The sequence below is a fragment of the Pelobates fuscus genome, chromosome 12 (genome assembly GCF_036172605.1).
Source record: "Pelobates fuscus isolate aPelFus1 chromosome 12, aPelFus1.pri, whole genome shotgun sequence".
In the NCBI taxonomy this organism is placed as follows: Eukaryota; Metazoa; Chordata; class Amphibia; order Anura; family Pelobatidae; genus Pelobates; species Pelobates fuscus.
Genome location: NC_086328.1, coordinates 94991427 through 95135605, shown reverse-complemented (window position 1 = coordinate 95135605; position 144179 = coordinate 94991427). Strand labels below are relative to the sequence as shown.

Sequence of the window (144179 nt, the reverse complement as noted above, 5' to 3'; positions counted from 1 at the left end):
TTTGGGGGCGTGGATATGACAGGGGCCAATCAAAATAGATGTTTAGTTATATATACTCACCTTTTTCCATTAGTTCCTTGCCCTATCGTGGTTTCTGTTTCAGTTCCCTTTAGCGCTTGTTGTATTCAGTTGTGTTCCTTCGTACTTGACCTTGGCTTTGTTTTCTGACTACGTTATCTCTTTATCCTTATCCGGCTTGCTGTTTACTGTGTACCAGACCCCGGCTAGTCCTAGTTTACGCTGTCTCTTTGTGCCCCTGACCTTGGATTGTTCCTGACTCTGTACTTCTCCTATATACGTCGAGTCCGGCCACTCTAAGGTGGTCACTTCCTCCCAGCTCACTCCGCGCGGGAGGAGCGCGTGCCCAGCCGTAAAGAGGGAGAGCTAGGCAGTGAAGAGGGAGCCGTGCCGACTCCCATCATCCCCAGCCACCCTCCTGCAAAGAAAAGGTAAGAGACAGGAGGGTGGCTGGAAAATGAGCTGTGTGTGTGCATGTATGTATGTATGTATGTATGTATGTCTGTGTCTGTCTGTCTGTATGTGTGTGTCTGTATGCATGTATGTCTGTCTGACTGTGTATGTCTGTCTGTGTATGTCTGTCTGTATGCATGCATGTATGTCTAGGTATGTATGTCTGTCTGTATGTGTATGTCTGTATGCATGTATGTATGTCTGTATGTGTATGTCTGTATGCATGTATGTATGTATTTATGTATGTCTGGATGCATGCATGTCTGTCTGTATGTCTGTGTGTATGTCTATGTCTGTTTGTATGTATGTCTGCGTGTCTGTCTGTATGTCTGTCTGTATGTCTGTCTGTATTTGTATGTCTGTATGCATGTTTGTCTATGTATGTATGTCTGTCTGGATGCATGCATGTCTGTATGTATGTCTATGTCTGTCTGTCTGTATGCGTGTATGTCTGTCTGTATGCATGTATGTCTGTGTGTCTGGATGCATGTATGTGTATGTATGTCTGTCTGTGTATGTATGTCTGTGTATGTATGTCTGTCTGCATGCATGTATGTCTGTCCGTATGTCTATGTATGTATGTATGTCTGTATGCATGTATGTCTATGCATGCATGTCTGTCTGTATGTCTATGTCTGTCTGTCTGTATGTGTGTATGTCTGTCTGTATGCATGAATGTCTGTGTGTCTGGATGCATGTATGTGTATGTATGTCTGTCTGTGTATGTATGTCTGTCTGTGTATGTATGTCTGTCTGCATGCATGTATGTCTGTCCGTATGTCTATGTATGTATGTATGTATGTCTGTATGCATGTATGTCTATGCATGCATGTCTGTCTGTATGTCTATGTCTGTCTGTCTGTATGTGTGTATGTCTGTCTGTATGCATGAATGTCTGTGTGTCTGGATGCATGTATGTCTGTCTGTGTATGTCTGTCTGTCTGTGTATGTATGTCTGTCTGCATGCATGTATGTCTGTCCGTATGTCTATGTATGTATGTATGTCTGTATGTATGTATGTCTGTGTGTATGTCTATGTATGTATGTCTGTATGTATGTATGTATGTATGTATGTATGTATGCATGTATGTATATGTATGTATGTCTGGATGCATGTCTGTGTGTATGTCTGTATGTATGTCTGTGTGTATGTCTATGTCTGTCTGACTGCATGCATGTATGTCTACGTATGTATGTCTGTCTATGTATGTTTGTGTATGTCTGTATGCATGTATGTCTGTCTGTATGTATGTCTATGTATGTATATATGTATGTCTGTATGTCAGTATGAATGTATGTCTGCATATCATTATGAACGTAGGTCTGTGTGTATGTGTGTATGGATGTCTGCATGCATGTATGTCGGTCAGTATGTCTGTATATATGCATGTATGTCAGTCTGTATGTATGTATGTATGTCTGTATGCCATTATGAATGTATGTCTGTGTATGTCTGTATGCCATTATGAATGTATGTGTGTATGGATGTCAGTGTCTGTATGTATGAATGTGTGTGTGTGTGTGTATGTATGTTGGTGTCTGTATGTATGTATGTGTCTTTATGTCCTCTTGCATGTGTGTCTGTATGTATGTTAGTATTTGTCTGTCTGTCACTATGTATGCGTGTATGTCTGTTTCAGTATGTGTGTCTGTTAGTATGTACCTGTGTCCTTTTGTATCAGTGTGTGCATTTGTGTCTGTGTGTGGACCCAGTGGGCGGTATTTGGAGGTGGGCCCCAGGGGGCCCAGACCCTGAGCTGAGTTAGGGGCCCCAAAATTTCTGGTGGCGGCCCTGTGGGTGCCTATAGCGTTCCTTTCTTATATTTGTATGTTTCCTGTTTATCCAGAGTTTATTTTTATCTGATGGCATACTTCTTCTAGAAACACTGCTTATACAGTACATGTTGTTTTAACACAAAAAAACATGTCAATCCTGATTTAAAAATATTACAATATTCTTTATTTTACTGATTTTAATCATTTATTGGAACCATCTGAAACTGGCTTCCACGCTGTGACAAGCTGACTCCAGATTAAAGCAAGTCTTCTCCTGGCTTAGAGAGTGGTATTTATCGCTGCCTGGATTTTCTCCTTTTTGGATGACCCACCATTGTTGGAAAAAAACCTCTGTCGAATACACCTGTTTTAGTCAGAGTAAATGTGATTTTCAATAAGGCTAACCTGGTCCATTCCTCAGATATGTGCCCAAACTAGCAATAAAACCACTAAACATTCTGGTTACATATAGAGAAGGTGATTAAGAAAAAAAAAAAACCCGAACAGATTTTCGTTGTGTTTTATGGTATTTTGCTCGTGGTAGGAACGCAGGGTTGTTGTCACAATAAAGTGGATATCCACACCTATCATAAAATAATCTTCATAAAGTCATACCTGTTATTTTTACTCTTTATTCTTTCCATGCCCTGACACAGAGTTGCACCACGTGGGTATTGCTTTAATAATTTAGAGCAGCAGTTTATTATAATTATCAATTTAAACTGGGAGCTATCCCTGCCTGTGAAAAAGCTTTTATCATTTATTTTATAATATTCTTTCAAAATAAAATTTTATCTTCTTTTAAATATTATTTTTTTTGTGTGTGTTAGCTCTTATCCAGTGCCCCAGAGAAGCCAACACAGGCAAAATTGTTTGGTACAGATAAATATCTGTACAAACCTAGACTTGCATGCCCAGGATCTTTAACCCCTTAAGGACACATGACATGTGTGACATGTCACGATTCCCTTTTATTCCAGAAGTCTGGTCCTTAAGGGTTTAAAGGGCATTCTTTTTAAAGTGCATATTATTTATGGTATTCACTAAACCACGTTGCCAATTCTCATATTTACTAAAGTGGCCGGGATTCGGTCGCTCCGACCAATTCTATAACATTGGTTTGTTGGAATTCAGAACATCTCTAATACCCGAATCTGAAACAGGTTTCAACACAGGAATCAGAGATTTATCAACAACTGCATGGCGAGTAATGATTAACCACATCCATCCAGCAGGATGCACGTTTGCAAATCATTATTCACTTGCTTTTTGCAAGTGAATTGATCGCTTAAAGAACTATATGTCCGCAGGCAATGATAGCAGTCAGAGGGCAAATAGTTAAAACCCTCAGCGGGGCAATGGTTAATAATCTGGAAACCACCCAGAATACGTATAAGTATAAAAGTAGAAAAAGGGGCAACCTGATGTTAATCAAATGTCCTGGAATCGAATCTATGAAAAAATTGAAATAACTTGCATAGCGTAAAAAGTAGATATAAATAGTGGATATAAGTGAGATTGAAAATACACTCACAAACAAATGATAATTCAGGCCTTTCACCCTCTCAGGGGTTATGTGATGAGTGTAGGCAGGGCCGGCCTTAGGGGTGTGCGAGCTGTGCGGCCGCACAGGGCGCCATGGAGCAGGGGGCGCCGTGGATTTAAAAAAAAAAAAAAAATTTTTTTTTTTTTTTTTTTACATTTGCAGCGGGGGCGGAGCTTACCGTGCGGCGGGGGCGGAGCTAAAAGCGCCGGAAAACTGCTGCAGGGGAAGCAGGAAGGAGTCCCTGCTTCCCCACCAAACAGTCACCAGGAGCTGCACTGCCTCCACAATGAACTCCACAGGTAACTGTGGGATTGTCAGGTGAGTGTGACTCTCTGCCTGTGTTTATTACTGTCTGTGTGTGTATGACTGTCTGCCTGTGTGTGTGTGTCTGTGTGTATGACTGTCTGCCTGTGTGTGTCTGTGTGTGTGTGTGTATGACTGTCTGCCTGTGTGTGTCTGTGTGTATTACTGTCTGCCTCTGTGTGTGTGTCTGTGTGTATGACTGTCTGCCTCTGTGTGTATGACTGTCTGCCTCTGTGTGTATGACTGTCTGCCTCTGTGTGTATGACTGTCTGCCTCTGTGTGTGTCTGTGTGTATTACTGTCTGTCTGCCTGTGTGTGTCTGTGTGTGTGAGACTGTCTGCCTGTGTGTGTCTGTGTGTATTACTGTCTGCCTCTGTGTGTTTGTCTGTGTGTATGACTGTCTGCCTCTGTGTGTATGACTGTCTGCCTCTGTGTGTATGACTGTCTGCCTCTGTGTGTGTGATTGTGTGTATGACTGTCTGCCTCTGTGTGTGTGATTGTGTGTATGACTGCCTCTGTGTGTATGGCTGTCTGCCTCTGTGTGTCTGTGTGTATGGCTGTCTGCCTCTGTGTGTCTGTGTGTATGGCTGTCTGCCTGTGTGTTTCTGGGTGTATGACTGTCTGCGTGTTTGTCTGTGTGTATGACTGTCTGCGTGTGTGTGTCTGTGTGTGTGTCTGTGTGTATTACTGTCTGCCTCTGTGTGTGTCTGTGTGTATTACTGTCTGTGTCTGTGTGTATGACTGACTGTCTGCCTGTGTGTGTCTGTGTGTGTGTGTGAGACTGTCTGCCTTTGTGTGTCTGTGTGTGTGTGTATGACTGTCTGCCTGTGTGTGTGTGGATGTCTTCCTGTGTGTGTGTATGGCCGTCTGACTCTGTGTGTGTGTGTGTGTGTGTGTGTCACATACAACCAATACACGCATATCACACACTGTTAATACACCCATTACAAATATCACACATAGCATACATATCACACACAGTCATCACACCTACTATCACATACACAGACAACACAAACATTACAGCATACATGGATGACGGGGGGGGGGGGGGGAGGGGGGGGCGCTGTGAAGATTTTTCGCACAGGGCGTCAAAATGCCTAAGGCCGGCCCTGAGTGTAGGTATCCTCCAACACGATATATGTAAATATAAAAATATAAAAAATGCAATATAGTGAAGTATGTTAGGAATATACAAAATCGCATTTATTCATTGCACTTATAAAATAGCAGCATAAAAAGGCATCTCTCCATATACATATGGAACTCCTGGTAGTGGTAGTAGAGTGTCCACAGTGGAGGTCCAGGACCAATAGAAGAAATGTAGGATCCAAACAAATAAATAAATAAATAGAAACAATAAACATATATAAAAGTTCCGTTGTGTCTGGTTATATCCAACGCGTTTCGTCCTGTTAGATGTCGGACTTCTTCAGGGATAACCTCGGGTCCATCTCTGATGGTATATATATCCTCATAAACAATTTTCGGAATCCGATACACATGAAAATAAACCTTGCGTTTCACTAGTGGAACGCAATAATCTGGCGCGAAGCCGCACGTCCAGAAAACTACATACCTGAATATTAGAACACTATAATAATATACGGAAAAATAAAATTGATCACAGTGTACCAAGACACTGTAATTCTTGTCCTTTATTTTCTTGGAATACCCTACAAGTCTTTGGAATAGATTCAGTCCAATTAGGGTGGAGAGGTGGAGATAAGCAACAGGAGTTAGTTAGAAAAGAGGCTCTGTGGATTTTCAACCTAAAAACTTTAAACCTGGGGCTGAATCAAGAGATTGATTTACAAGGTCTTATCTAATCTAGTTTTCTTCATGCGCTCTCTTTGGGAATGTTTAATACTATGTTATGGTTTCCTTTTCTGTATATATTTTTATATAGTTATTTTTATGTAACACATTTTTCATGCAATATTATAATATCTGTATCTCTACCATTACATCCTTGATTTATATATAGTATTCCAATACTTTATTCTACTCATTTTGCTTGTTTTTATGCAATATATGAATTCCATTTATATGAGGGTTAATATGCCTTTAACTGAATTGTATATACCAAGTCAGATTCCAAACTAGTCCCCATTTATTTTCATTTTTATTTTTATATTTGTATATATAGTTCTTTGGTACATACCTGTACATATTTTTATATAGTTATTTTTATGTAACATAATTTTCATGCAATAATAAAAAAATCTGTATCTCTACTATTACAATCTCTGATCTATATATAGTATTCCAATACTTGATTCTACTCATTTTGCATGTTTTTATGCAATATATGAATTCCATTTATATGAGGGTTAATATACCTTTAACTGAATTATATACACCAAGTCAGATTCCAAACTAGTCCCCATTTAATTTTATATTTATTTTTATATTTATTTTTATTTTTATCTGTATATATAGTACTTTGGTACACACCTATATATGTATTTCTTTGGAATATTATGTTTATATACATTGGTTGTATCGAGATATGTATATATTTCTACAATATGGGATATTCATTACGCTACTATATTTAGATCTTTATTGATAGAATTTGTATGGTCATTCGCTCAGGCGATGTTTTCGCCATTTTCTGTCTTTTGTCCCTTGTAGGTAGCCGTCTTTTGAGATGACGCATGCGCGTTTTCACGCGCATGCGCACTACAACCCGGAACTGTTTGAGAGGCTTTATGGACTTTGCGCCAGATTATTGCGTTCCACTAGTGAAACGCAAGGTTTATTTTCATGTGTATCGGATTCCGAAAATTGTTTATGAGGATATATATACCATCAGAGATGGACCCGAGGTTATCCCTGAAGAAGTCCGACATCTAACAGGACGAAACGCGTTGGATATAACCAGACACAACTGAACTTTTATATATGTTTATTGTTTCTATTTATTTATTTATTTGTTTGGATCCTATATTTCTTCTATTGGTCCTGGACCTCCACTGTGGACACTCTACTACCACTACCAGGAGTTCCATATGTATATGGAGAGATGCCTTTTTATGCTGCTATTTTGTAAGTGCAATGAATAAATGCGATTTTGTATATTCCTAACATACTTCACTATATTGCATTTTTTATATTTTTATATTTACATATATCGTGTTGGAGGATACCTACACTCATCACATAACCCCTGAGAGGGTGAAAGGCCTGAATTATCGTTTGTTTGTGAATGTATTTTCAATCTCACTTATATCCACTATTTATATCTACTTTTTTACGCTATGCAAGTTATTTCAATGTTTTCATAGATTCGATTCCAGGACATTTGATTAACATCAGGTTGTCCCCTTTTCTACTTTTATACTTATACGTATTCTGGGTGGTTTCCACTTTTGTTTGTTTGTAATACATTTTCATAGGTGGTCGTGAAGTTCACCTGGGGCTATCCACAGTATACGTGTACACCTTTAGTGTATATACTTTGTTTCTTTGTTTCAATGGTTAATAATCTGTCTGTTGGCCAGCACTAGTTGGCCCGTGCCACACTAAAAAAGTTAAATAAACAAAATGACAGCCCAGGTCCGAAACACTATGGCAGCCTTTAGCCGGGTATGGGCACCATGGGAACAATATAACGACTGACTCCATCTTGGAGCTGAAGGGCAGGGAGTGGACGCTCATCCCCACCACCAAATGACCAACGGGTTTCCCGCACCCCTGAGGGAGCTGACAGCTCACTCTCCTACGGGGCCAGATTAACGTAGACCATGACTAACTCCATTAAAAAGCAAAAACACCATGGACAAACGAATCACACCTCACAAAACCTCACTTGTGCACATCATTGTACATATCTTGTTACAATTTTAACGTGGTTCACTTACTTATGTATGTTATACCTCTAAAGTTTCGAAAAACTGACAGACGAAAATATATAAGCTTATACACCAGGCTTCTGCGAAGCCTATAATCGCAATGTTAATGTACTGGTATACTATCTGTCTGACAATAAATAAAGAGTTAAAAAAAAAAGTTAAATAAAATGCATACAATTCTTAGAGACCACAATATTGTTAGAATGGCAGCAATGTACCTTGATATGCAACCAAGTTGTCATCCAACAGGTGGGGGAATGTCTACTAAACATTAACACTAGCGACTGAGTAGCATTTGCAGCCCAGTCACTAGAAAATGCTCCATCTGAGAAATAACAGGGGGAGCATAGTCCACTCCGTGTTCCCACCTGTGGACATCGGTTGAGGGCTACTTCAAATTTTAAAAAAGGAGGATCTATTGTCCCCTCCATTGGTTGGGTAAAGAGCATGCTAGTGCTGTACCAATCAGATGGTTCCTGTGAGATGATCTGATTGAGATACCTGCGTTTTACTTGGCCATTTCTGCTGTAGCACCTCTAGTGGCTTTCCGTATGGCAATGTTTTACATTGCATTATTAAAACAAGAGGGATATGGCACACGGACCACTTCACTGAGATTGATCAGATATAGTGTCCCTTTAATATGTCATTGTTTGATATTGTTGATTGTTATATTGCATTAGTTTCAATAAGCTCTTTAAAATCCAGACATTCTTCAATCTCTTATGTAACATTAGTGATATATGTTTTGGTTGTTACTGGAACCGGGACATAATGTTTACATTCCTATGACTCCACTACAGAGGAAGATACCTGGTCACAATTTCAAAGCCCTTTGGCATTATTCACCAAAAGAAATGTTAAGAGGAAGGAAATATAATCCTATAGTACAGTCTCCTGATCTCCTGAGTCACCCAATGCTGAATATGTAGAAGGAAGGAGATATTATTTTATGGACTGATGGCTAGAGGGGTGTAGACTTCAGGCTCTATAATTAATGATCTGTGCATGACTAGCAACATATTTAATTGAGACTTTGAATAAACAAATATGTAACTCACATGAGCAATGGATAGTACATCGCTCTGACATCATCACTCACATGTAGACAAGGCTGGATATCCCATTAGGCAGAGTAGGATCTACCTACAGACGCGTGTCCTCTAGGGGGTGCCTGTTTTTAGCATCTGTAATATGCCTTATTGAAAGTTAAAGACTTACTCTAAGTATCACAATCGCTACAGCCCACTGTAGTCGTTATGATGTCAAGAGTACCTTCTCAGCAATGGTTTGCCACCTTGAATGGGCTTCTGCCGGGCTCTGTTGCTCCCTGGTGGTCTGGTGAGATGGCTTATTCCAACCTGCATGTAGACATATTATCTACTAGAGGTGGACTGAACACTCTTGCTACTGTGGCCTGGATAGTGTATAAATTAGCAGAGAAGACACCCTTAAAGGGACACTATGGTCACCGAGACCACTTCAGCTCAATGAAGTGGTCTGGGTGACAGGTCCCTCAGGTTTTAACCCTTCACATGTAAACATAGCAGTTTCAGAGAAACTGCTATGTTCACATAGGACGGTTTATCCAACCGAAATTCGCATCCAACGTGCAGAACGTCCATAGGAAAGCATCGAGAAATGCTTTCCTATGGACTGTTTGAATGCGCTCGCGTGTGCTCTTGCCGCGCATGCGCATTCCGCTCCACTCGGGAGCCGACGTCGGCGGGGGAGGAGAGGTCACCAGCGCCGAGGGGGCCCGGCGCTGGATTAAGGTAAGCTGCTGAAGGGGTTTTAACCTCTTGAGCCCAGCTGGGGGGGGGGGGGAGGGGACCCTGAGAGTGAGTTTGTTTTCCTGACACTATAGTGTTCCTTTAATATAGAATATCCTTCATTCTTATAACAGTAACATGGACAAAAGGAACTCTCCTTGATGTTATCTTTGTTCTTTCCTATATATACAGTATCTCGCAAATGTGAGTACACCGCTCACAGTTTTGTAAATATTTTTTTATATCTTTTCATGTGACAACATTGTAGAAATGACACTCTGCTACAATGTAAAGTAGTAAGTGTACAGCCTATGTAACAGTGTAAATTTGCTGTCCCCTCAAAATAACTCAACACACAGCCATTAATGTCTAAACCATTGGCAACAAAAGTGAGTACACCCCTAAGTGGAAATGTCCAAATTGGGCATAATTAGCCATTTTCCCTCCTCTGTGTCATGTGACTCATTAGTGTTACAAGGTCTCAGGTGTGTTAAATTTGGTGTTATCGCTCTCACATACTCTCATACTGGTCACAAGTTCAACATGGCACCTCATGGCAAAGAACTCTCTGTGGATCTGAAAAAAAGAATTGTTGCTCTACGTAAAGATGGCCTAGGCTATAAGAAGATTGTCAAGACCCTGAAACTGAGCTGCAGCCTGGTGGGCAAGATCAGACAGCGTTTTCACAGGACTCAGAACAGGCCTTGCCATTGTCGACCAAAGAAGTTGAGCGCACATGCTCCGCATCATATCCAGAGGTTGTCTTCGGGAAGGGGACAACCGAGGTTGTAGGAGTGGGGGGTCAGCCTGTCAGTGTCAGACCATACGCTGCACACTGCATCAAATTGGTCTGCATGGCTGTCATCCCAGAAGGAAGCCTCTTCTAAAGATGATGCACAAGAAAGCCCGCAAACAGTTTGCTGAAGACAAGCAGACTAAGATCATGGATTACTGGAACCATGTCCTGTGGTCCGATGAGACCAAGATAAACGTATTTGGGTCAGATGGTGTCAAGCGTGTGTGACGGCAACCAGATGAGGTGGTCACACAAAATATTGACACTTTGGGCCCAATTGGGACATTTCCACTTAGGGCTGTACTCACTTTTTTTGCCAACGTTTTAGATATTAATGGCCGTGTGTTGAGGAGACAGCAAATGTACACTGTTATACAGTCTGTACACTTACTACTACTTTACATTGTAGCAGAGTGTCATTTCTTCAGTGTTGTCACATAAAAAGATATAATAAAATATATACAAAAATGTGAGGGGTGTACTCACTTTTGTGAGATACTGTATATTTGTACAGTGGACTTCTGATTTACTTTTATTAAATAACATTCCAACATTTAATATAATATTCAGTTCTAACGTTTGGGGTGTCCCACTACCCCTCAAGATGCCAGGCGACGCCCCAACATAATAATAAACATAACTTATCTTTATTTGTAGCAGTGAGTCTTTGCTCGGTGCTGCCCCCAGTGACGACAGTGTCCCTTCTCCTCGAAAATGGCACATGCGCGAAAAATGCATATATTGACTTAAACCCACCAAAACTCTGCCCTACCTTAACCTTAAAATATTTTGTGAATCACATTATTATTATTATTTCAGGGTGTTATACATATCTATATTTAAAAACTGCACACCTGTTAGATAAACCTGACAACATGCTGTATTTACCCCACACCATTTGTATTAACCCCACACCATGCTGAATTAACTGTGCATCGAAAGTTATACCCCAAACTTGCATTATTAAATCTGCAATCCACTGCCTTAAAACACTGCACTCCTAGTAATACGCCTACATAATGCTGCATTATTAATTAAAACAAACATTATTATTGTATTAAAGGAATACTATAGGGACAGGTGGTCTTAAATAGGTTAAAAACATACCTTTATTTGAGAGCTGCGAGGGTCTGGCTCCGCCTTGATTCACCCGCTTTGTTCATAAGAATCATCAGAATTGATGATATCAGCCAATTCAATGCTTTTCAATAGGAAAGAATTTGGAGTCTATTACGCATGTGGGGCAAAACACTGCACTGCGCCAATCAGCATCTCTTCATAGAGATGCATGAAATCAATGCATCTCTATGGGGAAAGCTCAGTGTCTCCATGCAAAGTGTGGAGACACTGAATGGCAGTGCTGCATAGTGTGCAGCACTGACCCAGGAACCACCTCCAGTGGCCGTCTGAGTGACAGTCTCTGAAGGTGTCCCTAGGCTGTAATGTAAATACTGCCCTTTCTTTAAAAATGCAGAATTTACGTTAATAACCCGGCCGGGACTGACTATACTCACCAGAACAACTTCATTAGGCTGTAGTTGTTCTGGTGTCTATAGTGTGCCTTTAAGAAGCTAAAAAAAGAGATTTGTAATGATGCTTTTAAACTGTGTCCCATGGCAATAACTATGTATATGTTATGGGTGATATTCTATACTCATTATCTGTTTCCTTTTTGGTAACATTATATAACTATAATAACAGTTGTCACATGATATTGGTTACAATAATAACACACAATCCATATGTAAGCACTATTAGCATTTTTATTGCTTGGTTTGCATAGGTCTTACTCAAATATGAATATCCAGTAGCAATGCATAAGTAATCATTGGATATTAAATCTAGATAAGAATTTGTAAAAGGCTTTCTCCAACCACCATCACCACTGCAGCGATTTAAATTGGTCATGGTGGTAGAAGTCACTATGTGCAGTGTTTCAGCTTGAGACTAGCTTGTTGGAAGACTAGCTCAGCTATGGATTCCAGTTAAGTAAAAAAAGAAATGCAGGTTATACTGCAAATTGAGAATACCTTTTAGATGGGGCCTAATAAGGCATACTACACCGGAATAAGTGAATAAACACCTTTAAATATCTGATGTAATATAAATGTTTTCCCAATTATAACAATGCAGCAAATTTGGATTACTCACCAAAAGAGGGACCGAAAATGTACAGAAAAAGTTAAAAGAGAGAGGGGAACACGTGGACTATTTTTTAACACAGGTGTGCCTTATTTCATTAATTAATTTATTTATTGTGTATAACCCTTTTACATTACGAAGATATCTGCAGCTAGAAAGAGTTAACAAAGAAGAAGGAGCAATTCTAGAAAGGATGTTACATGGTTGAATGCATTTTCTGTGTTTCTTCCTTCATTAGGGTTTGACGTATCAGCTTTTGTAATCAGCTTCGGAGAGGACACCTTCAGAGAGAAAGCTGATTAACTCCAGTGGATAACACCTGAGCCCTGGCATAAGCCTTCTGGAATATGTCCCTCTTTAATATTTCAAACCAATGCTCGCCAGTCCAGCGTCTCGAGTTCCAGCGGAGTACAGGCACTCTAGCTGTCTCTAGGTGAGATATGAACAGGGAATCCTCAAATGATCCGCAATTAGGAAGTCCCGGAGTAAACTAGTTAAATAGACCAATCAAAAATGGACCAGGCTGGCCACATTCAGGAGTGTGACCCTGGCAAAGCAGTCAGAATCAGTGATCGTGTGCACTTTAAAGAGGTTTTTCATGAATATGATCCAAACAACAAAAATAGACAATAATAAATAATGTTTTAGGGTTTTGTTTTTTTCCAATAAAAAAAATATATAAAAAATAGCTTTCGTAGGTACATGCCTTATTAAGCACTATTCACTATAGGTCAGGGGTAGGCAACCTTCGGCACTCCAGATGTTGTGGACTACATCCCCCATAATGGCAAAGCATCATGGGAGGTGTAGTCCAAAACATCTGGAGTGCCAAAGGTTGCATATGTCTGCTATAGGTCATTAGGTACCCTAACCCCCTCATATTTTGCAGTAAAGACTACTAGAGGTGGAGTTAACCCTGCAAGGTAATTATTGCAGTTTATAAAAAACTGCAATAATTACACTTGCAGGCATAGGCGTGCGCAGCCTGTTGCATTAGGGTGTGCACCCTAAAGCACAAACACACACGCCGCGTGTATATGTATTTTTATATACACATACACACACATACATATACATACATACAAACATTTATATATAAACATATAGAAACATACATACAAACATATATATATATATACAAATACAAATATACGTAGGTGCAGTGTGTGTGATTGTGAGCGGTACAGTGTGTGTGATTGTAAGGGGTACAGTTTGTGTAATTGTGAGGGATTCAGTGTGTGTGGGGTACAGTGTGTATGATTGTGAGGGGTGCACTGTGTGGGCGACAGGGGTTAGGAGGGTGGAGGGGCAGCGACAGGGGTTGGGGGGGTAGAGGGACAGGAGGTGGGGGGTGGAGGGGCAGTGACAGGAGGTAGCGGGGGTAGACGGTTAGTGACAGGGGTTAGGGGGTAGAGGGGTAGTAACAGGAGTTAGGGGGTAGAGGGGTAGTGACAGGGGTTAGGGGGTAGAGGGGTAGTGACAGGGGTTAGAGGGGTAGTGACAAGGGTTAGGGGGGTAGTGACAGGGGTTAGGGGGTAGTGACAGTGGTTAGGGGGTAGAGGGGTAGTGACAGGGGTTAGAGGGGTAGTGACAGGGGTTGGGGGGTAGTGACATGGGTTGGGGGGGTAGAGGGGCAGTGAGAGGGGTTAGGGGGGTAGAGGGGTAGTGACAGGGGTTAGAGGGGTAGTGACAGGGGTTAGGGGGGTAGTGACAAGGGTTAGGGGGTAGTGACAGGGGTTGGGGGGGTAGTGACAGGGGTTGGGGGGGTAGTGACAGGGGTTAGGAGGGGTATGGGGGCAGAGGCAGGGTGGGGGGGCAGTGAGTGACAGGGGACAGAGGGGGGGTTAAATACCTGCCCTGGTGGTCCAGTGGGTGCCCTCTCTCTTCAGTCTGCAGCTCCGCCGGGAGTGAGCTGCAGACCACATGGTGAGTCTCGCGATCTCCAGGCAGAGCGTTGCCGCGGCAACGCTCTGACAGGCTGGAGACCGCGAGACACCTCAGTCTGCAGCTCACTCCCGGCGGAGCTGCAGACTGAGGCCGGATCTCCATCTGGGCAGACGGACTGGAGGGGCCTCTCACCCGGCGGCATTGTGGGCAAGCCGCCGGGCCCCCTCCTGTGTCGGGTCCTCGGTCATAGACCGAGGACCCGACATGTCAGTCTGCCCAGAGGCAGTGCAGCACGGAGGTGTGATTAGGGTGTGCCCAGGCACACCCGGCACACCCCGTGCGCACGCCTATGCTTGCAGGATTAAGAGTAGTGGGAGTTGGCACCCAGACCACTCCAATGGGCAGAAGTGGTCTGGGTGCCTGGAGTGTCCCTTTAAGGAAGGCACAAGACAAAGGGAGTGAGATCTGATAAGGCTAGATGGGACAGGATCAAGCGGGTAAGTGGTGGGGCAAGATCAAAGGAGAAGTGCAACCACCTCTTGTTCAGTAGCTGGGGAGAAAGTCTAAAGGGTAGAAAAGGCATGATCTACGTGTGGTTGAGAAAGAGAACGGTGGCTGTGTGATGAGTTATTTTGAGGGGACAGCAAATTTACACTGTTATACAGGCTGTACACTTACCACTTTACTTTATAGCAGAGTGTCACTTCTTCATTGTTGTCACATGAAAATATATAATAAAATATTTACAAAAATGTGAGGGGTGTACTCACTTTTGTGAAATACTGCATGTCAATATGTCTGTGAGTAGGTATGTGTCTGTATGTATGTCAGTATGTATGTGTGTGTGTGTATATGTCCTTATGCATGTGTGTGTCTGTATGTATGTTAGTATGTGCCTGTGTGTCACTATCTATGTCTGTGTGTCTGTATGTCTGTGTGTCTGTTTCAGTATGTATGCCTATATGTGTGTATGTCTCTTTCAGTATGTGTGTTTGTTAGGATGAATGTGTGTGTGTGTCAGTATGTGTGTATCTTTGAGTGTGTGTGTTCTTTTTGTATCAGTGCATGTGTTTGTGTCTGTATATTCGTGTGGGCAGGCTTGGAGGCGGGCCCCCAGGCAGGGCCGGTGCCACCGTTAAGCGAACTAGGCATTCGCCTAGGGCACCGTCCTGCTGGGGGCGCCCACCGGGATGCTCCCTGGTGGGCTACCTGCCCCAGTCTGGGTCCGCGGTGCTGGGCGAGCGGCTCCCGAGTCTGTCAGTAAGTGTCTGTGTGTGTGTGTGTGTCTGTCAGTGAGTGAGTGTATGTCTGTAAGTGAGTTTCTGTGTGTGTGTGTGTGTGTCAGTGAGTGTATGTTTGTTAGTGAGTGTGTGTGTCTGTGTGTGTGTCTGTCAGTGAGTGAATGTGTGTCTGTCAGTGAGTGAGTGAAATGGCGGGGGAGGCAAAATGGATCTTTGCCTAGGGCGTCAGAAATACTTGCACTGGCCCTGCCCCCAGGGGCCCACACCTTGAGCTGTGTTAGTGGCCCCAAAATGTCTGATGGCGCCCTGGTGGTCACCTATCTTATCATCTCAATATTGCTTAGGTGGGGAGATATAGGGACCTCTGACTACCATTCAAGTGCCCTCCTCTGCCATCTTTGAGTTTTTATTTGCTTTTCATTCTCCATATTATGCATTTAACCAGCCAGGGTCTTCCTTGTGGACTTCTCCTTTTACATAATGCTTGCTTGTTCTATAATTTTGTTTTTCAATATTATCCACCTGCAGTTTAAGAATTTATTTTCACAATTTCCATGTTTAGCTTTCCTTCTTCGCTCATGAATTTAGCAATTGCTCTCAGTCTAGACATGACAGCCTAGCTTGTATCCGACTGTTATTACTGTACAAAAACTGATGTATTTGTGAATGTTTGTGAACTATTTTTACACCATGTTTTTACTTTTATTGCATCTCTTGTCATCCTACTTAACTCAATAAAAAGAGATTGAAAAAAAAGGAAATTCTAAATTAATCAGAATGTGCAATAAAGGAAGTTTAAACATTTTAAACAGATCTCTCTTTACAGGAAGTGTTTAGGAAGGCTGTTTAAGTCACACAGGGAAGGCATGGCTAGGGCTGCATATACAAAGTAATTTAACTCCTAAATGGCAGAGAATTGAACAGTGAGACTGCAGGTGTATAATCTATTCACCAAAACCACCCCATTAAGCTAAAATTGTTTTGGTACCTACAGTGTCTCTTTAACCCCTTAAGGACACATGACATGTGTGACATGTCATGATTCCCTTTTATTCCAGAAATTTGGTCCTCAAGGGGTTAAATATACTATTTGCAAGCTTACAAATAGCCTATTTTCAGTCTTAGTCACGACCTTTTGGCTCTTGGAATCGCTGAGATACTTCAGCAGCTGTTAAAATGTAACTATTCGACTTGTATCTATGTTTCATCATCTGCGGCCTAGTTCCTGATCCTCAGGTCAAACGAGAACTGTTTTCTGTTACATTGACTGTGACGAGACCAATCTCGCCACATTGAATTGGAGGAGCCTGGTTGCCCGCCTGTTGCCTCTGTTGCCCCATGTTTAAAAGTCTTCCTTTCGCCTGCAGAAAAGGCTTGTTCGGGCCTTTCTGCCCGGCGGTCGGTAGATTCAATCTACCGACCTAACGCACGAATGACTGGACCACCTGGGAGCTGGAGTGTGTCGGAAATTTACCTCCCAGAAGCTGCGGTTAACCGTAGCTTAATTGACGAATACTGGGTGGCCTTTGTTCGTTTGCCGAACACGTGGCGGCGGCCATTTTAAAGTCCCAAACGGCCAGCGTTGTTCAGCGCCCAAACTATGGAACTGGAAACGGACACTTATTTGCGCGAACACCGCTGAGCCGTCAGCCTCCTTGCTTCTACGGTCGGTCATTTAACCGGATGCCTGTTCATTCGGTAGTTTAAACCGTATGAACAGCATTTCCCCAGATAGCCATCCCGTGGAGTCTATTCGTATGGAGAACAGACTTTGTGAACACTTTAACTCCACGGCGATTGGACTGTGTGCATAGGATATGAGCGCTATTCGGTACTTTTGTGCGCTCAGATCCCAGCTATCTCGGGATGGGTTACATGTATATCTTTTATGTGACAAATGTAACATTATGTATTTTATTGCATTTTAGTGTTTTACTGTAACCATGTGGTTAAAGGGAATCTCCAGTGCCAGGAAAACAATCCGTTTTCCTGGCACTGGAGGTACCCTCTCCTTCCCACCCCCCGATCCCCGGTTACTGAAGGGGTAAAAACCCCTTCAGTCACTTACCTAAGGCAGCGACGATGTCCCTCGTCGCTGTCTCCTCCTCCGCGCTGCTCCTCCTTCTTACTCCTTCGGCCGGCTGGCGAGACTGATCCCGCCCACCGGCCGAGGAAACCTAATGCGCATGCGCGGCAATGCCGTGCATGCCCATTAGGTCTCCCCATAGGAAAGCATTGAAAACGAATTTCAATGCTTTCCTATGGGGATTTAAGCAACGCTGGAGGTCCTCACACAGCGTGAGGATGTCCAGCGACGCTCTAGCACAGATAATCTGTGCTATAGAGCAGGAAGTTCCTTCTAGTGGCTGTCTACTAGACAGCCACTAGAGGTGGAGTTAACCCTGCATGGTAATTATTGCAGTTTATAAAAACCTGCAATAATTACACTTGCAGGGTTAAGAGTAGTGGGAGTTGGCACTCAGACCACTCAAATGGGCAGAAGTGGTCTGGGTGCCTGGAGTGTCCCTTTAATGGAGTTTTGCCTCTGTCCTTGGAGATAATTGGATTACTTCCCAATTATCTCCAGGATAGAGGGGAGGGATTGTTATGTACTGTGGGAGTGTTTTAACCCTGTATGCCTGTGATTGGTTATTTTACCATTTGTGTCCCAGTCTGGTCCTCTAGGGGAGTGTCCACCAGGTGGAAGACCTGCATAAATACCGGGCAGGTAGCCCACATTAAACCAGACCACTGCTTGACCCTCAACACGAAGCTCTGTTTCGTCTTTGGGGGGATTTACTGTATGCTGTTAGAGACTGATTGCCAGGAGTGTAAGCCGCTTGGGTGCTTTTCCTGTTCGTCTGCTAGCAGCTATTCGTGAGGTTCCAGTTAGGGAGTTTGGAGTGCTATTTTGTATGCGGTTCGAGAGTTTGGAGCATTCCCTTGTATTCAGTTCAGGAGGTTGGTGTTCTACAGTAGATGTGCCTGTATCTCTGGAAGGGGAAGATCTTCTAAACGGCAGTTTAACCCTTTTATGCCTGGGGGTGCTGTTACATTGACCATTTACACCCCCCAGGGTAAATCTTAGTCCTTGCTGTGAAGGCTACCACTAAGCCCAATAACTTCCATGATGGGCTGTTTCTGTCCATAAGACAAGTACTCCCTTCTTACAAAATGGCTGGGCAGCCATGTTGAGTGAAACCTAATATGCAACAGGGGTAATCCTGTCCGCATATGACTGACTTTGTGAAAGGTTCTGTGCACTACTATTCAACCAAACATCCCTGAAGCCACCCAGTAATCACCATCAGACTAGGGCTCGTCAATGGGCCATCCTGGGCTGAGAGACGTTTGTGGACTGTCCCCCTGACATTGCCTACACCCATGCAAAACTACTTGAAGGAGACGTCTAAGCAATAGACCAGAGCGCATGGATCCACTCTCCATGGAAAAGAACCTGGATATTATATATAACCAAATAAGTGGTGTCATATATGGTAAAGGCTCCGCATCAGACCTGAGGCTTGCGTGGTAAGGCACTGGGACACCAGTATTGTCGTCTTGCATGCATCAGTGGCACTTGTGCATTCCTCCCAACCTTAGCTTGTGTGGTGATAGGGTGACGGCATACTATAAAGAAATTCACTGGCTCATACTCTGGCCTACTTTTTGTTGTCAGTTTTCTTTCATTTTCATGAGTCTTATGCCTCTTCATTGAGGATACTTTCATGGATAATATGACCTGAGCTGGGTGGCCTCAATGTGGCTAACAAATAAGCATTCAATCCTATGGCAATTATGCTTGACTACCTTTTTCATTTTCATTTTTGGCATAGTGCTTGTCTTACATTATTATTTTACTCATGAAACAATAAAATCAAAAAAGTGCAAAGACTTGAAGTAATAACTATATTATATATATATATATAAAACAAAAAAGGGAATAACATAAAAAGTGCAAAGTCTATTTTCCACTTCCACAGTGGTGGATATAAAATATTAAGGTAGATAACAGTATCTTTGGTATTGTTGCCAAAATAGAGTGATATAATGTATCCACAGTTCAGTATTTCGTAATCCCTTAAAAGGATACGGGAAGCGGGATATAAAAAAAAATAGTTTATTTCTGTTAGTTAAAAACCCTTGGCACATATAAAAGAAAAAGTGGTAAAGCAGTTATAATAACCGCTAAAGAGTGCAGTACATGCAGATGGGCAGTGTGTGGATAAAAGAGTTTACCACTCTGTTTGAGCAGCGGAATCGGTATACAATCCTTTCTTCAAGCCGGAGTATTGCACCTCTGAAAGATTCTGCTGGTACCGGTAAATAACAGTAAATGAAGGCCTTTTCCTTAGCTTACTTGGCGGGCTTTATCAAGATAGTGAGGTGTCCTTCTGCTCTAGTATATATACTGGGTGCAATTGCACTGCCAGTCTATTTCTCTTAATGTGCCCTTCTGTGGCAGGGCTTTTCATGTAATGACCAGCTTTTGACAACAATTATTACTACCTCAGGACCAAAAAATCTCTGATAATAATTTTAATTGTCTCCTTATTTTTAATTAAAGTTCTCAATCCACACTAATAAAGAATTATCCACAAAAATTGGCATTTTCTACTTCAAGACCAGGGCTCGAGTCCTGCAGGAACGCGTGGGAACGGCGTTCCTGCACTTTTTCCACAGCAGGAACGCCGTTCCCATTACTAGTCCTGCAGGACCCAGGACTGGCACAAGCGGCTGCCAGAGCAGGGGGGAGGACAAATCCGAATCCCCTGCCTCTGACTGGGGACTCGGATTTCTAAACTCACCTCTCCCCCTGCAGTCAGTGGAGTCGTCCGGCCTCTCCTGATGATGTCAGTAGGAGGGGGCGTGACTTTCTCTGCTCTTCTCACAGGACCGCTGGGGAGCAGAGGAAGTCACGCCCCCTCCTCCTGACATCATCAGGAGAGGCTGGCTTACTCCACTGACTGCAGGCTGCAGGTTCCAGATCCTGTCCCACCCCTCCTGGCCCAAGGTAAGCCTCAGGAAGGGGGGAAGACACTTTAGTTGTTTTTTTTTTTTTATCCCTTTCCTCAGTCCCTGTCCCCCTATTTAAGTTCCTGTCCCCCTATTTAAGTTCCTGTCCCCCTATTTAAGTCCCTGTCCCCCTATTTAAGGCCCTGTCCCCCCTCCTCAGTTCCTGCCCCCCTCCTTAGTCCCTTTCCCCAGTCCCTGTCCCCCTCCTCAAGCCCTATCCCCTTACTCAGTCCCTGTCCCCCTCCTCAGTCCCTGTCCCCCTCCTCAGGCCTGTCCCTTTCCTGAGTCCCTGTCCCCCTATTTAAGGCCCTGTCCCCCTTCCTCAGGCCTGCCCCTGTCCCCCTATTTAAGGCCCTGTCCCCCCTCCTCAGTTCCTGCCCACCTCCTCAGTCCCTGTCCCCCTATTTAAGGCCCTGTCCCCCCTCCTCAGTCCCTGTCCCCATATTTAAGGCCCTGTCCCCCCTCCTCAGTTTCTGCCCCCCCTCCTCATTCCCTGTCCCCCTATTTAAGGCCCTGTCCCCCTCCTCAGTCCCCGTCCCCCTATTTAAGGCCCTGTCCCCCTATTTAAGGCCCTGTCCCCCCTCCTCAGTCCCTGTCTCCCTCCTTAGTCCCTTTCCCCAGTCCCTGCCCCCCTCCTCAAGCCCTATCCCCTTACTCAGTCCCTGTCCCCCTCCTCAGTCCCTGCCCCATCCTCAGGCCTGTCCCTTTCCTGAGTCCCTGTCCCCCTATTTAAGGCCCTGTTCCCCTTCCTCAGTTCCTGCCCCCCTCCTCAGGCCCTGTCTCCCTCCTCAAGCCATGTCCCCTTACTCAGGCCCTGTCCCCTTACTCTGGCCCTGTCCCCCTCCTCAGTCCCTGTCTCCCTCCTCAGTCCCTGTCTCCCTCCTCAGTCCCTGTCTCCCTCCTCAGTCCCTGTCTCCCTCCTCAAGTCCCTGTCTCCCTCCTCAAGTCCCTGTCTCCCTCCTCAAGTCCCTGTCTCCCTCCTCAAGTCCCTGTCTCCCTCCTCAAGTCCCTGTCTCCCTCCTCAAGTCCCTGTCTCCCTCCTCAAGTCCCTGTCTCCCTCCTCAAGTCCCTGTCTCCCTCCTCAAGTCCCTGTCTCCCTCCTCAAGTCCCTGTCTCCCTCCTCAAGTCCCTGTCTCCCTCCTCAAGTCCCTGTCCCTTTCCTCAGTCCCTGCCCCCCTCCTCAAGTCCTGTCCCCTTACTCAGTGCCTGTCTGCCTCCTCAGTCCATGCCCCCCTCCTCAAGCCCTGTCCCCTTACTCAGTCCCTGTCTCCCTCCTAAGTCCCTGCCCACCTCCTCAAGCCCTGTCTCCCTCCTCAGTCCTTGCCCCCCTCTTCAGTCCCTGTCCCTTTCCTCAGCCCCTGTCCCCCCTCCTCAGCCCCTGTCCCCCCTCCTCAGCCCCTGTCCCCCCTCCTCAGCCCATGCCCCCCTCCTCAGCCCCTGCCCCCTTCGTCAGCCCCTGTCCCCCTCCTCAGCCCCTCAGTTCCTATCCCTTTCCTCAGCCTCTCAGTTCCTGTCCCTTTCCTTCCTGTCCCTTTCCTCAGCCCCTATCCCTTACCTCAGCCCATGTCCCCTTCCACAGCCCATGCCCACCCCCCCCCTCCTAAGCTCCTGTCCCTCTTCCTCAGCTCCTGTCCCCCTCCTCAGCCCCGTGCCCTTACTCAGCCCCTGCATACAAGCGTATCATTTTTTTTTTGGGGGGGGGGGGAGGGGGCGGGGAGTGGATCTTGGGTGAGTTCCTGCACTTTTTTACCCAGGACTTGACCCCTGTTCAAGACCCCTCACTAGGCTCAATTTTACCCCCCATACCAAGGATAGTTTTCAGAGGAGCTCCAACCATCAAGCAAAAAATAGTTCACAGCTTTCCATCCCCTGAAACCAAAAAAACATTTTTAAAATGAAAATAAAAGGTTTTTATAAACGTAGACAATATGCAAAACGTAGACAATATGCAAAACCACAGGGCCCGCTTTTGGGAAAACTACCAGTTTTAGATCCAATAAGACAAATAAGATTTATAATATTGAGGAATGTATTACCTGCCACTCAAAGCAGGTAATATATCTACTTGAATGTGAGTGTGGTTTCTAATATGTGAGACAGACCAAATGCATGTTAAAAATCCTACTTGCATTGATCACCGTAATTACTTATGCTATGACATGTTTTACATATATATTGTATATAAAAATGCTGTACAGAATTTTATTTAATAATTGATTATATGTACCCAGATTTTTATGTGAACTTTTCTATTTTATTTATTTAAGCTGGTCATTACATGAAAAGCCCTGCCACAGAAGGGCACATGTATCTTTAAGAGAAATAGACTGGCAGTGCAATTGCACCCAGTATATATACTACAACAGAAGGACACCTCGCTATCTTGATAAAGCCCGCCAAGTACGGGCAAAACGCGTTGATGAGCTGAGGAAAAGGCCTTCATCCACTGTTATTTACCAGCAGAATCTTTCAGTAGTGTAAAGTTACAGCGTCCCTCCGTTCCGATTTCCAATACTGCAGCTTGAAGAAAGGATTGTATACCTATTCGTCTGCTCCGACGGAGTGGTAAACTCTTTTATCCACACACTGCCCATCTGCATGTACTGGACTCTATAGTGGTTATTATAACTCCTTTACCACTTTTTCTTTTATATGTTTTTTACATGGGTTTTTAAAAAACTGATTATATCCCGCTTCCCGTATCCTTTTAAGGGATTACGAAATACTGAACTGTGGATACATTATATCACTCTATTTTGGCAGCAATACCAAAGATACTGTTATCTACCTTGATATTTTATATCCACCACTGTGGAGGCGGAAAATAGACTTTGCACTTAAGAATACTAGCACTTTTTATGCTATTCCCCTTTTTGACAACATCTAGGTGTAAATGTTTCAGCGCTAAAAAAAATTCTTCCATTATTTTACTCATGTTTTACTTATACACTAGGTTACAACTCACTTGGAATGCTATAAACATGACTACTTGTGTAGTTGCATCTTATAGTCACATTAGCTGCTATTGTACATACCATACCATAATATTTTAATATAACACATTTTTTGTCTTGATATGTTACTACTATAATCACAGTGTGCAACGGAGCTTTCTGTAGCCCAGTTGGGTACCTCCGCCGACGGATGCTCTAAGACAGGGATAGGCAACCTTCGGCTCTCCAGATGTTGTGGACTACACGCCCCATAATGCTCTTACACACATAATGCTGGCAAAGCATCATGGGAGGTGTAGTCCAAAACATCTGGAGAGCCGAAGGTTCCTCACCCCTGCTCTAAGACAATGGACTAACTCAATTAACTCTAAGCAGAGAAAACATATATTTTTACAAAGTCTTGAAAACACCCCAAAACACAACATATCCCCATAAACACATCCCTTCCCTGATAGCCCCGATCTGGGTGAACAACATATCTAAAAATCACCAAGATCGGTTCAGGGGTTCAGGAATTTCATAGAAATCATAGTTTTGACCGACCGTGCACATGGTCCTATGCTCAAAACAGTTCCAGGGAATTAGGGCCAACGGTCGTTCTCTCTTTATGGAGTACAAAAGTACTTACAATACATGAATGGAGCCTTTTAAAGTGTATTTGGCAAGGTATATTGCAGGGCCCATAGTCACAGGGTAGGATGCAAACAAACAGGCCCCTCCAAAAACCAGTGGCGAGGTCATTTTCGTCGCATATCTCCCTCCCTAATGGGAGACTAACCAGGTACCTGACCTTCTGTTTGTCAGTGCCTGAGTTAGTCGAATAGCCCCTCCACAAGTTTAGATTGGTACTCCTGGCTTCCTGGTTGCTCTCCGCCTGGTAGTTGGGGTTACTTGGTGGACAGAGACTAGCGGTACTCTGCCCCGCAGCCAGCGTTACAGCTGGGTAATTGAGAGGGATGCCAGTTCCAGGATAAAGAACAAGGGGAGGGCAGAGGCCAACTGCGCTCTGCCCGGTTGCCAGCGCTTCTGCTGGGGGTCCAGTACGTAGATCTGCCCTGTAACAAGGAATAGATGCAATGGTGGTGGAAGTGACAATACCCAGTGAATATAACTTCAAAAAGAAGGAATATGAAAAGATAGGCAAATACTAAGGGCTGAAGGTTGATCTAGAAAGCATGTAGAAAGTGTAGTCCCAGCTGTGATAGGAGCAATCAGGACTGTAACCTCCAAGTTTGGAGAGTGGCTTCAGTAGATTCTAGGTGGAACATCTCAACTCTCTGTCCAGAGAAAGAACAACTAAGATACTACACAGAACCCTCATATTCCAGGATTCTGGTATGGAACCAGAATATAAGTAATATACTCAATAACACATGGAGTGAGAAAGAAAGTAGGAGACCCTAAATTGTTTTCCTAGGGTCCGATGGAACCTTTATCCGTCTCCGAACTAGTGACAAGCTAAATAACAGCATTACACATAGGACGCAAGGTCATGCTTTAAAACTTGGTTCATTACTGTAAGTGCTCTGAACATGTGGAATTCACTTCTCATAGAGATTGCGTAGTCACATTTAATAATAGTTTGCTTATTAAAATAGTAATTGTTTGGAGAGACTGTAGCTCATAAACATGTGAGCTGAAAATATTTATGGGTTGCTTCATAAAAAGGAAAACATTGGTGATGCATTTATAAGCAAAATAGTTCTATGATACGGCAGGATCTATATCTGGCATGTGATAACTAAATTAATAAATAACACAAATACCTAACACATTGCAGACGAATGAAGTAAAACTAAAAAAGATATTCACTAAGCACTCATATAATTATTTATTAGTTAGTTATCAACCCATTGTACTAAAACACTAACTAGATTGGTAGCATGAAAGTGGGTTCACTAAGAAAAAACGGAGGAAAGAGATATTATCAGGGTTATTCACTAAAAATATTTACCCTACTGATGTTTGACAAATATATTTATTCAGGGTTATTCACTAAGGTGAGAATTGTGGGAAATTCAAAGCAAAGTTAAAATTTAAGACCAAAATAGCCGAACTGTTAGTATTCTCCCAGTATGCCGATGTACTTGCCATTAAAACATTTGTTTGAAGAAACACTCTAGCTTTAGAAATAAAAGCATGTGTTTCTAATGTTAGGGTGTTTTACTGTTTTTGTAACAACTTAGATTATTCCCCCCCCCCCACCTCCCCGCACAAAAAAAGGTAATTCAAATGAAGTTACATTTAGTCCCTCACCGATCTTTCCACGCTTCCTGATATCTACGGGATGAGATCACCAGTGATGATGATCTCAACCAAACCAATGCTTCACCATTCGCTTCGCTGCGCCAATCAGCATCTCCTTGTAGAGATGCAAATATTGCAGGACCACAACAGGAAGCAACTCTAGTGACTTTGTGATTGACAACTATTTAGAAATGTTCCGGGGAAGCAATGTAAACACTGCCTTTTCTCAGAAAAGACAGTGTTTGCATTTTTGAGACTGCAGGGAAAGTCTCTTTACATCTGAACTAATACATTAAGCTGTTGTGGTTCCGGTGCTTAGGCTGTCCCTTCAGAGATGCATATTCTCCAACAGTACGCCATTGCATTACATGTTAACTTTTATTTCGATTTGGGTGTTTTGTGATATTTTTTTCAGATATGATAAAGAGAAAATATGCTGATAAAGGAATTGATTGACTAAACTGTGACTTGTGGAGAATCTACAAGGCATTTAAATCTTTCGGCTAAACATGCAGGGTTATTTATTAAAGCGATAATTTTCCAATGTCAGGCCAAAGTAATCAAACTGGAAGCATAGCTGAATTCTTCCAATTTAGCTATCTTGGCCTTAAATTCAAAATTCACTTTGAATTCTCACTTAAGTGCAGGGCTGTCCAGCCCGCGGCCCCCCAGATGTTGCTGAACTACAACTCCCATGATTCTTTCAATTCAAAAGATAGCCAGGGAATCATGGGAGTTGTAGTTCAGCAACATCTGGGGGGCCGCAGGTTGGACAGCCCTGCTTTAGTGCATAACCCCAAGCTTAGGTATTTCCCTTATCATCTGCTATTCCGTTCCATTTTGGATTTACTTAAAAAATAAAAAATAAAAATAAATAACCCAAACAAACAAAAAAAGACTCAGCACAAAATAGATTTTTCTGGCACGTGTTCTGACATTAAAAGGGTTAAAATCACTGTTTGCCAAGTTCGCTACATTATATCCTGGAACATTCAGACATATGTTTTTGTTCTTCTCAGTTGGAGTTTTTTTCATTATTTTGTACTTCCTCCTGGCGATGTAAAAGTTAAAATTTGTTTTAGTCCTTCACGCCCTGTACTCGGGTTATTTTCTGGCTGCTTCATTTAAGGAGTTGTGTTTTGTAGAGCAATGAGTCAGGCGTATAAACCTGGCCGGAAAATAGAGACACCACTTGTTTTGACAGATTAATTTGGCTGACGATGCTCATTTTTCCAATGCCAGCCGTCACCTCCCTTGCTGGCTGGGTGTGAGTTATACCATCTGTGGGTCATTTGCCTATCTTGGCTCATTACGATCGGACAACAACAAAAATAAAAGAATGGAACAGTATACACAGAGTCATTTGCTGTTAGGAAAAAATATACTGATAGCATGCACTAACCCAGATATTTAGTGTATCACCCTTTATTTCTAGACTTAACGTCACATCAGATTTACAGAGCTTTCTGCGGTCACAGTTCAGTGCAAGTTGGCACGTTTCCCCCTACAAATAGAAGGTAGGGCGTACCAGGCGTGGGGTCCACTAGAAGTGAATATGGCCATGTCGGAGATAGTTAGCTAAACGATGCACAGCTATGATAATGGCATGTGTCCCGAGCAACTGCTCAGCTTGTCAAGCTCTAAAATCAGCCCAGGGCTGGATAATCCAAACTGCTTATCCTATGATTGGCAAACTGAGTCTATGCCTGAATATCCATCAGTCAAAAGGCTGGCCGGAGTTTGCTCAGCACTACACTAATGTGTACTTAGTGAGGATGAAAGGAATATATGCAGCTCTGCTAGGAGTTAGAGAGATGCAAATGATAGACAAATAAGGTGTCAAAAGCAGGGAGTTATAGCAGATGACAGCCATCTAAATTTAACTCTTTTAGGATTATTTACCAAAGTGAGAATTGTCATGGATTCAAAGTGAATGTAAAGGAACATCATAGTGTTTGGAAGACAAACCGGTTTGCCTAATGCTAAAGTAAAGGGGTAGGCAACCATCGGCATTCCTGATGTTGTGGAATACATCTCCCTTGATGCTTTGTCAGAATTATGGCTGTAATAGCATTCTGGGAGATGTAGTTCATAACATCTGGAGTGCTAAAGGTTGCCTACCCCTGCTATAGTGCCTGGGTCCCTAGTTCTATACAGCCCCCCACGTGCTATAAAATAAAAAATGTATAAAATGATGTTCCAGTTTTACTTACCTGTTTCCAGCAACAAGACTCCCTCGGTGGTCCTCACCCCTCCGCCTCCCGCAACATCATCAAGGAGTCACGGTCTCCATCAGCAATGGTCCAATCCAAGAGGAACATTGGGCGACCTGATGTGCATGCAGGGTAAGTGCCGCGCATGTTTTCAGTGCCTCACCATAATACTTTCCTATAGACTTCTGCAAAATGTGACTGACTTTTACTCAGTCAGTGCAGCGAAAGTGTCTATAGTGGCTGTCTGGAAGACAGTGTTTAACCATGCAACATTTATTTATTTTTATTTATTTATAAGATATTTTACCAGGAAAGATACGTTGAGATTTCTCTTGTTTTTAACTATGTCCTGGGTCCACAAAACATTGCATTTATACAATAGGGTACAATAAAATACAAAAACAATATTAATACAAAATGTATACAAAATGTAACTTAGAACACGTAGGAAATATATAATCAACCATGACAGGTGCATTCTGTTTTGAGGTATGTAGAGAGGGATCTCTTAAAGGACTTTAGGCTTGGGGAAGATTTGAAAGTGTGCGGGAGATCATTCCATAATTGCGGCGCTCTGTAGGAGAAGGAGGATCGAGACGCTTTATTTTTGTATTGAGATTAACATAAACATTAAAGTTTCTAAAAAAGTTTCATGTCTTACATGGCAATGTTAAAATGACAAGACAACTGCAACCACACCACTTTATTGACATGAAATGGTCTGAGTGACCTTAGTTGTTCCTTATATTGATTTTCAAATTTAAGGCCAAAGTAGCTACATTTGACACATATTTTACTTGGATAATTATTCCAGTTTAGCTACTTTGGTCTTAAACTTGACATTCAGTTTGAATTCACTTTAAATTTTCAACAATCCTCACTTTATTGCATAACCCTATTTGTTTGTCAGAAGCGCCAAAAACTCACACACTTGTATTTCATTCATATTCATTTGGTTTAATAGCTTTTCTGCATTATGTAACAATCGTTAGATGTTGTACGCTAGTTTGTATTAATTATCATTTCTTATCTGTATGCATGCTTTTTTTGTTTTTTACTGTAGCTCACCGCTTATCACGTATGCAAATACATGAGCTTGAACTTTCATATTGTGACATTTGTCATTAGGTGTACCCAGACTTATGTGTTCCCTGATGGTTTCCAGTAGCTTAAAGAGACACTATAGGGACCCAGACCACTTTAGTGGAGCTCCTTCTACTTAGAAGTTTCATTATATTGATTTTATTCAATTTGTTTTTATTTACTTTTAATAAAAATGTTATACCTTATCTTCTGCTGCTTTTCCATCTGCTGTTCCGTGGTCCATCTGCATGCCAGTGGTCTATGGAGATCAGATTATAGCCTGGATAGGCACCCTTGGGCTTTTTATACAGAGCCTGTCACGGCTCTGTAATTTGTGAGTGGTTTCACTTATTACTTTTTATCTATTTTACTTATACAGTACACAATATGTTTTGTATTATTGTTTTACAGATATTGTGAAGATTTCCTGGAGAAAGGTAAGTGTTTAACCCCTTCAGCCCAGCGGGAGTGGGACCATGAGGATGGGGGGGACCTAAAGACCCTATAGTGCCAAGAAAACAAGTTTGTTTTTCTGGCACTATAGTGGTCCTTTAATAAGAATCTTCCACTTATTGGTTGTGCATAATAATTGTGCACTTTTTATTTATATATATATATATATATATATATATATATACCGTATTTATCGGCGTATAACACGCACCGGCGTATAACACGCACCTCATTTTTAGAAAGAAATTCCAGGAAATTTCCCCCCTCATCCCATAGTATTCCCCCCTCATCCCATAGTGTTCCCCCTCATCCCATAGTGTTCCCCCTCATCCCATAGTATTCTCCCCCCCTCCCATAGTATTCTCCCCCCCTCCTCTCCCATAGTATTCTCCCCCCCTCCTCTCCCATAGTATTCTCCCCCCTCCTCTCCCATAGTATTCTCCCCCCCTCCTCTCCCATAGTATTCTCCCCCCCTCCTCTCCCATAGTATTCTCCCCCTCCCCTCCCATAGTATTCTCCTTCCCTCCCCTCCCATCCCATAGTATTCTCCCCCCCTCCCCTCCCATCCCATAGTATTCTCCCCCCCTCCCCTCCCATAGTATTCTCCCCCCTCCCCTCCCATAGTATTCTCCCCCTCCCCTCCCCTCCCATAGTATTCTCCCCCTCCCCTCCCCTCCCATAGTATTCTCCACCTCCCCTCCCATAGTATTCTCCCCCCCCCCTCCCATAGTATTCTCCCCCTCCCATAGTATTCTCCCCCCTCCCCTCCCATAGTGTTCTCCCCCCCTCCCCTCCCATAGTGTTCTCCCCCCCTCCCCTCCCATAGTGTACTCCCCCCCCTCCCCTCCCATAGTGTACTCCCCCCCCTCCCCTCCCATAGTGTACTCCCCCCCTCCCCTTCCCTCCCCCCCCTCCCCTCCCATAATTACTTACCTGTCCTGAAGCGTGGGCCGGCTTCACAGCTTGCACCGCGGTACAGGAACTTTAATTTCATGTTCCGGTTTCCGGCGGGACTGAAAGGAAGTGTGCACACTGTGCACACTTCCTTTCAGTCCCGCCGGAAACCGGAACATGAAATGAAAGTTCCTGTACCGCGGTGCAAGCTGTGAAGCCGGCCCACGCTTCAGGACAGGTAAGTAATTATGGGATATCGGCGTATAACACGCACCCACGATTTTCCCCCTATTTTCAGGGGAAAAAAGTGCGTGTTATACGCCGATAAATACGGTATATATATATTACTATACATGTTGTAACACTTAAGACTTTAATTACATTATTAGTTAGTATTGAACAGGAATAAATGATTGCACTTTAATTCAATGTAGTTAATTTGCACTACTTATCTTAATTTAATGTAGTTTTCACTACTTCTATTGATTATCCCGTTCACTTTTATATGAGGTGATATAATTGAATGCACTACACTTTGAGCACTTTTATGGTGCTATGTAGTGACATTTGTTTAATATCTATTATTGAATGCTCAGCTAGTAGGTATTGAAAATCCTAACTGAGGATTGTATTAGAGGATCCATAGGGGATACATCTGTGTAAACAAATGTTAAAATGAGTATTTTGTGTTCAACTATATGAGTTGCATTTAACTATGATCTACAAACCAATGTCTTACGTCTAGACTAGATACACTGTAGTAAGCCGATTATGTGATCTTATATTTGCACATTCTTGAAAAAGTTTAATTTAAGGGAAGGAATTAACTTGTTTTATCTCTTTAACTTTTCGTCTTTTAATGTTTTTGCCAAGTATTTTGGCCCCATATGAACATTCATTCATTGTAGATACAAAAAACCAAAATACAACCATCGCAATGTAACATAAAGATGGTTGAGGTCTGTATGTCTTTTCCCATAATTTCCTGTGCACACATGTGGGTTCACAAACACTCACCAGAAAAACCATGGAGTATTTGCATTTAATGCCAGATTATGCCAGAGTAGCTTTGCAGGTGATGTACTCGAAGTTTAAAAATAAACAAAAATAGATAAAGCAATGAAAAACAATTCAATTTTAAAAACTAAACACACAGCTGCTTTTAGTTCGCTAATAAAATGTCCCATTGCCTTCAAAGTGGTTCCTCTTTAAATGAACAATAACACACTGCTAATAGGTCACAATCATGCTATGTCAACATTGACTAGTGTCATTATTTGCTCAACTCTGAAAGGCTACTAATGTTTTCTATGACTCTGTAAGTTTTAGAAGCTGGGAAATTGGAAAGACCATTGGCGTAGAGTGGATCTCAAATAATACAATTCAAACACTCATTGAATCGTGCTGACCTTATTGATGCCTCCAGGCCTTGACTTTACCTATTGACACCATCCCAAATACTTCGGATTAGATTCAATATATACAGTATGGATGGTTCAGACATACATTAGCAGCATATATGTTTGTGCCACACATTACAGTAGGGTGTGCCCTGAGAGAAAATACCACCTAATTGTTATTTTAAAAAAACCACTAAATTATAAAAGAGGTACCACATTGTATCCACTAGTAACCAGGTTTATACAGTCATTTTCAAGATTTTTTTTCTTAAAGGAAGTTTGTCAACATGGCAATAAACTTGAAGAAACATGTATTCCTGACCCTATATTGGTAAAAAAAAAAACACCATCTAGCCCCACCTGGCACCCCCTTGCCTCCCTAAATATAGTAAAATCTTACTTGTATTCAAGTCTGCATCTGTTGGCTCTGCCCCTGTTTGCCTCTGACCTGCCTACTGTCTGCTGACTGAGAGTGGAGCAGCTCTTTATTTTTTTAAATTTCATAGTGCTCTCCCCTCCTGTCAATTATTGATTTCCCCTTCCCTCCTGTCCCTCCGTGTTCTCCCCTTCTGCAGCTTAGTGCTCTCCCTTAACCCCTTGTGCCTCTGCATTCCCCCCTCTCCCCCTTAGTGGTCCTCCATCCCTCCCCTTAGTGGTCCTCCCTCTCCCAAACCCCTTAGTGGTCCTCCCTCTCCCAAACACCTTAGTAGACCTTCCCCTCCCCCCCCCACCCCCTTAGTGGTAATCTCCCCCTCCTCAGTGGTCATTATCCCCCCCCTTAGTGGTCCTTACCCTCCTCCCTCCTTACCCCCCTTTGGTGGTCCTTCCCCCCCTTAGTGGTCCTCCCTCTCCCAAACCCCTTAGTGGAACTCCCCCCCCTCCCTCAGTGGTCCTTACCTCCCCTCCCTCAGTGGTCCTTACTCCCCACTCTCCCTGCCCCTGTGTTCCTTCAACCCCCTTCCCCAGTGGTCCTTACTCCCCTCCCACCCTCCCCCAGTAGTCCTTACTCCCCCTCCCCCCAATGGTCCTTACTCCCCCTCCCCCCAATGGTCCTTACTCCCCCTCCCCCAAGTGGTCCTTACCTCCCCCCTCCTCCCCCAGTGGTCCTTACTTCCCACCCACCCTTCCCCAGTGGTACTTACTCCCCCTCTCCCCCCCAGTGGTCCTTACTCCCCCTCCCCCCCCAGTGGTCCTTACCCCCCCCTTCCCCTCCCCCAGTGGTCCTTACTCCCCCTTCCCCTCCCCCAGTGGTCCTTACTCCCCCTTTCCCTCCCCCAGTGGTCCTTACTCCCCTTCCACCTGTAGTCCTTACCTCCCCTCCCCTCCCCTAGTAGTCCTTACACCACCCTCCCCTCCCCTCCCCTAGTGGTCCTTACCCTCCTCTTCCTTCCTGCCTATGTAGCGTGGCCGGGCGGCGCAGAACGCAAGACAGGAACTTCTGTTTCCTGTACCCGGCCGCCGGTGGACTGAAGGGAAGTGCTCACTCAGTGGGAAACAGAGGTTCCTGTCCCACGTTCCGCGCCGCCCGGTCACGCTACATTGAGAGGGAGCGCTCTTGCCGGTCACTCAAATCCGGCCACCCACAGCAGTGCTGCGCCGCCTGAGGCTTGTAAAAGCTCTCAGGCAGCGCAGCAGGAGGAGCCGCACCGGTGATTCTGGGCGCAGGGATCCAGCGCCCCCTGCTAAGGTGCACCCTAGGCGGCTGCCTAGGTCGCCTTACATGTAGCGCCGACCCTGCGTATGGGGTATGTCTACCCCTCCAATAGCTACTGCTATGCGATCTAGAAGCCCTGCGCCGGCTCCTCGCCCTTCCTTCTTAAGAAGTGGAATGCCCCCTGCTGTGATGCCTAACAGAAGGGCTCCTAACTCTGCTGCGCAGACCCATGGTGGACCGTCTATCCTCGCTGCGCCTGGTCCTATCCCTGGCCAGAAACTCTTGTTCCTGGTTGGATAATGAAGAGCCAATGATACTGCGGGAGGTGAAGTTACACCTCCGGCAGCAGAAAGGTTGAACTCTAAATACCCTTTGAATTCCTCACTAATCTCTTTAGTGAAAACTCTCTAAGTCAGTTCTGTTTCCAGTTTGGCCACTTTAGTCTGAAATTTAAAATTCAGTTTTTGACTTCTCAAATCAATGAATATTCCTAAATGTGTGGAGATAATGTGCATGGGTTAATTCAACCCCTAACATCATCATCCCATGGAAATTCTCAATGTTTTACACAGTACCAGGCTACGCACATTAAATCTTAATGTGGCTTCCATCAGGGTGGCTTTACTGTAGTTACAGGATTCTGAATGAAGCAGGCGCCACCATGTGTTTGAGAGTGGTATCTCACGTTGTTTTTTGGTCTTGGGTATGTTTTGCCATTTTACCATAGGATGCATTATACAGATGAGATCTGAAGTTAGTTTTGTACAGGAAAACTTAAATCGTACATCTGAAGGTAATGTGGATTAAGTGAGCACTCTAAATACCAATATTTAATATTATTAGAACTATTATTGTAGAGGTCATGGTGCAAATGACTCTTGAACAGCTGTGGATGGAGTATCTGGAAGTGTAACATTATTAAGAATAATTTTTTATGTTAAATGAATCTTATAATTATAAGATTAAAGGGTCTCCAGAATCACTACAGCTTAATATAGCTTAATATAGTGGGTCTGGTTTCTGTAGCATGTCCCTGCAGCCTTAGAACTGTAAACACTGCCTTTTCAGAGAAAATATTTTAACGCTGCCCCCTAGCGTGATATTTTAAAACAATCAGAGATATACATTGACAATAACAATAATAAGGATAAGGGTTTAACTTTTTACTAGTTTTGAACTCTACGTGAATACATTTTAATTCTGGAATTCAGACTCCTGTGTGTTCAGCCTTGTTATGTCTCCACACAGAGTCTTTGTGGATTCAATTGGATACTTTATAAATTGTGGCTCCTGTAGTGGGGGGCACCGGGTTTTGGAGCATGATTGGGTGTGGTCTTGTGCTGCAGTGGTCCATGGATTTGCCTAGATTTTGTAGGGAGGTTGAACCAGTATGCAGGTCAATGACGGCAAACATCTGTCCTGCAGATGATAGTAGTTTAACCCCTTAAGGACCAAACTTCTGGAATAAAAGGGGTTAATTCATAAGAAACACATGTATGTGCACGCTAATAGATGAGGCAGGTTACTTAATAGCTTTTATTTAATAATGAGCAGCACATTCTATGAGAGCCTGTAAAAAACAATGTCCTCTGAATGTAGTTGTTATGGTGCCTGAAGGCCCGTGGTGCAGTCTTACCTTTGAGTGCTAAACCGTTCTCCAATTGTTTAGCACGAAAGATGTGTCACCATGTACAGATCTTTCTGTTAAGGTTAATGTGTAAGCCTTATTGTGAGGAAGAGTCATCGAGTCTCACGGACAGCCCACCGTGAGCAAATATGCATACTTTCTATCCATTACACGCAGTGGGCGGTTACTCATAAGCTGCCTCCTCACTGCTCGTGCTAACGCTCCTGCATTATCCCAAGCAGAAGAGGAGAGGCAGAGAAAAGCGCTTGGAGACATATCTTTTTTATTAAACTGTTCCAGAATGGTTTTAAAATGTAAAAGGGGCGTCAAAGCACCATAACAACTTAATTGAAATGAAGTTGTTATGGTACTGGAGGTTTCCTTTAATAAAGGCTTGAACAGCATGCCATGTCATGGATACCTATGTCATACAAGGACCTATGGGCAATGGAACAGATCTCCCATGACATTATCAAGGAGGAGTTACAATGGCCGTATTTTTTTCAGAAAAGTGTAGCTTTTATTAAAGAATTCTAGCGGTGATGCCGATGTTATTTTATTTTAGCTTTGTTGTTTTCCTTCCTCTATCTGATGTACTTTTTACAGAAAATGTCAATTAAAAAAAAAAATCAGATATTTAAAAAAACAAAACAAGAATTCTAGCTATAAGTAAAAATATGTAGGAATACAAAGGCACTTCTTGCACCATTACATACACAAGAGACTAGCTGTTTATGGTAGAGTGTCCATTTACATTGCTTCTTTACCCAGTGAAAACTCTTGCCTTGACTGATTATTTCATAATGATCACATTTCTCTGAATGAACTTTGTACGCTGCCATGAGAATGTTCCACCTCCCTTTACCTTTGATCAGACAGTCTAAATGCAGAATTCCTAAAATGCTTCTATACTAATCATAGCCAAGATTTGCAAATGTTCTGCATGCTGTCAACAGGATCATATCTATTTTTTTTTTTACTTAAACTGGTGCTTACATAAATTTTCTATATATTTCACTATTTGTGTTTGAATGCTAGACCATGGTGGAATGTGCTTTATCCATAATTGATTTGGATTTTATATACCATATTCTTCAGAATATAAGACACAACAGAATATGACGCCCGCATATTTATTAACTAGAAATTTAGAAGAAAAAACAAACAAACCAGACACTCGAATGTCTTACCCTCCTTGTGTCTCTTGCACCCCTAGTGCAGGAATAGTAGCACCAGGTACCCCCAGTGGCAGGGCCGGTGCAAGGATTTTTGGGTACATAGGCGAAGATGTATTTTTCCGCCCCCCCCAATTAAAAAATAACATCTTCACCTATGTGCCTCTTAACCAGCCCCTCTGCCGTCCATTATTGGTCCCCTCCCTTCCCTGTCCCTTAGTGTTCTTCTGACAGTCACACACACTCAATGACAAACACAGAGACTCACTGATCTGACACACACACTGATTGACAATCATTGACAGACACACTGATAGTCACACACAGACTCAATGACAAAGATACTATCACTGATTTGACAGACACTCACAAACACACACATACACTGACACACTCATACACTCACATGCAACACTCATACAATCACTCACAGACACACATACACTCACTCACGCACACACTCACAGTCACTCACAGACACACATACACTCACACACAGTCACTCACAGACACACAGTCACTCACAGACACAGTCACTCACAGAGACACATACACAGACACTCACACAGACACAGACACTCACACAGACACTCACACACACAGACACTCACACACACAGACACTCACACACACAGACACACAGACACTCACACACACAGACACTCACACAGACACTCACACACACACTCACACACACAGACACTCACACAGACACTCACACACACAGACACTCACACACACAGACACACAGACACTCACACACACAGACACATCACATACATTCACAAATTATTTTCATAAATAAATAATATCCACCCAGCCTCCCTACCTGGAGAGCTGGTGTGGATCATTCCCTGGGGTCATATTCCGGCTCCCGCGGCATCACTAGACAGCGCGCGAGGGAGCAGAGCAGAGAGGTTAGAGCTCCCTCGCCGCGCCTGATCGCAGCACTGCCGCACTGGGGGCGGAGATGGTGGCCGACAGGAGGGAGAGCTTCCCTCCTGCCGGTCACTGAAATCTTGCGTCCCCGGAGCCGGTGCGCCCTAAGGCGGCCGCCTGTGCCGCCTTATGGACGCGCCGGCCCTGCCCAGTGGCACAGTATAATCAAAAAGCTTTTTTTTTTTATTATTATTTATTTTTGTTGTGCAGTACATTATCACAAGCTAGTAGTGCCAAAACACTTATTCTGCAATAAGTATCATTTTACAGTAGAGGTCTTGTGACTGGCTTGACAAAGGTGCACATTTTTATAACTTTTGTTCAAACAAGTCAGGTATATTGTTAACTAAGGCAGTAAATCGACATAATCAATATCAAGTGAATATCATCACGTGCATTTCATTTTAGGCACATAGAGCTATATCTGTACCTGTAAGCCTCTTACAACTTGCCCTGCGAAAGAACAAGGCCGTGGCATACAAAACCTGAATAAGTAAAAGAAAAGTTTCAAAGATTCAAAAAGCTTTTATTACAGTTTTGAATTGTTTATTTGTAATAAAGGCTATTCGGTTATACTGTGCCATTGGAGGTACCTGGTTCTGCCACTATATGGATTTAAGTCTGTCTTGCCGGGGGATTGTGGGAGTTATTCCCTCTCAAGAGGAGCCTTTCTAACCCAGAGCCAGGGTTGATAGGGCTCTGGTAAAAGTGAGTGTAACCCTCATATGTGTGCACTATTAAATATTTATACATATGTTGGGGTAAATAAGGATAATCAGCACTAGATTCTATTTGTTATATTGTGTATAGTTTTTTTCACCATTAATGTGAAGTATGAATTGAAGCGCAACACTTGTTTTTTTGGTTTATTTTGAAAGCATAGATGACAGAGAATTTTTTGAGTTTGGCTATGTTTGACCCTATATTTGAAATTCACTTTAGTAAATAAACACCAGGGTGTTTCATACCTCATCCACCAGAGACATATAAGAGAGTCTGTCTAAGAAAACACTTGCATAAAAATAACATACACAGGGCTCAAAATTGTAAGGCCTCCGTTACTAGACAGGACTAAATGTTATTCGCCATTGCAAGTCTGAAGGGTCCACTCACTCACCAAAGGTGAATTTCTACTCACCAGGGCTTAAAGGACACTGTTGAAGTGGTCTGGGTGCTGTGACCCTTTTGCACCTAGTGCTGCAATGTAAAACATTGCAGTTCCAGAGAACTGCAATGTTTACATTGCAGCTCTAAGTCTGCCTTCAGTGGCTGTCTAACATGGCTTCCGGAATCCAAACGGATTTTTGGTCCATTATCTGACGCTGGCCATCCTCACGGACTTCCAGCATCAGATGTTTCCCATAAAAAAGCATTGAATTGCCACGCATGCGCATTAGGTCTCCCCTGTCGATGGGGGAGAAGAGTGGGCAGAGTCTGACCCAGCACCGAGGGACAACAGCGCTGGATTTAGGTAAGTGGCTGAAGGGTTAAATAAAAGAGAAGAAATTTCCCTTTGTCTTTGCTCCACAATAGTTGAGCAAATGGCTAGGGAAAGAAGGTCAGATTAGCTGGCACCAGCACCACCGAAATGGGCTTGAACCCTTTATAGTGAATATAGAAGAAAATGCACAATGCTAAGGTAGTATCCCTTTAAGGGGGTAACTTCCCAGCGAGCTGGTATGGTGTAATTAAAGAACACTGATGTTAAACATGTACTGCCTAGTTTTAGTTAGAGTGAAAAGAGTACATAAATTTATATAACGATGCTGGTGGTTGATGGCGAATATAGGTACAGAAAAAGCGGAATATTGACCGATAAATACGGTACAGGGAATCCTGCATCAACAGTGCTACATATAAACTTTAATCACTGTTGCATGTAGGGGATACAAGTGAAGCTAATGTTGCAGTACAATTGCTAAGTGCAAACTGCTACAATGATCTCCATAAAATCCGATTGTACACATTTATTCACCAAAACAACCCACACAGAATAGTAGAGGAAAACAGCTTAGTTCATAGAACAGATATTGCTGGTGCCATAGTGAAAGCAGTAATAGGGAAAAAGTATTGTGTAGATACAAAAAAGACCCGTGGACAGCGAGCTAGTAATGATCGTAATGATCTGATAAGGATGCTGCTGTATAGACAACTGGTCTAGCTAATGCCCTATCTTCTGCTAATAAACACCTTCGTGGGTGTTCTGCACTATAAGGCTACCTGTCTGCTGTGCCTCTATGATTTAAGCTCTTAGCTAAGGCGACATAGATTAGTAAGTTATAGTAACCAAGAGTGAAAGTGACAAAAAGAAGATTCCCATTCGTGCTTCGTGATGTGCACAGTGAAGTGCCAAAGTGCTAAAGTGTGATGAATGGGAATCACGCTGGAAACCCGACGCGCGTTTCGGAGTACTGGACTCCTTCGTCAGGGGCTTAAAATTGCCGCTCAAACCCCCCCCCCCCGGTATTTAAATGTAAATGGGCCAATCACCAGTGAGGTCCTGATGTCGTCAGTGTATTGTGGGCGGAGTTAAAGTCCGTTTACGTCATCTGACTGACATGATTCTTTTCAGTGATCGGACTGCCCCTATGTTCCACTTACTATGCATGTATGATCAATGTGGAATAATCATTAAACGATAGGGTTATATTGCTTAATACAATTGTTTGTAAGGATCCCTAGGGTGTCCCTAGAGTATTCTGAGTAGTTGGCAATAATAACCCTGCATATTATACGGATAGTAGTATAGCATGTTAGTGGAAATAGGGGTAAAAGTAGAGGGGTGGCAATATATATACAAGAGGAAAGGGGACTTATAATTACCTCTAAAAATAGTGTGTAAGGTAAACCACTATAACTTATAAAGTCCTGTTAAGGGCTAAAGAAAGAGATAACTGGTCGGAATACTAACTAGGATGTAGTTAGTGGACTGATTATTAGTGTTTAAAGATAGTGTGTTACAGAGAGACTTCTAAATAAATGGAGAGTATGAAAACCCTTTGTTAAGTCCCCTAGGGGACAGGGTTTTTAGGCGATAAATCCAATAGCATTCCCGTCTTCTTAGGTGTTGATCCCAATTGCCTTTCCTTTGGCCAGGTTTAATTAATTCGATGCCAGAGAATTTGAGGACAGTGGCGTCCCCATTGTGGACTGTTTTAACATGTCTGGAAACGGATGTTTCTATGTTTCTTGCTGTTTTAACTGAGTTTATATGTTCGAGGATTCGTCTTTTAAAAGGCCTGAAGGTTTTGCCCACGTTCATGACGTGACATTGGCAAGTGATTAGATAAATCACTCCTTTGGAATTGCAGTTAAAAAATGAGAGGGGTTGAAATTTTCAGTATTGGTACTGTTACTGAATTTTTTTGAGTTTGCGCTAATGTATCTGCAGGCTTTGCATCTACCGCATTTGTAAGTGCCTTTGATCTTCTCAGACAGCCAATGTGTTGGTGGTTTGTTGGGTTGGAAATGACTGTGTACCAACATATCTTTTAGGTTGCTACCCCTCCTGGCTGTTAAAGGTACATATGAGGGAAGGGCATCTCCGAGATGAATGTCCTGTTTCAGTAGAGGCCAAAAACGGGTCATAATGGTTTTGACCTGGTTCCACCCAGCATCGAAGGTGGCGATGCATCTAAATTGTTTCTGACCCTCTTCTTTCAATGTTTTAGAGGGGGCTGTTATTTTCGTTTAGTAGACTTGTCTGTTCAGTTATTAAGGCCCTATGATATGCCCTCTTCAGGCATTTATTGGGGTATCCTTTAGATCTGAACATTTGGCGTAGTTGTTTAGCTTGTATTTTAACCCCTTCAGCCTTACGGGAGGAGGGCACGATTAACCCTATAATGCCAGGAAAACGGCTTTGTTTTCCTGGCACTATAGAATCCCTTTAGTTTTCACTAACCAATGGCTGCTGGGCGAGTGGAAATTTGGAACCCTGAAATGTACCTCTACGGTATTTCACATATATTATGTGTGTGTGTAGATGTATTTGTATAAGGAAGTGTACAACTGTGGATGTCTGTTGCTGTGTATGTGCATTGCTGTTAATATGTATGTGTGTATGTGAGTGTGCAGATATGTGTGTATGGGAGTACGAATTTGCATGTCTGTCTGTATAGCAGTATAGAATTGTATACATGCACATGTCTGGAAGTACAGGTCTGCTTGCCCCATGACAGATAGTGTGAGGCAATGATTACAGTTGTAGTTATCATTCATTAATACACTTTTTACATACATTTGAAATTAGAATTGTAATTTTCAAATCGATAGATGAAATGAAAGATATAAAAACTACTAGAAAACAATATGTAGAAAATATAAAATTTAAAGATAGCCAGCATCAAATAATACAAGAACAGAGGACATGCTTTCATTATTTTTTAATAAAAATATACATATATAGTTCATTTTTGGTCTGATTCATTATATCACAAAATATTTCAAAGTACATTTTCCCAAATGAGAAACTACAAAGTTGCCAGAGGTTGCAAAATATTTTTTTAAAATAATAGTTTTGTGGGAAAATGTTGCATTTTGTATAATTCCAAAAATAAAGCTCCAAATAAAAGAAACATTTCAAAGTCTGTACTCTTTGCTATTTCAGAGGTAATCAATTATTGATCTTTTAGAGCAGGGCTACGTAACCTTTTGGTAGCGCTTTACCAAAGTAAAACTTTGAACACCCTTAGGGTGCTGGCCCTATTTTTGTTAAAGTCATGCAGATGTATGTTGAAGAGTTTGGCTTGTGTGAGTTTGTATATATGTGTTGGCTATATGTATTGTGAGTGGTGTTATGTGATGGTATATACATGATTTTGTAGTATAATGTGTCCATTGGTGTTTGTTTTAATGTGTGTGGAGGGGTTGACTTGTACAGTTTTGAGAGTGACTGTGGGCTGTTTGTGATACGGTGTGCATGTGTATGGCAGGAGCTGTTTGTGGAGTTGTGTATGTGTGTTTGTGTTACTGTGTGTGTGGGCTTCCTGTCGTGTTATGTATGTGTGTGCCCTGTTTGTGGTATCATGTGTTTGCATGTGAACTGTTCATGGTATTTGTGTGTGTATTTGGGCTGCCTGTTATGTGAAATTGAGTGTGTGCTGTCTCTGATAAGTGTGTGTAGGTGGATTGCTTGTAGTATATATATGTAGTGGGGACAGTCTGTGGTGTTGTGTGTAAATGTAAATAATTTTTTTGTAAACTTATTTTTTGCCCCCTCCTTTTTACCTGGAACATTGCAAGTCAGTCAGAGTGTTGTTGTGGTAACCTGCAGCAACGTTCTGAGTCACTAAGAAGTGCTGGTTCACTAGGGAGTTCTCTGTTCAAGTTCTCTGTAGTGTAGTGTTGTGTACTCTTGGCCAGCTAGGGAGATTCTCTGATGTCCCCAACTGCCCCGATTCAGTCTGGCAGCCTTGTGTGCCAGGCAAAGACACACTGCAGGCCATAGGTTGCCAACCCCTGTTCTAAAGGAAAATTGTCAATATTTTTTTATCCTGTCATCTAAATAAACAATAATACAATTATAATTTATTGAACAGTTTGCAGACACTGTAGAGCACATCTGTCAGTGTTATTGATAATAACTTCTGCATATAATTTCTATAAAGTATTTTTGAAACCATGTATAAAAAAAAAAAAATACAGTTCAATTAAGATGCAAGTGGTGATGTTGGTTCCTTGTTAACGAAAAAATGCTGCAATTGTGAACAGCTCCAGTATAACTTCAAGCCCATAGAGGACCAGCAAAATGGCATTGATGATTATGTCTGCCCTTAGAATGTAGGTCTCCCACACTATGAAATAAATGGATAGGATGATGTTTCCTGCGGTGAGGAACAAGCTGAACCCTAGAGGGAGCTCTTCCTCTGTCAAATTTCCTTTTGTTCCTGCAGGAGTAGATTGTAAAAGTTGATTTGCGGACAGAATAAAGGGATCACAACAAAAAAAAGTGCCAAGCCTTCTATATCTTTGTTGATGGCATGCATGCCTGGATAATTCCTGTATATGATTATATTGAGGTGGGATGGCTGCTGGACAAATTTTATTTTATTGTTAAATACATACCAAAATAGAGCCTTAAAAATTCCAGAATTGCCATAATGAAGAGAAGTCCGAGGTCCAGAGCTAGGTTGCTGTCCGGATAACTCAGTACCTGGCCTGGGCACACAAAAATAGGTATATTTAATGAGCAGGCAAACATCAAAGTATATAAGGTAACAAATTAGAAGTGCATTATTACCATGCTGTACTGTCTGTTCCTGTTACTAAGACATATGAATAAAAAAAAGTAAGAGTAGTGTGAAGTCCAGGAGTAGAAGAGGAGCGTTAGGAAGACCATGGTGGTGGCCAATAAGGACAGATTCAGGTAAGTAAAATGTATATTTAGTTTAAATGGACACCTTAGGCACAAATACTAATTTAATACATTTGATAGGGTTTTGCCTTATTAATATACTGTATTTTTTTACATTTGATAAAAAAGTATATCTGGAATTAGGTGGAATTAGGTGTGTATATCTGGAATTAGGTGGAATTAGGTGTGTGGCTAAGAAGGCAGACCGCCACAACGGTCTTCCTATAACTCCTTTTCAGCTGATGTTACTTCATTTGCTAGGCACCCACGTCACTGTTGTACTCTCACAAGACCACTGGATCCTCCACAGACAATGTATTTTCCCTATAACAGTCAACAGTGACTCTGGTAGCTCTGTCTTTTGTCAGGTTTTGTAAAGCATAGGAAATTTACTAAGACAAAGTAGTCCCTACTTTGTCTTAGTATATATTTCACTGAAATTCTAACATAATCAATGTGAGTATTTAATGGAGATGTTATCTTTCTGAAATACTAATTTTAAGGGGGGAGGAAGGGTGAAGAGGGTAAAGCAACTTTAAACTTCAATAAATGTGTTAAGAAATCAGTCTGTACAAATAAGATGCATTCTTGTATGTCACCAAAAATGTTCTCAGGACTCCCACTGACACTGAACTGAACCCTCCCTGGCACCCCTAAAATGAAAGTGTCTGAAAATTTTGGAAGGTATTTAACTTGTGTCATATTGAACTGTAATAAAATGCCTTGAGACAAAGATAGTTTGTGGTGGAATGACCAGGCAAACATAAAAATGTTTAAGAATCCAGACCTCATTTCTATGAACTATATTTAATGTTAAGATACTGAAATTATACAACACCTGACTAATAATATTACAAGAATGTAAATTAAATCTTAGGATAATTGTTAGAAAGAATTAGCTTGACTATCTTAAAATTATGTTTTCTGTTTTTTAATTAAACTGGAGATATATTTGACAGCTCTAGATTCAGATAGTATAGGTGATAAAAAGTATAAGAGTCAAATAAGTGAACTGTGTTATTTGGAAAATTTGAGGTAACCTTTATTGTGTATGTTTGCCTTGTGATATTTTTATGTAAATGATTGTAATCCCCCCTTAAATTTTGAAAAAAAAGGAAAAACACTAAACTACATTTTTAATTAAAGAATCACTCAGTCCTCTGAAATACAAAACATACCGGTACTTACTTTTGTAAATGATCATCAGCAGTGTAGCTAAGAAATAGAATACATAATATGCAACATTGAGGTAAAGTAGGACTTGCAATGGAACAGAAGACAGCTGGGAAACAGGTGAAGGAAAGCCAGTTTTAGCAATGGCAAATTACACAGTCTACGTATTGATTTGTGAAGTATATTATTTAAAATGCTAATAGCAGCCGCCATTTGTACTTTCCTTTCTAGATATAGGTTTGAAAAAACAAAACAAAATGCCAAACACAATGTTCCAGTAAAAAGCAATCTTTTATTACGGTGCCTAACTAACAGATTAAATTTCGGCCCCACAAGGCCTTTATCAAAGGTTTGATAAAAGACTTGTAGGAAGGAAACATGACCTGTTAATTTGGCATCACCCTTGACTGTAAGCCTGTGGTAGGCACTGTGCTCTTTTTGATTTGTGGCTGGCTGTGGGATGGAACCAATGTTCTTCCACTTTGTATGGAACAGTCTCCTCAATTAGTCATTCAATTAGAAATACATTTAAAACAATATGGACAAATTTATAGCAAAATAGACATAAACCATACATTTTTCTCTTTTAAAAAAATAAATACAAAAAGTGTCTATGTACTTTTTTATCAAAGTTTTTGAATATTTTATTGTGCGCACATATTATTAAATGACACGTACAATTTAACATGAGGCCTCACACCTCACAACACTCTGGTTGTCTTGCTGGTTCTGCAAATTCCATCAATAAGTGAGAATAGAGGAGAACAACAGTGGAAGACCAGCATACTAGCCCCACCTACCCATGTCTCTTGGTGCTTTCACATCCAATGAGTGCATGTTGTATTTCGGTTCTAAACTGAATATCTTCATTCTACAAGAGAATACACATCATGCTAAAGTCTGCCATGACACTATGAGAGCACAGCGACTTGAAGGAGCTACATATGCACTCAGTAGTGTTAGAGAGATGGCATTGGCCTAGAATAGAGCCACATCTCTCACTCAAAGTCTATACTCCTCTAACAAGCCTGAGATGAGGAATGACAAGCATGCACAGTAGTTGCTGTGATGGAGTATAGGAGATTGTCCTGCCATCTCTTGTCACTCAGTTATCAGCATAGACCTCCATGCTGTCCGTATATTGGTCTCTGCCAAGAACGGTTTGTCAGGCAGGGGATAGAGAACATATTTGTACAGTTTTAACTTAAAATCTAAATATTTGCCAACATATTGAAATATATATATCGTGACAGACAACATACAACAATTTCCAAACTAGTGTGGCCAGTGTACAGTTGGTGAGAGCGTGGAAATCAATTGATAAAGAAAATGTGCAAAAGGATACCACCAGGGAACTCTTTCCTGTGTAGGAAAAAAAAAAGAAATCATAAGAACAAATCATTTAAATAAAGGACTGCACAGTACATTTTCCTCTTTTTAAGTTCCTTTCTATTAGAATTACAGAATCTGCTTTGGCTTAGAGGCTGTATAGCAGGCCCAGGACATGAAGGACCCAGGTTCAAAATCCCCTGCTGGGCACTTATGGGGTTGCCACACTAGCCGTCTGGATGTCACATGAAGAACCTTGACAGAAATTGGGTTCACGGTGTCAACTAGCTGCATTTTGTTTTAAAAATAATATCAGGAAGTATTACTTTACTGAGAGGGTAGTGGATGCATGGAATAGCCTTCCAGCTGAGGTGGTGGAGGTTAACACAGTAAAGGAGTTTAGGCATGCATGGGATAGGCATAAGGCTATCCTAACTATAAGATAAGGCCAGAGGCTAATGAAAGTATTTGGAAAACTGGGCAGACTAGATGGGCCGAATGGTTCTTATCTGCCGTCACATTGTAGGTTTCTAACTTTCTATCTCAGATAAAAGGTTGTATTGCTCAGTTTGTTTATGAACTGACTTTCTGGATCTATTATCATTTGAGAGGCAGACTCTATTTCACCTACAATCCACCTTTATTAGTGCACTTTTTGTACAAAACATGGGTGTGTACAAAAACATTTTATTTTAGCAATGAGAGACAAATGTTGGAGTTCTTCCCATAATCTGGGATCCAGAGGGCCTTTACATCATCTGACCCAGTAATTGTGATAAGTGTTGGTGAGCAGCTTCAGCTGTCTGCCCACCCACTCTTCCCTTTCTTAGGATACTTTGAAATAATTAATACCCAAATATAATATAAGAGCCCAAAATATAATTACAAGTCAGTCCTGATATGTCTAGGATCTAAATACATTTTTGGTAGTTAACCCTAACCCTATATCCCCATCCCCTAAAACCATACCAACCGTAACCCTATGCTTACACTAACTCTACATTTATATCTACCCTAACCCTAAAACAGCTTTAAACACTTACCCTAACTATACAACTAAACCTACTCTAACCTTACTCTAACCCTAACACTACCTTTAAGGAAACCCACTGATAATATCAGTACGTATAACAGCAGACGGGTTTCCAAGTTAAAACAGTAGCGAGTGGTATGTTATAGCCATCTACTTGCTGTTTTTAACATTACAGGGATATCCTTGTAATGCTGAAAATCAGGAATGACGATTACACTGTAATCAGTGCTGGGCAGCTGGCAAAGCCCAGCAACAAATACAAATCAGCACTGGCCACTGGGCCATGCTGGGGAGTCCATGTCATTGTCTGTGCCAGCCCAGAATCACTGTTGCAGAGCAAGATCTGCTCACCTGCTGTTTTCAATGGGTTTAAATGTCAATATGCAGCGCTCAAAGGAGGATCCAGCTGACAGAGGGGAGCCCCAGGTATAGATTGATGTGATACCTGGGGATTGATATCTCCTGGTGTGAGAAAGGATTTAACCCTGCTCACGTAGCATTGCAGTCAATGGGCTTTTAAATCCCCATTTAAGGGGCTGTATACAGCGCTTAGTTTAACCTCCGCATATAGCTATTCTGCCAGTTTCTGGACACTAAAAACTACCCCAGCTGATAGAGAGGGGCCCAGGTATCGACTGATTTTCCCAATTGACTAACCTTGCTCACACCAAAAAAATTAGGATGTATCAGTATGTCCTAGTGGCGTTAAAGCCCAGTATAGAAACACGTAACGACTCGCCCAAACGTTATCTCCCTGTGCAATAGGACAGTAGCTTTTCATCAAATGATTTTGGTGATAGGGTAATTTTCACTAGTCCTATAGGTTGCTATGCAAAATATAGATTGTAAAAAAACTAACAAAAACAATAAATATATTTTATATACCTGTTTTCTTTCATAGTCAGGTTACCCATCTATGTTTCTTACACAGTGAAAGCTATTCAATACATTTGCATATGTATTTGGGAATTGGGACCCCCAGCTGATGGATAGCCATGGCCTCATTCGTGCTATTTCATATAACTGCCGTTCCATATCTGTTTATCCTGTTTGTCTGTTTACTCTGTTTATGTCTGTTTACCCTGTTTATGTCTGCTTATGTCTGCTTACCCTGTTATTTCTGTTTACCGTTTATGTCTGTTTACTCTGTCTGCTTACCCTGTTATTTCTGTTTATGTCTGTTTACTCTGTTTGTCTGTTTATGTTTGTTTACAATGTTTATGTATGTTTACCCTGTTTGTCTGTTTATGTCTGTTTACTCTGTTTATGCCTGTTTATGTCTGTTTACTCTGTTTATGTCTGTTTACGTCTGTTTACACTGTTTACGTCTGTTTACACTGTTTATGTCTGTTTATGGCTGTGTACCCTGTTTATGGCTGTGTAGCCTGTTTGTGGCTGTGTAGCCTGTTTGTGGCTGTGTAGCCTGTTTGTGGCTGTGTAGCCTGTTTGTGGCTGTGTAGCCTGTTTGTGGCTGTGTAGCCTGTTTGTGGCTGTGTAGCCTGTTTGTGGCTGTGTAGCCTGTTTGTGGCTGTGTAGCCCGTTTATGGCTGTGTAGCCCGTTTATGGCTGTTTACCCTGTTTATGGCTGTTTACCCTGTTTATGTCTGTGTACTCTGTTTATGTCTGTTTACCCTGTTTATGTCTGTGTACTCTGTTTATGTCCGTTTGTCTGTGTACTCTGTTTATGTCTGTTTACCCTGTTTATGTCTATTTACCCTGTATATGTCGGTGTCTCTGTTTATGTCTGTTTATGTCTGTTTATGCCTGTTTATGTCGGTGTACTCTGTTTATGTCTGTTTACCCTGTTTGTCTGTTTATGCCTGTTTACCCTGTTTATGCCTGTGTACTCTGTTTATGTCTGTTTACTCTGTTTATGTCTGTTTACGCTGTTTATGTCTGTTTACGCTGTTTATGTCTGTTTACGCTGTTTATGTCTGTTTACGCTGTTTATGCCTGTTTATGTCTGTTTACACTGTTTATGTCTGTTTACGCTGTTTATGTCTGTTTACGCTGTTTATGTCTGTTTACGCTGTTTATGTCTGTTTACGCTGTTTATGCCTGTTTACGCTGTTTGTCTGTTTACACTGTTTGTCTGTTTACGCTGTTTACCCTGTTTATGTCTGCTTACTCCGTTTATGTCTGTTTACGCTGTTTATGTCTGTTTACGCTGTTTATGTCTGTTTACGCTGTTTACCCTGTTTATGTCTGCTTACTCCGTTTATGTCTGTGTACCCTGTTTATGTCTGCTTACCCTGTTTACCCTGTTCATGTCTGTTTATGTCTGCTTACTCTGTTTACCCTGTTTATGGCTGTTTACCCTGTATACGTCTGTTTACGTCTGCTTACTCTGTTTATGTCTGTGTACCCTGTTTATGTCTGCTTACCCTGTTTACGTCTGCTTACCCTGTTTACGTCTGCTTACCCTGTTTACGTCTGCTTACCCTGTTTACGTCTGCTTACCCTGTTTACGTCTGCTTACCCTGTTCACGTCTGCTTACCCTGTTCACGTCTGCTTACCCTGTTCACGTCTGCTTACCCTGTTCATGTCTGTTTATGTCTGCTTACTCTGTTTACCCTGTTTATGGCTGTTTACCCTGTTTACGTCTGTTTATGTCTGCTTACTCTGTTTATGTCTGTGTATCCTGTTTATGTCTGCTTACCCTGTTCATGTCTGTTTATGTCTGCTTACTCTCATGTAAACAGGAATGAAACACAGTATGCAGTCACTATACAACATAACCAGATGAGACCCTATCTGTCACTGTGCCCTGGCATCAGCTAGTTATATATTACTTTCATTTAATCCATATGTAGAATATTTTTCGCAATTAAAGAGGTCGAAGAATTGATTTTAAGTGGGTTACCATGGTAACGCGTCTCACACTCACCTCTCCTGGACAGCGCCATCTTGATTTCCCGTTCGTCCTGTCGGCAATCTCCGTGATTTCTCGCCAATCTACCTGCCGCCTGCGCTACGTCACACCCGTCACGTGACCCGCCGAACGGCCATCTTTATTATGGGAAAATTTCCAGCAGTTTTTTTTTTTAAAGTTTTTTTTATTAAATTCAATTAAAATAGATCGAGAACTAGGAGCTCCGTACAGATTTATGTTGGTGTATTTTATTCATATTCTTTATAGCAAGTTTTGAGATTAGTAAATATAAACCAACTGCAAACCCTACCAGAGGTGTTGTATTTTGTTATCTCACCATCCGAGCCAGAGAAGGGTAATAGAATGTAATTCGTAATGTAATTACGAAGAGTTACTAAACTTAATTGAAATAAAGCGGGGTAAATGCCCGGATGTTTTTCTATTAACTAACACATTACCTTTATTTAAGTTAATAAACATTATATTTAAAGATTTACAGATTTGCTGTAATTCACTTAAATAGAAAAAAAAAAAAACGAATACGACGTCACTGCGCTTTCTGCCCACATTAAACATGGCCGCCCTCCATTCTAACTGGAAATTACTGAAGTTTGTATCAACTTTATTGCGCATGCTCAGGAAAACACCCGCGCTCAGCTGTCTCCGGACGACCGCGGCGCCATCTTCGGCGGGGTTCGGGTGCACTCGGTGGTTTCCGTGGGCGAGAGTCGCGTCGAGTGATCGCGGAGCTCTCGGCTATTTCCGGATTGTGTCGTTTTTTTCCGGCTCCGGTGTACGGCTTTCCGATTGCGGGTCCGGACGGTTTCGGACGAAGGTTCTCGTGTGTTTCCGGAAAGCGTGTTCGGCTATTTCCGATGGATGAAAGTCAAGCTACTCGGCTCGGGCTTTCAGAAGCCGCCGCGGCTGTGGCTGCAGTGGCGGCGGCTGTGAGAGACGGCCCGGAGGTGACCTCGGTTACTGTCATGACTGGGCCTGAAGGCAGAAACGCAGCAGGAAACGGGTACACAGGTGAGAGAGGGTGCAATACTTACAAGGACCCGCTAGATGGCGCTCTGATAATTTTCCCCCTCATTACCCTGACATGCCCTCTAGAGGGCAGTGTTTACTACCTGGCATCAAGTTTACAGAAAGTATTCAGACCCCCTAATATATCTTTTTAATGTTGCTGCCTTATTTACATTTATTTTTTTGTCACATAAATGTTCAATCAGTATCCCATAATGACAAAGAAAAAACAGATTATTGAAAACTTATCAAATTTATGAAAAAAAATAAACCCCTGAAATATCACGTTGACATAAGTATTCAAACCCTTTTGCTAAAACGCTTTAAATTTAGCTCCGACGCATAGGCGCCAACAGTCGAGAACTTGTCTATACAGTTACACATTTTGAGGTAATGTCTATGCACATTTTGGTCCTGGAGATGACTGGCATTGTGTAATCTGCCGGTGTTCTATCAAATTGATAGAACACCGGCAGATTTCAGAATTCAGGAGGGGATCGGGCATTAGGACCATACATGGAGCGCTTTAGAAGTGCACCGTGCATGGTCTGCAGGAGGAGGCAGGGCTGGTCACCCTCTTTAGGGACAGACACATGCCTCCCAGTTGTCACACTTTAGGGGTCCTGCCCCGCCGTCCTGCTTTAGATCCTAGTGTCCCACGTTTTGGGGGCATCAAGTTACTGTCCCTGGGCAGCACAGTCTAATGATGCGCTTTCGCTGTGTAGCGGACACTGAGGGCGATGTAGAAAGCGCTTTAGCAGCACTGTCTGCATGGTTCTATATGCAGGGAGCTGGCCTGGAGGCTTACTTTCAAACCACTTCCCTGCCACAATCTCATCAAAGTGGTGGGTTTTACAGTTCCGTAAGACCCACCTCTGGTTCACCGGAATGTCCTCTCACTTCGTTTCTATACTACCTAGCTAGCGCAGGTAGTGCAGGCTAGGGAGTCTTCATAGCAACTACAGTGCACGTGCTGTTGTTGCCTTGGGTGGAGAGCAGAAGAACCTCCTGTGGTGAAAGAAAAAAATATTTTTAAACAGGTTTTTCTCCCAATTTATACATTTGCTAGCAAAACTGCTAGTACACTGTATAGATGGAATTTAATGCTCTTTTGTATAGAGCCAAAGTTGTTTTGCGCTCTACATTTTGCCATCTCAAATAGTGTTCAACCCCTGGATTACACAATTTAATGAATTTGTTTTGGGAATAATACTAACACTTTATAACATGACTAATCGTTATTCTTTTGGTAATTTGTTAATGGTTCCATTTTGTTGCAGGAAGTATTTTTATTCGGTGTAACCCATTCCTGTCATAGTTGGTTTACAGAGCGTTGGTCACAGACGCACCCTAGTGGTCAGCACTGCGTACTCCTGGTATTAATCCCTGTCCTTGGTGCTGATGGGTGGGAAACATGCAAGTCTCCCCCTGTTAAGAGTGCTGTTAACAAGTGCATATAAGCAGTGCTGTGGAATCAGTCAGAAGCTGTAATTGAGTTACTGGAGCCTGAGTTGGTAAAAATGAGGGATTGACCTATATTGATTTTTTTTTAGAGCCGATATCGATAATTTGTACACTTTCAGGCCAATAGCTGATAACTTAACGATATTCTCTACATTTACCATTTTGAAAAAAGAAACAATTTCTACACAAATCTTCTGTTAACTGAACGTGTTTATTATTTATTTATTTTTTGCAAATAGTTTTTTTTAGTAAGTGGTAAATGCACAAAATATTCATGCCAATCAGATTTCTTTTATGTTTTCAAGAATATTTAGTGTTCCTCTCCCGTCCTTTAGTGTACCTCTGCCCTCCTATCCCTATGTGTTCCACTCCCCTTCTCTCCCGGGCCCTCAGTGTACCTCTCCCCTCCATGTCCCTTAGTGTTCCTCTCCCCCCCCCACATTAGTGGTTCTCTCCCCTCCCTGGTGTGCCTCATTACATCTCTTGTAGCATGGCCGAGCAGAGCGGACCAGTGAGCACTTCCTGTCAGTCCGGCCGGGTACAGGAAACTAAAGCGCCTGTACCGCGGTCCGCTCTACTCTACACTCGACCACGCTACACAGAGTGACTGGTAGGGGGGGCGCTGTGTGCTTCCTTCCTGCTGGTCACTCGATTCTTGCTCCCAGAGCTGGTGCGGCCACCTGTTCCGCCCTAATGCTGCCTTCTGTTCCGCCTTATGGACATGCCAGCCCTGCGTGCGCTAGGCCACTGCCGCTTCCCACATTATCGGCAATATCGGTATCAATAGTGGCCAATACCGATATTTGCCAAAATAAATATTGGCCAACCTGATAATCGGTCTATCCCTAATAAAAATGTACTGACTCAGACTAAATGTACCGTGTATGCCTGCATATTAGTGGACCCGCAAAAAATTAGATGTTTTATATAATGTTAGACTTATATTCTTTGGGTAAGTCGACCCCCCAAATCATGTGTTATTCACACGCCGAGCTACACAGTTAATTGTAATATAATTATACAGTATATAGGGACTCAGAGGTACCATGAATGAAGGAATTGGAGTCAGGTTTTGTGTATCGACTAGAGTTCTGCAAAGAATCTGCCTCAAGCTGGGTACCTAAGTTTATACAAAAGACACACTACAGTCACCAAAACAACTTTATCTTAATTTAGCCGTTTTTGTGTATAGATCATGTCCCTGCAGTCTCACTGCTCAATTCGCTGCCATTTAGGAGTTAAATCACTTTTGTTTCTGTTTATGCAGCCCTAGCCACACCTCCCCTGACTGTGACTGACACAGCCTGCATAAAAACTAAATGGTTTCACTTTCAATCAGATTTAACTTACTTTAAAATCTAACTTACTCTCCTGCTTTGTAAATTGAACTTTAACTACATAGAGTAGGGTCCTGCATAAAAACATGATTTAACTCCTAAATGGCAGAGAATTGAGCAGTGAGACTCCAGGGACATGATCTATACATCTATATAGAAACGTAGAATGTGACGGCAGATAAGAACCATTCAGCCCATCTAGTCTGCCCAATTTTCTAAATACTTTCATTAGTCCCTGGCCTTATCTTATAGTTAGGATAGCTTTATGCCTATCCAACACTCCTTTACTGTGTTAACCTCTACCACTTCAGCTGGAAGGCTATTCTATGCATCCACTACCCTCTCAGTAAAGTAATACTTCCTGATGTTATTTCTAAACCTTTGCCCCTCTAATTTAAGACTATGTCCTCTTGTTGTGGTAGTTTTTCTTTTTTTAAATATAGTCTCCTCCTTTACTGTGTTGATTCCCTTTATGTATTTAAATGTTTCTATAATATCTCCCCTGTAAATGAAAGCTCTTCTGGGATTTGAACCCAGGACCGCTCGCACTGAAAGCGAGAATCATACCCCTAGACCAACGAGCCATTAACTAAAGTTGTTTTTGTGACTATAGTGTGCCTTTTTTTTAATGGGAATCCTCTGTTATCCTGTGTGCCATTCACTCTGTCAAAGCATCATGGGAGTTTTAAGTCTGCAACAGCTATAGGAAGACATACCCCTGAGTATACTGAGCTGAAGGCATTATTAAGCCTTTGGACATCTCTTTAACTCTCTGTTCCTTTCTTTAGAGGTTACAGTGTCCAGTGTTGGAGCCCCGGGAGAGAATGTCTTCACAACTTCTGTGGCCAGCGCCGCCTCACTCTCTGATCATGTCCTTGTGAGTACTGTGTAGAGTTAAAAGCTTGTTAGATCTCCACGCTGAGCCTTTGCCTATTTAATGTCATTCCCAGGGCAAAAAGGAGCACAAAGGACGTGTTTGTACTGGTACTTGTTAAAGGAGCAATCTGTGCACCATAACCTTTTCAGTGAGATAATGTGGTTATGGTTCCCCCAGCTTACCTTTAGCGAACAGTTTAACCCAAAAGTGTTAAATCCATCGCCTGATTGGTTTGCCCACAATCATTCACGCAGTCTGAGACTTGAATCAGACAGGGAAACATCTGACGCTTTCAGACCATCAGCGCTATCCATATCCAAGGCTTCCTGATCCAAGCCTTGGACTGTTGCAGATGTTCATGGGCAGACCGATTGGGCTCCAGATTCAACACTATAATCCCTTGAGTTACACCATCTCCCGGTCATGCCAATGACGATGTCGATTACGTTGTTATGATGCCCGGAGTGTCCCTTTAATTGCTCAGATGAGTCAGTGCTTTGGCTGCTGGGAGTGTATAGAACACAATTTAAATAGTGTGCATAACACCATTTTATTAGTGATAATTGTTATTATATATCACTGTAGCGTAGCTTTTACACATTCCCCATTTGGCACTTCAGAAGCAACAAGACACTAATTGCATTATCAGACACACCTTCCGGTGATTAATTAAAAGAAAAATCAGCCTGCAGCTGGATGTCTTCATTCCGAGCGTGAGGACGTCCAGTGCAGGTGACTAAAAATAACCTAGCCAACCGGAAGTCCCTCTAGTGGCCACTAGAGGTGGAGTTAACCCTGCAATGTAATTAATTCAGTTTATCAAAACCTGCAATAATTAAAATTGCAGGAAGTAGTCTGTATGAGTTTAAGAGGTCTGGGTGCCTATACTGTCCCTTTAAGTTTGTCTACGCAGAGGCATTGCAAGTCAACACGAGTCAGTATCAAATTAAGGAACTTGCGCAAAGGTCCAAGATGATCTGAGTTGAAATGAAGCGCAAGAGTATATGGCTATAGCTGGTAAGATTGTGTAACAGTAAAACATCACAGGATAACCAAACCTATACGGATACAATTGACATGTTAATAGCATAGCCGCCTGCCTGTCTTAAGGGATGCCAGTTAGAGAAAAGTTCCATTCCATAAAGCTTTGAGTCTTGCGTTGACAGCATGGTAAAATGCATTTTTATAAGCAGCTGCTGTTTAAAGTAACACTATTGGGTCAGAAATACGAACGTGCATTCCCGACCCTTTAGTGTTAAAAACACATTTTAGCTGCCTGGCCGTTCCTTGTGAAATAAGTAAAAAACGTACCACTGCTTCAGCACTGTGCTGGCACAGCTTCCGATCCGCCTCCTTGGCTGAGATCATCTTAATTAATGTTCTAAGCCAATCCAATGCTTTCCCATAGGAATGCATTGAGACGCTATAGCGCATACATTGAATCAATACATCTGTATGAGGAACGTTCAGCGTCTCCATGCAGGAGGTGGAGACACTGAACGTCAGTGCAGCGCTGACCCAGTAAACACCTCTTGTGGCTGTCTGAGTGACTGGACTAGAGGTATTACTAGTCAGCAATGTAAACACTGCCTTTTTACTGAAAAGTCAGTGTTTACATTAAAATGCCTCCAGGGATATACTATAGACACCAGAACAACTATATTAAGCTGTTTAAGAACGTCATATAGTAGGAAGAGCGAGATTCAGGCACAGCCAATGCACACATTGCATATGAGAAGACTAAATAGAAATAATTGAGGAGATTTATCAAAATGTTGTATACTGAAAAGCGATACAGAGATGTAATGGGTAGAACTATGTCTGTGAATGTGTATGTTTCAGTGAAAGTGTGTGTTGGTTAAACAGTGTGTATGTGACAATGAATGTGTATCTGTAAGTGAGTGTATGTAAGTGCATGCATCAGTGAGGGAGTGTGTCTGTCAGGAAGAGAAATTTGGAAAAGGGGGGGTGTCCGAGTTTTGTTATGCCTAGGGCAGCACAAAACCATAATACACCACTGACAACAATGGGACAGTAAAAAGATAATGGGGTCTGCATGAAGGTCCCCCATCGAGCACCATTGAAAATTTATCCAGGTGCCCTTTGGGGCCCTGTGGATAAAGTATTTTGTATGTAAACTTTAATAACAACCTTTCACAATTTTTACAGATGATTTGTTATAATTTCTAGGTGTATCAGTTGCATAATACAGGTTATATTTCTTTGGCAGGGTGAAAGAACATCTCTGCAAATTGGGGACAGTCTGAGCACAGAGAAGGCCACTCTGATTGTAGTGCACACCGATGGGAGTATTGTGGAAACGCAGGACCTTAAAGTGCCATCAGCCCCCATGACCCCAGGTATGGAACATTTAGCAGTAATGTTGTTATTGTTACCATAGCTGCTGGTTTTAGTTTCTCTATGCAGTCAATAGCACAGAGATTAGTCACTAAACAGACTATTGTGTCGATTTGAAAATCACATTCTCGTGAGTTAGTTATGCTATATTAACAGCAGAGCTATTTTTGGCCTACATTGTGCAATTTAAGCTTCAGTTCACTCTAGTTCTATGCATTTTGTTCTTGATAGGATCAGAAAGACCGTCCACGCCACTGACGCCTGGATCTGGGAAAGATGGCACTAAATATAACTGGGATTCGTCTGTTTACGAAAATGAGTTGCCCGTACGGTGTAGGAATATAAGTGGCATCCTCTATAAAAACCGTCTGGGATCAAGTAATGCACTTTCTTACAGTACTTATTGGGGAAACCATTCAACCTTTGCACATAGAACATTCTAGGTAGTCATTGCTCACCCCCTAAAGCAGGGTTTTCCAAACTCCGGCCCTCCAGAGGTTGCTGAGCTACAACTCCCATGATTCTCAGGCTATCTAGTTCATTCATAGAATCATGGGCGTTGGAGTTCAGCAACATCTGGAGGGTCAGAGTTTGGAGAATCCTTGGACAGAAATCATAAACTTCCAAACTTCAACATGCTAGGGTTGACACAGTTAGAGAGCCCGCTGCCTGTTGGTCTCTGGTCTATTAATTGTACATTTATTAATTGTATATGTTTGTATACATAGATGCTAATGTTTGCACATACAATTGATCCTTGTTGTTATCATATACTATTCATTTTAGTAAATTGCTTTATTTTGCTACTATAGTCTATTGCTATTGGGATGGTATAATCAGTAATTTAAATAAAATGTACAGGATAAACATGAATGATAGAGTTTGAGCAGAGTCCTCTGCAACCTATCATTCCTGTAAGTTTCTTGTAATTGTCCTATTTATAGTTAAATCCCCCCCTCTCATAATATTGTAAAGCTCTATGGAATATGTTGGCGCTATATAAATGGCGATTATAATAATAATAATAAACATCCCTTACACGTATATGCAAACACGGTTTGTTGATGTTTTACATGTGTTACTGCTTTCAGGTGGCAGAGGGCGCTGTGTGAAGCACATGGATAGTTGGTACACACCAACTGAGTTTGAAGCTATGGCAGGCAGGGCAAGCAGCAAGGATTGGAAGCGGAGTATTCGGTACGCGGGAAGACCCCTGCAGTGTCTCATTCAGGTCAGTGACTGAACAGCCAGGGTGTGAATAACAAAAAATGTTATAGCTATGTTTCCTAGAATAGAACTGTTATATATTTCTTCTTTAAAAAAAAAAAAAAAAAAATTATAATAGCAGTGCACACAAATCAGTGGTAGTGCTTAAATTCACTTTCTTTTTTATGCAGTGCTTTTACAGGCTCTGTAATTCCTTACAGGGAAACCATCACATTTCTGTGTTTACACATACACTGGTCAGTCATAACATGAATAACATGAATAACATTGATTATATTTATAAAATATTTTACCAGGAAAGATACATTGAGATTTCTCTTGTTTTCAAGTATGTCCTGGGTCCACACATTAGTGTTAAAATGGCACCTGTCAAGGTGTGGGATATATTAGGCAGCAAGAAACATGGGCAAGTAAAAAGACTTGAAGTGACTTTGAACCTCTTTAAAAGAGCAAGTCTTGTTGGGTGTTCCCGTAATGCAGTTGTTAGAAAGTACCAAAAGTGCTGTAAGGGAAGAAAACTGGTGAATCGGCATCAGGATTGTGGGTGCCCAAGGCTCATTGATGCGCATGGGAAAAGAAGGCTAGCCTTTTCTGATCCAATGACACAGAGGAGCTAAAATTGCTGAAAAATTTCTGCTGACAAACTTTACTGCTGGAAAACCTTGGGTCCTGGCATTCATATGGATGTTACTTTGACACATACCATCTACCTATAGATGGTTGCAGACCACGTACACCCTTTCATGGCAGTGGTGTTCCCTGATGGTAGTGTCCTCTTACAGCATGATAAAGCACTCTGACACACTGCAAAAAATATTCAGGAATGGTTTGAGAAACATGACAAAGCATGTACCTACCTGTATGCTGGTAGGAGCTGTGTGTCGTTGTATGAATCAAGGTAGGAGCTGTGTGTTGATGTTGCATGATGGTAGGAGCTGTGTGTCAATGTATGTATACAGGTAGGAGCTGTATGTCATTGTATGTATACAGGTAGGAGCTTTGTGTCATTGTATGTATACAGGTAGGAGCTGTGTGTCATTGTATGTATACAGGTAGGAGCTGTGTGAGAATGTATGTATGCTGGTAGGAGACGTGTGTGGATGTTTGCATGCTATAGGAGCTGTGTGTCGTTGTAGGTATACAGGTAGGAGCTCTGTGTGAATGTATGTATGATGGTAGGAGCTGTGTGTGAATGTATGTATGATGGTAGGAGCTGTGTGTGAATGTATGTATGCTGGTAGGAGCTGTGTGTGAATGTATGTATGCTGGTAGGAGCTGTGTGTTGTTGTATGTATACAGGTAGGAGCTGTGTGTGAATGTATGTATGCTGGTAGGAGCTGTGTGTGAATGTATGTATGCTGGTAGGAGCTGTGTGTGAATGTATGTATGCTGGTAGGAGCTGTGTGTGAATGTATGTATGCTGGTAGGAGCTGTGTGTGAATGTATGTATGCTGGTAGGAGCTGTGTGTGAATGTATGTATGCTGGTTGCAGCTGTGTGTGAATGTATGTATGCTGGTTGCAGCTGTGTGTGAATGTATGTATGCTGGTTGCAGCTGTGTGTGAATGTATGTATGCTGGTTGCAGCTGTGTGTGAATGTATGTATGCTGGTTGCAGCTGTGTGTGAATGTATGTATGCTGGTTGGAGCTGTGTGTGAATGTATGTATGCTGGTTGCAGCTGTGTGTGAATGTATGTATGCTGGTTGCAGCTGTGTGTGAATGTATGTATGCTGGTTGCAGCTGTGTGTGAATGTATGTATGCTGGTTGCAGCTGTGTGTGAATGTATGTATGCTGGTTGCAGCTGTGTGTGAATGTATGTATGCTGGTTGCAGCTGTGTGTGGATGTATGTATGCTGGTAGGAGCTGTGTGTGGATGTATGTATGCTGGTAGGAGCTGTGTGTGGATGTATGTATGCTGGTAGGAGCTGTGTGTGGATGTATGTATGCTGGTAGGAGCTGTGTGTGGATGTATGTATGCTGGTAGGAGCTGTGTGTGGATGTATGTATGCTGGTAGGAGCTGTGTGTGGATGTATGTATGCTGGTAGGAGCTGTGTGTGGATGTATGTATGCTGGTAGGAGCTGTGTGTGGATGTATGCTGGTAGGAGCTGTGTGTGGATGTATGCTGGTAGGAGCTGTGTGTGGATGTATGCTGGTAGGAGCTGTGTGTGGATGTGTATGTTGGTTGGAGTTAGGTGTTTAGAAGAGTATGCTGGTGGAAGTGTCAATCACATAAATTTCTAGTTGCTTACCTGTGTATTTAAAAGTGTTGGTACTGGTTTATTTTTAATTTACTGCATTTTCGATGGCAGTAAAGAGAGTAGCTGCAAAAAATAAAAACTGACATATTTGACATCAATGTAATATCTTAGGAAGACGTTTTTACATCTAAGAAGTTATATCCACCGCAGGTGCTCCAATATGGGCTTTTTCAGATCCATTTGGCATAAAAACATTAAAAAAAACTCTGCAACACAGCTTTATAATGAAAGCTATTTTTTCAAATAGCCAAATAAATGCACCTGGCAGCATTTCAACACCCAAGGCTTGACAACGACACTTTGATTAGGAAAGTCAGCAGCAGAAGATGAAAACTCTGCAACACTGCTTCAAAGCTCTGCTCTGAGTCTATTCAAACGTGTTTCCAGACAGTCTGAAATCTGCTTCAGATTATGGCTGGTGATGACAAGAATGAGCTTGTGCTAACCTTCTGTTTGCTACAGAACACAGGCTGAATGGGAAAACTACAGTAAACATTGGCAGGTACCAAAACGTTTGCAGCAATCATTTTTAAACTTTTTGTGAAAATAACTCTCTTTAATGTACATTGAATTATCATGTATAATAAGCTCAGTGACACTGTCCTACACAATTAACTATATTCTGCAGATTGTCAGGATCTTCGTTGTGTTAAAGGGATTTTTATTGCAGTGGGGAAAGGCAATTTCTTGATTTACTTTGGACATCTGTGTGCAGCCATAGGGACTTGGTGTATTGAAAGTATCATGGGTGGAAACACTGTCATAGCTACGAGGAGTTGAAACCACCGACTTACATTGATGTGTGCGTTTATATGCATTAACCTTTGACTGCACAGATAATATAGTGATGATGGTGGCTAACTGCTCACATACTTCTTGTAGGATGGAGTTTTGACTCCTCACGCTGCGTCCTGTACATGTGCGGCTTGCTGTGATGACCTCAGCCTGGTGAGTGACATAGGACAGCTCATGTGTCTTCTAGCTTTGCTATTAAACTATATTATAAAGGGTCAAGTACCAGCTTCTGCACTTAATTTTGCTCTATCTTAGCAAGTATTTTCTTGAACACTGTATTATATGTATTCTTTAGGAATACAGTGTAACGTGTGCTAAGCAAAGTTCATTTTTTTAAAAACTGTTCTATTTTATGTTATCTTGATTTAACTTTGGTGTTATTTATATCATATCTTATGGATGTGAAAGGGTAATCTCGGTAATCAAACCATTTAATAGAATTTTAACAACTTACTTGGGGTCTGCTGGTGGTTGCTGCCACCTGGTCACCTTTGCAGACCAGAAGCTCTCAGTCCTGAGCAAGCCTATTGGTCGAGAGCAGTCAGCTGACACTGAGCTGACCTGCATGCCTTTCTTCTCTATCCTCAGAGTAAGGTTACCATATTCTGAATGTTTGTTTTTCAGGGCAAATATTACTTCATCTTGATGGCAGCATGTGGAAAGTGCTGCCAAGCAGGGTGTAGAATGTACATGCTCTAGGATTCATCCTTGAGTAAAGGAACACTATAGGCACCACAACAACTTTTAGCTTAATGAAGCAGTTTTTGGTGCATAAATCATGCACCTGCAGTCTCACTGCTCAATTCTCTGCCATTTAGGAGTTAAATACATTTTTGTTTCTGTCCATGTAACTCTAGTCACACCTCTCCTGGCTGTGACTCACATAGCCTGCATGAAAAAAAACCCTAGATGGTTTAAATTTCAATCAGATGTGACCTTACTCTCCTGCTCTGTAAATTGAACTTTAATAACATAAAGGAGGCCCCCGCAGGATCTAGCAAGCTATTAACAAAGTGGGAGATAAGATATTCTAAATTAAACAGAATTTGCAATAAAGGAAGTGTAAACATTAGATCTCACTTTACAGGAAGTGTTTAGGAAGACACTGTAACTCACATGCAGGGAGGTGTGGCTAGGGCTGTATAAATACAGTGATGTAACTCCTAACTTAAGCACCAAAACTGCTTAATTAAGCTAAAGTTGTTTTGGTGACTATAGTGTCACTTCACTGTCCAGAGCCAGACCATCCTTAAGAGAGATCCAAGAAACGTATCCGTACATATTCTGTTCACTATCCATCTTTTCATTGGCTGGCTATGCTAAAATTAACCTTTTCAGTTTTCTTCTCTCCAACAGAGTGGCCCTGTTCGCCTGTTTGTTCCCTATAAGCGTCGTAAAAAGGAGGGCGAAATACCAACTGTCCCTGCAAAAAAAGAAGCAAAGAACCTCACCCTCCTGCCCGCCACAGCTGCTGCTACATGTAAGCACACACTAAGCAACGGGTTAATGGGATTGAGGTGCATGACTTGGAAAGTGTAAGACTAGAATGACCCTTTGACAGTGAAGAGGCACTTTGCTGTCTTTTTTCTATGTCTTCATCGTGTTCATTATCACTAGATGAAAGGGGACGCGATGGGATTTCTAAAGACTTGAAAATATAAAAATGAAATTTAAGCAGCTTGCCTTCAAGCATTTCTAATTTTAAGTTACATAAATAATGTGACATCATTGATGTTAAATAGTCACATTGCTCTTTGTACACTGATCTAAAATTATATCCTTCAGGGCACTGGCTAAAAGAATAATAAAAAAAAAAAGTCCAAACAGTTTTCCTGCAATCTTTATATTAAAAGGTTAGCACAACCAAAGTACAGTCTTTTGCTAAAACACTATTTATTGTTGGAGTAACCCTTACTGGAATGCCCCCGGCCCCCCAAAAAACAAAACCAAGATCTATGCATGCCGATGACAGAAGCCATTAGCCTGTCGTTCAAACTGAAACAATGCACATCCAGACTTAAAACACCATGACTACTTTAAAACACTAAAGTAGTCATGGTACGTGGAATAATCCGTCAAGGGTTTATGGTTATCGAAATAGTAAGTTCCTAATACTCAGGGTAAGCCTATCTGACTCGGAAAATGATTCCAGTTTCGCTGGATTGGCCTTAAAGGGACACTACAGTTACCAGAACCACTACAACTTAATGTAATGGCTCTAGGGCTTATAACCTGTTCCCACAGGTTCAGCAATATGAACACTGCCTTTTAAATTGTTTACACTGCTCCCTACGATCACCTCTAGTGGCTGTCTCTCCAACAGCCACTAGAGGTGCTTCTTGGGTTCAGTCTCTACATGGAAATGCTGAACGCTCCCAATAGAGATGCATTGATTCAATGCTCCTCTATGAGGAGATGCTGATTAGCATAACAATTTAAATCGCATGTGCACTCTCCTCACAATACTCCCCTGTGGGAAAGTTTGATTATCTCAGCCAGGGTAGTGGCACAGCTGCACTGAGACTGGTGTGACAAGGGCTAAAAGGTAAGTATATCTTCTGTTGTAATGCACACAGGTGGGGGCCGAACAATTTAATATTTACATGTGTATATTCCTAGCACTATAATGTTCCTTTAAGTATAAAATTTGTTTTTTGATTTCCAACAATTCTGACTCTAGTTAATAATCCTGTTTGTGTAATAAAGATTGCTGGCCAGCCTTTATCATTTAATAAATGCAGCTTTATCTGGATTATTTAGTCAAGTGGGAATGCAAAGTAAATTTCAAATTTAAAGGGACACTGTAGGCACCCAGACCACTTCAGCTAATTGAAGTGGTCTGGGTGCTGTGACCCTTTTGCACTTAGTGCTGCAATGTAAAACATTGCAGTTCCAGAGAACTGCAATGTTTACATTGCAGCTCTAAGTCTGCCACTAGTGACTGTATGCAAGACAGCCACCGGGGGTGGCGCTTCCGGATTCCAAACAAACTTTTGGTCCGTTATCTGATGCTGGACTTCCTCACGGAACTCCAGTGTCAGATTTTCCACATAGGAAAGCATTAAATAATGCTTTCCTATGGGTAGGTCTAATGTGCGCGTGGCCATTGCCGCACATGCGCATTAGGATGCCTCTGTCGGCGGGGGAGGAGCATGGGTGGAGCCTGACCCAGCGCCGAGGGACATCGGTGCTAGATTCAGGTAAGTGGCTAAAGGGGTTTTAACCACTTTAGCCATGAGGGAGGGGGGAGCTATTAACCCTATAGTGGCAGTAAAACGGCTTTGTTTTCCTGGCACTATAGGATCCCTTTAAGGCCAGAGTAGCCAAAATACTTTGTAGAGCAAAGCAAGCCCGTGTAGGATCACACTCATGCTTGCCTGCTTAATGTTAGATATAGGGCTCTTTTTTACCAAACTGATAATGGTAAAAGTATTCAGAATAGTGAGATTCCAATAGTTTCCGCATCATTAACTGCATCAGCAGCCATTAATGTTTCGACCCTTATAAAGTAGTAGAACTTATCCCTTTGTTACCATAGAAAAAAGATAATTTCAGGTCCGACCTTATACTTTGCTGAACTCTGTGAAAAATATTTGCTAATGGCAAATGGGCAAAATTGAAATCTAAGCGGTATTCTATAGCTTAGCTGTTTTCTCCTACAAATTGCAATCCCATTGTTAATTTTCTCCAGTTCCAACTTTTTGTGAATATGCCACATTGACCTTTATGACAATTTCAGTAGTGGACACCAGTACTTCTACTCACAGAATTCTATAATGTTGTTTACTGTAGTCACAGTGTCGTCTTCTGGACAGATCACAGCTTCAGAATCGTTGACCTTTGAACGTGCCACCACTGCAGAGGCATCCGCTATCCTGTCCGATAGCCCACCACAGGGGGACGTATACACTGGTGCAACAGGTAAGATCTACACTACCTGGCTATCTATACACTTTTTTGACTTTTATGTATTCTTCCATTTCTTTTATTTTTTTTATCTTACATTGCATTTTTTCCATATATCTGTTGACTTTCATCTGAATGTATTTAAATGAGTGGCAGACATTTGTAGGCACATTAGGGTTAGTATTGGAGGTGAGACGTTAAAAGACTAAATATAAACCATGAACAGTGCTTGCGGCTCTTCCACCAAGAGGTGCTAATTGGCAACATCAGCAGGAAGGGTTAGCTGTCAGAAAATACACTTTGTTTCCGTTCACATCCAGATTCTTTAAATTTTGTATCTTTATATATATTCTTACCCATTCTTATCCATTAAAAGTATACTCCTAGATTATAGGCACATCATCCCCCCACCCTTCTTCTGAAGTAAGAAAATAAACTTATTGGCCGCAAGTGGTGGCCACAACCTGACTGGCACACCGTAGGAAACAAGTAATTATTTCCTATGCCTTCCCAGTATCGTTGTGGCCACCACGCAGACTCAGGCTAATCTACTGATAATCTCAGGCAATCAACTGATTTCCCACAGGAAAGCTTTTAGGTCCAGTGGGCATGCGCGGCACTCTGAGCATTGCTCTAGTCAGCACCACCTTCAAGATATGCATTGACTCAATTCATCTCTTTGGTGAAGCTTTATTTCCGTGGAGATGCTAAATACCTGTCCTGCAATCTTTGCAGGATCTCATCCAGGAATTATTTTTATTTTTATATTATTGATATAGCGTTATCTGAGTGACAGTCACTAGGCGTGGTGTTAGGCAGCAGAGTAAACACTGCTGAGGCTGCGGAGACCATCTCTGTGACCCAGAACCAATACACTAAGCTGTAGTGATTTTTTTTTTTTTAACCAAGACTAGAGTGTTTAAATAAACCACTTCATTTTTGTGCATTATAAAGAAAATATGCATAAAGCCTTTTTATATACCTAAGCTGCTGCACACGTTCCGTTTCTGTAGACGCCAGGAAGTGGCAGGGTTTTCAACTGTTGTCAGTGGGGGTCCTTTGACTAACCCATAACATCTACGCAACTGATATTAATGGGAAATGTAGAAAAAAGCCATTTCATTTATGAACCAACGTATGTGAAACTCCTTAGCAAACCAATATCAACGGCCATGTTTTTTTCTTTTAACCCCTTAAGGACACATGACATGTGTGACATGTCATTATTCCCTTTTTATTCCAGAAGTTTGGTCCTCAAGGGGTTAAATTGTAAAGTAACTTGATTCAGGGTTTTGTTTAGTTTTTTGGATGAATGGAGCTACTTACAGCTCCTGTAGATGCCCTTATAAAATAAAATATAGAGCACATAGAAGTTTGACATCTATAGCAAGCTAGTGCTGTACTCAAACATATGTTGGCAGTAATCTCTTCAGTATGTTATGCAAAGGCTTGTAGAACCATAACATTGTGAAAGGCACATCTGGTGCAGTGGGTAATATAGCATGCGTAGACATGGTGGGATTGTGTTGTTCTAAAGGTTTTTATTACCTAAAGAAACCCAAACATATTTTCCCCAAACCATACCAGGGAACAGGCTCTGGTTTATGGGATTATTAGAGGGTTTTTATTTTATAAACCGTATACACTGTTCTGCACTTTCACGTTAATCTTATAGTATACACCGATTTGATGAACCACTGTATATAAGTATTTATCGTTTTGATCGTTTTCAGAAGTGTATTTGGATGAATGTTTGGTATTAATGCACTAAACTAGCACAGCACTACTTGTGGTTTTTGTATTGTTTTAACTAAATGCACACAGCAGTGTGGCGTGTTTGCTGCTGATTTGAATGTTTGCCCTTTAGCTAGCACCCATAGCAAGCGTCTTGCACGTTATTGTTACTTGGGTTACCATACACGTTTAGCAATTTATTTCTCGAAATAGCTTAGCATTTAGTCTTTTACAACATAATTTCAGTGGGGAAAAAAATAATTATTGAGTTTATTGAAGAATAAGTCATTTAGTTTAAAACTTTATCAATACCATCCACCTGTCTTTTCCCATCCGTGTATCTTGTGTCAATGTATCTGGTTTTTCTCCACCTGTGCTAACCCAGGCCGACATTATACCTGTTTTCTTCTTGATTTTCTAGTTACTCCTTCTGTTTTTTTTATTTTTGGACTTGTGACCGTACACCAAGAGGTATGATTAAACGCTTCTCTCTCTTCTCTCCATACCTCCTTCTTGGTATCTCTAGCTGTCCATGAAGTATTAACGTCTCTCCCAGCATTGGCTCTTGCACCCAGCACTCCAACAAAAGAGTCTTCTCACGGTGGAGTTAATGGACTGGACGTATCGGAACAGCAAAGGCATTGGTTGTACCTGGAGGAAATGGTTAACTCACTGATTAGCACTGCTCAGCAACTCAAAACCTACCTGGAACAAGCAAAGAGTGAGGCTGCTCTAGAAAGGAAAGAAGTAAGAAAAAATATAAACTAGTGATGCTCTTCAGCATTTTTGTACCTGTTTTGGACACATTGAAACCAAACTCTACTGTAGGTTTCCACTCTATATTATGGATCGAGAGCAGGTCGTGCATTCTCCATAACAGAAATCTAAAGTACATACAGTTAGTAGCAATAGCTATACAATACAAACAAAAACACCCAATAAAATTCACAAGTAGAAAAACATAAAGTGGGGAGGTGAAGCACAAAAAAAGAGTTTACCTATATAGTAATACCCCACACTGTAGAATCTTGCAATTAGGACTCCTCCCAGTCCTCTCAGTACATGTTTAAAATATATAAGATCTACAGCAGGAAGAAAACAAATATCATGGTGTACTATCTAAGATATCATTTAAAAGTGGTGTTTAAAGTTGCACTCATTAGAAATAATTTGATTGTAGGCACATCAAACAGTAAGGTTGACAGAAAATCTTCTCCACGTTACGGGCATGTAGGAGAGAGAAATTATATAGTAATAAGTGCAGACTATTGGTGACCCAGTAATGCGCTAAAAGTGAAAAAACTTACAAGATTGCGGTGATATATGAGCATATCAAATCCCAGGTAACCAGGATACTTGGTGTCAGTCCGCCAGCATGCTCGTTAGATCGAAATAAAAGTAAGCATCCCTCTAATTTAAAAAAATCGAATTTATTACAAATAAATAAAACAAACACAAATCAAATAAAATAGGTAGAGATACTGTCCTACAATAGTCCCAACCCTATGCGTTTCGTCTGCTGCTACAGCCTTCCTCAGGGGTAAAATCAAAGTGGAAGATCCAGTCTCCTGTATGCCCGTAACGTGGAGAAGACTTTCTGTCAACCTTACTTTTTGATGTGCCTACAATCAAATTATTTCTAGTGAGTGCAGCTTTGAACACCACTTTTAAAAGATATATTAGATAGTACACCATGATATTTTTTTTCTTTCTACTGTAGATCTTATATATTTTATACAGTTAGTAGCAATAGATAATTCATAGCAATAAAATATTATCTTGTACATCATCTTCACTGATCACAACACAGCCACCCAGGGTACCAGAAGCAGTAAAAGTTATAATAATGTGGTATTTTTGTAATTTATTTTTCAATTGCTCCTAAATTGTTGTTAAATACTAAATTAAGATTTGCAGACTCAGAAACAAACACACGTAAGTATAGCTATACAATTGACTGGATCTACATGTGTACATAAGGAAGAGAAGAATTGATTTGATTGACCACCCCCCATTGTGTTTCATTAGTAAGGGGACAATGTTTTAACCCTTTTGCAGTGTGCTGTTCAATTCAATAATTGTCCCCTCCTCTCCACACTCACGACACAGGTCATTGAGATGATCTGTAATTAAATCCTTAATCTTCTTAAGAGACAGGTCCCATTGCATCTGAAACCTGGCATTAAATCCTTAGTGGCTGAACTGCATTAAAGTGTTAGGTCCACTTAGAGCTAAAGTTAGAGTTCCAGTTTGTCACTGTTTACGTATTACAGCCATTTACATGTCCTAGACTGGGATTTCTCACCGCTCGGTGGTGAGAGTCTAATTGTGTAACAAAATAAACACACAATGAGTAAATGTGATCTTGTGATGTACCATAGGACGTTCAGTGTCCCAAATTCATGCAATTGTTACAAAGTGTCCAATTTATGCTCTTACAATGTGATAATAAACGCTGTGCACTATAAATCATTAGTACGGTCTCACTCTCAGGGTTATTAACTAAAATGAGAATTCAAAGTGAATTCCAAATTCAATGTTCTAATAGCCGATCTAGAAGCATTCTCGAAGTCCGCATTGCATACCGTTTAGCTACTTTAGTCTTATATTTGAAATTCACTTTGAATTCTTCCTTTAGTGAATAAGCCCTTTTTTTGTATTTTTTATGCCTGCTGTAATGTCAGATTGAACTCACTTGCCACTTACTAGTACCTTGTGGGGTGTATTGGACGGGGTTTAAAGTAGTCAAGCCACAGTTTCATTTCATAATATAATACTGGTAGGCAGGAAATGGTACGTTGCAGGGAATTTAAATGTGCAATAATCTGATTTTAAACGACCAGCCTATATGCTAACTCCCTGTACGGTTTTACTTTCTAACCTTTTTTTGGCCTTTGTTCAAGTGACTTAACATGTAATCCTTTTAAAATAATGCAATGATGTCAGGATGGCATTGAACGAGCGGAAGTTACTGGATACAATTTTCCTTGATTTTACAAAGGTCTTTCTGAAGCTCAAAGTCAGTTACAGGTGATCGTTCCCTGTAATGGTTTCATGTGATCAGACCCACTCCCATTTAAAGGATTACCATAATGTATAAATGCAGTATTTATAGAGCTATGACTGCAAGGACATGCTATAGACTCCAGAAACATTACATTAAGCTGTATTTGTTCTGGTGACTATAGTGTCCCTTTTAATGTCCTTCTCACTCCTTGTTACATGGAGTATCCATCCATCCATCCATCCATCCATGAAAGTATTATTTTAACAAAAAAACACATATACACATTGTATTCCACAGTGCAATATGTTGTTACTTGATAAGTAAACCAATTATATATTTGTTCCTCCCTATAGTTTCACAGTCATTTGTTCCAGCAAACAGAAGAAATGGATGGAAAGCATGAAATTCTCCTTAGGGTAAGCATTGCAGCACTCAATTTATTTAGTTTGAAAAAATGAAACAATTTCTATTGTACTTATGGCTAAGAAACAACCGGATTGTATTTGTAGTATATAATATGTTTTTTTTTTGTTTTGTTTTTTTGTGTCTTTCTTTAGAATGTCTCAAGTGAGTAATATTTTGCACCGTGATACATTCTCTACTCACGAGATAATTAATTTATTCTCTGACAGAACACACATTTATTAGCTTTTTACGTATGTTGCTCTGTAACTCTATAGTGATTGTGTGTAACATATGTTCACACACAGAGAGGTCTTAAAGCTGGGAGGTGACACAGGATTATGAATGTAATGTCCCAGCTCGATCACACCGCAACACACACCTCCCTCCCCTCTCACTCTACATATCATTACCTTGCTATTTTAAGTCCTCTTCCATCTCACTGTTCACACTCTCTCCAGCACCTCCTGCGTTCCAGTCTTCACTTCCTCCCCAACCCCCATGTTCATTGAGTCAGCTTTCTTGAATGCTCTTTAAGATGCGCTTCAGTCTTTCAAAAACTATCCTCTCTGCGTTCTCGTAATTCTGTCTTTATGTTTCTCGGATTAGACACTTGTTATCACCTCTTCTCCTAATGTATAATGAGCTACATTGTGGTTTTGCCATTCTTCTCCTTTTCCTGTATCTTGATATTTAGTACATGCAGTTTGTTCCTAATATGGGATACAACAAATTCAGAGACTACAAACTGATTGTTTTGTGAGGACACTTTTTGTTCACACTCAAATCAGGCACGCTAGCTATTCCTTTGAATTTAACTAGGTTAATCCTTTTCTGCAAGCTTCATGCGCTATAATAGGAAGGTGAGAATTGTAGTCTATCATTGTGAGGCCACTGCAGACAGCCTTATTGTAAACAAAGTGCCTGTAATAATGGAACATCGATTGTGTGATATACACAGTATTTGTATTTAATATAGTCTGACAGAAAAGTATATGGGGTTGTGGCAGAGTTATAAAAAAAAAATGCTGTTTGCTTCATAGTATAAATTGATGCTAAATTATGTTTCTGGATGGAGTGAAACTGAAACTGCTTTATAAGCGGCTATATAAACTACTATTTACTAAAAGACGCCATGGCTTCACAGGCAGAAAAGCCTGTTTTTTCGTGTTTTTTTTGCAGACAACAAATGCTACACTTAGTGACACCAGGCATATGGTCTCACTAAGTGATTGGTGAGTGTTAAAATAACTTTATCAGTGCTGCCGCAGACAGCAGCGTGATGTGCGCTCTATTCTTTGGCACCAAAAGATTTAAATATGCTAGCATATAGCCTTCCCAGTTCCTCCATTCTGGCTAATAAGTATTAGTGAAAATAGAAATCCAGCGCACTCACTTATCAACTAAACAGCTACTTTGATGCTGACAGATTTGACTAGTTTTATTAAAAACACCCAATCTAGGCAAAAAATAATCGGGGTTTGGTTACACTATATGATCATTCATTGCATAAGCCTGCCACAAACGTCAATGTACCCCATCTTTGGCAGGTCCTACTCTCGCTGCCAACTGTCTACTAAATGAGCTACTCACTTGGGGAAATCCTTCCATCTCGAGTTCTCTGCAGTACAAGCCTTAAATAGGGTCCTGAGATGAGACACCTGTGACAGGGGGCTGTGCAAAACCAAGGAGCTGGCTATACTCCTAAATATATATGGGAAAACAAGGGACTGGCTGCACTCACCTAAACATGCTTAAATGGGGTGCTGCTGGGGGCCAATAAATACAGTAAAAATAGAAATCCAGCGCACTCACTTATCAACTAAACAGCTACTTTGATGCTGACAGATTTGACTAGTTTTATTAAAAACCCCTAATCTAGGCAAAAAATAATGGGGGTTTAGTTACACTATATGATCATACATTGCATAAGCCTGCCACAAACGTCAATGTACCCCATCTTTGGCAGGTCCTACTCTCACTGCCAACTGTCTACTAAATGAGCTACTCACTTGGGGAAATCCTTCCATCTCGAGTTCTATGCAGTACAAGCCTTAAATAGGGTCCTGAGATGAGACACCTGTGACAGGGGGCGGTGCAAGACCAATAAGTATTAGTGCTCAGAAGCTTCAAAAAACAAAGATATTCAATAGTTTTCTTTCTTTGAAAAGGAGAAAATTGTATACAGACACAACTTCAAAAAAGGGAACTGCAGGGGAAAAAAAAGGCTGTTAAAAAAAATATATCAAAACAAAATAATACATATAAATGTTCATGCTGGTCAAATTTTTAAAAAATAATGCACAGAAGAAAAAAATATATAAAATCTAAATTTTTAATATATTTTTCTTCTGTGCATTATTTTTTCAAAATGTGATACCAGTTTTGGAGATCAGAGGTGGAAACACTTGGCCATCAAAGCTTGCGGTCCTTCAAACTATGAACCACATGACTGATCATAAGCTGGTTAAATAAGGGCCAGAGGGCATGGGAACCCTGTGGGCCTAATGGTATTTGGACCAGGAGGCTCAGCTAGTTCCTTGGAATCCCCCACATCGAGCATTAATTATATTGTATTCCTCCAGACAGGCCTGGGGATTGTAGGGATGGGTAGAAACCTAAATGGTTATGTTTACCCTCCACCCCATCACACATATGGTGGAGGAAGGCCATTAATCAGGCCCTTCTTGCAGACTAATTTGTTTGAAGTTGTACTAAGCAATTCTAAGTGAATTTCAAATGTAAGGCCAGAGTAGCCAAACTGAAAGCATTGCTGACTTAGATAATTTTTCCAGTTCAGCTGTTTTTGACCTAAAATTTGAAATTAACTTTAAATTCTCTCTCTCTCTTTCTTTCTCTTTCTCTTTCTTTTTTTCTTTCTTTCTTTCGTCATAGGCAGTGGGTAACACAACTAACAGACAGACAGTTGACAAAAGTACAAAATCTATTAACATGGTATGCAGTATAGGATCACAAAACATAGCAATATTTGTTTACTGTAAAGAACAAGGCCTAAGGTGGTCGTTTAACAGAAGAGCATGAATATTGGCCTGCTGTAGGTCAGCATAGTATAGTTTAGGCCGAATCGTAATCCGCTGTTGAGTAAATAAAAGCATAAAGCATTGACATATAATACACAAGTTAAAGCACAATATCAACGGCAAAGTAATGAGAGTAAATTGTAGTTTGGAATTCTCACTTTTGTTATTAACCCTGCCGCAGTTTTAAGTTGCAATGGAAGTGCAGCCCCAGCGACAGATTTTATCGACAGCATGGATAACGTCTGGGCACAACTAATTCATTAACTCTGCTTCTACACCAGATTGCCGTGTGTTCCAAATGTATACCTTATTCAATAGTAGCTTTGGAAAGAGGGTATGTCTTGTTGTATGAAAATGTTCTCACACAAGGAAATTCAAAGTAATATTCAAATTCAATTTCAAAATTTACGCCAGCTAAGTTAGAACAAAAAAAAAGTCAGTTCTGTTTTTTGATTGTTTATTTTGGCATTGAGTTTGAAATTTACTTTTAATTCCTGTTCATTCTCTTTTTAGTTATTATCCCTGAGTATGTATTATTATAACAGAAATTATGAACAGCATTTGTCAGCCATATCCAACAGGGCAGGTTCGCGGAAAATACGAAGGCGCAAGAAACCGCTATGAATGTTAAACTGTTGTGTGAGAGCTGACCTTGAGAAATTCTGTTTTATAGCAAAGTGTGACATAAGCATTAATGTATCACGAAACATGAGACCTGTCAAACCCACTGCACTGTGAGACATGATAAATTCTCCTTTTTACTTTGCAGTGAGAAACCTATACAGGATCCTAATAGTGCTAATGGTCCTTTAGTGCACTAAACCATGCAGTTTGGGTGATTTCCTGTTTTTTTCTTACAGGGTTATTAACTATAGTGAGAATTCAAAGTGAATACAAACATACATGCGCTAAAACTCCCACCACTCCTAGGTGGCACAATGACTGTAGTACACATCAGCCCCAATACATACAATAAAAAACATAAAATAAAGACAATGAAAATAAGAAAGTTAAGTGTGCACTATCCCACTATGCACATTTACATTTTTTAGCATCACTCCTTGAGGTGGCAGGTGAGCTTACACTTAAATGGCCATTGGAGTGATTCTAAAAATCTCCAGTTATTTGAATGTGCATAGGGGTTTGCGATAGTGCGCAAGTAACTTTTTAAAATTAGTTTTTTATTGTATGAATTCAATGTAAATTTCAAATTTAAGGCCAAAGTAAAACATTTTTTTTCAAGCCAGCTATTTTGGCCTCTATTTAACATTCTCACTTTGGTGAATAACCCTGTATGTACAACTTATGTTGAATATCAATTTAGACTCTGCACTGGTCTGTCTAACACGTCTGTTCTGCTCTGTTCTATGTTTAGCAGTCCTGTGTTAATTGTGGCAGAGAGGCCCTAAATGAATGTACTGGCTGTCACAAAGTGAATTACTGCTCCATCTTCTGCCAGAGAAAGGTATGGATTATGGTATAATATGATTAGACCACTGTCCAAGCCAAGAGATCAGCTCCTCCATTTTTGAACCCATTCATATTGGCTGTTTGTCTGTATTGTGAAATTTGAATTTTTATAGTTTAGAGTAAATTAACCATTCAAACGGACTGTCATCAAATGAAATGTCATGTACATCACCGTCTACTGTTTGAGAGGCTCTAACATATTCGACTTGACCTGAATATTTTATCCTTGTCATATAGCTGTACATAAATATAGACAGAGTAAGTCTTGGCGTGACCATTCACATCGATCTGCACAAGTCACAATACAGGAGAAATTGATTTACTCTTTCATGATTTGTTATGACAGGAAGGAAACAAAGTGATTGTGGAAAAATTATATTCCATGATAAGTACAGTTCAGACTAACTACAAACTGAAGGCTAACAGCCCTTAACCCCCTTCACTGCCCTCCCTTTCCAATATAACCCAACTCTGAATGGATCACTGGGAGAACAAGGGTTGCTCCTATGACAGTTCCTCAAACTCCAAAAGGCTTCTCCTATTTTCTCCCCTACTATCTTCTGGTGGTCTTCGAAAAGCTAGCAGTGATCCCTCTATAATCATTATTCATTCACACCAACATAGAGTTCTAAAATGCGTAGCCCGACTAACCATTAGGTAACTTAAGGGGCCTGGTTATCCTGAAGATAATTGGCTCCATTTACCATCTCTATACTGAGATTGAAAGGACGACAAACTGGTAGCCTGCTTGGGGGCCTATGGGTTCTTTAGGTGTTTTTCTATTCTGCTATCCCCAGTAATTCTATCAATAGTCTAAGCAGTCACCCGACTATTATATTTCCCTGACCTAGAACTAGTTCAGAAACAAAATGTAAAGACCCTTTACCACCTACTATCAATAATATTTGAGGGTTGTTTATTTTATTGTAATCTTCTGAGAGCTTGCTCTCAGCAGAACCTGAAGACTTGTGACTTATTGTAAGTAGAACTTCCAGTCTGGTAATAATACTTAGTTATTTTCTTTTTTAGGACTGGAAAGATCATCAGCACTTGTGTGGGCAGGCGTCCACCCTTTCAGTCCATGCTGAGGATGTCCATGTAACAGATAAAGACCCTGTTTGATGATCCGTCGGTTACCATGTCATATTGAATATACAAGTTATATTTCTGCTTGGTGACGTTTGGAAAAGAGCCTAGTATCATAACGAGCGGATGTCTGAAACTGGAGAGCATATTTACTAATGTTCCACATTTTCAAGTTTGAAGAGACCGAGAACTTTAACTCTTGCCAAAAAAAAAATATGGATTCCTAATGCAGTCTGTCATAATGACATTTTTAATGGAAAGGTGTTTATAGTGCAATAGTGTTTTTATATATAATATAAAATAACTCAGAAAGACTTAATGAGCCAAAGAAAGCAGAATATAAAACTTCAAGACTTCACAATTTTTTGATACAACTTTAATGCATTTATTAAACCTCTTTAGGACCAAATGTTACACTTTGTGATAATCACAAATGGTCCTTAAAGTCTCTTTGCAACATGAAATTTCTTGCTTTTAACTTTGACAGCACTGCCCCACCGCAGTCATTAGTTCTGTATGGTTATTCCATTTTTGGAATAGGGTTCTTAAAGAACAAATTGGTATGACAACATAGACTGTTGGATGCTTTAACAGTAAAGCAGATATTGTAAGTGCAGTATTTTTTCCATTTGTTTATTTTAATATATATATATGTATCTAATATTTTATAAACCGTGAACTGAAAGATGAATTTATTCTGAATGTATTACATGTATGCCGAAATAAGGTTAGGTATATAGACGTTTTGGGTATTTACCCAAGGCTCGCAAATAGAAAATGGCAGTGTGCTGGGTCAGTTTATGGATACTTATATATTGAGAAATCTTCATACATTGCCATCCAGGTAAACACAGGAAATAGCAAATATGGTCTGAGAATAAAGTTATATCTGTCAATTCTTTAATGAGTTTATATTTAATTTGTACTCACAAACATTTCTGTAATTGAGCATGTGTCCATTTTCATAGCAAACCCAGGAAACGTACATTTAGCCAGCTGTGACATGCGTGTGAATTTATGGTTCACTGAGCTTTGAAATCCCTGGATGCTAGAGTTTACTGACGAGTTGGTTTCCATAGATGGAGTGTTGGCCCTAAAGTGGATCTGTAATGCTTTCTGCTTTTAGCATACTAAAAATCTGTCATTATGTATTTTATAAATTATGGGTTTTTTTCTCCACAAAAAAAATGTTTTAAAATTAGTTATGGAAAAGTGTGGCCTTTATTTCATGTTATAAACATCACGGTGTTAATTGGTCACTATGAACTTTATTGATGACTGAGGTCAGTCAAAGTGATCTGTGAGGAAAAAATGAGAGCGTAATTGGGCACTATAGTTTCATGAACACATACTGACACCATAGTTCTAAAACCACAGTTTCGGTGGTCAACCCCCCTTACCTGCCCCCAATTCACCTCGAAGCATTGAAGTAGCTGAGATAATCAATGCTGATTATCTCAGCCAAGGAGGCTGGAGGGCATGGGGGAAAAGAGCCAAAGGCCACCCTGGCCAATCAGCATCTCTTTATAGACAAGGAAATTATTGGGAAAGTTCAGCATCTCCATGCAGAGCGTGGAGACACTGAATGTCAATGCTGCACACTGGGCAGCACTGCCCCAGGAAGCACCTCTAGTGGCCGTCTGAAAAATGGCCATTGGAGGTGTCCCTACATTGTAATGTAAACACTGCATTTTCTCTGAAAAGTCAGTGTTTACATTAAAAAGCCTGCAGGGACATACTATATTCACCAGAACTACATTAAGCGGTAGTTGTTCTGGTGACTATAGTGTCCCTTTAAGCATTGAGAATTAACATTCAGTTTAAACTTCATAGACCGTTATCAGAAAGAATACTCAGAAGGCTAAACATTAATTTCCACCCTCTCTACTTATTAAAAAATAATTGTACAATATTCATTATATTCTATCTGCTTTGCCTCATCAATAATTTTAAGCCGGGACACATTTTGAAAATACAAAAAATCAAATCAAAAGAACAGGACCAGATTTTGATAAATAATTTTATGCTAAAACAGATTCATGCCTAGCTAAGTCTTGGGCCGATGCTGTGCCCCATTGCTATCGAATTTCTCTTCTTGCCTATTTTGTGAGGACAATAATCCTATGCGATATAATTTAATATTCCAAAAGGTTATGTGCTGGTCAGCTGTAATTATTATACATTTTTCGTATTTTTTATAGCTCAAGATATTACACAGCACTGTACAATTTAGGGGATACAAAGAGTAAAACAGTCATATCAGTACAAAAGCAACAAAGCATGTAAAATGTTCTTCCATTAATTACCTTTTGCTTATTGTGTGTACTATGCTCATTATGGTTTTCATTGTTGATTAATTTTACTTGGTCAGAAATATTGAACTAAATATGTAAATAAAAGTATTTTATTATTATCAAGTCTCTTGTTCATTCCATAATAAGAATAATACATCAACTTCATTAAGTATTGTCACATAAAGCACTTTATCACATACTGCAATGTAGGCCAATGTAGGCGAACGCGAACTTCCGCAAATGTTCGCGAGCGGGCGAACCGCCATAGACTTCAATAGGCAGGCAAATTTTAAAACCCACAGGGACTCTTTCTGGCCACAATAGTGATGGAAAAGTTGTTTCAAGGGGACTAACTCCTGGACTGTGGCATGCCGGAGGGGGATCCATGGCAAAACTCCCATGGAAAATTACATAGTTGATGCAGAGTCTGGTTTTAATCCATAAAGGGCATAAATCACCTAACATTCCTAAATTGTTTGGAATAACGTGCTTTAAAACATCAGGTATGATGTTGTATCGATCAGGTAGTGTAAGGGTTACGCCCGCTTCACAGTGACAGACCAAACTCCCCGTTTAACGCACCGCAATCAACCGCAAACAGTCCATTTGCACAACCGCAAACTCCCCATTTGCACAAGGTTGGATACCAAGCTAGCCATGTCCCGTTCCTTGTCCTCACTGATGTCATTGAAGGTCTCTTCCTCCACCCAGCCATGTACAACACCAAGGGTTCCCGAAAGGTGACAACAAGCCCCCTGTTTTTTTTGTTTTTTTTTAAATGTACACTACTGTTACACAAGATATGAGTTGCACTGGTGTGACACTGTGCCCTGGCAGGCCCTGAAACGCACACGTGTGAAGGAAACTGATTGCTATTATATTAGTCAAAAAAGTTTTGTTTTTTTTTAAATGCAAGCTATTGTGACACCAGATATGAGTGGTGGCACTGGGCAAGTCGGCACAGTATACGCTGTGAGCCTGACACACACGCTGGCAGGCAGGCAAGCAACTGCAATTAGATTACACAGAGAAAAAAAAAAGCAGACTGATGTTCTAGCCCTAAAAAGGGCTTTTTGGGTGGTATCCTTACAGCAGAGATCAGATGAGTCCTTCAGGACTGTAGTGGACACTCAATACACTAGCCTAGCTATCGATTTCCCTATTAAATCAGCAGCAGCAGCTACACTGTCCCTCCTCTCACTAAGAATGCAGCTTCCGGGGGGCGGGGCCTAGCTGTCATGGAGGAAAGATGCACTTCGTGTGAGCTCCCTCAATATCTCACTTTAAGCAGCGATCAACAAGCGAATTTCACCCCAGAAGGGGATGACCCAGCAATGTTGCTCCTACCTGACCGACCCGACATGCTTAATAGCGGTCAGCAACTCGACAGAGTCTTACTTACCTCCGCGTGGCAAGTGTGGCCTGGTGCTCACCGGGCAGGAGAGGCAGCCGATCTCCCGATCCTGGGATGCCCAGGAGCAGCTACTTCCCGGCAGGAGCTCCGTTACCCCTCCCCCCCCCCCTCGGACCGGTGGGGGTTATCCCGGTCCACCCCTGAGAGGCTGTCTGGAGCTAATGGACGCACAGAGCACAGCCGCCTAGCCGAGCTGACATGCTCATTTGCGACTCTCCCAATATGGCGGCAGCCGCGTGTCCTCCTGGTACCAGCAAAGCATGGCAGTATATTGAGTCTGGACAGACTCTTTAATCAATTTTGGAAGCAAATAACAAGCAGGAAGCCCCAACAAGCTCCACCACAGCTAAGCGAAGCAGTCCCCATTAAAATCCACCAACGCAAAAGGTGTTGAAGACGGGACCGGAGGCACAAACAGAAATGCAGAGCCTGCCCCACGTCAAGCACTCGCCTCCACCTTAAGCCACCACAATCCCGCACCGGAAGTGAAGCACCACGGGACAGATCCGACCACCCGACAAAACAAGCTTCCACCACCTCAAGCCACGAACCCGGCACTCAGCCAGAGACTTGCCTTTGTTGTTCCAGGTATCAGGGACTCCCAGGGTCTGCACCTGGCGCCCAGAAGGGATCGGATGAGCACAAGCAGTAAACAGCAGCCTGCCAAGCATGTCCCACTATAGCCGATCCTCCACACCATGCCATTGATCACCTGAACTGCTCTCTGCACATTAACTAATCGTAAAGTAGCAAGCATTTAAACATGTCATTATTTCACCTCCTAAATAAACGTAAATGTATTATTATGTTATTCACTAGTCTCATCTCATGGGGCAACTCACACTTGATTTATAACTAGTGGTGGAGCTGCTGATATAAATGCGCAGTTGATAACGTGCAAGCTACACCATAAACATGACAGCCATCTTTCACAACAATGTACTGCTATATACTCATACCCTCAGTGCAACTAGCCATGATATACACACGTTCAGCCTAGCATGCTCAAATATAACACACTTCTGTCTAAAAAAAAAAAAAAGAAAAAGAAAATGCAGCCTCCGAATGAATCTAAAATGGATGCTGTCCAGGAGGTGGGAGGGTCTGCTGCTGATTGACTGGAATGTGTCTGCTGACTGTGAGGTACAGGGTCAAAGTTTACTCAATGATGATGAATAGGGGGCGGACCCAACATCGCATATGTTCGCCATCCATGGCAAACGCGAACAAGCTATGTTCGCCAGCGAACCGTTCGGGACATCTCTAATGGTGAGCAGTGGTCATCATGAGCAGCAGGCTATAAGGCTTACTTACTAAACAGTGAATTGAGATTAAACCAAATGGCTAATTTTTACGCAAAATAAAATAGTTGCATTGGAAAATTCTCCAATTCGACTACTTCTCAAATTCCAACTTCTGCTTGCTCCCCTTATTAAAGAAGCTTGTAAGATGTCTTCATGGGATGAGATGGGTTGAGAAGTGATTAGCTTTAATCAAAGGCTAAGTAAGGTTAAAACATTTAAAGCCTTCTGGAAAATAACTTTTTTTCTTTCTGTGCTACATAATGTTTTATTATATTTGATTGCTCTGTATCACAAATTAATCTTATGGGGCAGAAGTTCCATTGTCCAGTTGCCTTTGTTAACCTCAATTGGGACATACTTCTAATGGTCCCGGATCCAATGGGCTCATCCTGATTTTGAGTTTCTTCCCTGCCATCCCAGGTTGGTTCCATGGAGTTCTGCATTGAAAGACACCATAGAACGGTCCCTAGCAACCAGAATGAGAGCACATTAATAGACACACTTGCACTGGAACTTTTCAGCAGCACTCTTTGTGTGGTCTGGGCCTGGGAGGGACTGGCCATGCTTCTTTTTTTTTTTTATGGTCTCGTCCGTGGTCCAGATGGAATCCCCCATTTTGTTTTTTTTTGCTTTACCAGTGACACAACTGGCATCGCTGACACACCCTTTAAGCTTATTTGCTAGCGAATTTAAATGAATTAAAAAGTGCAAAGTTAAGGCTGTGATGGAGAGTTTTTCCAAGTTGGCTATTTTTACCTAAATTTTGCTGTTTGGTTTTTAGTTCAATGCAATTTAATTTTAAGTGAATAAACCACAAAGTGTTCCTGGAGAAAATACATCTATGAGTGCAGTTCTTGTTCCCATTTTTTGTTGTCTTTCAGCTTTATCTTTTAAGAAAGATTATGAACATGTACTTGTACTTTTAAAATCTATAAAATTAGAATAATGAATAGACTGTTTGCTAACCCATATGAAGTGTGTGATTTATGGGTTACTGTAACCCTTAATATTCTTTTAAATGCCCTATTGGGCATTACTAATAAGTCACTTCCGTTTAGAAGTTGCAAAAAATACTTTACTGATCTCCCTCCTCCATCTTATGTCAGTAGGGGGTATCGTGCGGCCTTGATCGAACCGTTTCACTGGCTGAGGCTGCTTGTGCACAATCTGAGCCAGCAAGTAAGTGTGGACAGGGAAGGGAAGAAAAAGGAATTCAAAACTTAATGCAGGAAGGCTGAATACATGAAGGAAAGGAGGGTACATTCCGGCTTCTGCATGTATGATAATGACCACTTCATCATGATCACTTCAAAACACTGAAGTGGTCATGGTGGAGGGAATAACCCTTTAAGCAACATGATGATATTCATACCTTAAAGTTGTTTGTAAATGATAAATATAATTTCAGATTAATTTGTGGGAAGCCACCAGATGCATAATTAGAATTCACTCGAGGGTGGAGGTCAGAGCCCATTATTTTGGTGATTTATACATTGAACCTAAACTTGAGCAGAATTAAGTAATCAAACGATAATAGCACCATGAATACCTGATAATAGCACCAAGAATATCAGACTTTTTCTTTTCTTCACAACCAGTAACTCTACTGAGTCCAAACCTGGATGTGGCAGGATCTTTATTATCACAGACCTTGCAGAGTTTGTCTATGGAAGTGCGATGAGCAAAGACAAGCACAAGAGGAACTTGCAGTTGTCAACTTTCTCCACGCTGGTATATTTGTGTCAAAATGAAGACCCTCGCAACTTACCATTGTAATACTTAGTACAACCAGTGAAATGATGGAGTTGCTCTGAACCTTGGTTATGTGACCATAACCTAATCACGAAGCAAGTGGTACGATTTATACACTCTACAACCTGTGATAGTCATCATCACAATCCTGGTAAGTTCCATGGCTGGAGTCAGGTGCAGACCTTCACCTGTTGCTCTACAAATACAATGAGATGGTAACTGGAGTCTGAGGGCCTGTGTACATTAATGGGATAAATAAGATACTGAAAATCAGCACCCAATTAACAGAGACCGTTCCATAAGTGACAATATATAATATCATCAGAATGGTTGGCAAAGTTTAGACCATTGTTGACAAACGGTCAACATACATCAAACTCCAATACTAGAATCAGTAAATTGTGACTATGGAGTTACATATTTTTTACATATATTTCTGGACTACAATATTTAACTGATTTTAGGTACGTAATTTCATAGGCTGAAAAAAAACAAACAAAAAAACTGGCGGCCATCAAATTCAGCCTCACATCTGTTCACGTTGTAGTCCAGAAATTTCTGGTCATTTAAAACCAAAATGATGACTTACCATCTCTGTCTAGGGTCACATGCAGTATCATATGAGTTTCTATCTCAAACCAGACAAACACATAAGTCAATGATGAATCAAACATCTGTATATCAAACAATGCATTTATTGAACTATATAAAATCACTCATTTTGTACTTTGTATAAAGTAGTTGTATTGTTCAATTTTCTGCAGTATTCTGAGGAAATCCCAAGTCATAGAGATTCCAGAAGCTTTCAATAACTGTAATTTAGCCTGGAAAACCAACTCAAGACATGTTCATGGTGGTAGCATCATTCTGTAACAGTCTCCTCTGAAGTTTCCAAAAAGCAGCATGTTGACTTGGCTTTACTCCTCAAGCTATTGTTCCTTAAGGTCCAGACGTGTCACCAGCAAAGCCTAAGAACCTTGCGAAAGTAATTCCTAAACTCAGTGTTGAAGATGGTGTAGATTACTGGGTTCAGAGCGCTATTAACATATCCCAACCATGTGACAATGCTGATGAGCGGTTCAGGAATGTTACATGACTCGCACACTGCTCGTGTGATGTGGACCACAAAAAACGGTGTCCAGCAAAAGAGAAATGCACCTAGAGGAGAAAAAGAGAAATCAGGAGATGAATGGTGAAATGCTAATAGAGACAGGTGTGGGATAAAAAGTTGAAAAGAAGGCACTTTGATAGTTGTTTCAAAACTATTAGAGAATTTTCTTAATTACAAGCATGGTAATATTATACTGATTTTTTTCAAACAATGGAGATTTATACATAAAACACACAACATAAAAGTTCTAAAACTGATCCAAACAGAGCAAAATCTTTTTATTCCCATGTTCATTGCATCACTTTTTGAACATTCTGCTAAGGGCATTTTTAGTTTACCCCATCCTTATGTCGCACCTTATTACAAATCCCACCTCTAACTTCACGTAGAGCTAATATAAGATGGCGTCGAACCCCTAACTCTAGTATCTGCCTGCCCATGTTATGGAAAGGATAAGCAGGACAACTCACATTTTTTTTTCTGTCCAGCAGTGATGGGAACATGGAGTAGCATTCGGGGGCTCTGCTAATGACTATCCACCATTATCAGTGCCCCTCTGGGGTCTCTTCTTCCTCCATGCATTCCACCTCTGCCCAGCCAAGCGAGGTTCTTGAAATGGTATATACATGTTGGAATGATCTGCACTGGGCTTATTACCACTTTTTCTATTCCTGATTTCATCTCTCCATGAGACTTGACTCACTATAAATCCCCAAGTTTCCCCAATGACATCATCATCATTTCTTCTTCCTAACCCTCCACTTGCATTATCTCCTTTGATGGGAGTGTGATGGGACTTCGTAATTGTACAAAGATTCAAGACCATCAATCTCAACCTTCTGCAATCTGCACATCTGTGTCTGCTGATTATTAAAAACAAGAAGAAATACCTAATGTTCCATTGTGCCACAAAAAGGGAAAATCCTTCTTGACTACATAATGACAAATTCAATCAGATTTTTCCCTTAAACAACAAGTTGTTACTATACAGATAAACTAATAAATCCATGAAAAGTCTGTTTTAAAAAACAAAAACAAAAAACCCACCCAGTCCCTTTTAATAATCTCCATTTAATTTCTATATCATAAAACAACCTCTCTAAGCAAAGAAATACACATATTTACTGTCCGTATTGTAAAGAACAGCATACTCTGTTGCAGGTGAAATCTCTTTTTTCCTTAAAGACTCAATGGATGAGTTCTTGTCCTTTCCATCTGTCTTGTTAATGAACAGGTTACCTACGAAAGAATGATTTCTACTAACCATGCATATGTTTTATAACGCAGTGGTTCTTATCCTGGAGTCGGGACCCACAATTGGGTTCCATGCTATTTTTGTGGTTTCCTAATGGATGAAACAGGCATATAATATTTATCAGAGCTAAGACAACTTTATAATAAATTGTGTTCTGCATTATTCCTACATTCAGTTGAGTTTTCTTTAACATTTGTAAGACTCTAAAGAAAGTGTTTTTCAGAGTTTAGTTTTGTTAAATACCTCATTACAATGGCGCATTGGTCACTGACCGCATTTTCCAATTGAAGTGGCCAAGCAAATCTAATTTAATGACTCTCTGACCCTCAGAGACACTAAGCCGTTATTATTTTCCTTGTTTTTGAATTTTGGTATTTGACCTTGCTTAGCTATTGACCTTGCTTTCTCTAGAATTACACTGTGTTCCCAAACCGGCCAAGTTGACCACGAGAATCCTATTCCTTGACAGTGGGCCAGATGACCGGCCAAGTTGACCACGAGAATCCTATTTCTTGACAGTGTACCAGATGACTGGCCAAGTTGACCACGAGAATCCTATTCCTGGATAGTGTACCAGAACCTGGCTGTGTTTGACTTTGTTATACTCCTGTTTTCATATGTATACCAGACATGGATAGTTCCTAACCTCGAGTTCCATTGACCCTATACAAGTGTTTATTCAATATTTACTATTACGCTTAATTTCCTTGTTCTCCTCCTGGTCTGAAATATTCATAGCCTTAGTTCTATTATGAAGCCTAATTAATTGTAAAGCATATGTTGGTTGTAGCTGTTTAAAGGAACACTATAGTCACCTAAATTACTTTAGCCAAATAAAGCAGTTTTAGTGTATAGATCATTCCCCTGCAATTTCACTGCTCAATTCACTGTCATTTAGGAGTTAAATCCCTTTGTTTCTGTTTATGAAGCCCTAGCCACACCTCCCCTGGCTATGATTGACAGAGCCTGCATGAAAAAAAACTGGTTTCACTTTCAAACAGATGTAATTTACCTTGAATAATTGTATCTCAATCTCTAAATTGAACTTTAATCACATACAGGAGGCTCTTGCAGGGTCTAGCAAGCTATTAACATAGCAGGGGATAAGAAAATCTTAATTAAACAGAACTTGCAATAAAGAAAGCCTTAATATGGCTCTCTTTACAGGAAGTGTTTATGGAAGGCTGTGCAAGTCACATGCAGGGAGGTGTGACTAGCGTTCATAAACAAAGGGATTTAACTCCTAAATGGCAGAGGATTGAGCAGTGAGGCTGCAGGGGCATGTTCTATACACCAAAACTGCTTCATTAAGCTAAAGTTGTTCAGGTGACTATAGTGTCCCTTTAAATACTGGAAATTATACCTAAACATTTAGAGGGATAGTAAGGCAAAAAGATGGCCTGGGTGGTTTTAATGCAACAGTACAAGATCTGAGATTCATAACAGGCTCAGTGTGGTTTAATATACGTATCTGTTAAAACAAAACATAGCAAAGCATTGGTTCTCTTCCACATAGTTATACAACATTAGAATTTTAACATAGGGTGAAAAAATGTATTCAGAGGAAACACTGAAAAATAAAGTGTGCTTTTTATTTGGTAATTTCTTTACCTTTTTGGATATATATGGAACTTAATTTTTGTAAAACTTTTTTTAGGTGTAAAAGAGCGTATGTATATCTGTTTTAAAGGTGAGGTCAGGTTGCTTAAATAGGCTGTTAGAAATACAAAGTCTACCTTTTTTCAAAATCCTAAAAACTTATCTAAACTTGTTTTAAAAAAAAACAAACTAATTTCAGGTAGGGTATACGTAAACAAAAAAAATATTTTACTATTCCACAGGCATTTACTCCTTACAACATCACAATAACAATTACAGTGTATGTTAGCCTGTCATAAACAGCAAGTATGGATACATGCTTTTTTGATACAGAAAGCATCCTATTTTCTTAGTCTGCCTATATTTCTTGGGTTCCTACGCCCACGTCTGTACATATCACAAATGGAGTGATGCATGTAGATCTCAGATTGAGGCTGAACTAAATGTGTAGCTAATTAGATTAGAGATAATAAGTTAATGAACAAACCCCACACAAACATATCACCCCACTAGTGGGGGGAGAAAAGAAGGCAGCCATATACACAGATCTGTTCTGAATATTTGTCCCCTTGCAACATGTTGTACATCAAAACAATCCTTCCAATTGTTAAGTGAACTATACATTTTCATTATCTTCTATTGCTATAATGTTGTTGCCCTGTAGCTGATTAACATTTTTTCCTCTGCGTATAAAACAAAAATATACAGTAACTTTCTGACTTTGGTAGATGTTCAATAGTTGGGATTTGGTAAAAACATTTTTCTTTTATTAGGAAATACAATTCCTTTTTTGCAGATAGTATTATTAGTCAGTTACCAATCACACAATGAGTTGTTAGTACATTTCACAACTGTGCAGAATTATTCACAAATGAAAGGAGATTTTGCCTACTTCAGAGTAATGATCCTTTACGGTAAAAACTACTAACAGGTGCATTTAAAATTCTGTAGTTTAAAAAAAAAAATATATATATATATATTTTTTTGTTAAACCAGAATATTCAAGGGTGAAAGTACTATGTGTGGGGAGAGAAAGACCCCCTCCTGGCTGTCAGTCAAACAATCGTTCCGGTTACTTACAGCAAGTCTAGAGGTAGGTCATTGCCAAAGCCCCTGTCTTGCAAACACTTCTCAATGGGAAGTCTGTAATTGGGCAGCCACAGAAAGTCTGGGATGGGGATATATGGGAGGGCTTCCAAAGATTCCATACAATAAATATAAAACATTGTAGCAGACCTGAGCCCAGACGATCATTTCGTCAATTGTTCGTCAGGGCTTGCTTCTGAACTGGCTCAGCTACTTTATAATTATTGGTGACCTTATTTTATTTTATTCCAATCTGTCACTTTTATCTTTATACTACACAATTGTTGCATTATATTTTTTTCAGGGATTAGTAGCTAAAGTTAGAGTTGCTGAATACTGCAAATTAGTTGAAATGCCCTCGAAGGTGAGGGAGAGGCTCATTATTTTTTCTTGGGAAGGATTTTTCATTTTTCTGTTATCTTCCCAGCAACTTCACTGACAATATTCACCTTACCCTCTACGACAGGCTTCCTCAAACTCCGGCCCTCCAGAGGTTGCTGAACTACAACTCCCATGATCCTATGAATGACACAGATAGGCCGAGAATCATGGGAGTTGTAGTTCAGCAACATCTGGAGGGCCGGAGTTTGGGGAAGCCTGCTCTACGACAATTACTACAATGCTTCTATTACTTATAACTATGTAATGATGATAATATGTAATAACAAAGTGAGTTAGATTTTGGTTCTAATTTGCTGAACAAGACTGATTTTGGTATAGCTTCTGACACATTTTCACCGGTTACTGATTGCAATGAACACACACCTTTTCATTATATAGATGTTGATGGATAGTATGGCATTAATTAATTGAGCAGAAAGTTAAGTTTTACATAGCATTGCTAGCATGGAGGAACTAGAATCTGCTGAACTTTCCTTTAGTTGCTGCTTGGTGAGGCTACAAAAACTAGGGGATAACAAATCTTCTGGTACTGGGAGCAGTAACAAGTCCACTGGTTTCACCAATCCCTTGTTTTGACCATAAAACACAAACTGCATCATGCTTCAACTAGCTGTAGTAAAATGAGCTGCAGTGTCAGTGGAAGAGGCAGCAGAGGTTATTATGAAGCTGGTGGTTAACAATAAAAAACTTGCTAAAAGAGGTGTTTGTATCATCTGATAATGACTCAATTTGTTAATTACCGACATGCCATTTTGTTATGTTTTATTGTTTGACCAAAAATAAATATCTTAAGGTGTAATTAAAAAGAGAAACGCGTTAGGTATTTTAAATATTTTGTTTGTCATTCTCCAGGGTCCAACCTTGATTGATCACAACTCTGACCTTTGGTTTAGAAGATGTAAAGACTTTCCAAGTCATAGGGTTCAAGTCCAGGTCAAGTCTGCAGTCATTGCTGTCAAAATCCAAGTCAAGTCACAAGTCTTCTTTGATTATGTTCAGTCAAGTTGCAAGTCATCAGATTTGTGACTTGAGTCCAAGTCAAGTCCGAGTCATGTGATTTAAGTGCACATTCCTGACCAGTCACTAGGAACAATAACCCAGGCTGTCTATCTCCCACTAAAAGTTGGTGTTATTATAATTGGTAGAATCTAGACTGTCACAGCAGAAAACTGAGCCTAACCTATTTCACACTATGACATAGACTATCTCCCACTCCCATACAGGTAAAGCCAGACATACTTTGTCTGTTGGTCTGTCTCCCTCAATAGCTGCAGTCATAGTGCTTGATCTAAATATATATGTATATATATATTTACTGCTCATCCTTTTTCTTTCTATTGGTCACTTGTCACTTGATTTGTGAATAAAAACAACATTTAGTGGCTGTCACCTAACCATCAATCATCTATTTTCCTTCAACACTTGATTGGACAGGAGATGCATCCAACATTATTGGTCTTTTGTCCATCAAGGCAAACAAAGCTGCTTGTTGACTTTCCCTTAACAGTGGGGCGTTTTCCCTTTCAGTGGGGGGTCCTTTGACTAACCCATAACATCTACGCAACTGATATTAATGGGAAATGTAGAAAAGCCATTTCATTTATGAACCAACGTATGTGAAACTCCTTAGCAAACCAATATCAACTGCCATGTTTTTTTCTTTTAACCCCTTAAGGACACATGACATGTGTGACATGTCATGATTCCCTTTTATTCCAGAAGTTTGGTCCTTAAGGGGTTAAAAAAATCAGCTTCCTTATTCCTTCCCCCTTTTTAGCCATCACGGTCAGGGACCCCTAATCCCAAAGCATCTGAACATGTTTGGAAATCACCTAGTTGTTTGCTTGGTTTTATGACCACATGGTGCTTCAGAGAAATGGACTTCAGTCAATGATGAAAACCAATAGTGTAGTATGTTTATGGTATATGGAGGACACACAGCAGACCTATGTTAATTTCAACTTACATATGGTGGAGCTTCCAACCAACTCCAGATGTTTTACACTGAAAAAAGTATAAACGCAACACTTTTGTTTTTGCCCCCATTTTTCTTGAGCTGAATTTGAAGATCTAAGACTTTTTTTTATGTACACAATACACACAGTACACATTTCTCTCAAATATTGTTCTCAAATCTGTCTAAATCTGTGTTTGTGAGCACTTCTCCTTTGCCGAGATAATCCACCCACCTCACAGGTGTGGCATATCAAGATGCTGATCAGACATTATGATTATTGCAATTATGATTATGATTATTTGAGAGAAATAGGCCTTTTGTTTACATGGGAAAAGTCTTAGATCTTTGAGTTCAGCTCATGAAAAATGGGGGCAAAAACAAAAGTTACATAGTTCAGCCTTCCTCACATATGTTGTTGCTGTTGATCCAAAAGGCGGCAAAAAAACTAGTCTGAAGTGCTTCCAAATTTGCCACAAACTAGGAAAAAATTCCTTCTTGACCCCAAAATAGCAGTCAGATGTCTCCTTGGATCGAGCAGCTATTACCCCACTAATTAGAAATTATATCCCTGTATGTTATGTTTTTGTAAATATTTATCCAATTGCAGTTTAAACATCTGTACTGACTCTGACAAAACCACCTCTTCAGGCAGAGAATTCCATATCCTTATTGTTTTTACAGTAAAAAAAACTTTTCTTTGCCTTAGATGAAATCTCCTTCATTCCAGCCTAAATGTGTGACCTCGTGTCCTATGTATAGCCCTGTTTATGAATAGATTTCGAGATAAAGGTTTGTACTGGCCCCGAATATATTTGTATAAAGTTATCATATCCCCTCTCAGGCGCCATTTTTCCAAACTAAACAGATTTAATTTTTTTAACCTTTCTTCATAACTAAAATGCTCCATTTCTTTTATCAATTTTGTAGCTCGTCTCTGGACTTTTTCTACTGCCATGATATCTTTCTTTAGAACAGGTGCCCAAAATTGCACAGCATATTCAAGGTGTGGTCTTACCAGCGATTTATAAAGAGGCAAAATTATATTTTCATCCCGAGAATTTATGCCCCTATTTATACATGACAAAACCTTACTGGCTTTAGCAACTGCAGATTGACATTGCACATTGCTGCCTAATTTGTTGTATATAACAATTCCCAAATCCTTCTCGTGTGTGGTTATCCCTAATTCACTACCATTTAGTGTGTAAGTTGCTTGTGCATTCTTAACCCCGAAGTGCATAACTTTGCATTTCTCTACGTTAAATTTCATCTGCGTTTTTAGTGCCCAGGCACCTAATCTATCCAAATCCCTCTGCAGCAAAGCAATATCCTGCTCACATTTTATTACTTTACAAAGTTTTGTGTAATCTGCAAACACTGATACATGGCTTTCAATGCCTGTTTCAAGATCATTTATAAATATGTTAAATAGAAGTGGTCCCAAAACAGAACCCTGAGGGACACCACTTACCACTTTAGTCCAGCCTGAAAATGTACCATTAATTACAACTCGTTGTACTCTATCCTTATGCCAATGTTCTACCCAAGAACAAGAAAATTAATCTAGACCAATTTCTTTTAGTTTGAAGACTAACCTATTGTGAGGAACCGTATCAAATGCCTTGGCAAAATCCAAGTAGATCACATCCACTGCAACACCCTGATCTATACTTCTACATACTTCTTCGTAGAATGCAATTAGGTTAGTTTGACATGACCTATGTTTCATAAAACCATGCTGATTATTGCTAATAACAAAGTTCTTCCCAATGAATTCCTGAATATTATCCCTTAATAGCCCTTCAAATATTTTCCCAGTTACAGAAGTTAAGCTCACAGGTCTATAATTTCCAGGCAAGGATTTTGAACCCTTTTTAAATATAGGAACAACATCTGCCTTCCTCCAATCCTCCGGTACAACACCTGAAACAAAAGAATCTTGAAAAATTAAATACAGAGGTTCACTTATTTCCCCACTTAGCTCCTTAAGTACTCGTGGGTGAATACTGTCAGGCCCCGGAGCTTTATTTACATTAATTTTCTTTAATAGCTGTAGCACCTTGTCTCGAGTTATCTAATCACAAGTTATCTGCAAGATTTTTGCAGCAATCATTTGCATATCTCTTGCAAAGTGTTGCGTTTATAATTTTGTTCAGTGCATTTATACTGCATATTATTATTTATTTCCTGTTAAATTATTTTGATGATGCTCCCACTTTGAAGGAAAAATAAAAAAAATTGTATATCATTGTATATCATTGGGACCTCCACAAAGCGAGCATGACACGTCACACACACATGGCTCCCAAATGTCCTTTTTTGGAATGACAGTTCCAGTTTCAGTGACCTGTCTCAACAATCCAGATTTAGGCCTCAATTTAATAGTTTGGGATTTCATTTTTAAATGACTTAATATATTTAAATAAAATGTTAAAATGTTTTAATATTTTGATATTGTTGTAAGTATTTGTATATTTTATGTATATAATATGATATCGTTTTGATATTTTAATATTCTGAAAAAAAAATATTTAAATCCAAATCCAAAAATATGAAATCATTTGAAAAGTTTACCCAAAAATATTACATAAAGGCCTTAGTTCCCTGGTGTCCCGGGATATGGTCTGGGCAGCATACCATTAGATTAACTTTTTCTTTGCAGCAGTGGCGGATCCAGAGCCTGATCTCGGGAGGGGCACTTGTAGATTATTTAAATAAATAATCCAGACACAATAACCACTACAGCTCAGTGTAGTGGTTATAGTGCCAATAATGCCAAGACCCCCTCCCAGAGTAAGTAGTCAAACTGTTTAAGAACTGTTTGACAACTTACCTGAGGTCCTCTGGGAAATGGGGCTGTTGTAGGGCAGAGGAGCAGTGGTATGTGTGAGTGGTGCAATGTGTGAGGGGTGCAGTGTGTGTGTGTGTGTGAGGGGGACAGTGTATTAGCAGTGTGTGTGTGAAGGTTGCAGTGTGTACGTGAGGGCGGCAGTATATGTCAGGGGTGTAGTGTGTGTGTGGATCAGTATGTGTGTGTGACAGTTACAGTGTGTGTGTGTATTGCAGTGTATTTGTGGGGCAATGTATGTGTGTGGGGGCAATGTGTTTATGGGGGCAGTGTGTGTTTGTAGGGGCAATGTGTGTTTATGGGGGGCAGTGTATGTGTATATGGGGGCAATGTGTTTATGGGGGGCAGGGGCAATGTGTGTATATGGGGGGCAGGGGCAATGTGTGTATATGGGGGGCAGGGGCAATGTGTGTGTGTGTGTGTGTGTATGGGGGGCAGGGGCAATGTGTGTGTGTGTGTATGGGGGCAGGGGCAATGTGTGTGTGTATGGGGGGCAGGGGCAATGTGTGTGTGTGTGTGTATGGGGGCAGGGACAATGTGTGTGCGTATGGGGGGCAGGGGCAATGTGTGTGCGTATGGGGGGCAGGGGCAATGTGTGTGCGTATGGGGGGCAGGGGCAATGTGTGTGCGTATGGGGGGCAGGGGCAATGTGTGTGCGTATGGGGGGCAGGGGCAATGTGTGTGCGTATGGGGGGCAGGGGCAATGTGTGTGCGTATGGGGGGCAGGGGCAATGTGTGTGCGTATGGGGGGCAGGGGCAATGTGTGTGCGTATGGGGGGCAGGGGCAATGTGTGTGCGTATGGGGGGCAGGGGCAATGTGTGTGCGTATGGGGGGCAGGGGCAATGTGTGTGTGTATGGGGGGCAGGGGCAATGTGTGTGTGTATGGGGGGCAGGGGCAATGTGTGTGTGTATGGGGGGCAATGTGTGTGTATGGGGGGCAGGGGCAATGTGTGTGTATGGGGGGCAGGGGCAATGTGTGTGTGTATGGGGGCAGGGGCAATGTGTGTGTGTATGGGGGGCAGGGGCAATGTGTGTGTGTATGGGGGGCAGGGGCAATGTGTGTGTGTATGGGGGGCAGGGGCAATGTGTGTGTGTATGGGGGGCAATGTGTGTGTATGGGGGGCAGGGGCAATGTGTGTGTGATAAGAAGGATTTTTTTTAATGTGTGTGTTTTTTATTTTTTATTTAATTAAATAAATGTTATGTCCCCCCCTCCCTTCTTACCTTTACTGGGAGGAGGGGGGACATCTTTCTTTCCCTGGTGGTCCCAGTGGGGATTCCCTGGTGGTCCCAGTGGTAGAACTGAACTCTAGCCCGCGCTCCAGGGCTAGAGTTCACTCTCGCGAGATTTGGAGCGTTGCCGTGGTAACCGCGGCAACGCTCCAAATCTCGCGAGAGGAGAACCCGGAGGAGCTGCTGGTAACAGCTCCCGGGTCCTCTCTCCCTCCCCTGCCGGTCGGCTGTCAGTAATGTGCCTGCGGACCGGGGAGGGAGATCACTGATCTCCCTCCCCGGTCCGCAGGCACATTGCAGGGCTGGCGCTTGGGCAATGTCAGCCCTGCACTAGCCGGCAGGGGAGAATCTCGGGGGGGGCAATTGCCCCGTTGCCCCCCCCCTGGATCCGCCACTGCTTTGCAGCCAGCACTAGGACCCACGCAGAGAATGCTTTAGCAATGCCCTCTGCATTGTCCTCTATTCTGAAGGCTGGCCAGGAGGATGTCTATCAGCCTGATATTCTGGATAACAGACTTACATGGCCCTTCAGTGGATGGGCATGCTCACTTTCCAGGTGGCCCCGTCCATTATGGGTTTCAACAGTGACAGAATCTCTACCCACCCATCCCGATTCTGCACCTTGCAACGTTCGGAGGTATGTATGCTAAAAGCAGATGTGTTCTGCTTTGCATGCTGTAATTGACAGCTAAATAAAGCAAATAATCAGTCATGCTGGGACCATGAGAGGGACACTTGAAGACATATTACGATTCTGTCCTATTCCATTTTAGGTAGATTTAGATTATTTGGTAAATTACGGCGCTAACAAAAAAAAAAAAAAGATTTAGTGAAGATAAAATGTAAATCAGTAGAAGTAAAAATGCATTCACATATACTGTATTTACATCTACTTGTATTCAACAGATAGGCAGTCAGGTAGGTAATTAGGTAGCAGATATGTTTATTAAAGGGACACTATATAGTCACCTGAACAACTTTAGCTTAATGAAGCAGTTTTGGTGTATAGAACATGCCCCTGCAGCCTCACTGCTCAATCCTCTGCCATTTAGGAGTTAAATCCCTTTGTTTATGAACCCTAGTCACACCTCCCTGCATGTGACTTGCACAGCCTTCCATAAACACTTCCTGTAAAGAGAGCCCTATTAAGGCTTTCGTTATTGCAAGTTCTGTTTAATTAAGATTTTCTTATCCCCTGCTATGTTAATAGCTTGCTAGACCCTGCAAGAGCCTCCTGTATGTGATTAAAGTTAAATTTAGAGATTGAGATACAATTATTCAAGGTAAATTACATCTGTTTGAAAGTGAAACCATTTTTTTTTTCATGCAGGCTCTGTCAATCATAGCCAGGATAGGTGTGGCTAGGGCTGCGTAAACAGAAACAAAGTGATTTAACTCCTAAATGACAGTGAATTGAGCAGTGAAATTGCAGGGGAATGATATATACACTAAAACTGCTTTATTTAGCTAAAGTAATTTAGGTGACTATAGTGTTCCTTTAACGCAAGGTTCACTATTGGTGAAAACCCCAATATAAAAAAGGGGAAAAGATCCTTCTGGACAACAATGTATCCTTGGATTAACAAGCTTTTTAAAAATAAAAATAAAAAGTTTACAGCACATAATTCAATGTGATGTTAAAGTTAACCAGTATGAGACATCGATACAGTAGAGTACATTACAATCTATCATTAGTAGAGTACATTACAATCTATCATTAGTAGAGTACATTACAATCTATCATTTGATATTTATTGACATATTAATGGCTGCAGATGAAATATTAATGAGGTTGGCGCAATCAGAAGCACCACTTATTTGCTAAGAGTAGACTAGTCAGATCCATGTCTGAAACATTCCAATAGCACATTGTTTAGACACATTGGCATGTCAGGATTCACAAACACACGCTAATGCTTGCTAATACTTTGATCAGATAAAGACTTAAGATGGCAACCACGCAGATCAATGCTAAGTTAGGTAATACACTGAAAATAGATATTGATTATATTGATTCACATGTATGCATTACAAAATAATACACACATCAAAGGGCTCTGTTCTAAAAAATGGTGCAAAATGTACAGCGGGAGGAGTCACCAATGGAATGTGCCTGCTGGCTCCACTCGTTTTTACTGTTCCCCTTTTAGTACTTTAGACCATTTTTAGATCAACATACTTTGATAAATATTCCCCGACGAGTTCATAATAGACTAGAATAGAGTTTTGTTTTGGTCTGAACTGTAATTCGTATTCAAATATGGGTCAGGGAAACCAGAAATCAGAATAGTTAGGAATAGCCAAGGTCAAAATACCAGGAATATCAAAAACAGGGCAAGAAAACGCACTCTTGGGAACCAGGAACAGAAACCACGACGACAGGGCAATGAACCAGGGAACTTCAGGGATTTAAATATCCCTCATTTGACTGTGATTGGTCAGAGGGTGTGCGTCGACGTCGTGACGTCACATGCACGTTCGTTTGACCCTGGGGGGCGGAGCTATTTATCGCTGCGACCGCATGGTCGGCGCCATCTTTAATCTGGGCAGGCGGCTAGGAGAACACGGAGGAGTGGCTCCCAACTCGCCACTGAGCAGGTAAGCTCAGTCTGTTGGCACGGTCGCACCGGTCGGGGGCGACTGCACCTCGTGGCGAGCCGGGGGCCGTGACACAAACATACATTTGTGGTATTGTGCCAGTGTGTGTAAATACAGGTTTTTACTTTCATGTAATAGCAGCAAGTAGAAACGGTGTGTTTTACACATACCCCACAACATTTCAAATTAACAAAGAGGGACACTTTAATTTTATGGGTATGGGTTGGGGTGTGGCCTGAGGTGGGACAGTGCTGAGAAATGTTAAGTGACTTATAAATAACAATGCATGCAACTAAAATGTAATTTAGAAGAACAATGTATGTTTTTTACACAGACTGATTCCTAAACACAATTTGTGTAGTTTAAAGATACATTACTGGGAGTATTTTTGTTGTGGAGCTTGTTTATACATTCAGACACACCAACAACATGGAGCTCCTATGAAAGAGGGACAGAGGGATTTGGACCCAAAATATGGACACATGGGAGGCATGTTTTCATGTTGTACAGATCAACCATATTTTCTTTAACACATCACATACACATATTAATGGGCAGCACATGAAAACTGCCGCCATGTATAATGTAGAGCAGTGTTTCCCAACCCAGTCCTCAAGGCACACCTACCAGTCCAGGATTTAAGGATTACCCAGTTTTGTCTAAGGTGTTTTTTCTTTTTTTTCTAAAAACACCTTAGACAAAACTGGGTAATCCTTAAATCCTGGACTGGTAGGTGTGCCTTGAGGACTGGGTTGGGAAACACTGATGTAGAGTACATGTGCTATACAAGTGATCATTAATTACTGAATATTCTATCTATATTATTTGAATTCTACATGTTACACATTACAGTGTCTCACTCTGTGTCCTGCACCGCAAACCCTTGGTTTCCCCATTTATCCCTCATCTCCTATCCATGTTAGCTCCCTCTATTCCACCTGTTTGCGTTACATTCTTCTGTAGAGCAGGGATCGGCAACCTATGGCAGCATCAGGGCCTTACCAGGCCTGATGCCTGCAGAATACTGGCCTGCTAGTGCATTCATAAATACAATAGGCATCTGGCATGAAACCTTGCCAACATCACCGCTGCACCAGCCATGGAAGAGCCGCTTTTGGACAGAGCTGTTGTCAGCATGCAATGCAGAGGACCGACTTAGTTTTACACATCTCTCATTGCCACATTTGAACAGTCGCAAGTGGGGGTATGTCCAGCAACCATAGGCTAATTACCTGATTTTGTTGTCTTTTTCCAAAAGGACTGTATTGTTTCATACAACAGGAATCCACTCACCTGCTCTGTCAAAACGTTATATTGAAGTCTTTGGACTGCATTGCTAAATAATCATTTCCTTAATTTTTATATGCTATATTCTTGTGATGAAATTTTGAAACAAGATGTCAAACATTCATGCATTATTATTTCAAAACCTTATTCCTGCAGAAGTCTGCCAACATTAAATTCCTTTATTTAAATAAATTATATTTTCTTAAAGTGACAGCTTCAACATTTTTTGTTCACCTACAGTTTAGTTCCCAAATTTTTTTTCCCGAGAAGTATTACACTATCAGAGTACTTTAATTGCTTAGTTTACAAGCCAAACCAACCAAAGCGCTCTGATTGAGATTGCACAGCCTGGGGAAACCTTTATAAGTGACTTTTTTGGCCACGCAAGCTTAGTCTGCATGGAGCCACTGATGAGCCAACATAGATTCCCAATCACTAGTATTTTATGACTAGCATCACAGCGTGATTAGTAGGAACACTTGAGAGGTATGACATTGTACTAGAATCCTACCTGTGATAAAGCCTTCAAAATAATAACTTCTGAATTAAAAAGGAGATCTTATAACTTTACACTCCAACTCCCCCTTCTTGTAAATCACTGTTTAGAGAATTAACCCTATGGTAATTTACTTTTGTGTGGTTTTTTTTTCCCACAAAGCATGCAGAGTTTTTGTATATAAGGAAACTAGGTCAGTGAAAATACCAAATTCAGTTTTATACTATTTTTGGATAATTTCGAATAATTTGTGTATAATTTTGAGTCCACAAAAAAACACAATAATTTTATTTGTGTACAGGGTACAAACTACTAATCAGCTGGCAATTTGTGTACTTTAAGTCTCCCTGGGGAGAGAATTGCAATATAGATTATTTTTCATTATAATATAAATATATTATCTTCATCCACATGTCAAAAAAAAAAGTCTTAGAAGGAATTGCTCTGCAAATGTCTGTCGTTTTGTCACTTTTCCAGGCAATGAGTCCTTTCTGTGTCATCGAGAGGTGGGGTTGATCACCTCTTTTAACCTACAGAGGGGATTTTCACTGCATGCATCGAACAAATGGGCAATTGGTTCCGTAAAAATCCTATGAGAAGTTGTTCTCAATATAAAGGGAGGGGGACGGCGTAATTCATTTACAAGAGGCCATCTGCAAACAGTTGTTCAATGTTACAAGGTCTTTACCCTTCATAGCCATCTGGAAGTGTATCTGCTTCCGATCATGAAACATACATCATTCGAACAGCTTATTTATGTCGAGTGCTGGTGCATTAACTTCGCAGTTACCAATGTTTATTATAGCGTAGAACACTATTAGGGGATACAGCTGGAATCTAGTAGAAAAAATATGTAACATAGTGTAATACAGTAAAACTCTGCAATTTCAACGCTGGGAATTATTGCACTCACAGAAGACTGCTGTGTTTCATTGCATAAAGTTGCCTCCACCGATCTTTGGGGGGCTGGTATAGATATTACACCCACACCCAAATTCTGCCTCTGGAGGGCTCACCTCCATTCAGCTTCCAAACAGGAGCTCCAACAATAAAAATGTGTAGCAAAAATATATTTATTGAAAATAAATGCTAAAAGCAAGTAGGAATAGAAGTCCTCTTTTTTTTTATTTTTTTCCTTTCTTCACAAAGGACTCCCTTAGTGACCAAAAATAAAATTTGCAAAACTTAAAAATACAAATAATAGTAAATACAGTTTTAAAAACCTGTATTTACTTTTATTTGTAGTTTTAAATTTGTAAATCATTTCCAACGTTTAATTGTCCAGTTTTACTATGTATGTATTTTTTTCCTACTAAATTTCAGCTGTATCCTCTAACAGTGCAAGCTCATTTGAGCAATGACGTCAACCACCTCTGTTCCTGTGCGTCCAACTTGTCTGGTTACAAATACCTGTCTGTTAGTCCACCCATTGTATAGTGCTATAGAATTTGTTGGAGATTTATAAAAAATATAAAAATGTTATGCTATAATGTTTATAAGGGGAAGCTGGGGTCCTAGGGAAGCTATCACATATTTCCTGAAACCTTGACCGACATAAGTTAAGGATTATCAGATTGGTGGTAAGTAACATTGTACACAACCATTGTTTATTGGTTTCTCTATAATGTTTCTGTCAGCATTATAGGAACGAACCTAAAACACCCATACTCTCATGCTTTACTTGGCTACGAGCATTCAGCCAATTCACTGGTTTGTTTGTTTGACAGTTTGGCAGTTCGACCAAGCTGAAAGAGGTCAAGGCTCAACAATTCATATCAGGAAGATCTTGTTTAAGATTCCGGCTTAGTAACAATTAAACATGGCATGTTCTATGTGGTGAATCACTGCTCAGCACATAAATGTGGCTATCTCAAGTAAGAAATCCATGAGTATTCAAATAGAACTCACCTTACTCAACTTCAAATTTTCTTTAATAAACCCTAAAAATATATTGATGAACCCTCTCAGGTAACATAAAAATCTTTAATTTTCATCTACAAAAATATTAGAACAGTTAAACCTAATTTAACGGCCTGAGAAGACCCAGCAGGCTAAACTAATTTTGTACATTTGTTCATCAGTATTCTAAGTGAAGGGGACACCCATGGAGAGACTGAAGCTGGGGAGAGAATTTGTCTCTGAACTGACTCTGCCGATTACTCTATGAGTCTGATATAACTAAATTTCTAACTAAATTTGTGACCAGCCATACATGCAACTGTGTTCCTATATTATAACTACAAAGAAGTAGACCTCACAATTATCTGATGACCTACATTTAGTCTCATGTACTCAAGTTTGGAGGATCACCAATTGCATGCACTGTTGAGGAGGACCTTTGCCTCGCACCATGACCAGCAGCATTTTAATTGGGCTTGCGCTACCTATGCCTCAGGGCTTTGTGAGGGCCTGGAGTGGTGCACCTTTTATGCTGTGAGCAATACTGGATCTGTGGAGTAGTCTCGTGAAGTACTTTGGAGTTAGGAGAGTTTTGTGGAGTAGTGGCCATAAAGCTGATTATGGACCAAACTTGTTAAATAGAGACAGAAGCTGTAGGGGTAATGGCTATCTGATTGGAGTACTCTGATGGTGTTTCCAGTGAAGGGCATGTGGATTCCTAACCAGGAAGCACTGTGAGCAACTAATCCATCAAGTACGTGCCGCACAGTTGGACATCCATCGTCCGGGACTTGAATGAGAGCCCTGACTTATGATTCATTTTTGTTGCAGACAATGAGGGGCAGCATCATTGTCTGCAACCCAATGAGGGGTAGCCATGCCCATTTTTGCCCTGGGTCCATACGGTGGCTTATTTCACCCTGCTCTCTTCGGGGTCCTCTCATTCTCTCTTTTCACTTATACTTCCTTCCTTCAACTAACTCTATGACCAAATGATCTATGTTTTAAACATAAACTCAACTCTAAACACAGTTATATATTGAATAGGGTTTACAAAGGTACAGTTATACCAAGATTCCCCAATCTTTCCTTATTTTTGCATGTTTTATCGTGTAATAATTATTAGAAGTTTCCTGTCACATTAAGCTTACTAAAAGTTGAGATCATTCATGTAAATAGCTGATAGAATATTTCACCACACAGGTGCCAGTCTCCTGTTAAGCTCTTCTTGGCACCTTTTTTATTCTATATTATTTAAGATTACTAACAAACATTTTAGATGATTTAGCATGTATACTAATGCATTTGGTGACATATCTCAAAGCTAAACCTTCATTCTTGGCCCTAGCTCAGTCTCATTCCGAGATGTCACTTGACAGGACTGTTGTCCTTTTGCTGATTACCCCTGTAACTTAATTGATTTATTGCATTGACATAAGGATTCATGGCAAATCTTTCTTGGTTTTATTATTATTTGTGTTTTATTGCCCATGTTACTTGGGTGCTTAATGCACTATACAGCAATGCACTATAACAGATGCCCCATTACTGCCATACTGTTCTAGATTTCCAGACTGAGTTTCAGTGTAAAGCAACCTTGTATCCATGTCATTCTTGAACTGCTGAATTGGTGCCTTATATAAGCTCTTTATTTTTGTACCCTATTTGCATACTTTGAAAATCAATAAAACTTGATTTGCAACAATTAAATGGCATTTCACTTGTATAAATGCTATTCCTAGAGAGACCAGGCAGAGGTCTCCCTTGTGACACTGACAATGATAGTAACATAAGCTCTACATGCTGAGCTTGTAATTTGAATGCCCAGCATTAGATAAGTGAGACTTGATACATTCACTCACCTCAACCCACTGTGGTCTCCAACCTCACATCATTCCACACTGGGGCAGACCATTCCACACTGTGCCTGACCATTCAACACTGGGACAGACCATTCCACACTAAGCCAGAACATTCGACAATGGGGCAGACCATTCCACACTGAGCCAGACCATTCAACATTGATCCATACCATTCAACATTGATCCAGACCATTCAACATTGATCCAGACCATTCAACATTGATCCAGACCTTTTCACACTGAGCCAGACCTTTTCACACTGAGCCAGACCTTTTCACACTGAGCCAGACCTTTTCACACTGAGCCAGACCTTTTCACACTGAGCCAGACCATTCCACACTGAGCTAGACCATTCCACACTGAGCTAGACCATTCCACACTGAGCTAGACCATTCCACACTGAGCCAGACCATTCCACACTGGGACAGACCATTCCACACTGGGACAGACCATTCCACACTGGGACAGACCATTCCACACTGGGACAGACCATTCCACACTGGGACAGACCATTTCACACTGAGTCAGACCATTTCACATTGAGCCAGACCATTTCACATTGATCCAGACCATTCCACACTAAGCCAGACCAATCTTCACTGAGCCAGATCATTCCACACCAAGCCAGTACATTCCACCATGAGCTAGACCATTCCTCACTGTGCCAGACCATTCCACACTGAACCAGACTATTCTACACTGAGCCAGACCATTCCACATTGAGCCAGACCAAAAGCATGATAGACATCACCATATGCACAGGTGTCAAATGTCTGTTTATGTCTATGCAGGCGGCAGTACACTGTGTCTTCCACCAAATTTAGTCACTGATTGTCTGTATAGGAATTCCATTAAAATATTTGGTCCCAGAACATGTAGCGATGTGTTACTATGGTATGGACTGGATACTCCAGCCACTTACTACATTACTTCTAAGGATCAATCCCGATTCAATACTTGTTAAATGTGAGCCCAAAAGAGTTTATGGAATTTCTCCATTCAGGAATACAGGTACATATGTGCCTTCTCTTTAGGTCTGCCTTCTCTTTAGGTCTGCTGATCTCTTCTCACCTTTTTCAGTATCCAATTAACTCTTGACTGCAGATCCACCTGCACCACACATTCCCATATAATTTTATCACCCCGCCATCCCATCCAAAATAATGAGAAGACCATTGTTCATTTGGATAGGGCTACAGCCACAGCTTTATTAACAAAATACTAAAGCCAGCAAAATGTAAACAAACAGACTGTCAGCTGCTGGGGTTAGTTCCACTAACTTATTAATGAACTAAGACTCAAGCAGTTTGCCTTCTGCCATCAGCCTCAGCAAACCACTCGCTCCCCCAAGGCCGGATTTGGCATGTCTTTACTTTTCTTTTACACTGCAGTGTTGGCCAGGTAGCTCCATCACCTCAATGGCGATCCTGCTTGGGTAAGATCGCCATTGCAGCCACTCCCCTGCTGCAAGCGCTAATTCTATTCCAGATTGCAATCCCAAGTTAAATATAGCCAACCCTATTACATTAAAGTGAAATGCGTCCTTCCTCATAAGATCAGAATTATCCCCTTTTAACTCCTTGTAACGCGTCGAGTAACCTCCAATACATCCCATTAAACACAATAGTCAAATTAAGCTTCACCGGCTTTGCTCAAGCAACTTAGCTGTTATGTCTGAAGCCCCCACCGGTCTAGGCATAACTTCTGACCAACCAGAGTCACCTGTTTGAACAAGGCAAGATGAGCCATGTCATATCGCGTGTGTCAAAACAATTGTTTGCACATGACCCAGGTCGTTGCCACCTGCATGAACATGGAGAACCAAAAGAGACTGAAATACATTTACTTTTACAAACATATTCTGCCCATTGTCACCTCGACACCCCTCCACCGAACCCTAACCGCCTCCTTTGAAAAAGCAAGGTTAGGACCATGAGAACATTCCTCTGCCCGCCGAGCTGCCGGATAGAAAAAATGTTCAATAATAAAGCCATAAGTCCACCTGCCGAGGTACCCAGTAGATAAAAGCGTGCCTGATAATCAAGACGTAAGTGAGGGGACATAGCAAAAAATTTAATCAAATGAGGGAGGACATATAAATGGAAACTGTTAGACTCCCATTTACCTGCGCTGCACTACCGAATCTGAGAAACTCAACAAGTGAGCCTGCGTTACTGCACCAATACGAAATGAGTGGGTGGAAATAAACGAGAATCAAAACCCAATCAAAGCAAACACAACTTAAAAACTTTGAAAACTGATATCTGGACACATGACATATCATTAGAAAGCCCGGGATGTCCTCTTTACAATACAGAGGACACAAGTTAATGGGCTTGGTCTCAGGGGGATATTACAGTCTGCTGGTGCTGTCTCTGATCTGCCTCCTTGGCTGACATCAGAAGTGATGATCTCAGCCAATTACAATGCTTTCCCATAGGAAAACATTGGATTGGCTGAGATTGTGCCGAGCTAAATTCCACCCTGGCCAATCAGCATCTCCTCATAGAGATGCATCTCTATGAGGTAAGTTCAGTGTCTGCATGCAGAGGATGGAGACACAGAATGGCAGTTACACTATGCAGCACTACCCAGGAAGCACCTCTAGCAGCAATCTGAGGAGTGGCCAGTGTAGTTATCCCTAGGCTGTAATGTAAACACTGCATTTTCTCTGAAAACACAGTATTTACTGCAAAAAGCCTGAAGGGACTGAATATACAATGAGATGTAGTTGTTATGGTGACTATAGTGTCCCTTTAAATTAGTTTGGAATCACCTTTTCACCCACAATATGTGAAATAGAGACACATTGAGAGTACAGTAATGACCAAAAATATACACAATTTGGAGGAGTGTGACATTTTTTTTTGTGTGTTTGTGTGTTTTTCTTGTAGACGTGGCTACATAAGCCCTACTTTTTCACACACACCTTTTCTTGCCCATCTCTCCCTTTTGCACCCCTCTCCCTTATCATTAAATGCTGAAATTTAGTCATCGGTTATTATGATATTATTGGTGATTACACATTAGAATGCATTTGTACTACAATGCACACAATCCTTAGCCAACTTTAATCCCAAGTATCAGGGAAATAAACTAGTTCCGTTTCAGGAGGGAAAGGTCATTCACAAAATATTATGTGTCCTGAGTACTTCTCCAGCTGTCTTCAATATGTTTATCCTCTTTTTATGATTTTTTTTTTTTAAATCCATGTTAATGGGGATTATTCACTGACAGATTCAGAAAAATAATTTGCTATAGTAACAGGATTAATACAGATCATAAAACTGCAATGATAAGCTATATAGAGTACTAGGGGCAGATCGCTGTCCGCACCCTGCCTCAAGCCAAGGCCAGCAGATAAGGATATTTATTATTAAATGGGGTGAGCTAGTGTCCAGATTCATGTACATGCATACATTCATATACAGACACATGGACACAAACACAGATGGGCAGAAACACACACACAGACTCAAACACACAGATTCATATCTACACATACATGTAAGGAGCAGTCGCTATATTGTTATATACACAGTATGTATATATACAGCGCTAGATACAGAGAGTTAGTCTCTCAAAGCACCAAGGGGGTGGGAAAGGCGTCCAGGGTACTCACTCTTATCTCTTGGTGGGTGGCGGTGTAGGTGGTCTTCCTCACGTCTGACAGCAGCAGGTATCACAACGACTTTATATTTTATTCCTTACGTGTTCCTATTTTTTGCAAGTGTGTTGTCCTTGCCTGGATATCTGTATATTCATCTTGTGATTATCATATACGGTTTGCATTACTCAATATTCTTCTTATATTCAGCTTTTTAGAGTGCTGCCATGATTATTTTCTGCCATACATCGCTGCAATGTTTATATCAATAAATGGGCACTTTTCCATTATTTCTGTGTATTTTTCTGTGGATCATAAGTGTTTACTCCTGAGTGTGGACTGCATTTTGTTTTGTGTAACCATCCGATTAGAGAGTCACCTCTGCCACACATTAATGTACACACACAGACTTGAATACACTCATTTATATATACACACAGACAGTCTCATATACACTCTTAGCAGCATCCACCCTGGATCAGGTTCCACTCCAGCTCTTCCTGTCATTTTTAAAATAAAAATTCTGTGTGTGTATGGATGTAACTAAGAGTGTATATGAGACTGTCAGATCAATCTCTGTGCACTGACAGATTCAGAAAAATAATTTGCTATAGTAACAGGATTAATACAGATCATAAAACTGCAATGATAAGCTATATAGAGTACTAGGAGGATTGATAAGCAAAGACTAAGTGAATAATGAGGAGCTATAGGCAATAAAAGAAAGGATACAGGGAAAAGTCATATGGAGAATTATGAAGAAGTATAACAAATATATTGTTCTTATACTGAGAAATGTTAAGAACGATAAAGAGTTATAGGTGGGCTTACAATTCGATGGTATACCAGAAAAAGATGTAGGAAACAGTTACATAGAGCAAAAGGACGAGTTAAACCGTGTTTATACAACGCAGGGAGTTATATTAAAAGGTTATATAGAGCAATATGATAGATTATGGATAAAGTTTGCGCTACGCCGCTATGGGTGGAGTTTATTTGAAGGAACAGAATGGAATATAGATGTAGGTTATACAGAGCAATATGATGCAAGATTATTTATTGGAGCACGATGAAATCAGAGTAGGAAATATTAGACATGTGCACAGAGAACATTTTTGGTGGTTTTGGTCAAAAAGAAAACTTTTTTTCCAGTTTGACCTACCGTACTTTCAGTCATATGTCTATTCTTTTTGGATGATATTTGGTGAAAATTTTAGTTGATCATTGAATTTCAGTCAACTATTAATCTCTATTAAATGGTGGCTGCGTTGCAGCTAGTGGGCAAGTGGTTAATGTCACTCGGCAGTGCGAGGGTTAACCATGTGACGACTGGCTAGCATTGGCTGGCCAGCCACTATGAAATGTAAAAACAGAAACATTTGCTTAAATGTCCGCGCAGTCCCTAGTAACATACAAACTCCCAGAATGTACAGAACAGGGGGTGGTCTAATATTACAAAAACATATAAATAAATAGGGGGAGAGGGGTGCCCCCCATGCCAATACCGATAGGCATCAGGTTGGAGACTTGACAATAATTAAATAATGGGAGGTGGGCAGATCGCTGTCCGCACCCTGCCTCAAGCCAAGGCCAGCAGATAAGGATATTTATTATTAAATGGGGTGAGCTAGTGTCCAGATTCATGTACATGCATACATTCATATACAGACACATGGACACAAACACAGATGGGCAGAAACACACACACAGACTCAAACACACAGATTCATATCTACACATACATGTAAGGAGCAGTCGCTATATTGTTATATACACAGTATGTATATATACAGCGCTAGATACAGAGAGTTAGTCTCTCAAAGCACCAAGGGGGTGGGAAAGGCGTCCAGGGTACTCACTCTTATCTCTTGGTGGGTGGCGGTGTAGGTGGTCTTCCTCACGTCTGACAGCAGCAGGTATCACAACGACTTTATATTTTATTCCTTTAGTGTTCCTATTTTTTGCAAGTGTGTTGTCCTTGCCTGGATATCTGTATATTCATCTTGTGATTATCATATACGGTTTGCATTACTCAATATTCTTCTTATATTCAGCTTTTTAGAGTGCTGCCATGATTATTTTCTGCCATACATCGCTGCAATGTTTATATCAATAAATGGGCACTTTTCCATTATTTCTGTGTATTTTTCTGTGGATCATAAGTGTTTACTCCTGAGTGTGGACTGCATTTTGTTTTGTGTAACCATCCGATTAGAGAGTCACCTCTGCCACACATTAATGTACACACACAGACTTGAATACACTCATTTATATATACACACAGACAGTCTCATATACACTCTTAGCAGCATCCACCCTGGATCAGGTTCCACTCCAGCTCTTCCTGTCATTTTTAAAATAAAAATTCTGTGTGTGTATGGATGTAACTAAGAGTGTATATGAGACTGTCAGATCAATCTCTGTGCACGGATTTCCCAGCTCACTTTTGCTCTGTACTGTTTCCAGTGGATGGCGTCATATCCCAGCACCAGGAACAGTACATGGCACGCAAGGGACCTGGGAAATCAATGTAGAATGATCCCAGCAGCTACCTCACTGTCCCACAGAGCAGCCACTTCAAACAGACACCAAGCAAGGGGTTTGCTGTGTTTCCTTCTGTCACCAGACACCCGGGGCAGACCGCACCCACCCTTAAACTACACCACTGAATGGTCCCTTTCTGAATGGCACCACTAAGATAAAGTAAGGGTGGTTTAGGGCTAGGGGTTCATTAGTATTGTAGGTACTCTTGGTTTAGACATAAACATAGGTAGGGATAAACACTAGAAGAACAAAATATAGGCAGCAAACTCTGGATTTATGGATACTCTCAAAACATAAATAATAACAACATAAAACACACAATGGATGGATCTAAAGATAAAATTAGTAAATAAATATACATGGAATAAATATTAAATAAACGTATAAAGTTCAATATTCACAGTTAAATGATCACAAGTATTAATTCTTGATTAAGGCCCTTTATAACATGTCAAAAGATGCAAAATAAAAGATAATAGTGCAGTGTGTTTAATCAGGAAGATAAAACTCATACTAGTGTAATGATTGGAATTGCACTCACATTTTGTAGAGCTTAAACTAGCTTTAAGTAAAATAGCTTACAGCGTTACAATTTCCACTGATGGATATAAAACTCTGAAGGCCAGTGTCTCAGCGTACAGATGGTTAAATAAAAAACAAAGAGATATACAATAGTGCTCACTGTAAGTAAAGTTTATATAAAATTAAATGAATGTGTTTTACTCACATTTGATAGAGCGGTATATCGCTCAAATACCTGCGCATGGGTGGTATAATCCCCACCATGTAGTTGTCCAAAATTGAAGTTGGATGTGCCAGGAGCAAATAAAATAGTTAAAAACTATTTAAAACGTGCCATCAGCTTTGGACCCAAACCATCAAATAGACAATACCTACGAGTAGGGACTACTAGCAAAGATACAGACAGCAAAGGTGACGCAATATAGATGGGCACAATGATGAGGTTAACCCCAGTTTTTGGCCCAGCCCACTACGTGTACCAACATTATGCCAGTTCTTTGGTAGACATACCTATATAGCGCAAGACACCAAGAGATGTACTGCCCAGGCCTGCATAACCTGACTCTCACACTAGTAGCACACAAGCTCGAGATGCAATGCAAGGCAGCCCAGAGCCCACACCAAGACAACCCAAGGACAGGTAGGGAGATATCAGATACAATAGCATCGCTAAACAAAGAAAAGGGGATGATCTGCTGAACCAATCACAAATAAAACAACATAGCGTATAACTGTGTATATAGGCAAATTGTAAAAATTGCATTCACAAATGGCCACTCACACTTTCACAGAAGTTTGCAAGCCTTGAAATGTTTTTCTTTTCAGAATAGGAGTTCCAAATCTTCTATCTGGGTTAGGATCTCCATAGATATGTGTGCTCAAGAAGAAAGTATAATAAAATGAAGGTGCACGTTCAGAGTGAGGTATAAAACAAGTATTTAATAACTTACATCAAGGTTTAAAATCATCAGTGTAGTGTAATCAGTGACATAGAGGGACTATTATACTATTTTTATTATACTTTCTTCTTGAGCACACATATCTATGGAGATCCTAACCCAGATAGAAGATTTGGAACTCCTATTCTGAAAAGAAAAAAAATTCAAGGCTTGCAAACTTCTGTGAAAGTGTGAGTGGCCATTTGTGAATGCAATTTCTACAATTTGCCTATATACACAGTTATACGCTATGTTGTTTTATTTGTGATTGGTTCAGCAGATCATCCCCTTTTCTTTGTTTATATTGTGTGGAAGACGGGAGGAAGTCTTCTGGGATACTACTGAAATCTTATCCTATACAGGAAAGTTTCTTTCTGCTGATATAAATTAAGCACTTATTACTCTTTGGTTGGTGTACACACATATTGTGTTTTCTGTACAATAGCATCGTTACCCTGGCTCACTCCTTTCTAGGGCAATATAAGAATTTTACCGCCTGAACAAAACAATTGCAGACCACCGAATAATAACCAGGGGCAGTACCTCGTACTTAGCATAAGCCTCATAAGATCACTTCTGTGCTACTACATGGTACAACCGATACAAGGCTCATGTAAGGTGAATTATGCAATCTGGTTATACAAGACGAGGAGTCAGTGAAAGGATGAACCAAATCCTATTTTCATGCCCAGAATCTGCCCTGACGTACACCTACGGTATATTGCATAATGTATAACCCATTCCTGGCAATGTTGTCTCAAGACTCTTTACGGCTTTACACCTGATATGTCATGTCCTTCCTTTCACGTACTGTAATCCCATACAAACTTGGGGAAAAAAAAAACGATAAATAAAGATTGAAAAAAAAATAAAAAAATTAAAACTATTTAAAAAACTATTAAAAAGCATAAAAAGTGTTATAAATAGTCTAACACATATATAATAAGTGAAAACCAAATATACTTTAATGCTAAAGAAATAAAACAAATACTGCCAATAAAAGGCTTTTTCAAGTATAACTGATGGGAATTATACCACCCATGCACAGATATTTGAACGATATACCGCTCAATCAAATGTGAGTAAAATACATTCATTTATTTTTATATAATTGTACTTATGGCTTAGGGTTACGTCAAATTGGGAGGGGGCTTAGGGTAATGGCTTCCAGATCTCCTTACCTTAACCACTCAGTATCTCTGTGCCTGCCGTATGAGATATACTGTGATACTGCCTGTCGTTACAATAGCTGCTATAATGACATTGTGCTAGCTGTGCAGGGGTATTGGAGCAAACCATGTGATGGAATATATGGACCCACTGGGACAACTCCAGAAAGGGGCTCATTAAGCACAGTAACCATTTCAGCTTTTTTTACTATGTGGTGTTCTGCAATATACTTGTACACATTTTGAACTCCTATAAGAAAATAGCTCCATGGTAGGAGAGAGTAACTTAGGAATTTCAGTTCCAGAGCCAAACACTTAGTATTCCTAAATGGACCTCATCACTTACTGAGGACCCAGCAAGGTGGCTGTGAGGTTGAAAGAGGTGTAACAAGTAAGAGAAAAGGAATATAGCTGCTCTTGATATGAAGTGGGATGCTGGTAGACAAAGGCATATGGTCGACAGACATGTACAAATCCGTACTGAGTAATAAAGTACAGGCACGTTGATGCTCTGTGCATTAAGCTTACAGATATATTTAGCTTAACTACGCCACGCACCTCACATGCAGCATTACTAATGGTTTACACATGTAACATTTCTATAATGACTTAATGACGCTGACTACAGCTAATACAATTTTATGTCATTTATGGCAGCAAACTAATATACATTTGATTAAAGAAGCACTGAGCAAATTAACACCTCTATTTAAGTAATGCAAGTATATGTAATTTATGCGGGATGATGTATCTTCATGTGAAATTCACAGTTATTCCTTTCAACGCATGAGTTGTGCGTGTGGTTAAAAACTAAACACTATAAAAAGCGTAATTACTGTCATATAACACACCTTTTAATCACAGACAGCAGCAAATTTACATATTTTCTTCTTTTTGCTAACCCCACACCTCAGTGTCAACTTGAGGTAAATGGGTACCCTGATCATTGTATTGTTAAGTTTGTTGGTCACATAGAGGAACATAGAATTGGGCCATGGTCCATCACTGTGTAGGTGAGTGTATAGACCTTGATTCTTTGTAGGAGTGCTCTTTCGGGCCAGATGAACCTTATTAATGAAAAGCCTAAACTTGGCGAATATCACAAAAACAATATATTAATCCCATGTATGTGGGAGAGAGACACATTTCTATGTTTCCCTTTTCATTGTATGCAGCCTTTCATTTCCATCTCAAAAAGGCATTGTAGCAGAACTCCCTGTACCCTGACTGGGTACCTCCGCCATGGACCGCTTCCTAGCAGGAACAGGGGAAAAACCTCAGTGCTTCTGCACCAGTTGCCGTGGCTTGACTGGGTTCCTGGAGCCTCTCCATCCTGGAGCAGGCTAGGGGGCTAGCTCTATCCACCCCCAGGGACTGGACAACACACAGTCCTGGGAGCTCTAGTCCTTACAAGGACTTTCCCTGCTGAATCCTCCATGCTGGGACAAGCTGGAGCAGGGATTAGCCCTTTCCATTTCCAGTAACTAGACGACACATAGTTCTGGGAGTACAACTGGAATATATTTTAATGGGACATGGTACAGCCAAGTTATACACAAACTCGCAGCAGGGGGTCTCCATGCAATTACACATAAACTCCTCCCTTGGGCCTGGGAGATAATTGAGTCAGGAACTGTACAAACTCAATCATCTCCCAGATACAGAAAAGCATACAAGATTAAGAAAAGCATATAAGGTAAAGGTTGCACAAAGTTAAATGGATTTTATGGAGAAAGTATAGTGAGGAATAGTGATGTCGCGAACGGCGAACGCGAACTTCAGCAAATGTTCGCGAACGGGCGAACCGCCATAGACTTCAATGGGCAGGCAAATTTTAAAACCCACAGGGACTCTTTCTGGCCACAATAGTGATGGAAAAGTTGTTTCAAGGGGACTAACACCTAGACTGTGGCATGCCGGAGGGGGATCCATGGCAAAACTCCCATGGAAAATTACATAGTTGATGCAGAGTCTGGTTTTAATCCATAAAGGGCATAAATCACCTAACATTCCTAAATTGTTTGGAATAACGTGCTTTAAAACATCAGGTATGATGTTGTATCGATCAGGTAGTGTAAGGGTTAAACCCGCTTCACAGTGACAGACCAAACTCCCCGTTTAACGCACCGCAAACAACTGCAAACAGTCCATTTGCACAACCGCAAACTCCCCATTTGCACAAGGTTGGATACCAAGCTAGCCATGTCCCGTTCCTTGTCCTCACTGATGTCATTGAAGGTCTCTTCCTCCACCCAGCCACGTACAACAGCAAGGGTCCCCGAAAGGTGACAACAAGCCCCCTGGGACGCCTGCTGTGTTTGGTCTTCCACCTCCTCAAAGCCACCTTCCTCCTCTGACTCCTCTTCTTCAGACTCCTCTCTCTGCGTTGCCTCTCTCTGCGTTATTATAAGGTGTGTTAAGTAGTACTATTCCTATCAAACCTGTTACGTCCCCTATCAGGGGACGTGTATATAAGGCATCGATTTTAGGAAGCGGGAGATAGAAAAACATGCTTTGGGGCACTGCACGTGCAATCTAATGTGCCACCAGATAGGAGTGGTGTGTTAAGTAGTCCCCCTCATCAGGCCTTTTTTAGTCTAATGTATCGCCCACTGTCAGTCCCTTCGGGATCCATTCCTCATTCATCTTAATAAAGGTGAGGTAATCTAGACATTTTTGACCTAGGCGACTTCTCTTCTCAGTGACAATACCTCCTGCTGCACTGAAGGTCCTTTCTGACAGGACACTTGAAGCGGGGCAGGCCAGAAGTTCTATCGCAAATTGGGATAGCTCAGGCCACAGGTCAAGCCTGCACACCCAGTAGTCAAGGGGTTCATCGCTCCTCAGAGTGTCGATATCTGCAGTTAAGGCGAGGTAGTCTGCTACCTGTCGGTCGAGTCGTTCTCTGAGGGTGGACCCCGAAGGGCTGTGGCGATGCGTAAGCTCTGCATGTCCTCCATCAACAACACGTCTGTAAAGCGTCCTGTCCTTGCCGGCTTGGTCGTGGGAGGAGGATTACTTTCACCTCTTCCCCTGTTGGATTCCCGTTGTGCTGTGACATCACCCTTATACGCTGTGTAAAGCATACTTTTTAATTGATTTTGGAACTGCTGCATCCTTTCCGACTTGCCATAATTCGGTAACATTTCAGGCACTTTCTGCTTATACCGGGGGTCTAGTAGCGTGGACACCCAGTACAGGTCGTTCTCCTTCAGCCTTTTTCTACGAGGGTCCCTCAACAGGCACGACAGCATGAAAGACCCCATTTGCACAAGGTTGGATGCCGAGCTACTTATGTCCTGTTCCTCGTCCTCAGTGATCTCTCTGAAGGTATGTTCTTCCCCCCAGCTACGTACAACACCACGGGTACCAGATAGGTGACAACGAGCACCCTGGGATGCCTGTTGTGGTTGGTCTTCCGCCTCCTCCTCAAAGCCACATTCCTCCTCTGACTCCTTTTCCTCACAATCCTCTTCCAGCGTTGCCGCAGGTCCAGCAAGCGATGCAGATAAGGCTGTTCCTGGTGGTGGTGGTGACCACAACTCTTCCTCTTCACGCTCATCTACGGCCTGATCCAGCACTCTTCGCAGGGCACACTCCAGGAAGAAAACAAATGGTATGATGTCGCTGATGGTGCCTTCGGTGCGACTGACTAGGTTTGTCACCTCCTCAAAAGGACGCATGAGCCTACAGGCATTGTGCATGAGCGTCCAGTAACGTGGCAAAAAAATTCCCAGCTCTGCAGAGGCTGTCCTAGCACCCCAGTCATACAAATAGTCGTTAATGGCTTTTTCTTGTTGGAGCAGGTGGTCGAACATTAGGAGTGTTGAATTCCAACGTGTCGGGCTGTCGCAAATCAAGCGCCTCACTGGCATGTTGTTTCGCCGCTGGACAGAGGCGGCTCTCTAATTAGGCGGTTTAGGCGGCCGCCTAAGGCCTCGCGCTGGCGGGGGCCTCGCGGCCGCCTAAACCGCCTGTTGGCAGAGTGTGTCAGGTCCTCGGTCAGTGACCGAGGACCTGACACCAGGAGGGGGCCCGGCGGCTTGCCCGGTATGCCGCCGGGTGCGAGGCCCCTCCTGGCTGCCCGGCCAGCCACCGCAGACACTGGTCTGCAGCTCCGCAGTGTGCAGAGCTGCAGACCATGTGACTCGCGAGAATTGGCCAATCAGAGCGTTGCCGCGGGTTACCACGGCAACGCTCTGAAATCTCGCGAGATTACACAGTCTGCAGCTCTGAGGAGCTGCAGACCGTGAGCAGTGGCCACCGGACCACCAGGGAGCCCACTGGACCACCAGGGAAAGGTAGGCTCTCCCTCCCCATCATCCCCCACCCCCCTCAGGCTCACCCCCACTACCACCATCACCCCCCACCACCATCACCCCCACCACCCTCAGCCTCACCCCCACCACCCCTCCCCACCCTCACCATCACCCCCACCACCCTCAGGCTCACCCCCCACCACCACCATCACCCCCACCACCCTCAGCTTCACCCCCCACCACCATCACCCCCACCACCCTCAGCCTCACCCCCACCACCCCTCCCCACCCTCACCATCACCCCCACCACCCTCAGCCTCACCCCCCACCACCACCATCACCCCCACCACCCTCAGCTTCACCCCCCCACCACCATCACCCCCACCACCCTCAGCCTCACCCCCCACCACCACCATCACCCCCACCACCCTCAGCCTCACCCCCACCACCATCACCCCAACCACCCTCAGCCTCACCACCCACCACCATCACCCCCCACCATCCTCAGCCTCACCACCCACCACCACCATCACCCCCACCACCCTCAGCCTCACCCCCACCACCACCATCACCCCCACCACCCTCAGCTTCACCCCCCACCACCATCACCCCCCACCATCCTCAGCCTCACCACCCACCACCACCATCACCCCCCACCACCCTCAGCCTCACTCCCCACCACCATCACCCTCAGATTCACCCCCCACCCCCACCACCCTCAGCCTCACCCCCACCCCCATCACCCCTCCTCAGCCTCACCCCCACCACCATCACCCCTCCCCACCCTCACCATCACCCCCCACCACCCCCACCATCACCCCCCACCACCCTCAGCCTCACCCCCCCCACCATCACCCACCATCACCACCCTCAGCCTCACCACCATCACCCCCCACCACCCTCACCATCACCCCTCCCCACCATCACCCCTCCCCACCCTCACTCCCACCACCCTCAGCTTCACCCCCTCCCCACCCTCACTCCCACCACCCTCAGCCTCACCCCCACCACCATCACCCACCATCACCACCCTCAGCCTCACCACCATCACCCCCCACCACCCTCAGCTTCACCCCCACCACCATCACCCACCATCACCACCCTCAGCCTCACCACCATCACCCCCCACCACCCTCAGCTTCACCCCCACCACCATCACCCCTCCCCACCCTCAGCCTCACCCCCACCACCCTCACCATTACCCCTTCACCCTCAGCCTCACCCCCACCACCCTCAGCCTCACCATCCCCCATAAACCCCCGCCACCCTCAGCCTCACCTCCCACCACCCTCAGCATCACCCCTCACCACCCTCAGCTTCACCCCTCACCACCCTCAGCTTCACCACCCACCACCACCCTCAACATCACCCCCCCTCACCCCCCTCAGCCTCACCACCCACCACCCTCAGCATCACCACCCTCAGCATCGCCCCTCACCACCCTCAGCATCGCCCCTCACCACCCTCAGCATCGCCCCTCACCACCCTCAGCATTACCCCCCACCACCCTCATCATCACCACCCTCAGCATAACCCTCCGTCACCACCCTCAGCCTCCCCCACTCACATTACACCCCACTCTCACATTACATTACCCCCCACTCTCACATTACCCCCCACTCTCACATTACCCCCCCACTCTCACATTACCCCCCCACTCTCACATTACCCCCCACTCTCACATTAGCCCCCCACTCTCACATTAGCCCCCCACTCTCACATTAGCCCCCCACCCCACTCTCACATTAGCCCCCCACTCTCACATTAGCCCCCCACTCTCACATTAGCCCCCCACTCTCACATTAGCCCCCCACTCTCGCATTACCCCCTCTCACTCTCGCATTACCCCCTCTCACTCTCGCATTACCCCCTCTCACTCTCGCATTACCTCCTCTCACTCTCGCATTACCCCCTCTCACTCTCGCATTACCCCTCTCACTCTCGCATTACCTCCTCTCACTCTCACATTACTCCCTCTCACATTACCATCACCCCCGCTCCCGCTCACATTACCATCACCCCCCTGCTCCCTTTCACCATCACCCCCCTGCTCCCTCTCACCATCACACCCCCCTGCTCCCTCTCACCATCACACCCCCCGCTCCCTCTCACCATCACACCCCCCGCTCCCTCTCACCATCACACCCCCCGCTCCCTCTCACCATCACACCCCCCGCTCCCTCTCACCATCACACCCCCCGCTTCCTCTCACCATCAGCTACCCCATACACATAGGGTCTCAGACAAAAACGCAAACATGCTCACAGAGACATACATTCGCACACACAAGGATACTCTCTGTCAGACACACTCTCAGGCACATACACAGGTAGACAGTGCATCAATGTGTATATGTGACACTTTTTTGTTAGTGGGGCCTCATGTTTGTGTTTCGCCTAAGGCCTCATAAAGTCTAGAGCCGCCTCTGCCGCTGGATATCGGAAAAGTGCGCCATGGCCGTGTAGGAACGCCTGAAATGGCCACACACCTTCCTGACCTGCTTAAGGACGTCCTGTAAGCCTGGGTACTTATGCACAAAGCATTGTACGATCAGATTACACACATGTGCCATGCACGGCACATGTGTCAACTTGCCCAAATGCAATGACGCCAACATATTTCTTCCGTTGTCACAAACCACTTTGCCGATCTGCAGTTTGTGCGGAGTCAGCCACTGATCCACCTGTGCGTTCAGGGCGAACAGGAGTGCTGGTCCGGTGTGACTCTCTGCTTTCAGGCAAGTCAATCCCAAGACGGCGTGACACTGCCGTATCCGGGATGTGGAACAGTACCTGGGGAGCTGGGGGGGTGCCGTTGATGTGGAGCAAGACGCAGCAGCAGAAGAGGACTCAGCCGAGGAGGTTATGGAAGAGGATGGAGTAGGAGGAGTAGAGGACGTGGCAGCAGGCCTGCCTGCAAGTCGTGGCGGTGTCACCAACTCCTCTGCAGAGCCACGCATTCCATGCTTGGCAGCCGTCAGCAGGTTTACCCAATGCGCAGTGTAGGTGATATACCTGCCCTGACCATGCTTTGCAGACCAGGTATCAGTGGTCAGATGGACCCTTGCCCCAACACTGTGTGCCAGACATGCCATTACTTCCTTTTGCACAATCGAGTACAGGTTGGGGATTGCCTTTTGTGCAAAGAAATTTCGTCCGGGTACCTTCCACTGCGGTGTCCCAATAGCTACAAATTTTTTGAACGCCTCAGACTCCACCAGCTTGTATGGTAAAAGCTGGCCGGCTAAGAGTTCAGTCAAGCCAGCTGTCAGACACCGGGCAAGGGGGTAACTTTGTGACATTGGCTTCTTACGCTCAAACATGTCCTTGACAGACACCTGACTGTGGGCAGATGAGCAGGAACTGCTCAAGGCGAGAGACAGAGGGGCGGATGGTTGAGAGGGGGCAAGGAGGACAGCAGTGGTTAACATGCCTGAAGATGCTGGACCAGGAGGAGGATGGCGGCTTTGAGTTTGTGTGCTGCTTGTACTCATGTGTTGATCCCATAGGCGTTTGTGATGTGCGATCATGTGCCTTCGCAAAGCAGTTGTACCTAGGTGGGTGTTGGACTTCCCATGACTCAGTTTCTTTTGGCACAGGTTGCAAATGGCATCGCTGTTGTCAGAGGCAGACACACAAAAAAAATGCCACACTGCTGAGCTCTGCAATGACGGCATTCTGGTGGTGGCAACAGCATGCGTTGATTGGCGTGCTGTCTGGCTCACCCCGGGTGCCGATGCATGCTGTCTGACTGTGCCACCAGCTCCTTGCGACGACCTCCCCCTGCTTCCAACTCGTCTCCTCCTCCTCTCTGTCTCCCAATCTGAACTTTCCCCCTGTTCTTCTTCTCTTCTAGCGGGCACCCACGTGACATCCACGGACGCATCGTCATCATCAACCGCTTCACTTGTATCTGGCAACTCAGCAAAGGAAGCAGCAGTGGGTACAACATCATCATCATCACACCGTACGTGTGTAATGCAGCCTGACTGAGACATATCCCTGTTATCTACATCCTCTGGCAATAATGGTTGCACATCACTCATTTCTTCCAACTGATGTGTAAATAACTCCTCTGACATACCAAGTGAAGCGGCTGTGGTGCTAGTGTTGGTGGTGGCGGCAGGCGGGCGAGTGGTAACTTGAGAGGTGCCCGAAGCTAAGCTGGAGGAGGATGGTGCGTCGAGGTTCCGAGCGGAAGCTGTAGAAGATTGGGTGTCCTGTGTTAGCCAGTCAACTATGTCCTCAGAACTTTTCAAGTTCAGGGTACGTGGCCTCTGAACACTGGGCATTATTCTAGGCCCAAAGGGAATCACAGAACCACGACCACAACGGCCCCTGCGGGGTGGCCTGCCTCTGCCTGTCATTTTTTTTTCGATTAGTGGTACTATGCGTGCAAGCTACTGTGACAACAGATATGAGTGGCACTGGTGTGACACTGTGCCCTGGCAGACCCTGAAACTCACACTAGTGAAGGAAACTGACTGCTATTATATTACAGTCCGAAAAGTGTTTTTTTTTGTTAAATGCAAGCTATTGGGACACCAGTGAGTGAGTGGTGGCACTGGGCAAGTGGGCACAGTATACGCTGTGAGCCTGACACACACGCTGGCAGACAACTAACTGCTATTCAATCTATTACAGTCAAAATTATTATTATTTTTTTAAATGTACACTACTGTTACACCAGATATGATTTGCACTGGTGTGACACTGTGCCCTGGCAGGCCCTGAAACGCACACTCGTGAAGGAAACTGACTGCTATTATATTACAGTCCAAAAAGTTTTTTTTTTGTTAAATGCAAGCTATTGTGACACCAGTGAGTGAGTGGTGGCACTGGGCAGGCCCTGAAACGCACACTAGTGAAGGAAACTGACTGCTATTATACTACATTAAAAAAAGTTTTTTTTGTTTAAATGCAAGCTATTGTGACACCAGTGAGTGAGTGGTGGAACTGGGCAAGTGGGCACAGTATATGCTGTGAGCCTGACACACAGGCTGGCAGGCAGGCAACTGCAATTACATTACACAGAAAAAAAAAAAGCAGACTGATGTTCTAGCCCTAAAAAGGGCTTTTTGGGGTGCTGTCCTTACAGCAGAGATCAGATGAGTCCTTCAGGACTGTAGTGGACACTGAATACACTAGCCTAGCTATCAATTTCCCTATCAAATCAGCAGCAGCTACACTGTCCTTACTCTCACTAAGAATGCAGCTTCACAATGAATGTAAAATGGATGCTGTCCAGGAGGTGGGAGGGTCTGGGAGGGAAGGTCTGCTGCTGAATTGCTGGAATGTGTCTGCTGACTGTGAGGTACAGGCCAGGGTCAAAGTTTACTCAATGATGACGAATAGGGGGCGGACCGAACAGCACTTGTGTTCGCCATCTGTGGCGAATGCGAACGCGAACAAACGATGTTCGCCAGGAACTATTCGCTGGCGAACAGTTCGGGACATCACTAGTGAGGAACCTTCCAGCATAATTAAAATAGTCTCAACACATTTTTGAATAGACTACAGGACTAGTGGAAACATAGTTTCCTTGAAAACAGTCTGACAATTTACTTGATGCCGGCAGGGAATTTGTGCAAGGATCCAATTCTCTCAAGTTGTTGGTTAGTCGGCATAATTGTGATAAAACACTGAAACAAAGTCGCATAGGATGGGAATTTGCCATCAGTCTTTGTTTACCAACAGTTGCAACCATTGAAGCCTAATCCAACATGGTAAACTGCAACTAAGGGAACGTTCCAATGTAGAGGCTGCAAAGCCTGTGACTACATTAAACCCCCCAAATTTATCTTCTGTTCTTAAACAGCAGAAGTGGTATACACTAAATATTTCATCAATTGCAGCTCCACGGGCATAATATACCTGATCACTTGTAGCTGCAATTTACAATACATTGGAAAAAAATTTCAACGGTTCAGACCCCAAATTCTACAGCATATCAGCTCTATCAAGATGTCCTATGTCACTTCTCTTGCCAGACATGTCGTAAACTTTCATTATGGTAATCCTGATAATCTCACATTTTAAGCGATTGTAAAATTAAGCATGTATTCCCATAAAGGCAACTTTAATTCGGCATTAGTTAAACAAGAATCCAAATGGATTTATACATTTTAAACCATGGAACCTAAAGGGTTGAATGAGGAATGTAACTTCACACCATTCATTCCTGAATAATTTATATTGACACTACTACTCTACTAATTTTTTATTTATACTTTGTTACCAATTATCACTATATTCCCGTACTTTTATTATTTTTGAGTCCTAATTAGCACCATTCTTCTGCTCTCCTGTTTTTTTCTTTTAGTCCAGTTTGCAACTTAATTGTTATGCAGGATGATTTGAGGTTTTAATTTAAATTTTATCATGGACTGAATTTACCATGAGGTTTATGATACCTATCTGACATGCAACTTCCTAACTGATAATTCATAAACTAGAGGGATATTCTTGTGGGATCCTTGTGGATCTTAATCTGCGAGATGTTTTTGTGTGTGTGTGTGTGTATATATATATATATATATATATATATATATATATATATATATACACACACACACTTTTTTTTTTCATTTTTTGTTTATACGTTCCTTAGGACTGCCTTAGGACTGCCCTTTGTTACTTTTTTCAACAAAGGTTCTGCGTTTTAGGTAATAATCCACCTTTTTTTCGATTGAGTTTCCTTTAACTGCACTAATTCTTAAATGCATACTCATGTCTTCATTGGCCATTATTATAACAGCTTCATACACTTTGCAGTAGGGTTTGTAATTACTGCCTTTTTTTATTTATTATTTATTTATTTTCATTATTATTTTTATTTAGAGTCAGCATTTAGCTGTCAGTCTCCTAATTTTGGGATTCTCGTCTGGTAGCCTCGATTATGTGAGGTGTATGTCGTTTGACCAGCAAGCTTGCAATTTTTTCTTCCCCCTTCCCCATCCCCCTTTGTTCTTTACTGCTGTAAAATGGATGCATTTTGTTAGACAATCAATACAACACTTCATGGCCAATTCTTTATCATTGGATTTTAGGGTAATAATCTTCTTTTATCTTCAGACTATCCATTTACTTAATGCATGATGAGCAATCCGTTACACCTAAGATCTCTTATAACTACTTTGCCCATTGTATTGATCATGTGGACATTTCTTTAATGTAGCAATTTGTCTACATATCTGCAATACAACTCATTGTATTACTGAACCTCCTCCGTGGGAGGGCAGTTGCATGGTAACCATCATATTTGTTATAGCGATATGCCTTTAACTCAAATAGTTCTACCCATTTTTCATCAAACAATTGTTTCAATAGCAATGTTTCTATGTCAATGACTCCACCTCCCCATCTATAAGCCACACCCATTTTTGTTATTCGACAATCAGACACACACTGACAGTCACGCTTTCTTACTGAAAGACACACATTCTCAATGACAGTTACACACACTCACTGATTTGACTCACCCCGACAGACACACACTCACTGTCATTGAGAGAGTGTGTCAGTGTGTGTGAAATTAGAGAGTGTGCGTCTGTCAGTGAGTGTATGTGATGTCAGTGAGTGTGTAACTGTCTGTGAGTGTGTGTTTCAGTCAGTGAGTGTGTCTATCAGTGAGTGTGTTTCAAATCAGTGAGAGTTTGTGTCTGTCATTGAAGTGTGTGTCACACTCACTAACAGAAACACACTCACCGACAGTCAAACACTCACTGACAGTTACACAATCTCACTGAGAGACACACATATTCTGGAAGAAGAGCAGAGCTCCCCCTCCGCTGCTGCCAGCCTCCTCTAACCCCCAAACACACTGTATTTCAGGAGAGTAGGCACCTGCTGTCCAGCTAAGAAGGAGCCTACACTATCTTGGTTGATAAGTGCATGCATTGGGGGTGCAGTGAGGTGGTCAGTCAGCCACCTTCTGGGCCCTGTCACAACAATTTGCCTGCTCCATGCGGCGCCCCAACCTCCTGACACCAAGCCCAGGATCCACCTTGGCTAGTTTAATATAGAGACAGATTTTATAGCACTCTCTTGCTGTCAGCTTAGTTGCCCTCAAAGGGACAGTCATAGGTTGTTTCACTAGACAATGTGCAGTGCAGACATTTAGATGCCCTCAAAGGTATTGCTCTTAGAATGTTACCATTAATGTATCATTTTAGGAAATAATCTTAGTTAGAGTTTTGTATTATTGCAATTCTTCTGTGGGAAATATTTACTCTGGCCATTTTGGTACATTGTTTTTAGCTGCTAGCTCACCTGGTGTGCTTATAGGGCTAGGAACACAAACATGTATTCCTGACCCTATATAGTGTTAAAACCACCATCTAGCCCCTCTGATACCTCCTTGCCTCCCTAAATATGGTAGAATCTAACTTGAATTCAAGTCTACAGCTGCTGCCCCTGCCTGACTGCATACCTGACATCATCAGAAGTGATTCTATGAGCCAATCACAATGCTTTCACATAGGATTTGCTGAGACTGTCAAGGAACAGATCAGGGGCAGAGCCAGCACAAGTTATACATAGCCCTGGCCAATCAGCATCTCCTAATAGAGATACATTGAAACAATGATCAATGCATCTCTATGAGGAAAGTTCAGTGACTGCATGCACAGGATGGAGACACTGAATTGCAGTACTGCACAGTGTGCAGCACTGCCCCAGGAAGCACCATTTGAGGAGTGGTCAGTGTAATTATCGCTAGGCTGTACTGTAAACACTGCATTTTCTCTGAAAAGACCTCAAAAAGCCTGAAAGGAGTGATTATGCAATAACCTGCAGTTGTTCTGGTGACTATAGTGTCCCTTTAATACAGGGATCCTCAAAACAGAGAATCATGGGAGTTGTAGTTCAGCAACATCTGGGGGGCCGGAGTTTGAGGACCCCTGCTTTAATATATATATATATATATATATACACATATACACACACTTTATAGACTACTTTTTCTAGCTATCTTTTTAATACTCTTAATTGTATTGTGTTCTTTATCTTTTTCTTTTTTGGTGACTTACTTTGTACTATTAGTAATAAAAGTTAGGTTTTAAAAGTATGGGTCTAGGAATATATTTGTTTGCTATTTCTGTAATTCGCTTACAAACACCCTCGAAATATGTGCTCCTTTAACTTTTGCTTTTGAGTTTCTGTAGAAAGAGGCATGGATAGGGTCTGATGTTTTGTGAGAACGAGTGTGCAGTGTGGTGGGTTGAAAGTGATGGAAAGTAATGGAATTATGAAAAGCATCTCAGATTCTCTGACAAAAACGTTGAATGAACTTACTTCACCTTCTCATGAACCTAAACCTCCAACAGAGTGTCCGAATGAAGAGTGAAGCACAGAGAGAGTCTAGTACCAGTATGAGGTGTTTTACAATCAGACTCTTGTTACAAAGTAGACTTATGCACAAATGCGCCTGAGCAGATCGACCTATGGAGTCGTATTCATTAAATATGACCAGACACAGAAATCCTTGACGACTTGAATAATCCAGATGCAGATGCAAAGGCATTTGATTTGTTCATCCCAGCTGAGACACATTTGTGCATAATTCTATTACAAAGTGGACAATAGTAAGTTGATGCATGGGATATTCTCCCCATGTTTGTAAGTAATGATTAACACCTATTCCCACTTCTCTGCAGGATTTTATGGAGATCCTGGTCACTCCCACATGTTGTTTTGTGTTTTACTTATCCTGTCACGCAGGTGATGGGGATCATACATTTGTATTATGCTTGTTAATGTCCACAGTGAAGTCCCTTACTGCACAACAGCAAAGTAAAAAAAAATAAAAGTTGGCCAAACATTTGCAGAATGAATGGGACGAACACTTGTGAATTTTGACAAATGTGACAAAACATTCAACGGACACTAGCTAGAGCTCCGTCATGTCTCTATTTAATTGTCTGTTCTTACTTTTTACCAAAGGCTGTCTGGAATATATGTAATGTAAGCATTTAATAATATTGCAAATGCATAATTTGCAATATATGTCATTTAAAGAAAACAGAACACATCCTGTTATACGGCTTCGCAATAATTGGCAATAAGGATTTGAACATTTTGTTATTTATGATAAGTTGTGAATTCAAGCAAACAATACTTTTTAGCAGCAGATTATTCTGACAATCCGTTGGTTGTTTACTATAATGTATGATTTAATCCCCTCTATGTGTTTTCTATTTGATTGGATGTAGTGAAATCGCCACCTGCTCAGCTCCACTAATCAAGTTCTAGGCTGAGGGTGAATTATGTATCTTCCTTATATCCCTAACCTAAATGCATAATAATAACAATCTATTTTGTAAGCATTACTGTCTCTTTCAATAGCTGTTTGGAGGAGAGCATGTATAGGAGAGATCAAAGGGTGATAAGCAGATGTCAAACTGTTTATGTATTTGGTGATGAGTTTGAATTATAGACCACTTGTTTCAGTACCCAGACCTTGTATGACCTTACAACATCTAAATATTCCTTTTAATTGTGACTCACCCACTACAACCGGGAGCACCTTCATGGCTTTTCTCTCTCGTCCATTGATCTTGGCATGTTTTCTTTCTGGTTCCGTGCGATTTGAGTATTTGAGTGGTGGGTAGGCTACGGTCTGTATTCCATGGCCATTGTCCACATAAGACTTTGAAAAAGGGCAATCTTGTTGAGCGTAGAGGTGGAGTTCATCCAGTTTGCTGTCTGTATGACTGCTATCCCTTAAGAGGTTAGGGCACTGTGGCTTTCGTCCAGGTCCAGGAGACATGTGACTCCGCAACTTGGCCTTTCTTGTCTCCTCCCACTTGCGAAGTCCATGAAACATAGCACAGTATAGAACAACCATAATGGGACACGGGATGAAGAATGAGCAGACAGAGGAATAAATTATATAGTTATTATCCTCCAGTTTACATACGTTTGGATCCCGACCTGCCACGTTGTTGAGTCCAAAAATGACAGGAGAGGCAACAGCAAATGCAAAAATCCATGTGGTGGAAATAAGAAAGAGTTGTCGGTTGTCTACCTGCTGCCTGTTATAATGTAGTGGGATGGACACAGCGATGAATCTGTAAGATAAGTAGAGCAGATCTTTCTTAAACATTTTATAGAGCCAAGTATACAATTCTTCATGTGAATTTTATAAGAATCAATGTGGTTAATGATCGCCAAGAACACAAAATATTGGCGTGACAAGAGTCACAAATCAATGTGAATTTAGATTTGAAAAAAAAAAAAATCACCATTTTGAGTTAAAGGTACACTATAGTCACCAAACCAACTTTAGCCTAATGAAGCACTTTTGGTGTATAGATCATGCCTCTCCAGTCTCACTGCCCAATTTTCTGCCGTTTATGAGTTAAATCACTTTGTTTATGAAGCCCTTGTCACACCTCCCTGCATGTGAGTTACACAGCCTTCATAAACACTTCCTGTAAAGAGTCATCTAATGTTTATACATCCTTTATAGCAAATTCTGTTTAATTTAGAATTTATTATATCCTGTACAGTTAATAGCTTGCTAGAACCTTCAGGAGCCTCCTGTATGTAATTAAAGTTCAATTTACAGAGCAGGAGATAAAAACTATTAAAGGAAGTTACATCTGGCTGGAAATTAAACTATTTTATTTTCTCATGCAGGCTGTGTGAGTCACAGCCAGGAGAGGTGTGGCTAGGGCTGCATCGACAGAAACAAACGTGATTTAACTCCTAAATGACAGAAAATTGAGCAGTGAAACTTGAGGCATGATCTATACACAAAAATTGCTTCATTAAGCTAAAGTTGTTTTGATGACTATAGTGTCCCTTTTATGATAGAAAACAGGAGAGTTTAAGAGCTTTCTAGCAAAGATACAACCATTTAAAAAAAAAAAAAAAACATATTAAAGGACCACTATAGTCACCAGAACAATTAGAGCTTATTGAAGTTGTTCTGATGAGAATAGTATGTCCCTGCAGGTTGTTGTTTTTAAATACAAACACTGTCTTTTCAGAGAAAAGGTAGTTTTTGCATTGCTCCCTAAGGACACCTTCAGTATGCACTCCTCAGACTGGCACTAGAGGTGCTTCCTGGGGCAGTGCTGCACGTGGAATTCAGTGTCTCCACACTCTGCATGGAGATGCTGAACTTTCCTTATAGAGATGCATTTGTTCAATGGATCTCTATGAGGAAATGCTAATTGTCCAAGCCAGGGTTTCCCCCAGCCCCGCCTCCTTGACAATCTCAGCCAGTTTAATGCTTTTCCTATGGGTAGGCATTGGATTGGCTGAGCTCATGAATTCTGATGATGTCAGGCAAGCAGGCGGATTGGGGAAATTAGGTAGGCTTTCTTACCCTTTAAGGAGGGCAAGAGGCGGCAAGCCATCTAAATGGTATGAGTGTTCCTGACCCTATAGTTTCTTTAACTTGCAGAACTTGCCTGGAATTGTTCTAGAAGATTGGAAACACGTTTATACTCTTAGATAGTTAAGTGAGTTTGTCAAGTATCACGGTTCGGTGCAGGAAGTCAATTGACTCCTACCTAGATTAACCCAGAGTAAATAATTGTATAGTACTGGATGACGTTAAAAATTCATAACCATAGATAATGCGGAGGACAAACAGTTTTATTAACATGATACTTGCGTCTAATTCATGGAAAATCCAAAGCAGCTGCCAGTACAAGATTATCAGACAATGTATACATGGTCAAATTGCTCAAGAACAAATCCTACCAAACAAGGTCATTATTGGGATAAGAATGGGATAAAGTAGATGTAAAGCTCTTCAACAACATATGGCCAGCCACAATACGTAGAACCTAATGAGTTCCTCTATCGGAAATGCAACATACACCATAGAGAAGCACTAGACCTCTGATCTCGGAATGCAGCACACAAGAACATTAACTCAACAATATCGCAGTACCAGCAAAAATATTGGATATAAAAGCTGTTAAAAATCCAAAAGAAAAGCATCATACATATTGTACTTACTTCTATCTCTATTAAAATGTATAGGACATTTTAAAAACTCTGCAGGATATTTGTGTAAACTGTATTTTTAACAACGGCAATAGCAGTAATGATGTATTAACTCCAAAAAGACTGAAAGTGTATTAAAAAAGTAAAATACCTCTAAAAGTCTTATTTTATCATATTGTAATATATTTACTTTAAATGTAAGAACAATTTAATGATTGAGATCAGATGAATATTTCTATGATAACGCACTATGCTCAGAGATATGCTCAGAGACTATGCTTTAGTATAAATTGCCTTATATTAGTTGCCTTATATAGTTGCCTATACAGATGGGGTCAAATGTCATTTTTGATGTCAGAGGTAATATCAGATGAGAGATCACTCAATACAGATAATGCCCTATAAAGACAATGACCCATCTCATTGTCCCCCGAAGTAGTGTTAAAATGCACCTATAAACCCACAATCAAAACTTATAGAATATGTTTGTGCTTCATATATAATACTAAAAATTATAATCATAATAATACTATAATATGGTACTTTGATATTTGGCCTCTGAGTTGGTTGCCAGAAGGATAAGGAAATATAAAACCTGGAGAAGAAGTTTTAATTTCTTACCAGTGTCATTTATTCAAATGCTAGCTGAGACAATCCGTAAGTTTCTCATTTATAAGAATAGAATACAATTATCCCAGTGTCAAAATGTTTTTGAGCTAGCTTTCCCCTAATGTACAGTGGACACTCGTGGGAGACAACACATGGGAGGTCCAAATAAATACAATAAATGAAGAGTTAAAAAAAAAATGATCAGGGTTATTTACTAAAACGAAAATCGTTGGGAATTCTAAGAAATTCCAAAGTAAATTTTAAGTTTCAGACCAAAACAGCGCAATTGAAAGCAAAACTGAATTACAGAATTTTTCCAAAATTAATTCACATTAATTAATTAATTCCCAACAATTCTCACCTGTACATTACAACGAGTACATTAGAATGACATAAGATTAACACAAGGTTTCAAGAGTATAGACACATGCTTCCTGTGCATCTATAAAGTAAGAAATGGGGATAGCAAGAATGAACTGAGAATTTGGCGTTCTCAGGAGTATATTTTCTAACCAGAGAACTATGGAGATTTGACAATGGAATTTCACATTTTAGGAAAACAGATGAGTTGATTTTCCTAAAATGTGGAATTTTACTTGTTAAATTTTCCCAATTCCTTGTTTAGTGGATAAACTCACAGAGGTCTGTGAAGGTTCTGTATTGTATGTCATTAAGGGAGTAATTATGATGAACATCCTTTAAGACTGCTCCAGAGTTACAAATGAGCATCTAATTAACGTTTAAGAGCTAATGACTTACATTAATTATCCACGCTAGAAATTGCTTTCAAAAGATTGGTCAACAACACCAGGTGTAAAACCATATATTAGGCTCTTAACGACTGACATCATGAAAAGGAATAGAAGAATATTTATTTTTACAAAGGGAATATTTATCTTAAAAAGATTTAATTGTGAGCATTTTTCTCAAGAGTAGTTAGAGTCACACCTATCCTCTTCTAAAGCCAGTCAACGGCCTAGAAATTCTGCCGCTGTGTTGTAAAAGAGGGGATTATAGTATTACCTTCTCTAGTAAAAACTGACCTCACAGAGTGTAGGTTTACCTGCTATTAAAAAATTAAATTAGCTTCCCAGAGCTCTAGAAAACAGAGCTCTGTATTGCTTGGATAGTGCCTCTTTTTGATAAGGGGTATTATTGGGGAACTCTCACTTGTCCGTAAATCTCACTTCTCAGTAAATTACATCCGTGAATAAATATTGAGAATCAGTTAACTTGGTTTAACCTGTTGTTTTTTTTTTGTTTTTTTAAAGAGATGCTTTATTTTCTTTTCAATTTATTTCAAAGATTTAGCAAGTTACATCATAATCCTGTTCAGACAGGGCAACACCAAATCATATTCCGCAGCGCTTTACCAAAAGGGGGGAAATGAAACAATAGATTATACAATTACAGAACGTTAGAGGATCAATAGGTTAGTAAGGACCCTGCTCGACAGAACGTACAGTTGATTGACAGGGAGCTAAGATAGAGGTACCATGCTGCGGGATATAAAGCTGTAGATTTCTACATTTCATTTTATTTTTCATGCCTCACAAAAAAAACAGGGATAAAAAAAAAAAACATTGTACAGCGCTACGGAACCTGATGGCGCTATATAAATAATAATATTACAAATTCTGTGATGTATCTAGGACATAGCAGGCATGGCATATGCCCTAGGCGCCACCTGAGGGTGGTGTCACATAAGAACAGGATGGGTCTCTGGTACTGATCGGGCAACCCGTCGGGCCAGTACGTAGATCAAAAGATCTCCCTGCACGGCCCTTGAAAAATGACTCCTTGGTAGTCTGTGGTTCCTCACTGTTCTGTGAGTCAGAGTGCAGGTACTGGGATTCTCAGCCCAAGAGGTTGTCCTCATTTTGGGGACTTCTTCTAATCTCTCATTATCTCATCTTTGTTAGGGGCTTTGTCTTTGGGTAATGACCAGGTCACTTAGCTTTAGCTAGAGTGCTCTGCCCTTACGATGGTTTGACTTGTACAAAACGAAATCACAACCAGTTTCTAACTACCATCTCTTGACTCCTAAGACATTTCTCTGAATGCTGCCATACAATTGTGGATCACAGAAAAACACAAGAAAGGCTCAGGTAATTTACAAAAGGTGTAATTTTAAGAGAAAAATGGCTCTTCTGCCCATGTCTGAGGATTTAGAAGCCAATCTAATCTAATTTTATATGAATTATTCTAGTATGTATTCTTCTGACTAAAGAAAGTGGCTTAAAGACATCAACTGAATTGTTCATTTTTTTTCCCCAGTAAATCCTTTCACCAGTCACAAAGAGATAAAAAAAAAAAGAGATTAAAGGCACAGGAAACATGACCTCGACATACGGAGGACAAGAGTGAGAAGACGCGTGATTGAAACTGTCTTATTCACACAGGTTATACAACAAAAAAAAAGAGATATTCTAGAACATGAAGTAGAGCATTTAGACAGGAAAATTATTTAAAAAAAAAAAAGTTTTGAGCTGAATAGAAAATAGCAGAACAAAAAATGACCTATCTTTCCTGTGTATTTTGCAATTGGCCCCGCATTATCAGACACTGCTTCTTACAATCTCCTGTTATTAATAGTTTCCATAAAGTTCCAAAATATTCTGCAGCTTATTATAAGGTAAAAAAATGTGCAATAACCGATGACTTTACACAACTTGCACAGAATGCAAATCACGCCAAATGGACATTTCACATATGGTCCAGCAAAATCTGGATTATTCTTCATAGTGATGGGATATGGTGTGGATACATATCTATGATCATTACAGAGAGGTGTTTTCCTGAGGCCTTAAAGGGATAGTCACCCAAACCATTTTGTCTCAATGAAGTGGTATGGCTGCAGCGGCACTGTCGTTTAAGTTTTTTTAATACTGCAATGTTTTCATTGTGGGCTTAAATCTACGTGTATTGGCAGTCTTCCTGACGCCCAGTAGAGGCACATCCACTGTTCTGACAAGTAACACTCTGTCATGTAATGCAAAAGCCCATATGAAAGCATTGAATACAATTTCTACGGAGTAGCTTATATAAGTGTGCAGAGCTCTCTGTGTTTGTGCATCAGATCATCAATGCTTCTCTAAGAGAAGCATTGAATCCGACCATAGCCTCTTCAATGATGTTGCAGGAGGCTGAGAGGTGACCTGCACCGTGGCAGCCTCGGTGCTGGTAAAAGGTAAGTAAAGTCTTTATTTTATAATTTTTTTGAGAAAATGGGGGTCTGGGCAGGGGCACTATAGCTTTAAGAATACAGATACTCACATCAAAGAAGATCATAAGTCGTGGCTTAACAATGGGGACAGTCATTCACTACATTTACACCATAATTATTTCTATAATTGTGTCTACTACTATCACGGTTGTGATGCTATAGGTCTGCGATTGGCCAGTGTTAGGAAGTTGGACCTGGTACCCAAAAACAGCATTCACTTACCTGTCCACACTGATTGCACAGAGGTTAAAGATGGAGGCAGTACAAAGCATGACGTCCATAGTCATTAGGGCATCGCAAAGGACAAGGCTGAGAGTCCACATACCCCCTAGAAACTAAAAAAACATGAGAAATGTTAGAATAAGCATAGCAGAGTATGACAGGGCTTGAGATCAGGGTGACGGTGAGCCCTCTTTAATTGGAGAAACTTTAAAAAATATATACTGCATGGTTACATCAAAACCAATACTGACCCCATATAACACATTTTTGCTGTCTTTAGTTTTATGACACTCAGACAAGTAAACCCGGGTCTTTGCAATCCTACTAAAGCCATCTCAACAACACAGCCCTTAATGATCTCGTCTTATGAATCTTAAGCTTTTTAAAAATGTGATATTAATTTAAGATTCGCCTGCCCAACCCTTGAATATGCACTGATAGAAGTTTCCTAAAAAAAAGTAAGAACAAAAAAAAAAAAAGAAAGAGAAAGGGGATGGGGATGGGGATGGGGGTGTGGGGTGGCAGGCAAGAGATGGGAAGTAAGGAAAGAAGGAAAAGATAAATACATTTGCAAAATAAACAAAAGAAGCACAGAGATAGTCTTAGTGTTTACATTTTTTGTTTAAAAATACATATTAGAGAAGATGTTAACACATTTACTAGCAAGCTGTAAACTGGTATTTATCTTCTTAAATTAGAAGTTGTCACATTTATTGCAACAGATATTGCTCTTTCCTTCAGGCTAAAACAATGTTTTTTCCCATCATTTCACAGATAAAACCTACAATATGGTAAACAGATAAAAAAACAAAAACAAATGGAATGTATGTATTCATCCTTATAATAATCTCTCTCTCTCTACACCCATACTGTTTTTCCCAATGTGTGCTCACAAAAGATTCATCTTATGGTAGAGCAATGTTATCAGTTCAGCCCTGCAAGGTACAGTAACAGAGCTACAGGTAAGTGTAGTGGGTTACTCACTTACCTCTGTGTACACATAGAGGGGTAGAACCAACACAGCCAGGAGCAGGTCAGCCACAGCCAGACTGACTATGAAATAATTAGTGGTGGTTTTTAGAGCTTTCTCTGTGCAGACACTTAGACACACCAACACATTTCCACAGATAATAATGACAACGAGAAGGAGCCCAAAGACCAAAGCCAGATAGTTATAGTGAGAGTCTTCAGGAGGTACATGGTGGGAGGTTTGATTGGAGATGTTCACGACCATGGCTTCTTGCCTGAAGAAACACCCCTCTGCCTCTCCAAAGCTGAAGACCATAAATCAGACAGGGTGATTTCTTTCTTATCCAGAGCTGTTCTTCTCACTTTGTCTCCCAGAAAGAGCAAGTCTTTCCAAAGAGACTTCATCTATTCCTCTGGAAATCCTAGTGATGTCCCTTGGGGTAGCTTTACCTTGGATACTCAGAAGTCCTATGAGCAGAGGTTGGTTCTTCCATTCTTGTTTGCCAGTGGACATTAACCACACTGACTGCAAGGTCAAGAGAGTCCAGGCAGGTCACTGGGGACCTCACACATCAGCAGTGTGATGCTCCATGGTGCTCAGTAATGACCTCTTAGAGCAGCATTGTGTTAGAAACATTGATACATTGTGTCCCACGTCCATCTGGTGCAAAGTTCTGCCTCCTAAACAGTTAGCAGCAGGAGAGGAAGGATCATATTAACCCCAGACAGGTCCTGGCTCTGGGTGTCCTCGCTCAGTGTGATGTAAGTGAGCACAGCGCTTTCTTCTCCTCTTTGGGAAGAACTGAATGATCCCAAGGTGATTAATTTGCAAGTGGGTCGCGTCCAGGAGCTGAAAGCCGATTAAGGTGGAGAGGGTTTGTATGGCAGCTGCTCCAATCAGCAGCCAGATCTCAGACCTGCTGAAATCCCAGCGCAAAGCTCAGCTTAGATCAGCTGTGACTGAACGGGGAGAGGGCAGAGACTGCATCACCTGCACTGCATATACACTGCATCACATACCACTCTGCTTAACCTGCACTGCATATACACTGCATCACCTGCACTGTACACACTGCTTCACCTGCACTGCACACACTGCTTCACCTGCACTGCATATACGTACTGCTTCACATACCACTCTGCTTCACCTGCACTGCATATACACTGCATCACCTGCACTGCATATACGTACTGCTTCACATACCACTCTGCTTCACCTGCACTGCATATACACTGCATCACCTGCACTGTACACTGTGCACTGCATATACACTGCTTCACCTGCACTGCATATACGTACTGCTTCACATACCACTCTGCACACTGCTTCACCTGCACTGAATATACACTGCATCACCTGCACTGCACACACTGCTTCACCTGCACTGCATATACGTACTGCTTCACATACCACTCTGCACACACTGCTTCACCTGCACTACTTATACACTGCATCACCTGCACTGCACATACGTACTGCTTCACATACCACTCTGCACACACTGCTTCACCTGCACTGAATATACACTGCATCACCTGCACTGCACACACTGCTTCACCTGCACTGCATATACGTACTGCTTCACATACCACTCTGCTTCACCTGCACTACTTATACACTGCATCACCTGCACTGCACATACGTACTGCTTCACATACCACTCTGCACACACTGCTTCACCTGCACTGAATATACACTGCATCACCTGCACTGCACACACTGCTTCACCTGCACTGCATATACGTACTGCTTCACATACCACTCTGCACACACTGCTTCACCTGCACTACTTATACACTGCATCACCTACCACTCTGCACACACTGCTTCACCTGCACTGAATATACACTGCATCGCCTGCACTGCACACACTGCTTCACCTGCACTGCATATACGTACTGCTTCACATACCACTCTGCACACACTGCTTCACCTGCACCGCATATACACTGCATCACTTGCACTGCACACACTGCTTCACCTGCACTGCATATACGTACTGCTTCACATACCACTCTGCACACACTGCTTCACCTGCACCGCATATACACTGCATCACTTGCACTGCACACACTGCTTCACCTTCACTGCATATACGTACTGCTTCACATACCACGCTGCACACACTGCTTCACCTGCACTGTACACACTGCTTCACATACCACTCTGCACACAGTGCTTCACCTGCACTGCTTATACACTGCATCACCTGCACTGCACACACTGCTTCACCTGCACTGCATATACGTACTGCTTCACATACCACTCTGCACACACTGCTTCACCTGCACTGCATATAGGTACTGCTTCACATACCACTCTGCACACACTGCTGCACCTGCACCTGCACTGCATATACATACTGCTTCACATACTGCTGCACCTGCACTGCATATATACCGCATCACCTGCACTGCACACACTGCTTCACCTGCACTGCATATACGTACTGCTTCACATACCACTCTGCACACACTGCTACACCTGCACTGCGCACATACTGCTTCACATACTCTGCACACGTACGGCTTCACCTGCACTGCATACGCACACATATACTGCTTCATCCTCACTACACACACTGCTTCACCTACTCTGCACACACATTGCTTCACGTGCACTACACACACACACACACACTACTTCACATACTCTGTGCACACAACGATTCATCTACACATCGACACAGACAGCTTTATGTGCTCAGTGGCACAACACACACAGCTTCACCTGCGCAGCATAATACACATATACTACCTGACCTGCATAGTACAAAACATATTGCTTGACTTGATTACTACTGCACATACTCCACAACTCGCAATACTTCACCTGCACAGTACAATACTGTTACCTGCACTTTTAATGCAATACTCGGAGACACTAATTGACATGCATTTGATTACACACACAGACACACTCTATTTAATTGGCATTCTGAAAAAAAACTCACACACACATAACTTCACCTTCACTCTGCACACATGTGCAGTTTCAAAACAACACACAGTGCTACTCCTGCACTGCTAGCACATACACACACACTGCTTCACCCACACTCAGAACACAACACTTTCAGTCTGCTCACACCACAAACACACACGCCAATCCACCTGCATTCTGAGCACCACACAATACAGACATGATATAACCCCCTTCACCTCAACACAGGAAACATACACTATATACAGAGATATACAGAGACAAAATAGGGACTACTTTATCTCTGTAATTCTCCTTTGCCTAAGTGTCAATCCCTGCAGACATCAGTGACAGCTGCAGGGAAATGGCTGTGTCAATGGTGGCGCGGGATCTCCCATAGACCTCAATGTTGTACTCTCGAGCATGCATGAGAGTACCGCAGTGACATCAGCAACAAGGAGAACCACGCCGCACCAAGATCACGGCGCCCGCGAGGGACAGTTTCGGGCAAGTAAACTCACCTTTACCTGCCCCCCAAGGGGTGACGTCACCATAGGGAGACTTTGCGAATTCGGCAAAGTCCCCAAATGGTGACAGCGCCGCTTTAATGCAAGCCATCAAGCACTGGGATTTATGTCCCAAGAGGGTTGATGAAACCGCTAGTTTCTCTTGAAATTGTCCCTTTTATAAAACAAGACAATGGGTACAAGCTTAGGGGTTTGTTGCTTTAAGATTCCAAGGCTGGCACACAGGTGCATAAAAATTTGGTGTCAAAGAATGTTCCAAAATAAAGAGTTCTCATTTTTCTTTCTGGATTGTTTAATGATCTTTATACTAAAGATTGCATAGTTTTAATCTACAGTATTGTTTACAAATCTATTATCCAGCTTTTTCTCTTTTTGCTGTATTATTCAGCAGAAAAAGAAATATGTAAAAGGCTACACTTGATGGACTTGAAACACTTACAATAATAACACTTTTTATTAATGCAACACATTTTGGTGGAAGCAACTTTTTAATTTGAAATGGTGACATTTTTAAAGTTAAAGGAACACTTTAAGATTGTACTTTAAAAATATATTTTTAAAATACATTATGTAGTCACCATCACCAGGAGCTTTGGACAAAAACGTTATATAGGTCCCTGGACTACGCCTATGTCTAAGTCACCCTGTGCCCATTATAGGTGCAGGGTGTGTATTGTTATTTTACTGTTACATATTTTGTGTGTTCTCCTGTCCTGCTTATGCTTGCTACTAACTAAGTGGGTTTGGCTGTGGAGCCTTTACAGCGCCAACTATTGGTAGCAACAGCTATATACACTACCTGAATAGCAAGGCTTTTTAATTTGCATATTCAACTAGATTTGCATATTATGCTCCCTGCAGACAGGAGAGAGGTTTTAGATTAGTTATTGTGTTCCCTGCCCCTTTAATGTGTTATTATGAGAGCCTGTATGTTTCTCCACATTGTATGGTTTTATGTATTTATTTGAGTGTGTCACCGTAAGCTTTATGTAATGATCACATGGGCTAGTCCCAAGTAAAAATTAAGGTTTGCATGTTAGTTCCTTTCAAGCTTCCCAAACTGGGATTGAAGCCTTTCAGGGTCCCAACAAGCGGCAAGGAAATGGACTAAGCAGAGGTACTCAGTCAGAATATAGGAGCTCCCCCACACATTGCATCCATGATTCAGTAACAACTGTTGGGTTGTTAGATCAAGTATCATTAGAATAGTCAGATCCATATTAAAACATAAGGAAGTTCTTATCATAGAGTACATAATTAAGCTTTCTGACATAATTGTGATGTTTTACTACTTGAAATGACTCAAGATGAAGGGTTGTATTTTTATTAAAGGATCACTAATGACACACAAACTGTGGGTCGTCATTTTAACCCTTCAATGTCAATCATTGCAGTTTTGAAGAACTTGCCATGTTTATATTGCAGGGTTAAACATGCTTCTAGTGACTGTCTCCCAGAGTAATACATGGTCATTGCAGCTCATAGTAAAGCATTGAATTCCTATGAGAAAGTATTGCTGTGCATGCATATCAGATGCCCAGTACACCTATATGAAGAGCATTGAATTTGACCACCGATGGAGGAACCGACACCTCCTCAATGACGTAGCAGGCGGTGGAGAGGTGTGTTGTAAAAAAGTAGGTAGACACACTTTAATATTTTCTTATCCCCTGCTATGTTAATAGCTTGCTAGACCCTGCAAGAAACTCCTGCATGTGATTAAAGTTCAATTTAGAGATTGAGATACAATTATTTAAGGTAAATTACATCTGTTTGAAAGTGAAACCAGTTTTTTTTTTCATGCAGGCTCTGTCAATCATAGCCAGGGGAGGTGTAGCTAGGGCTGCATAAACAGAAGCAAAGTAATTTAACTCCTAAAGGACAGTGAATTGAGCAGTGAAATTGCAGGGGAATGATCTATACACTAAAACTGCTTTATTTAGCTAAAGTAATTTAGGTGACTATAGTGTTCCTTTAATATTTTTATGACGAACTGGGGGGTGGGGGGGAGTAGGGTTCTGAATCTATCTTTGGACAGGGGCACTATAGCATTAGGAGTACAGGTTTGTATTCCTAAAGCTATTACGTTCCTTTAACATGCTCTGGTATGGGAAGGGTTTCTGTGACAGTGTGATTTTTCCATTAACACAAGAAGAATTGTGAAAATGTGCGTGGATAGCTTTTTTTTATTTATTTATTTTTTTACTGCAGGATTTGTTTGCAAAGATACAGTGGTAGTGATTACAAATTAAATGTGTGAATAGAAGAAGCTGACAAAGAGAATGTAATAGTAGATCAGAGAAAAGGAGACATGAATGAATACACCTTCTAGAATTGTGCAGTGAAAATCATTTACCAACATTGGTAAATATAAAAAATACAAAATTATTTATTTTTTTCCCCTGAGTTTTTTTTCCCCACAAAGAAGTGCAGATGAGTGATTTGAGTAGCACTTGTCTATCCAGCGGCATTAACCCCTTAAGGACACATGACATGTGTGACATGTCATGATTCCCTTTTATTCCAGAAATTTGGTCCTTAAGGGGTTAATAGGAAGTCAGAAAGAGAGAATAAAGATCTATGGGTTATAAAGCTTTAAAAACAGGACAAACTGTCATCCCTCATATACAGTATACGGGTCCCCTGTGGGCCCTACAGTAAGTCATAAACTCATAAGCGACATGACCTAGAATGGAACATTCAGAGTTTTTCATTCTCTCTCATGGTACATCTCCAGACTCTCAGCATAGATAGTCTGGGCTCATTTTATCTTCTACCCTTATTTGATTTTACTGGAGCATGTTATTTTTTTTCTGTAACATTATCCTGCAAAATAGTCTAAATGAAGCATATTGAATAGATATACGACCCTTCACTAATATTTCTAACTTACATAATAGTTTGACTTTAAATACTAGTCTGAAAAGGTTCACTTAAAGCACCATAACCACTTCAGAGGGAAACTCTAACACTAGAGATAAAAACGTGTATTTCTAATGTTAGAGTTAGCTGCCTAGTAACACCTCTAGTGACTCACTAGTCACTCAGATGGCCACTTGAGGTGCTTCCTTGGTCAGTGCTGTTGACTTTCAGTATCTCCATGCCCTGCATGGAGGCGCTTGACGTTCCTCATAGAAATGCATTGATTCAATGCATCTCTATGAGGATATGTTGATTGGAGCAGTGTGGCATTTTGCCATGCATGCACAATAGCCTTCGAATGCTTACCATGGGAATACTTTGGATTGGCTGAGACCATCAAGATTGATGATCTCAGGCATTGAGTGAATAAAATCACCTTTACAGAGCAATCTAAGACCTGGCTGGTGACCTCAACAGCCACACAGACACTATAGTTTTAGGAATACGTTTTTACTCCTGACACAATTTAATTCTTAAAACCAGCATGTAATCTAATACAGTTCTAAAGCACTTTTTTTTTTATATAAATCCATAAATATTAATAAAACCGCCCATCTATGGAATGAAGATGTGTCCTCTGTCCTCAGTACTTCTCTATGACAGGCATTTAATTGGAGAACGTCAAGAACAAGGAAGCTGGGTCTCGGCAAAATGGATCTTCAGAATTGGCTTAATAAACTAATGAAAGGCAACTTTTATGTCTGAGGAAATCTTTGTGGAAATTTTAGTGAATGCATATTTTTTTGTATGAGTATATGCATTAAAAATATGTATTTGTGGACAGAAGAGTTTACCTTTAAATAAAGACCTGTAACTCCATATGTATACTCTTTGGGGCTTATTCACTGAACTAGTAATTAAAACTTCATAGCCATATTAAAATAAAGAGAGAGAGTAAGCGCTGAATAACAATAAGGCTGCAACCCTTTAAAGGGGATCCCTCAACAACACGTCAAATACAATAAGGATAGAAAACAAAGATAAAGGTTGCGCCAAAATAGACAAATAAAGTATAACAAAATGAAATAAAATCTAAAAGTCTTAGCTGAACAGATCTTCTTAAGATCGAATAGTCTATAAAGTGCTAGTTCAGGAACAGTGTCCTTGCTGTCCTTCCCCAGGGGGATCCAATATTATGAAACGATAAAACAGATAAAAAGACCAAATAGTGTAGTACGTCCAATATGGTACAAGAAATAATAAAAAAAGATTGTAACGCACTCATGTATTAGAGCTATAGCTAGCTCTAGTATGGAAAGCGTACAGCGTTATGATCCCCGCTTATGGGATATGGTGCAGGCATCTTCTTCCAAGGGTATGTTCCACACTCAAATAAAATAAAAGAGAGACGACCAATAGTGCTCACTGGATAAAATAGTGTAAGTAAAATAAAAAGGTACTCACAAGAGTGGAGCAGGCAAACTGCTCCTTGACAAAAGCGTAGGTGGTATGATCCCCACCTTTGATTACTTGGAGTCCAAAAAGATAAAATACCAGGTAAGAAAAATAAAAATATATATAAAGTTTATTAAAAGATGATTGGCACAGTAAAAGGTGACCAATCTTTAATAGAATAAAATACACAGTATAAGTATCCATAATACACAGTATAAGTATCCATAAACACGTTTCGCCAACAAGGCTTCTTCAATATGGAATAAGACATGATACCTGGCAGGGTAAGTTTAAATAAGGGTACAATTGTTTAAAATTAGCGCCAAAACTAAGGGCAGCCAATGGGAATACAGTAGTTGGTAAAAACAATGAAACATTATAAAACATATTTTATATATTATAACTAATAAATATACATTAGATATAACTTAATGCCATGTTTAGAACTTAAAAACGAGCATCATTTAGCTGAATTTTAATAGTTTTATGCGGTCACGTGATTTTCGTGATACCGCAAGGGGATGTGGGAGATGTAGTTATATGGGACGCATGCGCGCGTCCACGGAGAATTATGTATGCGTCGGCACACATGTTTCTGCGGCCGACGTAGGGAAAGGGGAGTTAGAAGGGGCGCGCCCAACGGGTTGATGCGGCCAATGAGTTAGAGGGTAGGCGGGTAGGGGGCGGTAAACAAGCCGCAGCTAACGACCAGAGAATACAATAAAATAAAATTAGCGGCGGCACGATTTAGGGGCATGCCGTCGTTTAACCACTCATTTTTAAAACACATGCATAATAGAAAAAAGGCACCGATATTGGGATAAATGATAAAAACAAGGCAGTATTTAAAAATAAAGGGGTATAGTTATAATGACTAGTTAGAGTCATAACTTATTTTAAAACGTAGGAAATAGAGATAAATAATAAAACATAGATAACATATGAAGCACATAGAAAACATGAAGAGGAGTACAATTGAATTACAAAAAATTAAATAAATCAAAGTCAGCATTTAAACCATGAGGTATAAGGGTCTGAAGCTTATACACCCATTCCATTTCAGTTCTCCCAAGAATGTTTTTTATATCACCTCCTCTCCAGGGAGTGATACATTTTTTTATTCCCATACATTTTAGCATTCTAGGATCTTTATTGTGTTGAATAAAATGTTTGGAATGTTTCTGCAATGTTCACTTAATCTTGTTTTAAGCACCTTGTGGTCATTCCAACATACTGGGGGCCACAGGGGCATTCAAGCAGATAAATAACATTTCTCGTAACTACAATTAATAAAGTCATTAACTTTATAAACCTTATTTGTCACATTAGAAGTAAATGTAGTTATTTTAGATGGTACTGTACGGTCAGTGGTTTTGCAGACTATACATGATTTACATTTACAAAAACCCTTAATTTGGGGGAACAAGGATAAAGAGGGTTTCTTTTAATTTCTCTAGTAAACATTTTTTTGTTAAAATTGGTTTAAAATTAGGGGCTCCTCTAAAAACTATATTGGGATGTTCGGGTAAAATTTTGTTAAGAATTTTGTCCTGTTTTAAAATGTGCCAATGCTTTCTTATTATATTTTTTATATTTCCACTTTTAGCCATATTAGCCAAACTGGAATTAGGTACATTTGAACCAAAATAGTTTTTTTTGTTTTGTTTTTTTTATCCCATGCATTTTCTCCACAATTTTCAAGCTTTGAGGAGAAAAAAAAATTCCATGTAAGTGGTGAAATTATCGGTATGCCTTTAAGACTATTACTACATTAAGACACTTTGGGTTAGTTCAAGTATGAGATCCCAGATAGGCTACTACACAGAAGGGGGAAGGGGATCTCCAACTGGTACCAAAGTAACCAATTATTTTTGTGTCACGAGGTTTGTCCCATGAAGTGTCTGAAGACATTATGGCTCAGTTTGTAGCCTGCGAGTCTCTGTGTCATGCTGAGATGTGAGTACTTGAAAATAGCAGGATTAAAAGGGTTTAGAGTCTGAAATATTATGTTTACCTTATAGCTGCTGCGCAAAGCTTCACGGTACTCACAGTTTCCAGCATACGGGAGGGGTAAGCAACAGAGATGGAAAAAAAAAATGATACCATATGAGAAACACATTGAAAAAGGTTACAGTTAAAAAGAACAAAAGGAATGGTATCGAGAAACTTTTACAACAAATTATGTGTAAAAACTAGTCTCTATTTCTTATGTATCAATATTTTTAAATGCAATGGGGAAAATGTATCAAAGTGTTTTGAAAAGTGGTACAAAGTTCTAAAACCAAAATTGGCAGTCACCATAGAAAGCAATGGAATTAGGAGCATTCAGTAGGTGAGTACACCAACCTTCCTCTCTCTGCAATCAATCCATTGCTTTGCACAGAGGTCTATATTGATGGCACAGCATTTATGCCAAGTGACAAGAGAGCAGGAAAACCCTTCTTGTTTTGTCTCAGCAATTACAGCGCATGCTTTATTCATAGTTGAAAGGATTTCCTCTGGTAAATGCATATCACTTTGTATTGAAGGAATATAAGAACACAGAGATAGGCTGTGATGGAAGCCCCTGTGCTCCTGGCTCGTGGAGGGGTTTGGAGGCCAGCCTCCTACCCTCAGGCTATGGACCCTGCCCCAGCAGGAGCCTCTGAAAAATCAAATAAGGGCTATTGTCACTGTGGGCTGGAGGTGTGGGAGGCCTTGGTTGCCCAATCTACCTGCCACCTTGAAATGGCGGAACCATGGGGATCACCTGGACCCATTCTGCACACTGAGCACCTGACTGGGAGA

At 41.4% G+C, this 144179-nt stretch overlaps 3 protein-coding genes and 1 long non-coding RNA gene across 5 annotated transcripts in view; 1 reads left to right on the top strand and 3 right to left on the bottom strand.

Moving 5' to 3' along the window:
• LOC134578261 (uncharacterized) overlaps positions 1-9440 on the bottom strand; it is a 550797-nt gene extending 541357 nt beyond the window's left edge. The window contains exon 1 of the long non-coding RNA XR_010086095.1: positions 9401-9440. This is a non-coding gene — a long non-coding RNA (uncharacterized LOC134578261). The remainder of the gene's footprint in view (positions 1-9400) is intronic.
• Positions 9441-41885: 32445 nt separating this feature from the next.
• TMEM80 (transmembrane protein 80) lies at positions 41886-50271 on the bottom strand. The gene is made up of 5 exons (XM_063438800.1): positions 50225-50271; positions 46320-46336; positions 44990-45083; positions 43513-43605; positions 41886-43334 (listed from the first exon to the last, which is right to left on the bottom strand). Exons 1-5 carry the CDS (start codon positions 50241-50243, stop codon positions 43129-43131), a joined length of 429 nt encoding a protein of 142 aa, XP_063294870.1. The 5' UTR covers positions 50244-50271; the 3' UTR covers positions 41886-43128.
• Positions 50272-50906: 635 nt separating this feature from the next.
• DEAF1 (DEAF1 transcription factor) lies at positions 50907-76338 on the top strand. 2 transcript variants are annotated; one of them, XM_063437777.1, is made up of 12 exons: positions 50907-51238; positions 54825-54913; positions 57144-57273; positions 57503-57649; positions 58363-58502; positions 61642-61707; positions 62911-63034; positions 65347-65475; positions 67721-67941; positions 70555-70617; positions 75020-75109; positions 76144-76338. In XM_063437777.1, exons 1-12 carry the CDS (start codon positions 51085-51087, stop codon positions 76234-76236), a joined length of 1446 nt encoding a protein of 481 aa, XP_063293847.1. In that variant the 5' UTR covers positions 50907-51084; the 3' UTR covers positions 76237-76338. The 2 variants fall into 2 exon arrangements, with proteins under 2 accessions (XP_063293847.1, XP_063293846.1); XM_063437776.1 differs by having other exon boundaries at positions 62893-63034.
• Positions 76339-83685: 7347 nt separating this feature from the next.
• DRD4 (dopamine receptor D4) lies at positions 83686-134452 on the bottom strand. The gene is made up of 4 exons (XM_063438748.1): positions 133645-134452; positions 132657-132769; positions 126143-126705; positions 83686-84122 (listed from the first exon to the last, which is right to left on the bottom strand). The coding sequence occupies exons 1-4, from the start codon at positions 133939-133941 to the stop codon at positions 83920-83922; spliced, it is 1176 nt and encodes a 391-aa protein (XP_063294818.1). The 5' UTR covers positions 133942-134452; the 3' UTR covers positions 83686-83919.
• Positions 134453-144179: the final 9727 nt, after the last annotated feature.

Bases quoted from the DNA above. Each gene is read 5' to 3' on its own strand.
- DEAF1 (XM_063437776.1), top strand. From the start codon at position 51,085: ATGGATGAAAGTCAAGCTACTCGGCTCGGGCTTTCAGAAGCCGCCGCG. The intron at 51,239-54,824 runs GTGAGAGAGGGT...TCCTTTCTTTAG, and splicing joins AGCAGGAAACGGGTACACAG to AGGTTACAGTGTCCAGTGTT. The intron at 63,035-65,346 runs GTAAGCACACAC...TGTTTACTGTAG, and splicing joins CGCCACAGCTGCTGCTACAT to TCACAGTGTCGTCTTCTGGA.
- DRD4 (XM_063438748.1), bottom strand. From the start codon at position 133,941: ATGGTCTTCAGCTTTGGAGAGGCAGAGGGGTGTTTCTTCAGGCAAGAA. The intron at 132,770-133,644 runs GTAAGTGAGTAA...ATGTTTTTTTAG, and splicing joins CCCTCTATGTGTACACAGAG to TTTCTAGGGGGTATGTGGAC. The intron at 84,123-126,142 runs GTGAGTCACAAT...TTTCTCCTCTAG, and splicing joins GGTGCTCCCGGTTGTAGTGG to GTGCATTTCTCTTTTGCTGG.
- TMEM80 (XM_063438800.1), bottom strand. The intron at 43,606-44,989 runs GTAAGTACCGGT...TTGTGTGCCCAG, and splicing joins GCTGATGATCATTTACAAAA to GCCAGGTACTGAGTTATCCG. The intron at 43,335-43,512 runs GTATGTATTTAA...CTACTCCTGCAG, and splicing joins ATTTTTAAGGCTCTATTTTG to GAACAAAAGGAAATTTGACA.